At 44.6% G+C, this 144,179-nt stretch overlaps 3 protein-coding genes and 1 non-coding gene across 5 annotated transcripts; 3 read left to right on the top strand and 1 right to left on the bottom strand.

The window, feature by feature from the left end:
- Positions 1–19,750: 19,750 nt before the first annotated feature.
- LOC120110728 (small nucleolar RNA R71) lies at positions 19,751–19,856 on the top strand. The gene has a single exon (XR_005511862.2). It is a non-coding gene; the product is annotated as a small nucleolar RNA R71 (small nucleolar RNA).
- A 6,242-nt stretch (positions 19,857–26,098) lies between these two features.
- LOC103713325 (uncharacterized) lies at positions 26,099–76,425 on the top strand. 2 transcript variants are annotated; one of them, XM_039125346.3, is made up of 22 exons: positions 26,099–26,267; positions 26,858–30,874; positions 30,985–31,069; positions 34,744–34,783; positions 34,873–35,121; positions 36,934–37,033; positions 37,114–37,188; positions 45,247–45,345; positions 45,559–45,675; positions 45,760–45,875; positions 46,000–46,099; positions 48,490–48,848; positions 56,369–56,699; positions 57,044–57,243; positions 57,570–57,788; positions 66,578–66,764; positions 70,109–70,359; positions 72,726–72,818; positions 72,892–72,993; positions 73,206–73,566; positions 74,896–75,033; positions 75,682–76,425. In XM_039125346.3, the coding sequence occupies exons 2-22, from the start codon at positions 30,743–30,745 to the stop codon at positions 76,210–76,212; spliced, it is 3,885 nt and encodes a 1,294-aa protein (XP_038981274.2). In that variant the 5' UTR covers positions 26,099–26,267; positions 26,858–30,742; the 3' UTR covers positions 76,213–76,425. The 2 variants fall into 2 exon arrangements, with proteins under 2 accessions (XP_038981274.2, XP_088565394.2); XM_088709268.2 differs by lacking the exons at positions 26,099–26,267; positions 57,570–57,788 and having other exon boundaries at positions 30,483–30,874.
- A 33,952-nt stretch (positions 76,426–110,377) lies between these two features.
- On the top strand, positions 110,378–112,148 carry LOC103713324 (Exostosin family protein). Its single transcript, XM_008800206.5, has one exon. The coding sequence runs from the start codon at positions 110,477–110,479 to the stop codon at positions 111,929–111,931; it is 1,455 nt and encodes a 484-aa protein (XP_008798428.4). The 5' UTR covers positions 110,378–110,476; the 3' UTR covers positions 111,932–112,148.
- A 23,757-nt stretch (positions 112,149–135,905) lies between these two features.
- On the bottom strand, positions 135,906–142,429 carry LOC149768814 (uncharacterized). The gene is made up of 5 exons (XM_089928348.1): positions 141,446–142,429; positions 140,143–140,647; positions 140,018–140,025; positions 136,463–139,907; positions 135,906–136,348 (listed from the first exon to the last, which is right to left on the bottom strand). Exons 1-5 carry the CDS (start codon positions 142,427–142,429, stop codon positions 135,906–135,908), a joined length of 5,385 nt encoding a protein of 1,794 aa, XP_089784474.1.
- Positions 142,430–144,179: the final 1,750 nt, after the last annotated feature.

The raw sequence follows: 144,179 nt of genomic DNA on the forward strand, positions 1-144,179 counted from the left end.
GGGTTCCGTTTGGAACCCACTGGGTTGGGGGATCGGGTAACGAACCCCCCATAGGTCGGATCGGAGTGTACTTGGAGGCACTCCGGGCCGGCCTACGATTTCCCTTTTATAGGTTCGTGAACGAGTTGCTCGGGGAGTACCAACTTGTCCCGGCGCAACTTGCTCCGAATGCATGGAGGACGATCATCGGGTTTCTGTCATTGTGTATGGCATACGAGATCCCGTCTTCCGTGAATGTCTTCCGACGGCTCTTCATGTTGAAGTCCAACCCGGGAGACGGAGAATGGCTCTATATCGCCCTTCGGGCGGGCCGCCCACTCTTCCAGGGTGCTCGGTCGTCCATTCACGATTGGAAGAAAAAAATTTTCTTTTTGGGTTCCGAGCGGACGTGGGGGTTTGACCCTAGGTGGAGGCCGAGTCGGCTCAGGACCGCCAACAAACCCCCTAGGCTTTCCACGCGCGAGCAGGGGATCCTTAACGCCGTTCGCGGCCTCGGGGACGGTATTCTTCTGAGCAGCCTCGTGAGCGAGGATGCTCTAGTCAATGTCGGCCTGAGCTCGGCGCGTCCTCAGGGTAAGGGTAGTAATGAAAAGATTTCCTTTTTCTTTTTCTGCGTAATATTTCGCGAACTTATCTTGCTCGTCCTTGCAGATATTGCGAAGATGGTGACCAAGAGCGAAGCTTTGTACGTTCGGTTTCGAAAGAGGGCTGCCGAGCTCGGAGGAGAACCGCTCGAACCGAAAAAGAAGGCAAAGGTCTCGGCTGACGGGGCCGCCGAGAAGAGCGCTCATCGAGTCGACCCCTCCGAAGCTGCTAGAAGGGGAGGTTCGAGCTCCGAGCTCGGGTGCTCGGGGGGGACCGCTATGGCGCTCGCGTGCCCAGTGCCGATCTCGCAGATTCCTGGTCGGCCTCCCGTTCGACCCGAGGGCCCGTCATCCGAGCCGGGTAGCAGCCAAGGGGCTGCGAGGCCCCCTTCGCCGGAGGCGACAAGGTCTGGCCTCCCCGACCCGCCGGAGAACGAGGGCCAACAAGAAAAGCGGTCCTATGTCGTGGAGTGGACAGTGTCCGAGGGCGATTCAGCCCTCGAGAATATCGAGACGGCGCGGCAACTTTTCCGCGTCGCGCTCCTTCCAGCCGACAGGGCGAAGATTCAGGCTATGAGCCTGAACCAATTTTTGGAGTCGACTCGCCTCTCCGCCGTTCGGATAAGTCTTCCATTTACTGTCACTTATTCCCTACGCTTTTAGCTTTGATGCTCTAATTTTATTCTCGGCCTAATTTGTCTCGCTTACAGCACCTCCACGAGATCGAGACCTTGATCTCGATCGGTGCAGATTACAAGGAACGAGCTCGTCGGTGTTTAGGAGTGCAGGAGGAGGCCGAGAAGAAGGTAGCGGAGCTTAAGCTCCAAAAGAAGGAGCTCTTACTCAGGCTAGGGGCCACTGAGGACGAGATCCAGATCGTGGCCGCGGAGCTTAAGGAAGAAAAGGCCGCTCATGCTCTGACTAGGTCAGAGCTGCGGGCCGCCGAGGCCCGCTTGGCTGAGCGCAGTCCCTGCTCGTCGTCCGCGAGCAGGGGATAAAAGATGCAGAGCTCAAGGCCGAGGAGCTCCAAGCTCAACTTGGAGCCCGGGAGAGGGAGGCCCAGGAGCAGGTCCAGAGCGCCGTCCAACGCTTCCGTGAATCGGAAGAGTTCCGTGACCTGCTCGAAGAGGAGGGCGTGAACGGGCTCATCCAGGGTTTCAATGACTTCCGCAATCAAGTGAAGCGGCTCTGCCCTGACTTCAACCTCGATCTACTTCAACCAGGAGCGGGGGTCGAGAGGCTCGAGGAGGGCGAGGCCGCCGCCGAGGAAGGCCTGGTGGGAGCACCCGAGGCTGCTCCAGAGGTGGCGGAGGGAGGCCGGGACGAGACCGCCGCGAAGGAACCAGCCACCGCCGAAGGTCCGGCTGGTGAGGCCATCGAGGTCATCGAAGTCGAGCCTGGAGAAATCTCTGCTGAAGGTGCTACGGCTCCCGCCTCTTAAGGCTTCTAGTACTCTTTCCTTTTTGGTTAACGAGAGGTCGGCCCTGGTCTATCACACGACCGAGCCTTAATTTTGTACTTGGCCTCCGGGCTTTTGAATGGAAATATTCCTTTTCAACTTTCGTTCTTTCAATTCCTTTATAGTTCATTTTTTAGCTAACGTTTCTCCAAGGCTCTGCTGCTCGGGTTCCCGAGCTGCTAAGGCACTTTAGACCGAAAAAATGCCCGAGCTTGCCAAGCTCCTAAGCTTGAGTCGCAGTTTCGCGGTCGTAGAGCGTGGGGCCCCAGCTTCGGGGCGCCGTGCTCTAATCATCTTATTAGGTAACTAGCTTGTGGCCCAAATCGTTGAACCCCCCGACCTCAGGATTAAATTTCACCGAGCAGCCGAAAAACCGAACTAGGGTTTGTGCGGGCGTGTTCGACTAGATTTCAGTTCGTAATCGGCTCGGCGGAGGACCCCGATATTTGCCGGAATTTTTATTTACATATATAACATAAGAATGAATGGAATGTGCGTATCGGACGATCAGAACATACCTTCTCGGGGTTATATGCCCCGTGCCGCGAATTGTTCTTAGTGGTACCTCAGCTTGTCGCAGAGGATGACCCCAAGCTTAATCCGAAGCATGGGGTCGTAACCCTTTGAGCTCGTACATGAAGCTGTCGCAGGCTTCAAGGCACCCAGATCTCGATCGAGGTATCTGACATCGGAACCAAGCCTCGATAGTCGATGGGGATCGAGCCTAGCTCGGTGGTTGATGGAGATCGAGCCGAGCTCGATATATGGAGATCGAGCCGAGCTCGATGGTCGATGGCGATCGAGCCGAGCTCGATGGTCGATGGAGATCGAGCCGAGCTCAATGGTCGATGGAGATCGATGGCTGCGTCTCGAACTTTTAGATGATCACGAATATTTATTTTCGGAGGGGATCGCGAGGGTACTATCCCATCATCCCGAGGTCGAGGGTTTGGGTACGCACTGTCGATACTCGGAGCATTCCGACCTTAGTCGAGGAGGCGCATATGGGGGACCGTGAAGGTACTACCCCGTCTTTCCGAAGTGTCGAGGGGTCTGGGCACGCACTGTCGACACTGGGGGCATCCCGACCTCAGTCGAGGTACTTAATGGAGATCGAGCCGAACTCGATAGCTGATGGAGATCGAGTCGAGCTCGAGAGATGGAGATCGAGCCGAGCTCGATGGTCGATGGAGATCGAGCCGAGCTCGACAGATGGAGATCGAGCCGAGCTCGTCAGATGATGGAGATCGAGCCGAGCTCGACAGATGGAGATCGAACCGAGCTCGATAGTTGCGTCTCGAACTTTTGGCCGAGGCGTCTAGCGTCGTCCGACATTGATTATAGCATCCTAGCAGGATTGCATATCAGGTTGTCTAAAAATCACGAAACTTTCTATTAGGACGAACGCGATCATAAATGAAGAATATCAAAAATCACTTGGAAGATAAAACTTTTGCTCAGAATAGAGAACCCCTTGGGGTCCTATTGATGAGGTGGAGATTTCGGACGGGGCGGGGATCTTGATCGGAGCGGTCCCCGCAACCGAGGTGGACTCTTCATACGAGGCGGGTTCTTGGCTCGGCGCGGAGATGGGCTTCTGGGTCGGCCGCACTCCTCACGATGCCTCTTTTGCTTTTTGGAGGTCTGCCCGGCCCCACCGCGCCTAGAAGCGACGGCTTCCTCGGCTTTTGCGTACTTCCGCGCCCGGATTAGCATTTCGGTGAGGTCGGCCGAAAAATTCTTCTCGATGGAGAAGAGAAACCTATAAGACCGGGCTCCAATCTTGAGTGCCGACATGGCTATTGACTGGTCCAGCTCGCGGACCTCCCATGTTGCGGCAGTGAAACGATCCAAATATTTCCTGAGTAACTCCCCCTTCCTTTGCTTTATGTCGAGGAGGGAGTCTGAAGTCCGTCGTTGGGGTCGGCTGGCAGCAAAGTTGATGGCAAACTGTTGCCCAAGGTGACAAGCCAAGAGGGGGGGGGGGGGGTGAATTGGTTTCTTTTAAATTTTGGTGTTTTAAAAGTTTTCTTAATTAAGTGCGGTGGATGCTTTCTTAAATTATTTGAATGAGTTAAACTAGAACAAAGATGGAAGATAATGCAAGAATAAATGTAAGCACATGCACAACACAAACACAACAATATATAGTGGTTCGGTGCTCTCCTTAGCACCTACGTCCACTCCCCAAGCGACCCCTTGGGAATTTACTATAATCTCGCGGATTACAGTTGGATTGTTTTCCAGGCTCACAATCCAAAAACCTTTGTTGGTTTTACGGGCTCACCAACGAACCTATACACTTTGGTTTTCCGGGTTCACCAAAAACCTTTGTTGGTTTTGCGGGCTCACCAACGAACCTTTACACTTTGGTTTTCCGGGTTCACCAAAAACCTTTGTTGGTTTTGCGGGCTCACCAACGAACCTTTGCACTTTGGTTTTCCGGGTTCACCAAAAACCTTTGTTGGTTTTGCGGGCTTACCAACGAACCTTTACAAAGTGTTTAACAAATGAAAAGAAAAGATTCAAACTCCTAAATGAGCATATGAAACAATATAAACTACAAAGAAGAGTTATAAAGTATTTATCGCTTTGAAGTGGCTTTGCTCTTCTTTGTCAAGGATGCTTCACTCTTCAAGGGAGGATGGAGCTCTTGATGCCTGTTTGAATCTGCTCAATCCCTTTCTTTGATTCTTGAATGAAGCACTTGGATGAAGCTTGCCTTGCTAGGGTTCTCTCTTGAATGCACTTAATGTATTTTCCCAAAAGCTTGCTTCCTCTAATGAATACTCCCTCTTAAATACTTCTCCAACCTCCAAATAGTCCTTTTTGACCGTTGGATTGAAGAAACTAGCCGTTTATAGCCGTTGGGAGTCCAAAAAGCATTTCTGCACAACTAGCCGTTATGTTCAGCCCGTGTTTGGGTCGGCTCAACCTGTCCTTGGGTCGACCCAACCTTCACTTGGGTCGACTCAAACATTCCTTGGGTCGACCCTCTCAGAAAACACAGAAACTTGAAATTCAGCCTTCCTTCCCTTGGGTCGACCCAACCTTTCTTTGGGTCGACTCAACCTTGGGTCAGCTCAAACTTTTCTTGGGTCGACTCAACCTTGGGTCAGCTCAAACTTTTCTTGGGTCGACCCAACTTTCAGAAAATTCAGAATCTTGAATTTCAGCCTTTCTTCATTTGGGTCGACTCAACCTTTCTTTGGGTCGACTCAAGGCTTACTTGGGTCGACTCAACTTCTTCTTGGGTCGACCCTCTCAGTAAATCCAGAGAACCATTTTCTGAGTTGTTTGAGGATCTTGATGTTTGGGTCGACTCATGTTTTCCTTGGGTCGACCCAACTCACTGCTCATCTGTGCCATTTTTGCAGAAGTGTGCCAAATGATTTCTTGATGTGCCGGGGTCGACCTAATCATCCTTTGGGTCGACTCAATCCACACTTTGCTGCATCTCAAGGTTAGATTCATTCAAATGAACAAAGACATGTCTCTATATCAATTCATACAAATATACTGAGAGTAATGAACTTATAAATGAAGTATCAATTTAACTTATAGCATACTCTAGATAATTGCTTGTTAATCATCAAAATAACACTATCATCCTCAATCTCCCCCTTTTTGATGATTACAAAATAAAGAGTATAAGCCTATTGATACTTGTCTTTAAAATCAGTTTATAAAAGGGATTAAATTGCTGAATTTCAGCTTTTCATATATACTTGTGAAATCTCCCCCTATATCATTCAAAAGTTGCCAATTTGACTTTTTGAATGGCTCCCCCTTTCATTTATAATTCATTAACAATGAAACTTCAAAAATTTGAGATAAAATATGAGTTTCAGGTTATATATCGGGGTGCGAGAGGTGCGTGCCAAATTCTGAATTTGTATGTGCCAAATTCTGAATTGTGATAGAAATTTTTTGATTTAAACAGTTTCATTGTTACAAATTGCTCCCCCTTAGATGTATAAGCTTTCTTATATGATTTTCAATTTGTTTGCCCATTTATTTCTCTTTTCTTTACATAACTTCTTTATTCACTTTCTTTACATACTCTAAACACTATCTTTACTTCTCCCCTTATTGTTATACGTATCTTTACTTCTCCCAAAATTAATACTCTTTCTTTACTTCTCAAATAAAATACTTTTTCTTTTCTTAAATTGATATACTCTTTCTTTTCTTCTCCCCCTTTTTGTTATCATCAAAAATATATATATGGGAAAAGATGCAATAAAGAACAAACTGCAGACTACATTGATCAAAATAGGAACATTTTCATACATTAATGCCCAAAATAAAGATAAGTACAATGTTCCTCAATCAAGATTTAAAGATGCATGATAACCACCAAATACATATGAGAACTAGATACATATCCTAGTCTCTAAACAAGATCGTGAGACTCTCTCGGATCGCTTGGCTACGGCTCTCTCGGGTCCCATTTCTCCAAGATCTTGAAGTAATCTACTGTTTGGAGATGATTGGAGAAGATTTGAGAGTGGGAAATAGGGTTTTCGGAAGAGGACAAAGGGTAAACAGTGCCCTAGATAGCTCACGGGTCCCCCTTTTAACAGTGGGGTCCCGACGTTGGGTCGACTCAAGAATTTTCTTGGGTCGACTCAACGTTGGGTCGACCCTATTCTGGGTTGGGTCGACCCATGTGCAGAATTTTTCTTTTCTCTTCCTTTTTGCTTCTAAAAATTTTTCTTGCTTCCAATCCTTATAAATTCTTTCTGGGACAATGATACATGAGTAAGGAATCTATAGATTACAAGTTTGACTCATGTTTCATAGGTTTTTAGAAATGGGAGGAATGTATCATGAGACTGCTTGCTTCCTTTTATATCTCTTCAATAAAACGGATCACATATGCCTAATTTCCTCCTTAGCGTGCAGAATCTATCTTCACTCAAGGGTTTTGTGAATATGTCGGCTAATTATTTTTCAGTACATATATGCTCATATGTTTCCATTTTGCACATGATCCCTAATAAAATGATATCTTATTTCTATGTGTTTGGCTTTAGGAATGAGATATTTAGAATGTAAGCCAGAAGTGATCTCTAAATGTAGATTCCAAAGATAGTTTTGAAATCAAGTGTAGATGGAATCTTTTTCAAGTTATTTCAAGGAGTATCAAGAATAATATTCAAAGAAAGCACGAATGAAAATCTAATATCCTCCCTTTTTTTTTTAATATATTAAGTATATAGCAACATGAGAGCAATCTAATTAATTTTTAGAGTATAGTATAAGAGCAGATAAAGATCAAAACTTATATACTCAAAAAATATAAGATTATGTTGAATCCTTAATTCTTAATGACTTCAAAGTTCTTTCATGATATAAAAGTATTGGAGCATAGATACCAAGACATGAATTTATGCAATGTAGGATATATAAAATTCAAGGCTTTGAAAGTTCTTTTAAACCTCTCTTAAAGACTTTCTTTTACTCCTTTAAAGATCATAGCATCAAAATCAATTAAAATGAATTGGCTCATGATTGAAACACTAAAGTGCAAGCCAATAAGAGCTCATTAGTAGATTCCAAAGTAAATTTCCAATACTAAGACAAATGGAATCCTTTTCACTTAGTTTTCAAAACAAGTGATTTACCAATTAAATACAGATAAAAATCCAACTTTCAAAAGATATTCAATGAAGCACAAAGTTTAATACCACTTTACATTTAGTATTCTTTCTCTTATCTTTAGTTGAATTTCAGATTTTAATGATAAACGTGAATAAAACTGAACCTTTATGATATCAAGAATGTAGAGTGATCTAGAATTATTCAAAATTTATAGCAATCACTCTTTTTAATCTTTTAAGAACAAGTTATGCTTCCTCTTAATCTTTGAGAAAATGTACTAAAATATTAATCAGAAAATGATTCATTTGAAGCTCAAATTCTTTCAAAAGCATTTACATTTTCTTTCTTTTAAGAATCATTTGAGTGAGCTGAAATATTTCTAAACTTGAGATCATTCACTCTTTTAATAATATATATACATATATATTTTGATGAAAGTCTTTAACAATGTAGGAGAGAAAAAAAATATATAGATGATCATTGAAGTATATGTATTTATAGAACTCAATTTCTTAATCAAGGTTTTTCAGCAATGTATATATGAAGCACAATAAATCTTTTCAATATCAAAATAAAATCATATATTAAAAATATTTGTTTGCAATCAAGATTATCAAAAGACACATCATTCAGACCAATATTAGTACACTTTGAAGATAAGAAATGATATGTTTCAGATGCGTATCGGGGCAAGCAATCAAGGCATCAGAATTATTCTATTTTTCTTAAGCTGTAATTTTATCTAGAAATTCATATTGAGTTTAAGCTTTTATATAAAATCAGATTCTGAATTTCATAAAGATTCTCAAGGAGGCTTTCAAAGTTGTAATTTGAGATATGTATCTTCTCATTGTAGCTCATCTTAAATCATTACGATTGAAAATACATATTTCAAGAACATTAGAGCACATCCAGAATCTTTGTAATTCATATTGAATTTTGGTACAAATTGGAGGACATGATGTTCTAATGTTAGGCAAGATAAAAGATAAATCAGAATCAATTCATTTTGCCTAATTTGCAAATTCAAATTATGCTTTTCTTTTATTTTTCAAAATATATTCATTAAAACAGAATGATGTTGTTGTTGGTAATACCATGTTTCAATCAAATTTTATAGGCCTGAAGCATTACCAGTTATATTTAGGAAAGATCTTTGTTATTTGAATATTGAAGACACATAATTCAAAATATCATGTCACATGCAAAACATAATATGCATTAAGTCATAACATCATGTATTAAAACATTAAGAGCAAGCATGTCAAAGATCAAAATTTATTCTTTTCAAATAAACTCTCCCTATTTATATATAATTCTACACTGATTTTATCCTTAAGGTGTGTTTTCAAGTGATCGAAACTTCATTTGGCTTTTCACAAGCTTTTTATATACTTTCATTTATCTTGTCATTCATTTCCTTATTTTTGAATTTCTTCATTTAACCATTTAGTGAACATTCTAATCTTCATTTCTTTTGGTATTACTTTTCTATGCTCTATACTCTATTTGCTCCCTATCCGGTGGAGTTGGAAGGGGCACGAGGTACTACTACTAGCCTCCCTCTTGTGCCGTCCCTAATATGCCCTACACCGAATAGTTGGGTCAAATAGTGTCGGGTACTACCACTAGCCTCCCCATTGACACCATCCCTATGATGAGCAATATAGAAGGTTTAAAATGTTCACTTCAAACTTTTTTCTGTAATTAATTACGGATTTTATCTCTTTCAAAGGAATGTTCATATTAGTCTCACAATTATGCCGAATGTATTATGCTTGTTTTGCTTTTTCTTAAGATTGAAGTATTTGTCTTTACTTAGATTTTACTTCTCTTGAATAATATCCATTCTCTTTTCTTTATCTCTCTCTCTTTTTGTTATTCTCAAGTAATTTACATGAAAGAGCAGAATAAAGAAATAATCTTATATGCTGCATATGCATGTATATCATGCAAACAGCATTTTCATTATGCCCAATGATTCATAGCTTATCACAAGTTATTTTGAATTAGAGATTTGAGGCATAAACTTGTGTATTTCATGGTTATGCATTATATAGGAAAAAGTAAACTTCAATTTAATCACACCATGAAACAATCATCACTAGCATGAGAATGAAGCATGATATCAAGATGATCAGCAATTAAGGGTTTAATCATGCTACCATATAATTTCAGACTATTGATTTTGCTCAACTAACTCACAAGAGAAGAGTTTAGATTACCCGTGCATTTAGCATTCTTCAAGCCAAATACCTTTTAGATTCTTTACACCCTTGGCTGAAGAAAATCTTCCTCTTTTTTTTTGTTTCCAAGAGAATGTTTATTGTATCTTTCATCGAGGTGTCCTCCAAGTTGAAATTTCTTGCTCACAAATCCTGTATCATTAGCAAAATCTTTTTCTTTTCTTGAAGGCAATTCATTAGGTTCTCTAGGATACAAAAACATTCATACAACATATTTCTTAACTAGATGACTCAACATAAGATATGACAATAATTGAATATTAAGTCACTTCACTCAAGAGATTGTCTAAATATAAGCAAGCACAAGTCACTTGAACTAAAGAGATAACTTCATTAAGTAAAATGGTTCAAAGACAAGCATGTGAGGTAATAGAAGGATTCATCAAGGTCAAATCAAATTTTTTTTTATTTTCAGAATTAATTTAGCTTAGATTCTATTTGCTTAAGATAATTATCAATAAGATATACAAGTTGAGTTTTAATCAAATTATCTTAAACAATTGTTTCTATCAAAATTCAGATTGTTACATAGAATCAAAGTGATAAACTATATTCTCAATAAAAGATCTAGTTTTAATAAGAATAATATAAATTGATCTTTCTACAACTAGTATCTTTTCATTGAATATTCTATATGCATTGTTCAAAGAGTAATATCCAAAGAAATACTTGTTTTATCAGATTTGGCATATATTTCATTCTTGAGAACATAATATGTATAACTGAAAAACATGAAGGTATGCAACATTTGATTCTCTGTTTTTCATGAGTTCACATGGGGTTTTCTTTAAAAATAGATTTAATAGAAACCTTATAATATGACAAGCTGTGATGATAGTATTAATCAACTGCTATCACAAAGCATTGTCCTTACACAACAAAGGTTCTATATTTATTTATTTTTTATATATATTTTTATAACCCCTATATGCAATAGTGTTCTTGGTGCAAGCACAATTGTATTTAATACCATTTTATCAACAAATTGGTTTTCAAGGCTGTGCCATGAATTTTCACAGTTTGCAAACCTTTTTCATTTGAAACCTTTTGTAAGTTTGTGCCAAAGCAGAAAATATTTCAATTTAAGTGCCAAGAGTAAAACCAACATTAGCTTTGAGAAATCATCCATAATTACAAAATTAGAGAGCTTATCTCCTAGGTTTACAATCCTAGAGATCCAAATAAGTTCTTATGAAGAGTTTTCAAAGGCTAAAAGGTGAAAACAATATTTTCAGATTTAGAAATGATTCTAGTTTGTTTTTCTAGATGACATACATAGCAAACTTTGACCTTGCAAAGAATAATCTAAGTGAACCAATGACAAGGTCTTTTGAGATCAAGTCCATACTAGTATGAGTTGATTTTATATGCCAAAACTAGACTCTTTAATCTTGGTATTCTTAATGCATATATTTAAAAAAAAATTATACCAAGTAGACATTCTTATGTTTGTGATCAATAGAAGATAATGTCATGGATAAGACCTCTCAATCAAGCATATAGAGAATTTAAAGAGTTATTCTAAGAGTATTGATTAAGCAAGTTATCCATCAATAACTGAAGCATAATATAGAAAGATGGAGTGATTTGGATATATTTTCTTTTCATGCCAAAAGTATCACTTATATCACAGAAATGATTAATACCTACAATTTATGTTTTAATTGGATACTAAGGCAAAGAGAATGATAATATGCAAGGATTACTAATTTCATTATTCTTTTCATTTCAATTACTTTTCTTAAGTATATTTTAAGTTTCATTCTTTAATATATGTCTAGAGCACCCAATGTCTAAATTAACATCTTTTGGTTGGAGCCTTGAGTGTTAGATACACTTACAGAAAATATTCAGATTTTCAACTTAGGAACCCAAGCTCTTTTGGGTCCTTGTAGGTTAGCTATTATTGTTCCTTTTGGAACCCATATTTTCTTAATAGCTATTTTGTCCATAGACTTGCAAATTTTAGGATTACAAGGAGTGAATTTCTGCATCATCTTGTTAAATTTAACAAACATAGATTTAACATGAGTAGTAGATAAACTTACAATTTTCTGTTTTTGCCTATTAGGTTCATCAGATAAATTAGAATCTGTTTTAGGACAGATAGTAGAGGATTTAACACACATGTCATTAAGGGATTTTTGTGTGTACCAAGATTGATATCCTAATCCATCCTTTTCAAATTCAGCTCTTTGATTATTTATCATTAAGTTCAGCTTTTCAGAGCTAATAGTAAATTTTTCAACTATAGGCTTAAATTTGTTAACTTCTTTAGTTAACCTTTCATTGTCTTCTGAAAGCAATTTGTTATTTTTCTTAAGTTTATCATAGCTTTCAGTGAGAAGTTGGTTTTTCTGATTTAGTTCTTTATTTTTCTCAATTAAGATTTTAGTTTCATTAGTATGTTTCTTAATTAGTGTTTCATAATGATTAGACAGTTTCATTTTTTTATTTACTAGGATTTTCTTTTCATTCTTCAGGTTCTTATTTTTACAAATGAGTTTCTTATGTTCTTTCATTAGATCAAGAAATGCATCATGTAACTCATTAAGTGTAAAATCATCTTCAGTTTTATCATATACTTCATATTCAGAAGAGGAGACACTTTGTGTTTCAACACATACCTCGTTCTTGTGTGCCACAAGGCATAGGTTTTCAATATCTGCTTGCCTCTCATCTTCTTCAAAGCTAATTTTTGATTTGCTAAAAATGTTAGTGCTTTCATATTTAACCTCAAGCATATTCCATATGTCTTTAGCAGTTATGCAAGAAGATATGTAATTAAATTCACTATCATCTAATGCACAAAATAGAATATTCATGGCTTTTGCATTTTGCTGAGCCCTTTCTTTATCATGATTAGTGTTTGTGTGTAGCCCATTGACTATGATACTCCATAAATCGTAGTCATGTGCTTGAATGAAAATGCGCATGCGTGCTTTCCAATATGTGTAGTTTATACCATCAAATAGTGGAGGTCTATCAATTAATTGTCCCTCACTCATAGAACATCCCACTTGGGTTGTCATGATCTTTAACTCTTGATTGTGAGATCAATGAGTACTATTAGAGCACCTTGCTCTGATACCACTTGTTGCCCAAGGTGACAAGCCAAGAGGGGGGGGGGGGGTGAATTGGTTTCTTTTAAATTTTGGTGTTTTAAAAGTTTTCTTAATTAAGTGCGGTGGATGCTTTCTTAAATTATTTGAATGAGTTAAACTAGAACAAAGATGGAAGATAATGCAAGAATAAATGTAAGCACATGCACAACACAAACACAACAATATATAGTGGTTCGGTGCTCTCCTTAGCACCTACATCCACTTCCCAAGCGACCCCTTGGGAATTCACTATAATCTCGCGGATTACAGTTGGATTGTTTTCCGGGCTCACAATCCAAAAACCTTTGTTGGTTTTACGGGCTCACCAACGAACCTATACACTTTGGTTTTCCGGGTTCACCAAAAACCTTTGTTGGTTTTGCGGGCTCACCAACGAACCTTTACACTTTGGTTTTTCGGGTTCACCAAAAACCTTTGTTGGTTTTGCGGGCTCACCAACGAACCTTTGCACTTTGGTTTTCCGGGTTCACCAAAAACCTTTGTTGGTTTTGCGGGCTTACCAACGAACCTTTACAAAGTGTTTAACAAATGAAAAGAAAAGATTCAAACTCCTAAATGAGCATATGAAACAATATAAACTACAAAGAAGAGTTATAAAGTATTTATCGCTTTGAAGTGGCTTTGCTCTTCTTTGTCAAGGATGCTTCACTCTTCAAGGGAGGATGGAGCTCTTGATGCCTGTTTGAATCTGCTCAATCCCTTTCTTTGATTCTTGAATGAAGCACTTGGATGAAGCTTGCCTTGCTAGGGTTCTCTCTTGAATGCACTTAATGTATTTTCCCAAAAGCTTGCTTCCTCTAATGAATACTCCCTCTTAAGTACTTCTCCAACCTCCAAATAGTCCTTTTTGACCGTTGGATTGAAGAAACTAGCCGTTTATAGCCGTTGGGAGTCCAAAAAGCATTTCTGCACAACTAGCCGTTATGTTCAGCCCGTGTTTGGGTCGGCTCAACCTGTCCTTGGGTCGACCCAACCTTCACTTGGGTCGACTCAAACATTCCTTGGGTCGACCCTCTCAGAAAACACAGAAACTTGAAATTCAGCCTTCCTTCCCTTGGGTCGACCCAACCTTTCTTTGGGTCGACTCAACCTTGGGTCAGCTCAAACTTTTCTTGGGTCGACTCAACCTTGGGTCAGCTCAAACTTTTCTTGGGTCGACCCAACTTTCAGAAAATTCAGAATCTTGAATTTCAGCCTTTCTTCATTTGGGTCGACTCAACCTTTCTTTGGGTCGACTCAAGGCTTACTTGGGTCGACTCAACTTCTTCTTGGGTCGACCCTCTCAGTAAATCCAGAGAACCATTTTCTGAGTTGTTTGAGGATCTTGATGTTTGGGTCGACTCATGTTTTCCTTGGGTCGACCCAACTCACTGTTCATCTGTGCCATTTTTGCAGAAGTGTGCCAAATGATTTCTTGATGTGCCGGGGTCGACCTAATCATCCTTTGGGTCGACTCAATCCACACTTTGCTGCATCTCAAGGTTAGATTCATTCAAATGAACAAAGACATGTCTCTATATCAATTCATACAAATATACTGAGAGTAATGAACTTATAAATGAAGTATCAATTTAACTTATAGCATACTCTAGATAATTGCTTGTTAATCATCAAAATAACACTATCATCCTCACAAACTGTCTGCCGACCTGTTCGAAAGAGGAGACTGTGCCGGGTTTCAGCCCGGCGAACCAAAGGCGAGCTGCTCCCCGGAGCGTTGCCGGGAAGGCCTTGCAGAGCATGGCTTCCGAGGATCCCTGCAGCGCCATTAAGGCCCGGTAACTTTTCAGATGGTCAAGGGGGTCGGTCGTGCCATGGTAGGGCTCCACCTGAGGCATCTTGAACCTCGGCGGGACCGGCTCATCTTCGATTTGTTGAGAAAAGGGGACCTCGTGGTAAACTCGAAGTCACCCTCGTGTCCCGCCCTCCTGCTGTGGAGCGCTTCTGTAATAACCCCAAAATTTTTTTTATATAAAAAGGGATAGAATAGTCCTTTAAAATTGATATAAGGGGTAAAATTGGAAGGAATCAAAAGATAATGGCATAGTTGTAGATACGTTGAAGTGGTAAGGGTAAAATTGGAAAGGAATCAAAGTTAATGGCATAACAGTAGATATGTTGAAGTGTTAGGGGCAAAATGGGAATTTAATAATATTAAACAAAGGGTGAATAGTGCTTGATGTGACTTAATTGGAGGGTTTGAGTTGGTCTCAGACGGAATGAAATAGAGAGAGAGGAAGGGAGTCTCAGGCGTGAAACAGAGAGGAAAGAAAGAAAGAAAAAGAGAAGAAGAAGAAGAAGAAAGAAGAAGAGGAAGGGGATTCGAGGAGGAAAGGGATCCCGGTTGCACTTCCAGCTGAAGGAAAAAACGTAGGTCTGCTTTTCCTCTACGCAAGGACCTCAATTTCCAAAAAGAAAAAGGTAAATATCCATCTCTATCTAGTCTTTTGATGATATTAGGCTATACAAAGGGTGGATGTAGTCTAGAGGGGTATATGACAGTTGTAGAGGTGGTTAAAAGAGGAAGAATCGGATTTCGACAAATTTTTCCGGCACTACGGAAAAACTGTGTCGAAGTGCCAACTTCGGTGAATTATTTAGGGGATCAATCGGCCTCCGATGGTGATGTATATTACCATTCTGGAATTCCCTATGAGTATAGAATGTTAGGTAAAAATTTCATCAAATTTGGAGTCTGAAAAGTGGATCAAACCCGAGATGAAGTAACCCACTGTCAGTCCGGGTTACTGTTCATCCGGGTGGAAAATAAGGGATTTCATGCTATAATAGAGTATTAAGCCTAGATCAAGCTAAAAGGGACCTTGTACTCATGCAAAGGAGTCCCTAATACACATAAATGGTGAGTTAATTAATTAAAAAAAAAAGAAGAAAGAAAGAAAAGATTTAGGGAACGGGGGAGTTGAATCAATTAAAGTTTCCTATGTTATAATTGGCACGTAGATTATGATCCTTGATACATGACTAAATTATTATAAATGCATGTTACAGTTGGGCAAGAAGCTAGGGAACAAGAAGAAGTTCTTCACTGCCTGCTGTAGATTTTTGGAGGCGTATCAGGGCTGTACCGGATTGACAGGTGAGTGGGAGTCATGTACTTTGCACCATGAGCATTCTTAATTCATTTTCATGAATGTCGCCAAGTGTGAATTGATTCCACTTGTGCATATTGACTGATATTGTAGTAGATTCCTCTATAATCTTGATTCTCCATGCTTGATTATTCTGTACATGCATTTGAGGGAACATTGAGAGGAATTACGAGAGGTTGATGAGTAATCAAATTGATTCCGAATTGTGAAATGATTTCTTTTGTAAATTGATTTCATTTCCTCTATTTCAAAGATTTGTAGAGCCTTTTTAGTCGAAGGGCAAGAAGGTGTCGAAGGGCAGCATGATCAGTGAATACGGTAACCTTGGATCCTAATAGGTAAGATCGAAACTTGTCTAGCGCGAATACTACAGCTAGCAATTCTTTCTCAGTGGTGGTGTAGTTCAATTGTGCATCTGAGAGTGCTTTACTAGCGTAGTAGATGACATGAGGTACCTTATCTAGCCGTTGCCCTAAAACTGCCCCAATGGCATAGTCGGATGCGTCACACATTAATTTAAATGGAAGGGTTCAATTAGGGGGCCGTATGATAGGTGCAGTGGTCAATTTCGAGCGAAGATTTTCAAATGCCTCCTCGCATGCTTTATCAAAGACAAAGGGAGTGTCCTTGGCCAGAAGATTGCACAAGGGTTTGAAAATCTTACTGAAATCCTGAATGAAGCAACGGTAGAAACCAGCATGGCCAAGGAATGATCGGATTTGTTTCACAGTTTTGGGTGGGTGGAGATTGGAAATAAGATCGACTTTGGCTTTATCTACTTCAATGCCCCTCTTGGACACGACGTGTCCTAAAACTATGCCTTCTTGAACCATGAAATGGCTCTTTTTCCAACTTAATACTAGGTTGGTCTCCTTACATCTTTTCAAAACTAAGGTCAAATTATCCAGACAATCGTCAAAAAGATAGGCCAAAAACTGAGAAATCATCAATGAACACTTCTAGAAAGTTTTCCACCATATCTGAAAAAATGGCCATCATGCATCGTTGAAAAGTTGCGGGTGCATTGCATAGTCCAAAAGGCATCCTCCTATATGCAAATATCCCAAATGGGCAAGTAAAAGTGGTTTTCTCTTGATCGTCCGGGTAAACAGGTACTTGATTATATCCAGAATAACCATCTAAGAAGCAGTAGAAACCTTGACCAGCCAACCGTTCCAAAATTTGATCTATGAAAGGTAGAGAAAAATGGTGTTTCCTAGTCATCGAATTAAGTTTTCTGTAGTCAATACACACGCGCCAACCCGTGGTTGTGCGTGTTTGTATCAATTCTCCTTCCGTATTTTCAACCACAGTGATACCTGATTTCTTGGGTACCACTTGTGTCGGACTCACCCACTTACTATCAGAAATTGGATAAATGATTCCGGCATCTAATAACTTCACCACTTCTTTCTTGACTACCTCCTTCATGTTAGGATTGAGTCTTCTTTGCATTTCTCGGGTGGGCTTTGCATCATCTTCGAGATGAATTCGATGCATACAAACAGAGGGGTCAACCCCTTTCAAATCGGCTACAGACCATCCTATGGCATGTTTATTCTCTTCTAGCACCCTTAAAAGTTTACCCTCCTGTTCAGTAGATAAGTTGGCCGCGATGATTACAGGGAGGATATCTTCTGGTCCTAGAAAGGCATACTTAAGAGTTGTCGGAAGTGGCTTTAACTCAAGTTTAGTAGAGAATCAATGGAAGGACAAAGTGGTGCGCTAGCAATAGGGGGAAGAGGTTCAGGTCGGATCTTCCAAGGAAGGGAACTCATGGGAGATTGATTGTCGAGTAAGATGTTAACTTCTTCTACGGCCTTGTCTATATCAAAGTTGTCAATGTCAAAATGGGCCAAACATGCCTCTAAGGGATCATTTGCTAAGATATAGGGAAGGGCGTTCTCTACAAGATCATCCATTTCGTCAATTAGGCAACACTCGTCTTCCCTCACATGTTGGTTAGCGGCATGAAACACATTCAACTTAATTTTCATGTTTCCAAATGATATATCCATTGCCCCAGTTCTACAGTTAATACATGCATTGGCTGTCGCTAAAAAGGGACGACCAAGAATCACAGTGATTTGTTTTTTAAGGTTGGGCACATGTTCCATGTCAAGGACGATAAAATCTACTGAAAAATAGAATTTGTCTACCTTGACAAGAACATCTTCAATCATCCCCCTTGGCATCTTCACCGATCGATCAGCCAATTGTAAAGATACCGAGGTAGGTTTCAATTCACCCAACCCAAATTTTTCATAGACTGAATAGGGTAGAAGATTCACACTTGTCCCTAGATCTAAAAGCGCTCGATCAATGAAGTTATCTCCTATGACACAGGAAATAGTGGGAGCACCAGGATCTTTGAATTTTGGAGGGGTGTTGTGTTGGAGAATGGAACTTACCTGCTCAGTTAGGAGGACCTTTTTAGGCACATGTGTCCTAGATTTCCGCTTTTGGTTGCAAAGGTCTTTGAGAAATTTGGCATAGGAGGGAACTTGTTTGATGGCATCAAGGAGTGGGAGGTTGATTTTAACTTGTTTGAAAACCTCCATCATCTCTTCTAATGAAGTTTCCTTCTTGCCAAAGGGAGAGGGTGCATTAAGTGCTTCAGGAAATGGAGCCTTTGGAATGTGGGTTGTGGCAGATGGTGGACTAGCTGAAGAAGGTTTTGGGTTTTCATGTGACACATTCTTCTCTTCTTCTTCTCCTTCCTTATTGTTACCCTCCCCAACCTTATTATCTATTATACGTCCACTCCTTAGGGTAGTCAAAGCATTAGCTTGCTCATGATTTAGTCGAGTTTCTTGAGCCACGTATTGTCCCCTAGGATTACTCATTGGTTGACTTGGAAGCTTACCTTCCTCTCGCTTGTTTAATGCATTAGCTAGTTGACCCATTTGGGATTCTAGCTTAGCAATTGATTGCGTGTGAGAGTGCAATAGTTGTGTGTTTGCCTCCAAACCTTGAAGGGCAGTCAACACCTTCTCCTCAAAGGCTGTATTTCTTTGGGTTGGAGGAGGAGGATGCCGAAATTGAGTTGAGGGACGGTAGAGATGAAAATTCTGAGGGTTTTGAAAATTTTGGGGAGAAGGGTTAGGAGGTATTAGAAGCTTGCTGCCTCCAAGAAAAATTTGGATGATTCCGCCATCCCGGATTATACGTATTGGAAAATGGATCATTACCCGGTCTGGGCTGTGTTTGGGCAGCATTGATGTGTTCTTGCATGAGTTCGGGATATTGGGGTGCTGAGGGGCACTCATGAATAGGATGCGATGGGCTAGAACAGATAGCACACACTTGTGCTTGGGAAGAGCTAACAACATGTCCTCCTATCATTAGTTGGTCAATCTTATGGGACAATGCTTCTACCTTGCTAGACAGGTCCATAGAATGACTTATTTCACAAATGGCCCCTTTTCTTTGAAAATTCGGGGATGCTTGACGAGAACATGAAGCATGGTGGAGGGAGTTTTCATTAAGATTTTCAAATAGTTGCCATGCTTCATGCTCATTTCGAAGCATGAAAGCCCTCCCGCATGCAGCATCGATCATCTGACGGTTTCGTTCCGTCAAACCGTCATAGAAACATTGCACTAGCTGCCACTTAGGTATTTGATGATGAGGGCATTTACGGATTAGGTCCCGAAATCTCTCCCAAGTTTTATGAAATTCTTCTCCCTCGGTTTGGGAGAAGCTTGTAATGGCACGTCTAAACTGGTTCGTTCTTCCTATAGGAAAGTATTTTTTAAGAAATTCTTGTTGCATTTGATCCCAAGAACGAATGGAGTTGGCTTCTAAAGAATTCAGCCATTGTTTGGCTCTATCTTTAAGGGAGAAGGGAAATAATCTAAGTTTTAGAGCATCATCAGTAAAGTTCTGAATCTTGACAGTGGTGCAAATCTCAAGGAATTCATCTAGATGTTTATATGGGTCTTCATTGGTGAGCCCATAAAAAGATGGGAGCATTTGGATCACACTAGATTTTATTTCATATTGTACAGCTGCTACTTCAGGTAATCGAATGCAAGATGGGGAGGTGTAAATGGTGGGAGTAAAGTACTCCCTCAGGAGTTTGGGTTGTTCTTCAGCTATCTCAGGAGGTGGGGATGATCCTAATGTTTTGATCTTAGCTCGAATGTTTCTAAGGGTTCGTTCTATTTCAGGGTTAAAAGGTAATAGGTTTCGTACTCTAGAACGACTACCTTGCATACACTAGTACTCGATCAATCAAGCATGCAATAAAAGAGAAAAGCATATCAATCCTAGTCTTTGTCCTAAAATCACTAGATAGCTCCTAACTGGTTTGAAGAGGGCACCTAAGCCTCCAATCCGGTCTAATGAACCGAGTTGACCAGGTAAGCTCCCAGGTAAGTGGAGGGGTCACAATGCGTTCGCAAAGGTCCCACTTAAAACCCACTTGCCTCGAACAGATGAACTGTCTCCCTTATAGGGACAAAGCTTGCCTAGACATCAACTAAGCCTCAGAGCGAAATTGGTGCAACTTTTGGTGATCTTCGTCCTATTGAGCTTGAATGTCCCTAGGAGCCAACGTCTAATTGATTTTAATTAAAGTGACACTATGTGAGATTGAGTTCACCTAAGTTGGGCAAGAGTCCGGTGATGAAATCCGGCTCTTATCTTGTTGGGGTGATTGCTCTTACTATGTGCGGATTAATTTGTGTATGTGTATCAAGCATGCATTCACACTTTTGCTGAAATTAAAATCAAACAATCACCACAAAATTCCAAGCTAATAATTAATTTAAATAAGAAAGGTTTAGAGGTTACCAAAGGAAATTTCCCCAGCAATTTAAATTTTTTTTAAGCAAACCTCTAAAGCATTTCTTTTTGATAGCCCAGATCTCCTCTTCGATTCCTGATCAAATAAGACCAAAAAAAAATAATAATAATAAAATAAAAAAAATAGTAGAAGAGAAAAAGGAGATAAAAAATTACAATAATAGAAAATATTTTTTTATTTTATTTTAGATATATATATTTTTTGAAAGTTTGTTTTTTTTAATTAATTAAATTTTTTAATGATAGGAAAAATAACTATGCTAGCAATCCCCGGCAACGGCGCCAAAAATTGATCGGTTCTTTCAATTTCAAAAGTAAACCACGCAATAGCACGTATCCTGTAGGATAGTGATTACGGGTGTCGGTCCACAGGGATTGGAGACAAGTTATTTTTTCTAATTGAATAATTACTTCAAAGGGTATAAGCTAGAGTAAATGATAAAAAGTAAGAATTAATATAGATGTAGTAGTATGAATTATCTAGGGAGGGAGGTGTTTAGGGCTAGATTCCACCGATAGATTTTTATCCGTGACGCTTTCAATGATTGAGTTGTATTTAAGACTTGATTGCTTCCGACTACAAGCCAAAGCAATCATTAAAAATTATAATTAATTCCCAGCATGAATCATCTAAGTCTAGCACAAACCATCTACTCTAACGATAAGCATGGCCTGTCTAACCTAGCATGATGCATCTGATCATTAAATCATTAAATATGAAATTGATGTCACATGAATATCTCCTCCAAACCATAGGTGTTGGATTCGATGAAATAAATCAATCTATGTAAAATATTTTCTACAAGATAAACGATTCACATAAATTGAATAAATCATAAGATCAATTGATAAATTCTTCATCATGCAACAATCTTACAATACAAACTCAAATCAATAAAAACGAAACGGATACTCCTCTATGGCTTCGTCAAACCCCTAAAAAAGCGGTTCTTTCCTTTTGGCTCGGCGGAGCGGAGCCTAAACCGAGATTTAGCTGCTCATGATGCTCGGCGACTTTGATCGGCTTGCTGAGATGCTCCACGCCATCCGCATCATTTTCTTTCACTAATTGATTCGCTCCCAGCCTCCCTTCATTCCCAAAATACCCAAAGTACTATCTCTCCCCCCTCCTTTCTCTTTTCTTTAATTTCTTTTTCTCTCGTTCCTCCCCCCCTGTTCGCAGAGTAATCTCCTCTTTTATAGCCCCCCCTTCTTCTCATGGTTTCATTCAAAATTTAAATTCAATTCTCCGCAGAGCTGATTTGCTCCAGCTGGATGACTGGATCCGGAGGATTTGAAGTTAATTCATATGGGGAAAAGCTGGATCTTGGCTTTGCGGAGGGGAGGAATCTGGAAGCTGAAGTGTTGATCGTGGAGAAGAGTTGGAAGCGAAGGCGGGATCCTTGCGGGCAGTGGGCGTGATCCGATGCTTCTTCAACGCGGAAGATGATCTGGATTTGGTGGAAGGTGAATAACGATCGATCACGCTGAGATGCACAGAGGATGCAGACGAGAAGAAGGCTGTGGACGTGCTGGGATGCGATCTGATCTTGAAACAGGGGATTTTTTTTGGCCGTGATCCGGAGGGAATGGCATTGGATTTGCGAATCAGCTGGGAGGAAACCTTTGGGCGCGGAAGGAGTGGAGGATTGGGTTGGATGATCTGCCGATTTTTGGGAAGAGAAATCCCCTGCTTTGGGCGCTGGATTGGAGGGGAAGAACGTTCTTTTTCTTGCTCTGCTTTGCTGGGAAAGTAGGCAGCCGTGAGGAGGCGGGGACGCGGGCTGATGCGGAAGACTTGCTGGGCAGATCGCGGGATGTTGGGGAGGACTGGAAGATTGATGATTTGCCAATTTTGGGAGGATTGCATCGCGGGAGGGACGCGGAGAAGGCTCGGATGCTCGGAATGGCTGCTGTGCGGAGGCGCTGGCGCAGGCGGATGAAGAGGCGGAGGAACGGGAGGCTGGCTGCACCGCGTGGAGGCTTGCATGGAGGATCTCTTAGGCGACGCCATCTCGTGGCTGGAACAGGAGAATTGACGGGAATCTCGGCCGTGATGCACTGCGGGGGAGGGGGGAAGAAGATAAACAGTGAACTCATTTGTTATTATATATATATATATATATATTTTTAACACTGTTCATATGAACAGTATTTTTATGGGACACTGTTTATATGAACAGTGAATTCAGTGATTCTTCCCGAAATTATTTTTATTTATTTTATTATATTCATTTTTTTCTTTTTTTTTTTAAATTTATAAATTTTATATGAAGGCAGGTAAGAAATTGGTTGGGAATTGACTTTGGGTTTGAGGTGGGTCATGATCGTTGATTTGCGTGAACTTACTCTCGAGCCCAATGTCGTTTAAATTTAATTCTTGCGAAACAACTTCAGACCGGACTCAACAAGGCTAAAAGCAGGACCATGACTTAATAACAAGGGTTAATCAAATATTTTCCATACAATTATAACTTTCAATCTAATCAGGACCAAAACCTATTTAATCATAGCCTTAGCTTGATTACAACTCCATCAGGTTACTAAACCGGGTCAACACAATCTCCTCCTTATATGTTTTCATGAAAGATTACAACCAGGAGAGAGATAAGTTTAAAGTCTGTTTTGAGAAAAGAATTATTTACCTCTTACCATATTTTAAATTTATTTCAATGTTTATTCAATTTCATGGTAAAGTATGTATTTATTAGTTTAAGAACATTGATAAGTGCTATGAAAAGATAACCAAATTATAAATTATTCAGCACTTATCAGTTTATGATTGGGTCATGATCAAGTGAGTGGTAGTCTTGATTATACTCCTTTTTAGTAGAGTATTGGGAGGGTGCATTATGGCATTTATGCATGGCTTGGCAGTATCTGCAGGACACCTATAGTCGATGGAGGTTGAACATCGGCCTTTGTGCACATAGTAGCCTTCTGGGTGGGCGGAGCCCAGTCCCTTCCTAGGGGGGACACGGCCCTAGGCGTAGGATCGGCCAGTCCTACGACTTATATTCTACTTGCTGCCGGGCATAGTAAGACCCCGCGAGGTGCAGTATGGCTTTCCGCGGATGTAGAATTCCCGCGAGGTGCCGTTTAGTATATAGATGTGAGATGGATTTCTGTTCTGGATACTGGCCAGCATTTACATCATCAGTATGGTGTCTTATCCTGCATATGCATGTGACAGTGGGGAGTTGTTGCTGGTTCGCCTGGGGCGTAAAATCCACCTCCCGACAGCTGTCTAGCATTTACATTATCGATATGGTGTCTTATCCTGCATATGCATGTGACAGTAGGAAGTTGTTGCTGGTTCGCCTGGGGCGTAAAATCCACCTTCCGACAGCTGTCTAGCATTTACATTATCGATATGGTGTCTTATCCTGCATATGCATGTGACAGTAGGGAATTGTTGCTGGTTCGCCTGGGGCGTAAAATCCACCTCCCGACAGCTGTCTAGTGATGATTTACATATTGGTGTGGTGTCATATTCGATGTATGCATATGGAAGTAGGGAATTGTTGCTGGCTCGCCTGGGGCGTAAAACCCACCTCCCGATAGCTGTCTTGTTGATGATTCAGCCTATTGACACCTGATTTATATGATTCAGTACTATGACCTGTTGAGCATATTCATGAGTAGCATATATGTTGACTTAATTATTCCATATATGCTTCAGATGAGTTGATATTGATTGTGGTGATATTGATGACTTACTTCATATTCTTTATGTTGAGATCATGTTCATCTTGTTATTGATCTTGAGATTTCACCTCAAACCATGATTATATCTGGTCTCATGTGCATGGTACTCTCTACTCCACTCACTGAGTATTTATATACTCACTCCCCAGTTTGGTGTTTTTGATTGCAGGGCAGGTATTGTATAGAGAAGAGCAGGGTTAGAGATTGCCTGCTAGCTGTGCCGCTCCATAGTATAGTATAATGTAGATAAAGGTTTATACCTTTTGGTGTATTATAAACCTTCTATTGTGTATAGTGCATAGTTACAGTCATAGATCCTGTTGTGGATATGGGTTTGACCATGGATGGATTGGGAAGCAGGTATATATATATGTGTGCAGATCAGTTGTGTGCCTGTGATAATGTATTGCTATATATTGTCCAGGTTTATTATGTGACAGATTATGTGATTGCTGCTCTGACAGGTAGTGTGTTGTATGTATTGAGATAATCCTGACAGGTCACTATAGAAAAAGTGATTATTTTGTGCATGCATCATGCCAAATTTTTTTCAAGATTTATTGATGATTGATAGATAGTAGGGTTTTACGTGGTGGCTGGTGGCCTTATGCCTACCCGCACCCTAGGACCGTCGCGGCGGCCCGCCGGGAACGGGGCGGGGGTCGTGACAAAGCTTGGTATCAGAGCAAAGGTTAAGAAGAGTCTTGTCAGAGCAATAGGGTGAGTTAGGATTAAGTATAGGATTATACTATGGAGCATAGGATTTTTCTATATGTTAATTTATGAATCATTTATAATTCAGTAAAATATATTATGACCCAGTGTGTAATAACTGCCCTCTCTCTTGATTCTTTTAGAGACATATAAAAAATACCTCCAAGGAGAGGATCTGCTCGTCCTGAAAGGAGGATGGAGCCAGATATAGCATTGGATGCGGGCTCCGCACATGTCGAGCCCCAAAAAGAAAAAAAAAATCTCCTCCTGCAGACAGGCGGAGAGTTGATGATCAAGGGGATAGTATAGAAGTGAGATATATGTATCCTACCTGTGTGGTAAAAATAGAAGGTAAAACACTCCCAATTTATTTGATTCTCAATACCACACCGAGCAAAATATGAAGAGCAAATACCCTCACTTCTTTGAATAATCAGGTAATTTACTCTTTTAAATTCGAGGACGAATTTTATATAAGGAGGGAAGGATGTAATAACCCCAAAATTTTTTTTTATATAAAAAGGGATAGAATAGTCCTTTAAAATTGATATAAGGGGTAAAATTGGAAGGAATCAAAAGATAATGGCATAGTTGTAGATATGTTGAAGTGTTAGGGGCAAAATGGGAATTTAATAATATTAAACAAAGGGTGAATAGTGTTTGATGTGACTTAATTGGAGGGTTTGAGTTGGTCTCATACGGAATGAAACAGAGAGAGAGGAAGGGAGTCTCAGGCGTGAAACAGAGAGGAAAGAAAGAAAGAAAAAGAGAAGAAGAAGAAGAAGAAAGAAGAAGAGGAAGGGGATTCGAGGAGGAAAGGGATCCCGGTTGCACTTCCAGCTGAAGGGAAAAACGTAGGTCTCCTTTCCCTCTACGCAAGGACCTCAATTTCCAAAAAGAAAAAGGTAAATATCCATCTCTATCTAGTTTTTTGATGATATTAGGCTATACAAAGGGTGGATGTAGTCTAGAGGGGTATATGACAGTTGTAGAGGTGGTTAAAAGAGGAAGAATCGGATTTCGACAAATTTTTCCGGCACTACGGAAAAACTGTGTCGAAGTGCCAAATTCTGTGAATTATTTAGGGGGTCAATCGGCCTTCGATGGTGATGCATATTACCATTCTAGAATTCTCTATGAGTATAGAATGTTAGGTAAAAATTTCATCAAATTTGGAGTCTGAAAAGTGGATCAAACTCGAGATGAAGTAACCCACTGTCAGTCCAGGTTACTGTTCATCCGGGTGAAAAATAAGGGATTTCATGCTATAATAGAGTATTAAGCCTAGATCAAGCTAAAAGGGACCTTGTACTCATGTAAAGAAGTCCCTAATACACATAAATGGTGCGTTAATTAATTAAAAAGAAAAAGAAGAAAGAAAAGAAAAGATTTAGGGAACAGGGGAGTTGAATCAATTAAAGTTCCCTATGTTATAATTGGCACGTAGATTATGATCCTTGATACAGGACTAAATTATTATAAATGCATGTTACAGTTGGGCAAGAAGCTAGGGAACAAGAAGAAGAAGTTCCCCACTGCCTGCTGTAGATTTTTGGAGGCGTATCAGGGCTGTGCCGGATTGATAGGTGAGTGGGACTCATGTACTTTGCACCATGAGCATTCTTAATTCATTTTCATGAATGTCGCCAAGTGTGAATTGATTCCACTTGTGCATATTGACTGATATTGTAGTAGATTCCTCTATAATCTTGATTCTCCATGCTTGATTATTCTGTACATGCATTTTGAGGGAACATTGAGAGGAATTACGAGAGGTTGATGAGTAATCAAATTGATTCCGAATTGTGAAATGATTTCTTTTGTAAATTGATTTCATTTCCTCTATTTCAAAGATTTGTAGAGCCTTTTTAGTGGTATATTGAGTTGTACTGCACTTCCTTGACCCTCACTTCTAACCCTGATGTTAGTTTATGATTGGGTCATGATCAAGTGAGTGGTAGTCTTGATTATACTTCTTTTTAGTAGAGTATTGGGAGGGTGCATTATGGCATTTATGCATGGCTTGGCAGTATCTGCAGGACACCTATAGTCGATGGGGGTTGAACATCAGCCTTTGTGCACATAGTAGCCTTCTGGGTGGGCGGAGCCCAGTCCCTTTCTAGGGGGGACACGGCCCTAGGTGTAGGATCGGCCGGTCCTACGACTTATATTCTGCTTGCCGCTAGGCATAGTAAGACCCCGCGAGGTGCAGTATGGCTTTCCGCGGATGTAGAATTCCCGCGAGGTGCCGTTTAGTATATAGATGTGAGATGGATTTTTGTTCTGGATACTGGCCAACATTTACATCATCAGTATGGTGTCTTATCCTGCATATGCATGTGACAGTGGGGAGTTGTTGCTGGTTCGCCTGGGGCGTAAAACCCACCTCCCGACAGCTGTCTAGCATTTACATTATCGATATGGTGTCTTATCCTGCATATGCATGTGACAGTAGGAAGTTGTTGCTGGTTCGCCTGGGGCGTAAAACCCACCTTCCGACAGCTGTCTAGCATTTACATTATCGATATGGTGTCTTATCCTGCATATGCATGTGACAGTAGGGAGTTGTTGTTGGTTCGCCTGGGGCGTAAAACCCACCTCCCGACAGCTGTCTAGTGATGATTTACATATTGGTGTGGTGTCATATTCGATGTATGCATATGGCAGTAGGAAATTGTTGCTGGTTCGCCTGGGGCGTAAAACCCACCTCCCGATAGCTGTCTTGTTGATGATTCAGCCTATTGACACCTGATTTATATGATTCAGTACTATGACCTGTTGAGCATATTCATGAGTAGCATATATGTTGACTTGATTATTCCATATATGCTTCAGATGAGTTGATATTGATTGTGGTGATATTGATGACTTACTCCATATTCTTTATGTTGAGATCATGTTCATCTTGTTATTGATCTTGAGATTTCACCTCAAACTATGATTATATCTGGTCTCATGTGCATAGTACTCTCTACTCCACTCACTGAGTATTTATATACTCACTCCCCAGTTTGGTGTTTTTGATTGCAGGGCAGGTATTGTATAGAGAAGAGCAGGGTTAGAGATTGCCTGCTAGCTGTGCCGCTCCATAGTATAGTATAATGTAGATAAAGGTTTATACCTTTTGGTGTATTATAAACCTTCTATTGTATATAGTGCATAGTTACAGTTATAGATCCTGTTGTGGATATGGGTTTGACCATGGATGGATTGGGAAGCAGGTATATATATATATGTGTGCAGATCAGTTGTGTGCCTGTGATAATGTATTGCTATATATTGTCTAGGTTTATTATGTGACAGATTATGTGATTGCTGCTCTGACAGGTAGTGTGTTGTATGTATTGAGATAATCCTGACAGGTCACTATAGGAAAAGTGATCATTTTGTGCATGCATCATGCCAAATTTTTTTCAAGATTTATTGATGATTGATGGATAGTAGGGTTCTATGCGGTGGCTGGTGGCCTTATGCCTACCCGCACCCTAGGACCGTCGCGGCGGCCCGCCGGGAACGGGGCGGGGGTCGTGACAGCTTCAATCTAACGCTCCAGCTTCTCGACTTTCTTGTCGAGCTCGTCGCTCTGGGGGATCGCCACAGCGGTCCGCTCGGGCGCAGGCTGCCCTGGGACTGACTCGGCCTCTGACGGTTGCGGCCAGTCGCCAGAACCCCTCGCCGGGGGTTCTCTCCAGGAGGATACTCGGGCACGGAGTTCTTAACTTTGGAGGGCCGGTCCACTTACAGGGGGCACCGACGGAACCGGGGCCTGAGGTAATGGTGCTGTTGGGATGCCCCTAGGTTGCAGGCCTTGGACAGCAGTGGCCAAGGCTTGGACCTGCTGCACCTGGGCATCAAACTGCTCTGGCCGAACTTGGAGAGTCGAATCGGCCGGAGGTGGTGAGTTCTGGATGGAATGTCCAGGGCTAGGTGGAAGACGTCGGGAGGCGTTGGAAGCTCCCTTGATTCTCAGCTTCATGGTCGCGACTCGGGCCCTTCCTCTAGCGCCAACTGTTGCCGGAATTTGGACCCGGGGGCGATCGATGGGCCAGGAAGGAGGAGCTCCAGTGAGAATCGGGGTGCGGCAGTCCGGCGGTGCGCGACGTCCTCCGGGAGACCTGCAAGAAGCCAATGGCCGGGGTTTCCGGCTCCGGCCCTCCGATGCTTAAGTTAGAGGGGGAGTGTATAAACAGAGATGGAAGCCAGAAAACAGGATTTCAATCCCCCCCCTAAAATGGAGGGGTTTCCCTTTTATAGAGGGTGTCGGGTTACCTGTGATGTGACAGGGCAAATGGTCTGTCGTACAGTTGGGCATGCAGTGGGCATTAATGCTCGATCGTGTGAATCAATGCTATTGCTGTAGGAGATTAGGCCGGAGCTCTTAAGTCGTCGTGGAGTCATGCCATCATTCGTAGTCAAGCGGGTTTGCCGTGAGAGGCTCGATGTCCGTAGGCAACGAAAGCCATACGCTTTAATTGTTGAGTAGGCTGAGGGCCTGCAGGTGCCATGCGCTTTGATTGTTGAGTGAACCGGATGTCCGCAGGACCCATGCACATTAATTGTTGATGAAGGCAAGACGTAGTCTTTCGGTCGTGCTGCGGGAGGATGTGGCCTCAGCGCGCAGGTCGGACGTCTGGGTTGGTAGAGCTATTCGGGTGCTTCCAGGTCGAAGGGGGTCTGCTCGACCGCCCATAGATCGGAGGAGGCTGCTCGGTCGGCCCCTGCTCGGAGAGGATCTGCTCGGTCAGCCCCTGTTCGGAGGGGATCTGCTCGGTCGGCCCCTGCTCGGAGGGCGTGGTGACGTTTTCCCCCAACAATTGGACTAAGTCTTACCTGATCCATTCCAACTGGAACCCATCCTGCCTAAAACTGCAAGTGAACACTGGGATTTCGTTGAAGCAAAAACTGCTAATCTGAACCACATTCCATCAAATTCAAGTAAATACACATGAACGTAAATAGTTGCTAGTGGCGTACATGATATCCCAGCAAACGAGCAACTGACCCCTACGTTGAATAGCGTATTCCGGTTGGACCGGAAAGAGGGGCATATATAGAAAAAGTGGGCCCCAAGATTAGAACTGGGACGGGCTGACGTCATGATAAAAAGAAAAACGGGCTTCGTTTGGTGCCATCCACCAAACGATGAAGGCCCCTGGGGCAAGAAGAGGAAAGCCGAGAGCCCCACCCCCTCTCTTCCCTCAGATCTCGCTGTTTCACTGCGAGACCCGCCTCGGAGCGACCTCCAAGCTCCATTAATGGCGATTCTATTCTTCTTGGACCACGGATCTTAGATCCCGAGATCTTCATCGCAGGGCTGTTTCGTCCTTTTGATCTAGAGAGAGAGAGAGAGAGATCGGCGGAGAGGAGGAGGGGGAGAGAGATGCTTCGATTGAGGGCATTCCGTCCGTCGGCTGACAGGATCGTAAAGATCCAGCTCCACCCCACGCATCCATGGCTCGTCACCGCCGACGACTCCGATCACGTCTCCGTCTGGAATTGGGAGCACCGCCAGGTCCCGATCCCTCAAGATTCCACGCGTTTCTTGATTATTTTTCCCCCCGCTGATTTCCGGTTTCTTGATGTCTTCAATGCCTTCTTGTTCTTGTTTCTTGAACTTTTTAGGTGATTTACGAGTTGAAAGCCGGTGGCGTTGATGAGAGGCGGTTGGTCGGGGCGAAGCTGGAAAAGCTCGCGGAAGGAGAATCTGGTGCGCAAGAAGATTTCTTTTCCATTTTCTGCCTTAAATTTTGAATAATGAAACTATAGCGACCAAGGTTACTTTCTGTTTCATGTTACAAGAATATTGCACATCGTATGCTATAGTTGGAAAAAATGATACTCTTGTCAAGAAACAGTGAGGATACTCCGTAACTTGTAGAATGAGAGTTCTCTTCTCGAAAGATTACTAGGACTACTCCTTGAGTAACTGCAGTAAAGCCCCTCATGCCGCTTTGGGCCTTGACCCCTCAGCATACGGCTTATCTATGCCATCTTGGAAGGACTCCAACTTTTGCATTAATCTTTCTTGAGAAATTATATCCTTAACTTTGGTGTCACAACCTTTTAATGAATTCTCTTTTCAAGGTGTTGCAGCATTCTATTTTCTTGATCCGTAGGTCCCTAGTTTTCAAGTTCATCGTTTTGATGTTTATGACATGAAGTTTTGTGTTCATGCCTTAGTAGTCCTTGATTTGATTTGAGGATGACAATACTTTTGGATGTTTTTAAACATCTTGATCGTTGGCCTTAAGCATCCAGGTTTGGATGTAATGCCCATCATACAAGTAGGAAAATGAATTCCATAAGGTCGATAGTCATCCATTCATTTTCTTCTAGACATTAACAATCTGAACCAATTTATTGATGATGTTATTTTTGTCAGCTGTTATCTCAGACTGTGACAGGTTTGAATTATTTCATAAATAGTCCATGACAATGTCATGTTAAAGTTTTCCTTTTTGACAAGGTTTAATTGGCTTCTTTGCAACCATTATATGCCATCTAAAGATTCTTTTATTTGCTAATAAAATTTTGATATAACTAGCAACTTGTTTCAAAAGAGGATTTCATTCAAGAGCTTATTTGAAGTATTTTTAAACAAAAGGAATATGTAAAAGCTTGAAATAACATCAGAGATAACCCTAGGTAGAAATATTTACAATAGTGATCCATAAGTTGACCCCAAATAGTTGACTAGGGCATAATGTTATTATTCAAAGTGATTTGAGCCTTCTTACATGCATCCCCTCGAAACTAGTCTGCCAAGTAATCTAACATTCGGCATTGATGTCACTAGCAATTGGTTTGAGAGTGCTAGTTGCTAGAGAATTGAAGGTCCACATATTATGTATCTTGATATGAGTCAATTTTTGAAATAGACCGAGGAACTTTGATAGAGATCAAAAATATTGCCATAGAAATGTGTCCGGTAATTGGATCATCGAAATTCGAAATTGCTTGGAGATTTTATCCCTTTGAGGTTGCTAGTCAAAAGAGCCAGTGAAGGATTAATTTCGATCAAGTGGTTTATTAATTTCAGCCCATTGATCGACCTTTTGATTGCGAATGAATTGCCTAATATCTTTGGTTTGTACGAACAATGGCCAAGATCAAAGTTAGAAAGCTAATGGGTGTTTCTATTGAAAAATTCTGCAATTTAAAGTTATCTTTCGAGAAATTTTTCCAGTAAAAAATTCAACTCCTCTCAAGGATGGACAGTCTTTTAGAGATTTCCTCCTCTATGATGGGGTCTTATTATAGACAGGAAAGGAGAGCTGGGTGGCCGGTTAATTTGTCATCTCAATCTTCAGTAGCCACTTCACAGTGACACAGTTTCCTTATTTTTGTGGGGGTGATGCAAGTAGTGGTGCAAGCTTGCAAAAATTCATCTATTTCTGGCAAAAGGCTCATTATGCAGCAAGAACTAAAAAGCAAAGTAATGTAGCATAAGAATAAAAATAAAGGTAAAGGAAGTAGTAAGGGAATCTCGAACTGTAAGGCTTGAGATCATACTTAGAAATCATTGAACCTTCTTTCCTATCAACCTTTGTGTCTCGCTATTGGTCTTCTCAAGGTTTCAATTGAAGTAGTCAGGCCACCAAGTTCTTCAACCGAGTTGCAATGTTGTACCATGTTCTTGTGGAGTGTCACGACACAGGTGAGGAAGCTAACTAAATAATATTGATGAGCTATAAAGAGTAGATTGAAGTGGCCGTGCTCCAAGGCTGTGCTAACTTCTTAAATTTGAAAGTTAGCCAGACAGCTGATAGATTGGTTACTGCCCAAGTAGGCAATGGATCCTAAAAACTTGAATTGAGCTGTTAGATTTTTGTCTTGACCTGCAATTGCTGCTGATCCTGTGCTAATATCATCCGCCATTAACACAACCTGACGATCTGTCAAAGAAATCAGCGTCAGTCAAAGAGGTGAAAGAAAAATAAGATTTCAAGCGTCCAAATAGCAAAAGGACTCTTGACAAGTAAGTGTCACCTTGAAAATCACTAAAATATTAGCTTGGCCACTTGTGGAGTGGGTTCCCAATGTAAAGGAGAAAAAAAGATCTGGCATCTTCTATTTCATTCATTTATATTTTTTTCAGTTGTGAGAAATCCTTGTGTTGTCATAGTACTCCACTGCATAGAAAACTAGTGACTGACACATTGTTTACGAAATCTTATCATCATTTGATCTCTGGTCATTAGGCAAGTTGTCTGAGAGGATTGTGGGCGGCATCATTATTGATATGCTAATGGATGAGCTCCATGTCAGATGCTGTGTGACACAAATAATAATGACAGATGTTCATATCTATATAAAGAACTTTTTTTTTTGCCCAAAATGGATGCACCCTCACAGTATGTATATATGTATGTATATGCATGTGAAAAGATCTAGCCGCTTCTGTTTCATTTATTTCTATTTTTTTGGTTGTGAGATGTCCTTGCGTTGTCAGTAGGACTCCATTGTATAGAGAATTAGCGAGCGGCACATCCTTTAGGAAAACATGTCGTCACTTGATCTCTGGTTATCGTGCAAGTTGTTTGAGTCTACTGTCAGCTACATCATTATCGATTTGCTAATTGACGAGCTCCATGTCCGATGCAACATGTTGCAAATAATAACGACAGATGTTTTTATCTGTATAAAGAACTTTGATGTTGTGTCTGAAATGGGTGCACACTCACAATCTATCTATCTATATATGTGTGTGTGTGTGTGTGTGTGTATGCATGTGTGTGTGTGTGTGTATATATATGCATGTGTATATATATATATGTACATACTCATACGATGCTAGTAGAAGTCGTAGAAATTGTAGATTGACACCAACTTGACAATTATCTGTAGATTTTATGTTCCTTAAATGGTGAATGTTTAGTGATATTACTCAAAAACAAAAAAGAAGAAGATTTCGTAGTTTGAAATATTCCTCATTATAGGGCTTAAAATATTGGGACGTATAGAGAAAATTTCTTTTTTTCTTAGACCAAGTATGGAACAACAAGACTTTTCTATATACAATAAAAAAGATGCAATAACTTGAGTTGACAGTGGTTCTGTTCTTCTTAGGATTGAATGGTGAGAAATTCAAAAAAAAAGAGACAGAAGCTAGCACTAGAAAGTTGTGATTAATCTTGTCAATTATGGTTATGTTTTCTGTATTAACTTTTGATGCTGATTTGGATAACCTGAAGAATATATAACTAGGTTTTCATCAAAACAATCTCCCCTTCCTCCAGACAAATTCATCAGATCATTGTGCACTATAGTTGCTTATCAATTATGTATTAGTCTATTCAGCCAATTTCTTTTTAATTATGTTAAACTTATGTAGCCAAATAGATGGACTAGTTGCTAAGTTTGTGCTTGTATTGCTCAGAGAGTCCAAAGGAAAACCCACAGAGGCCATCCGCGGAGGAAGGTAACGAAACTGATTGCTTTATGCCTTCTTCAGTTTCCTGGACTTTTGCTAGCTTTACTAAACCCCATGATGGGTTATGGATCTTGAAGTGTGAAGCAGGTTAGCTTCTATGATGATGATGTGCGGTTCTGGCAACACTGGCGTAATCGCTCTGCAGCTGCTGAGGCTCCAGCTGCAGTCAATCAGCAATCCTCTGCTTTTAGTTCTCCTGCCCCATCCACTAGAGGAAGGCATTTTCTTGTCATTTGCTGTGAGAACAAAGCCATATTTTTGGATCTGGTGACTATGCGTGGGCGTGATGTTCCTAAGCAGGAGCTTGATAATAAGTCTCTTCTTTGGTATGCAGTTTCATGCTTTTGCTTCTTCTTTTTTAATAAATGCTTGGAAACTTGAATTTCTCCATTCAGTGCCCATCCAAGTTTTTTAGAAGTAACGTATTTATTTGTGGTACGCAGTGCTCTATAAGTGCATCTTACATATTGAAAAATTTAATTAACGGATGGTTTCATGACATAATAATGCTACTTTCAAAATATTTTATATGAAAATATTGCAGTTAATGTATTGTTCTTCACCACTAAGAAAAATCCTCTTCTCTATATTTAACAAGCAATTTATCTTGTTTTCTTTTTATCTACATTGGAAAGGAAAAAAGAGGGAAGCAAATGCTTATTTGTTTATGAATTACTGGCTTATGATCAACTGAAAGTGACATAATAGTTATACTAATTATGTCATGTCCATGTCTGGTGAAATGGACTTGAACATGTTAGGTTATAACCACCAACTTGAGAAGAGTCCTCTAGATTTTGGGGTCTATGGATCAATCAGATATTCAACACTTTTCACCTGAAGGATGGACATGTAACCCCACATCTGGGGTAATTTTGACCAAATTCTAGGACCTTGCTTGACCTAATTAGTTCATTCCGGCACTTTTGGTTTAGATGGTGCCCAAGCGAAAACAGAATTGTAATCGTAAGATGTGCAAAATTAGGAAAATAACTTTTCTCTCATGAAAAATGAAGGAATTAAATAAAGTAAGATCGAAAGAGATAACCTTATCTTAAAAGAAAAGTTTGTGAGAAGGAGAAAGAGGAAGATGACCCTTCTTTTTAGCAGTCCTATTTTCACCACTCCTTGTCTATAAGTTCTGGGCAATGAGATCCAGTTTTTTGGACCTTCTTGTGTTTTGATTTCCTTTGATGATGATGAATTTTTTGTTTTGAGGCTTTTCTAATTTGAATAATAATGCCATTTTTAACACTTAGGTCATGCCCTGCTAGGAAAGTTTTGCAACAACATGTTCTTTGACATCGTTTCATTCTTCGAACAATGTTAATATATTATTTTCATCTGGCAGATCAGTTGGTGGGCTACATCTATTACTTGGTCTCAATTCTGGCTGGTTGATGTGATATATGAGAGGTGGAAAGAAATTTTAGGGGAATAAACTTGCTTGTTGTTTGCTGTCCTCTGCTTCTATGTAGATTTAACATCGAGCGTCCGTGCAACTTGCTGTCTGGTCACATTTTGAAAACCATTAACCACTTGATCATACCCAAACTTTTTGCTACTAGATTGGTTCTGCTGGTTGATTTAGGGGTCCTTCTTTAATTCCTGTTTGGTGAATTACTTTGGTGCTACTGGTTGTAGGTTGCTGGAATTGCAGTTTTCTTGAGGTGGTTTTAGAATTTTGATCCTGTTTTGGCCAATTTTCACTCCAAACATATGGTGACATGGCCCCATTTGCACATGATTTTAACTTTGCTGCTCCAAGGTTTTTGGTTGGATGTTTCTGAATAATATTTTCTTCCCATTGTTTTTTGAGTTGCATGTTATACTTTTTTCTTGCTTTAGTCGCTTATTTCTTTTAGCTTATTTTGTTGCCTCTCTCTTTCCATTCTTCCTCTCTACATGTTTTTTGAGTTGAAGATCATACACTTCCCATTGACTAATAAAAAAATAATTTGTTTATCAGGTTTACTTTACATTTTGCTTTTTAAGTTTCATTTTAGTTTCTTCTAGCATCTAGTCACTTTTCGTATCTTCCGCAACCTTGTGCTTCAATATTACTCATGGAATTTTTTTTTATTCCTGGTTTGGTAGTTTATTACTGATATTTCTCTGAACTTGTATCGAGATTGCAGTATGGAATTCCTCTCTAGATCTACTTTTGGCGATGGTCCTCTTGTGGCATTCGGTGGATCCGATGGTGTAATAAGAGTTCTTTCTATGTTAACATGGAAGGTTTGGTTATGTTCCATTTTTCCTTTTAATTTTTGCATGTTTAAGTATCTAAATTTCTCATTCTGAATTGTCCATTGCAGCTCGTCCGAAGGTATACCGGTGGTCATAAAGGATCAATATCATGCTTGATGACATTTATGGCATCTACTGGCGAGGTAAGTTTATTATTCACTGGACTGGAGTTTATTATTTAATGTGATAAACCTGTGTAGTCCATGATTGACCTCTCAATTTATTTATTTATCTCTAGGATTAAATGATGCGATGCTCCTAAACTAATCTTTGTTATCATGGTATTCAGTCCATATTGTACCGTCTTGGTCTGTATCATATTGTGCTAACCACAAATTGAGATGATTCATAGTCTTGGTTCGAAATAGGGCCCAAACCACTTGGTTCTGGTCCTTAACGGGCCGAACTGCTTGGAACTGTACGGTTCAGCCTGGTAAGGGCTTAGGTTGGGCCCGATTATCCCCCGCCGCTCAATAATTAAGGGTGGTTCAACCCAGTATGGGTTGGTATGGTTCCAGTATGTCCTGCACCTATTAGCCACTTGTATGCAGTCCAGTACTGAGATTATGAGCCTTGCTTCTTATTAATGTTATTCATTGAACATATTGTACATTGATTATCTATGACTTATATGTTTTTATCAAGGATTGCCGAATCGGGCCGTACCGCCCGATTCGGGCCAAACCGAGCCGACCCGGTCTCTGACCGGGTCGGTTTGCTTATGAAAAATGGTTCCGGCCCAGTAACACCGGTCGGAACCGGCTGGTACTGATGCAGGACAACTGCAGGGAGAAGAGGGAAGAAAAAAAAAAAGAGAAGAGGAGGGGAAGAAGGAGAACCAGGCTTCTCACCTGGCTCTGGCCATGGCTTCATGCTAGGGTTTCAGAGAAAAGGAGGTTAATTTATTCAATCAATCGTCAATCCCTAAACATGAACATGGACCCATATATATAGGGTCACAAAATAACAAAAAGATTCCTACAAAGAAAACAATCTTATAAAAGCCCTAAAATGACAATATGCAAACAAGCCCAATCGACATGAAATAAAATAATATAAAATCAATCCAAAATAAAATCAAAATGGCTGGACTGGCTGAACCCTGTAGCGACCATCGACTCGAGTGATGGCTGACCTGGCACTAGTGTCCGCACCAACTCTCTCCGGATGGGAAGAAGTTGACCTTGATGAAAGTGGCTCGGTGAAGCCCCGGTAGTACTCTAACAAGTTCGGGTCAATTTGCTGTAGCTCCTCGCGCGGGATCCAAGGGTAGCCGGATGTCGGTCGTCCTCGCCAACGAACTAGAAAACGCTGGATGCCTCAATCACTGGTAAAAACTATTTGCTCGGCTAAAATAGAATCAATATACTCTTTTTGTGCTCGATGGAGGAGAAAAGAAAACAAAGATGGCATGGAATCAGTAATAGGATAAGCATCGGGCTCAGGAGATGGATCAGCAAAAGAGTCATTAGGGATTGCAACCAAATATTTAATATTAAAAGTAAGGTTATTACCAAAATCAAATGGGAAGTCAATAGCATAGTCGTCAGTGACATCCTTGTGCAACACCCTGAATGGTCCAACACTAAGAGACTGCACTTTCTTAATACGGATCATTACGTAACCCTAAGTTTCAAATTCAACGAGACACAGGATGTGGACTACACTCATAGTGGACTGGTTAGACTCTCTTTAAAGGCGCAATGGATATAGGTGTAGTGCGGATGCTTCCTAAGGTATTAGGTTCTTCATCACACGCGTCCTCATCAATGTCCTGAATGTCATCGATGTTTGGTTCATAGACTTGTTCCACGAAGTCATCTGTGTCATTTTTTGAGTCTTGTTGATCAATAACTAGAGTCTTATTGGCACATTAGGAGGCAACGTAACCGAAATCCTGACATTTATAGCACTGAATTCTAGAGGTTGGCTTTGGGGGTTCACTGAGGATTCCCTTGCCTTTAGTATCTCGGCTTGCTACAGGGGCAGTAGGAGGGGGTCTAGGGGTAGAGGACCCTACAGAAGGTTTGGGCTCTGAAGAATTAAGATTCGTGGACGCACCCCGAATGTCAGGGCGCCGCACAAACACGGACTTGGAGACCTGCTCATAGTTCAACACGAATGCATAGGCCTGGTCTAACGTGGATACCTCTCAGAGAACAAGTTCCTTCCTGAGTTCATCATTAAGACCTCTACGGAACCGACTCAGGACCATTCTCTCATCTTCAATCACATTACATCGCATCATGTATTCATCAAATTGTGCGATGTAGTCAGTGGCTGATTGGGTATCTTGACGTAAATTATTCCATCGGTCAAGGAGATCGTCTTGGTAATTGAGGGGCAAGTATTTTTCTGTAAGTTTTTTCTTCATTTCTATCCAATCAGTTATGACAGGCTGACGTCTCCTAGCCAGAAGCTGTTTAGTGTTTTGCCAGAAAAGCTTAGCTCGACCAATGAGCTTTATTCTGGCAAACCGGACCTTCTTTTCATCAGACAAGTTGGACCACTAAAAGAAGTAGTCCATTTCGTGCAGCCAGTCTGAGAAATCCTTTGGATTGAGGTAACCATCAAAGGTGGGTGTTTCAATCCTAATGCTCTTCAGCACATCCTCATGATCATGGGGCTCTCTGGGTTCTACGTTAAATCGATAACCCCTATTGACATTAGGAAAAGGGCCCTGTCCTCTAGGGCGAAGGTAGGTTTGAGGATGACCTGGAAAAGGGCTAGTGTCAGATTGATCATGAGGCTCTCTAGGTTCTACGTTAAATCGATAACCCCTATTGACATTAGGAAAATGGCCCTGTCCTCTATGGCGAAGGTAGGTTTGAGGACGACCTGGAAAAGGGCTAGTGTCAGATTGACCCTGGCGGACCGGCCCTAGATGGTCTAGGGTTTCGTCCTCAACCTCTGGACTTTCCAAATGGGAGGCACTACCTTCTTTGGATCCCATGATTCTCTGAAGAGCAGCCTCAGCTAAGTCTAGTTGGGCATGGGCCTAGGTGGATACTGTGGTTAGGTCTTCAACTGCTTTCATTAAGGCTTCAATGCGGGCATCCATGGTAGATTAGGTTTCAGAATGCAGGACAACTAGAAGCTAATTTAAACGGAAAGCTAATTTTAGCAAACGAAATCAATCATGGGATCACGTAATAATTGCAAGCAAGTAATTGCAGTCAAATAGAGCTAGTATTCTGTGTGCTGCAGGGTTGCACGAAGCCTTGAAGAACTCCCAAAGATTAGGTAGCCCTACAACTAATAGCAAAGATAGGCCACTACTAGGGTTTTGGTGTTGTCTGGAGTGGGTGTGTTGAATTTTTTCAAAAAGCAATATCAATAGAGCACTTAAGAGTTAATTGATGCTAAATTTAGACAAACAAATAGAATTTTCAATAAAAGAAGAAATTTGACCTGGACTGGGCGACAACCAGCAATGTGGCGCGGCAAGTAGACTCGTCAAAGAGCTCCAATTGGGTCTGATCATAGCAACTCGTCGGGCTTGATGGGCCTGCTGGACTCGAGAAATAAAGGAGCTGTGGTACTTTTAGGCCCTGATGGGTTGAGCAGTGGCTTGGGCTTGTGAAGTAAAGAAGGGCTGGTGGGCTTTAAAGTGGTGGTGCGGGCTTGATGGGCCCATGGAAGAGCAGGAGGGCGGGATGTTGAAGATGGGCCCGATGGCCTGCAGGCTGGAAGGCCTGTAGCAGGGCGGGCGGGTCAGAGTAGAGTTAGGCCCGAAAAGCCTACGGGTTGGAAGGAGGACCACTATGTTGGGGGGGGGGGGGGTTGATTGAAGTGCGGATCAGGGTCTGTTGGGCTCGATGGTTTGGGAAGGGGTTGGTGCGTGTGGGGATGGAGGGGGAGAGGAGGCGGTGAAGTGGGGTTCGGAACCCTCTGAGCTTCCGAATCGTGGGGGAAAGAGGGGTTCGGGAAGGGATGAGGGGAGGGAAGGATTGTGGGGAAGAAGGGGGAAACCGAGGAGGGTGGAGCTCAGGCAGCGAAGGGATGAAGGAGGCGCGGCAGACGCGGCGACGACGAAGAGGTGCTGCGGGCGCGGTGAGCAGCAGCGACGAAGCGGATGAAGGAGGGGGGCGATGAAAGGAGGGGCGGCGGTGGAGTCCGACGTCTGCGAGAGGTGGCGGGGCTCGGCGGCGACAAAAGATCGCGAGGCGGAAAGCGGCGACGGCAATGCAGCGCGGGCAGAGGCGGAGCGGCACGGGCGGAGGCAACGGTGGTGCTAGGGCGATCGGAGATGAACAAGTAAGGGTTTTTTTCTTTTCTTTTTTCTTTTTTTTTTTGAACTCAGATCCTTTAGGATTCGGGTTATCGGGCGTGACTTGCTCCGGTAACCCGTTAAGGGTCCATCACGTGCAAGTCACGTGCCTCGCTTTCTTTTTTTTTCTTTCTCAACCCGACTGGGTTCGGGTTCTGCCTGTTTTTTTTCTCAACCCGACTGGGTTCGGGTTCCGCCTGGAGTTTTGAGGGAAGGTTTACCTGCCCTGTGGTGTCGGTCAGATTTCGCGGCGACAGCTGCGGGGGAGGGGTTGCAGCAGAAGATGAGGGGCAGCGACGTTCCTCATCCGGATCCAGCCACAGTTGGCGGCAGCAAGGTCGCTGCCGAGAACTTCCTCTGTCAGCCCGTATGCCGCATAGTTGGAACCAGGGGCGGCGGATTTCCGTGGGGACACGACAGTCTCGGTGGCGAACCAGAGGCGAGGCAGTGCTACAGGGCGGAGGTGGTGGTGGGCACCGGATTTTGTGGCGGCGGGTGGAGAAATCGACGAAGGGGTCTTCCTCTGTTCCTCATGTGAGAGCTGAGAGAGAGGGAAGAGAAGAAAAATAAAATTTTTCTTTCCTTTTGCAACGTGTACTGCGCGACGGCCTTCGACACGATCCGGCGTCTGCGGTGCGATGGCTCCAGCAATGATCTCGTGCGGTAGGCAGGGAAAATGGATCGAGGGTGGCCTGTTCATAAACTGTTTTTCGGGGCTTTGGCAACATAGGCAAAGCCTGGCCTGCATTGATACCAAAATTGATGTAGGACAACTGCAGGGAGAAGAGGGAAGAAGAAAGAAGAAGAAAAAAGGAGGGAAAGAAGGAGAACCAGGCTTCTCACCTGGTTCTGGCCATGGTTTCCCGCCAGATTTTCAGAGAAAAGTAGGCTAATTCATTCAATCAATCATCAATCCCTAAATGCAAACATGGATCCATATATATAGGGTCACAAAATAACAAAAAGACCCTTACAACGAAAACAATCTCATAAAAGCTCTAAAATGACAATATGCAAATAAGCCCAATCGACATAAAATAAAATAACATAAAATCAATCCAAAATAAAATCAAACTGGCTGGACCCGCTGAACTGGCTGAACCCTGTAGCGACCATTGACTCCAGTGATGGCTGATCTGGCACTAGTGTCCGCACCAGGTACTAGACAGAACCGGATGGAACCGGACGGTTACGTTCGGTTCAACCAGGACTCGGTGTGAATTTTTGGTTCGCATTGAGTCAGGGCTATTTTGGGCCTTTGTCCCAAAGCCCTAGCGTGCCCGCTGTGGCTTGAGCATTCGGCTTTGAAAGCCGAACGACATTGAAAGGAAAGGCTGAAGAAGACCTTCCCAAGATTTGGCCCTGTTCTCTTTCTAAAAAATTTACAAATAATATTGATTTAGGCTATCAAAAGAAAGAACCAAGGCTAATTAAGGTGTGCTTTCTTTTTTCTATCTTCTTTTTTCTTTTTTTTACAAACTTTGAAAAAATAGCTCAAAAATTGCAAAATAAGAGGAGATTATACCAAATTTTTCGAGTTGGGCTTGATTTTTTAATATGTTGTAGATCTATGAAGCCATCAAGAAAAAAAGACCCAGAGCGTGATATTGGCTGAGAGCATGGACGAATGCTCTCGGGTTGGCACCAGTGGCAGTGCAACTGATGCAACCAACAGTTTAGGAGAGAAGAGGCAACTAGGTTGAAGCAGTACTTAGCTGGTAAAGTGCATTCAAGAGGAAGTGGAGCTCAAGTATGCAAATCCGATCCATAATTTTTTCGTTGATGATGATGATGATCTAATGATCGGATGGCTTGTAGGCCAGTAGAGGAGCCAGAGCTTGACGAGTCTAGATTGCCTCTATGATCGGCCAGCTTCGTAGCCAGCGAGGCTAGGGTCGATGCAGGGCAATGGGTTGAGCGCAATATTTCATGCCCAGTTACAGCTGATCAACTACAACCGTAGGGGAGCCAATCATCACATGACTCTTTGTTCGAGACATCCTCTCAAATACATGATCGAGAGATGCTCGGACGAAGCCACCACGCTATCTGGTCGACTATGTAGGGAGGGCGATATAGTCAGGTAGAAAGGGGTACGAAGAGTAAAAAGGCAGCTGCTCAGTAGACCAAACAAGAAAAATAAAAGGTTCCAATGGAGAGTGTCGAGGAGTCCTGGAGCAGCAGTAATGATAGTTCTGGTGGTTATGAATCTGCTGACCATAGAGGGAGTGGAGGACAGGAGACCATTATTCATAAGACAGCCGCAGGATGGTCTTCGATACATCAGTGAGATCCAGTTTACGCATGCTACACAGGATTGGAACCATGTTGCACGAGCTGATGGAGCCTACCAGAATTCGATTGCATATAGAAGACGGGCTCCTCGAGGTCATTCAGGAGGACACGATGCAATTATAGATGATCTCGCACGTGGAGTAGGATTCATAGACATATCAGGTTCTGAGTTTTATATTGGATCTTATTATCCGCAGCAGATAACCTATGGCCCATACGGATATGGATATGATTATGGTGCATCTGAGGCATTTTTTGATGGCTACTATTCTACGCAGTCCGGAGCATCTCACGAGTCGGATTTGGCTGCCGACATATTCGGATGGGTCCCTCCACAGTCGTATTATCAGTTAGAGGACACCTCTTAGAGTCAGAGTTTTAACCAGAGATCCGAGAGTGCTTATAACCTGGTGCATGTTCCTTATGTAATGAACATACAAGACTACAATGCCGCTTGGATAGAGGGGTGGGTTGATGTGCCTCCCGATTATGCTGATGCTTTGGATATCTACGAGAGGCATCGTTTCGACCTGATTTTAGATATCATTATGCATGTTTGTTGGACTTTAAAAGTATGTAATTGATTGTATCTTGATTTGAAGATATTTTATGTTTTTTATTTTATGATTTGTATCATTTAAAGCAATAAGATGCATCATCTAGCTTAAACTGGGATCATAGAAACATTAGAAAACATAAAAAAAATCAAATTAGATTTAAATTCATAGAAAAAGTTCGAAAGGAGAGAGAACTACCAAAAAATAAAAATTAGGGCGTGCGGATGCGTGAACCAGGCCAACCGGTTCGGTTCAGTTCGGTCCAAACCGGTACCAAACCGGACCAGGCGCCGATCGGTATGGCACCCGGTACTAGTTCGGCCATCCTTGGTCTTTATAGAGCAAGAAATAAGCATCATATGTAATTTACGTTGTGGGGGCAAGCTTGGTTTACGAGTAAAAGGGCTCGCAACAATGAGGGATGCATTCCTAAAGGGATCTATGAAGATAAACCCAAATCAATGAAACAAGGTCAGTCGGTTACATGAAGTTTCGGCTGTTGGCTGGGCAAATGGCCTGATAACATGATGAGGTTAAAAAGAAAGGAACACAGGTTCAGTTTTTAGGCCATAAAGCTTGACTGGGCCAGGCCTAGGTTTGGATTTCAGTATGAAATGAATGGTACCTGGATTTGGCCTGGCCTAACCTAAGAAAAGTACCCCAACTTGAGGTGCGCTTGGCCTGGTTTCCTTTGACTTGGTTTGCACCAGCCTATGCTGATTCGAGCCTGGGCCCTAGTTAGAGTCCATCTGTAATCTGTATGGAGGATTTGACAATTTTGAACCTGCTTGTTATTGCTTAAGGGATATGGTAAGCGGTGAACCTGTGAAAGTTAAGTAAAATCTCGAAGGATAAATATTTTCTCCCTCTCTCATGGCAGCTGCATTCCTGGAAAAAGGACTGTGGTGTATTTGATGGCAAAGCTTATAAAATTATGAAGCTTCTTAAATTACACTGTTGTTTAGAATCCTCAATTCATTATCTGAGTAATCAGGTTTTAATTGTTTTCCCCTTAACTTACAAAGTGTTGTTTACATAAACATAGTTTTTTTTTTTTTTTTTTGAATGTGCACTTTCAGGCATTCTTAGTTTCTGGTGCTAGTGATGGCTTGCTTATATTATGGAGCGCGGACCACATCCATGATTCAAGGGAACTTGTACCCAAGCTTAGTTTGAAGGTAGTGACATAACATCCCCCCTCCCCCCCCCCCCCCCGCCCCCCCGGCCCAACCGAATACAACTTAAATTTTGTTTCTTTGATTTTAATTTGTTACAGTTTATTCATAGAAATTATTTTGACATCTTTCAAGTAGAGGAATACATTTGTGCATTATATTCAATGCATTGTCGAGTCAAACCTTACACACCTTTCTGCGATGCTTTTTCCTAAGGCACATGATGGTGGGGTCGTGGCCGTTGAACTTTCAAGAGTGATGGGAAGTGCTCCACAACTCATTACTATTGGTGCTGATAAAACTTTGGCTATCTGGGACACCATCTCTTTCAAGGTATCACACTCATATTTCATATTTTTATCAGTTCTATTCTTGTTGTGGTTGTTTTAACATAATATTCTATATTTTCTTTCTTAGGAATTGAGGCGTATAAAACCAGTTCCTAAACTTGCTTGTCATAGCATGGCATCTTGGTGCCATCCCCGGGCTCCAAACCTTGATATTCTTACTTGTGTTAAGGATTCTCATATATGGTATGAATACCTTCCACTCTGGTCCAAATTCTCTCCATGAAGCTTATAACATAATCTGAGAAAATTTTATAATTTATGGTTGTGCTTCTAAGGGCTTATTGGTATTCCTTCGGAATTTTAACAGGGCTATTGAACATCTGACATATTCAGCTTTAACAAGACCATTGTGCGAATTATCATCACTTGTTCCTCCACAAGTTCTAGCGGCTACCAAGAAACTCAGAGTATGTCTTTAATTTGCACTTAATAATTAGAGTTTGGATATATTTTGAGGTGTGGAAATTTTGGAAGTATGGTTGCTAGTCAACTTTAATCACTGGACTTTGGAGATCTAACTGATGATTCACATGAACATATTAATATGACACATTCCTATCACTTTGTCTATACGTGCAATTAAAGCACATATGCTACCTTCCTCCCTTACAAATAATCATTTAATTAAATAAAGTACCAGAAAGTTGATGAGTCAGAGAAAATACTGTTGGTTTCTTAGCCCTTTTTGATCAAAATCCTTAACTTTTCAGTGTTGTTTTATTTATTTTATTTTTGCATGCTACATTTGTGGCATGACCTTTTGGATCCATGAGTTACATGCTTTTTAGTCCGAACCCTTGCATGGAAATTTTGCCAAATTTTTTTAAGAAAACTTGCATTGCATGCACTTGTGCTCATGAGTCATGGATCAAAGGGTGCATTGGCCATTCTCCATCAGTGCACTTGGTGTGCTACCATCTTTGTGAATCTCTTTTGACTTGAACTTCATGCACAACTAAGGTGCACACTCAATGTGATAAGGATTTGGAGATAGCTTGGGTTGCTTGGCTTTTGGCTGATTGTGGACCAGCCTTATTCTGGACTCTAGTGTGACTTGATCAAAGCTAGTTGTGATTTTGGTTGGTTGGATGTGAGTATATCGGATCAACTCAACTCTATTGCAAATATGAGGCTAGAGCTTATGCTTATAATGGGCATGCTCAAGCATTAGGATTATAGGATATGCATAGGCAAGCATAAACTGATTGTGAATGCAAGTTCTCGTGTAACATTTTTTCTTCTGACAAAAACTTTTGCTTGTGTAAGCAGGTGATGTTAAGTGGTGGATGAGCTTTCAAGCATGAACATGGCTGTGTTTTAGATAAGTTGAGGTGCTTTATATGTGGGACTCCATGAAGCTTCAAATTTGGTGAGCTAATAGGCTACTTGGACTTAAACCATATATAGGTTGATCACCCTATCAGGAACATTTACCTATCTTTTGGTAAAAAAAGAAGGGTGATTCCTCTTGATATCTACTTCTCGCTTGCTTTTATCTTTTCTTTACTTAGCTCCTTCGCAAGTTAGACTGCAATCCTTGAAAGTAGAAAGAAAAAGAATCAAATGGACAAAGGAACCAGACTTTTGCTGGATTAGCAGAAAAGTGGAGATGGAGAAAGGGATTTAACAAAAACATCGTGACAGCTCAAGAAGTGTCCAGGTCAAGCCTAAGATGAGACCCTCTCAGACCATTAAATGATTAAACATAGGATGGAAGTTTGAGAGTTGGGCAGGGCTAATGCGAGGATTTTTATAGAGCAATGGTTTGGTGAAAAAGAGTGTGGGCCTTGGTGCAATGGTAAAGTTGCTCCACTATGACCAAGATGTCATAGGTTTGAAATACGAAGACAACCTCTCTATACGTGGGGTAAGGTTGTGTACATTTGACCCTCCCCATATCCTATATTAGCAGAAGGCTCTCGCACTGGGATGCCTTTTTTCTTAATATTTTGGTGAAAAATAGTCAATGGAAAAGGGGCTTTTGATCACTTATGTCGGATTATGATTAGCTAATTCAGGCTCAGGTAGGTCAATTGGAAGGCATTGATGAATTCTTCTCAATACAACATGTCAACACTCTATATGATGGTTTTCCAACAAAGAGCTCAGTGGATGTTGGAGATGCTCTAGGGAAAGAATCGAGCAAGATCTTTCAGCTGTGACTCACATGATGGAGGAGATCGACAAGGATGATCCAATCTTATATATTTCCTCTCTTAAGCTTTCGTAATAGTTTGGGAAGACCATTCAAGTCATTTTAACTGCTGCAGTATTGTGGTATGGCAACAAACTACTAAGTGTATTATATAGATTAAGGTTTTAAATCCTGTGGGATAAGGTTGTCCCGGTTTGTGGAACAAGATGCTGTGCTGCTAGTATAGGGGATGCCTCAAAATGTGCCGATGATGATGCTGGGTGATGATAGAATGGTCTTGTCCAGCCACTTGGGATGGTACCCCATCCCAAAGCATCCCGTGGGACGTCTACCAGGATATGAAACCATGATATAGATCATGATTTAGATATGAGTGCAATACATGATTGTAATATGTGTGTGCACACAAGTGAACTATGTCTAAACCTGTAAACAGCAAAAATCTGAGTGCATTGATTGTCGATCTTCCTTATCAAATTGATCCTATATACGTGCAATAGATTAGGATTATTTTGGATATCTATATGCTCATACTTGTCTGTTGAAGTAACACTAAAATTTATATATATCAATATAAAAGGTACTGGTACATTGTTTTTTCTGAAGGCTGTCAGGTCTGAACAACATGTTATCTTATTGTAGGTCTACTGCATGGTTGCACATCCATTACAACCACATCTTGTTGCAACTGGAACCAATATTGGTGTTATTTTAAGTGAGTTTGATGCAAGGGCTCTTCCAGCTGTGGCTCCTCTACCAACACCTCCAGGTAGCAGGGAACATTCTGCAGTGTACATTGTTGAAAGGGAGCTTAAGTTACTACATTTTCAGCTATCAAGCACGGCCAATCCGTCTCTGGGAAGTTCCGGCAGCATTTCTGAAACAGGAAGATCTAGAGCAGAGTCAACGGAACAGTTGCTGGTTAAGCAGACTAAGAAGCACATCAACACACCTGCTCCACATGATTCATATTCCATTCTCTCTGTGAGCAGTTCTGGAAAGTGAGTTTCTATTTCTCAGCATGCTTGCTATGTACACCTATCTTAGATGGTGACCATCCTAAAATTTTGTTATGTGGTTTGTAATTTGCTATGCATATTTTGTTTGTTTTTTATAGCCTAAACATTTTACGAGATATCTCGTTTATATGAATTTATCCTCAAAATATGGATACTTTATAGGTAGATGGTGATATAGTTTTCTTTTTCTTGATTTTTCCATTATTTTGGTTACTGGATTTATATCTAGCCATCTTTATGAATGACTAATGGGATGATCTCTCTCTCTCTCTCTCTCACACACACACACACACACACACAAACACAATCTTGGGAGTACCAACTTTGTTGGGGACCAACAATTCTGAAAACTCATTTTGAAGTTTCATCTTGATGTAGCATGTAGATGGCAAACTGGTACCTGGATCAATTTTCAAGATATAGCGGTCAAAAGTATATGATGCGACTGCTATTTGCTTGTTAGTGCTAATTCATCTCCCCTTACATGTTTGGACTTTTAAATGTTATGTTCAATGTGCTTTGAAATTACAGCCTCTTGTGGAATATGATAATCAGCAAGATTAGTTCCCAGTACCAGTAAATAAGTATCACCAAAATGGCAGGCCGCCTCCTCCCAACGTGACCATTTAGAACTTATAGCAAAAGCATTTATAGGGTCCAAAGGCAAATTATTGCTTTTTGGCTTTGATTGTTTAAGTAATCTTGTCGGTCCTATGCTGATAATCTAGAATAGCTTATTCTCCATATTTAAATAAGCTGGAGAAAATTGATTGTTTTGATAAAGAATCTTGTGCTATTGTCTACATGTAGTTTGAAAGTGCAGTACAACTCATGTTATCACTTTTAAATGAAGTAATAGCTGTATTGCTTCTGCATTTTGATTGTGCTTTGCCTGCAAGATGTAACTAGTTAGATTTAACTTTTAATTCAATTTATCTTACATGAATCTCTTAGTTGCTCCAAATATCTGCAGAGTTTTTAATAGAGGTCAGTGCCATAGATTTGCATAAGTTCAGATTTCAAAATGATTTTCCATGTTTACCTGCAATGTTCGAGCAAGTGTGAGCTGCTAAATGTACGTCTTGTCACAACCTAAGAATTTGTACTTGGATAGGACACTTGAATAAAAGAAGGATATGCCAAGAGAAGCACCCTCTCTCCCTCTGTGACACCCTTCCCAGTTGCCAACCTTGCTCAGATTCAATTTCTTATCCCTCTCTCTCTACCCAATACATCTACCCAAGATTTTCTAATGACGATCTATAATGTACCAAGCGCTTCTTGGTTATGCAACACAAACTATGATACCAAACACAATAAGTGGTATACATGTGAAGAATTGGAGAAAAAAATTATTCTCCTTCTTATTCAAATATGCTGTACAGTTTTTGAATTTATACACTTAGGGAGACTGACTAAAATAGGAAACTATCCCAACTTAAATCCCCACAATTAAGGGATTGATCCCCACATTTAAGGGATTGTCATAACTACAAAAATCTCCTAAATAAAGCATAACAATTTACACCATAAATACAATGATTCCTTGATTTCCTATTATTACACACACATGGTTTCCTTATTAAGAAGAAACCGTGTTTTCCCACACTCCCCCTCAAGCTGGTGAATAGATGTTATCCATTCCAAGCTTGCTAATCATCTTTTGAAATATCACACCAGTTAGTCCCTTGGTTAGCACATCCGCAAGCTATCCTTCAGTAGAAACGAAAAGAGTACAAATCAGATCACTGTCTAGCTTTTCCTTTATGAAGTGTCTGTCAACTTCCACATGTTTGGTGCGGTCATGTTGTATAGGATTGTGTGCTATGTTGATGGCTGACTTGTCGCAGTAGAGTCTCATTGGTGTCTCCCATTCTATCTTTAAATCTTCTAGAATAATCTTGAGCCACAATAGTTCGCAAATCCCTAGAGCCATTGCTCTAAATTCTGCCTCTGCACTAGACCTTGCTACAACACTCTGTTTCTTACTTCTCCAGGTTACAAGGCTGCCATCAAGAAAGGTGCAATAACCTGATGTTGATCTTCGGTCAACTGGGGACCCTGCATAGTCAGCATCTGTGTAGGCTTCAAGGGTCAATTTTTCTTTTTTCTTGAACATAATTCCTTTTCCTGGAGCTCCCTTGAGGTACTGCAAGATCCTGTTTACGGCTTGAAGATGCACCTCCTTGGGGTTGTGCATAAATTGACTTACAACACTAACTGCATAAGCAATGTCAGGTCTGGTATATGACAAGTAGATTAGTCTTCCTACCAGTCTTTGATAAGCACTTTTCTCAACTGTGGCATCCTTAGGAGCTTCTCCAAGTCTGTGATTGAATTCTATAGGAGTCTCAGCAGGTTTGCACCCCAGCTTTCCCGTTTCCTTCAGCAAATCCATCACATATTTTTGTTGTGAAATAAAGATTCCATGCCGCGAGTGAGCAACTTCAATACCAAGAAAGTATTTCAACATACCAAGCTCTTTTATTTCAAACTCTTTGATCAAACACCTCCTTAAGGCTTCTCTTCCTTCCATATCATTTCCAGTGAGTACAATATCATCCACATATACCAACAAGGCAGTTACCCCCCTTGACATCGAGTGCTTAACAAACAGAGTATGGTCTCCTTGGCTTTGTTTATATCCCATTGCTATTATTACTTTAGCGAATCGCCCAAACCAAGCCCAAGGTGACATTTTAGACCATATAAAGCCTTCTTTAGTCTGCACACCTTCTTTCCTTCTAGATCTAAGCCAAAGCCAGGAGGAATTTCCATGTAGATTTCTTCATCAAGATCGCCATGTAGGAAGGCGTTCTTGAAATCAAATTGCTGCAAATTCCACCCAAGATTAGCAACCAAAGATATCAGTATTCTCACAGTGTTCATTTTTGCAACTAGGGCAAAGGTTTCTAGATAATCAACTCCTTAAGTTTGAGTATATCCCTTGGCTACCAACTTAGCCTTATATCTCTCAAGAGACCCATCTGCCTTATATTTAACAGTGAACACCCATTTACACCCTACTGGACTCTTTCCCTTGGGTGGTTCCACTAATTCCCAAGTTTTATTTTTCTCAAGTGCTTCCATTTCAACCCTCATAGCATCTCTCCATTCCTTATGATCTAAGGCCTCGAGCACGGTTTTGGGAATGGTTATGGTGTTCAGATATGTAAGAAAGGTTTTGTGACTATGTGATAGTTTCTTATATGACACAAAATTGGACAATGGATATAGTGGATATTGGGTGCATTTTCTTGTGCCTTTCTGAATAGCAATGGGAAGACTATTGTCACTAGGATCATGGGAGTTAGAAATAGTTTCTTGAGGAAGTGCAGATAGAGTAGTTACCTCATTACCAGGGGCTGGTTCAGAATCTTGGATTTGCATAGGTTGAATAATGGGTACCTTCTTCCTTGAATAAATCAACAGTGGGCGAGTAGAACTTTGAACCTGATTATCTTTTGCCAAAGTTTGTGATTTAGGAGTGCAAGGTGGCTCGGGTTCAATAGAAATAGGGACAGAGACAGAGTTTGTAGAATTTTGAGGGATCGGAGAAGAAGGAAGAGAAGAAGAGTGAGAGTCAAGTTCCAGTAAAAATAGGTCCCTGTCCTTATCTTCCATAAATGTTGTCTCCCCCTGAAGATAAGGCTGTGTAAAATAGCTTTCCCTTTCAACAAATGTTACATCTGCTAACATATAGAATTTGCGAGTTGGAGGATGATAGCACTTGTATCCTTTTTGAGTAGATGAGTATCCTACAAAAACACACTTAAGTGCCCGTGGATCTAACTTTCCCCTGCTATGAGAGTGGATATGGACAAAGGACACAACCAAAGATTTTTGGAACAAGATTATTTGTAGTGTTGAAGTTGGAAAAATGTTTGGACAGAACTTGCATGGGACTTTTGAAACCAAGGACTCGAGAGGGCAACCTGTTTATGAGATGAGCAGCAATTAGAACACCTTCCCCCCAATAATTTTTTGGAATGTGTTTCTGAAATAGGAAGGCTCGGGTAGTGGCTAACAAGTGGCCATTTTTTCTTTCCGCCACCCCATTTTGTTGGGGGGTGTTAACACAGAATGACTCATGGATTATCCCCTCTTTCTGGAAAAATGGTGATAGAACTTGATTGAAGAAATCCTTAGCATTGTCAGATCTGAATTTTTTTTATTCCAACCCCAATTGATTTTTTACCATACTGTGGAAAGTAGAAAACACTGAACTCACATCAGACTTATTCTTTAGAAGAAAAATCCATGACACACGAGTACAATCATCAATGAATGAAACAAACCAACGAGCCCCAGATATATTAGGAACAGTAGAAGGCCTCCAGATATCACTATGGATGAGTGAAAAAGGAACAGATGTTATTTTATCGCTTATAGGAAAAGAAGCACGTTTGTGCTTTGCAAGTTCACAAATATCACAATGAAGAAGTTTTTCATCAATCCCTTTAATAACAATGGAAACATAACTTTAAGAATGCCAAATGAAGGATGTCCTAGACGAAGATGATAAAGCCAAATCTTGTCTTTATTTGAAAATGAAAACTCAGAAAGCAATGACAAAGATAAATTATTCTTAGATTTATTTTGCTCACTTGATTCTTCAAGATAGTAAAGTCCATCTTCCTCCCTAGCACGTCCAATCATCTTCCCAGTTCCCTGGTCCTGAAATACACAATGTGAGGGAAAGAAAGTAATGCTACAATTCAAATCTTCTGTGAGCCTATGTATGGACAAGAGGTTAGTGGACAGTTTTGGAACATGAAGAACACTGTCAAGTTTCAAAGTCTGGTTTATTAAAACAATTCCTCGGCCAGCAACTATAATTAATTTACCATCGACTGTAGCTATTTTCTTAGTGCTACGACATGGACTGTAAGAGATGAATTTGTGTGATGAATGAGTCATATGGTCTGTGGCCCCTGAATCAATGACCCATGAATCCGAAAAAGAGGTTATGCTTGAGACACTAAGGACACAAGGGGAAGGATCCTTACCTGAGAGTGCTACGGAACAAGCACCTATAGTAGTAGGCTTTTCCAAGGATCTCAACAAATTCCTCAGCTTCTCCATCTCACTTTTATTGAATTCTCCTTGCTCTTGTGGCATGTCCTCCTTTCCGGGCTGTAAGTCATATGAGCCTGCCCCCTTTGCTGTCCATTCTTCATGGTTCAATTTTTGTTGGGCAGTTGTAGCTTTCCATGAAGCTTCCAGCAGCCGTCTCTCGTGTGGCGAGGCTTTTTATAGTATGTACACCATAAGGCATCCCTGCTTGTGGTTTTAGACGGGTTCGGTCCCTCATTCATGCTCATAGTCAGTTGGTTAGGGGTGAGATTTTTAAAACCTGCCCCTTTTGAGACCATAGCCGATGCCTCAACAGCCTGAGGTTCCACCATTACTTCTCTCCATCCTTCTTCTGCTCGGATTATCGCAATAGTCTCATTTAATGAGGGTAAATCATCCTTTCCAAGAACTTGTACTCTGATCGGATCAAACTCCATATTTAGACCTGCAAGAAAATCATAAATCCTGTCTTTCTCTACGAGTCTTTTCACCATGGCTGCATCATCACTGCATTTCAGTTTAATGCATTGATAATGATCCATTTCTTGCCACAAATTCGTCAAGAGGTTGGCATATTCTGTGGCAGTACATTCTCCCTGCTTGGTGGCTGAAATTTTGATCTTGATCTCATAAATCTGAGCAGCATCACGAACCTTGGAATAAGTCTGTCCAACAGCATTCTATGTCTCTTTCGCCATGGTTAGGAACATACATGTATCACTGATCTCCGGTAGCATTGAGTTCCATAGCCAGGACATCACCATAGAGTCCGGCTCATCCCAAGCATCAAATCTGGGATCACTTGCTTTAGGTCCCGTGCCAAGCGACTCAATTTGCCTTTCCCTTTCAAGAACGTTCGGACCACCTGCGACCATTTCAGGTAATTCTTTCCATTCAATGTATATGCTGCCTGCAGGTTCTGTAAATCTCCTAAAGGAGTAGAATTTGCTTCAACATTCTGCATCTCAGAGGTGTTGGTGCTGTCTATGATTTCTGCCATGGCTGTTGGAGATTAGAGATGATGAGAAGATCAAGAAAGAGATCTATTTAGGTCAAGAGTAAGAGTGGCCTAAGAGAGGAAATTAGAGAAAGAAAACAACAATTAAGGCTGTAAATGGAATCAAGAATACTTGGCAATGAAGGCCAAGCAAGCAAAAAAATGGGTAATTCCCAGAGAGCTCAAAGCTCTGATACCATGTGAAGAATTGGAGAAAAAAATTATTCTCCTTATTCAAAAATGCTGTACAGTTTTTGAATTTATACACTTAGGAAGACTAACTAAAATAGGAAACTATCCCAACTTAAATCTCCACAATTAAGGGATTGAGCCCCATAATTAAGGGATTGTCATAACTACAAAAATTCTCTAAATAATGCATAACAATTTACACCATAAATACAATGATTCCCTGATTTTCTATTATTACATACACACGGTTCCTTATTAAGAAGAAACCGTGTTTTCCCACAATACATTTGCCACACATCTGCATATTCGGACATGATTCCACTTGAAAAAATTGCTAATATTTGTGATCCAACCAAGGTCGGAGGAATCAGTACGGTGCCCGGTATCGGTTTTCCGGCGGCACGAGCCGTGCCGAGCCTGTATCGATGAGTGAGGGCATGGTATCGTGAGAGAGAGGAAGAGAGAGAGAAGGGGGAGAGAGAGAGGGAAGTGGACGTCGGCGGAGGGTGGCGGAGGCTGCGGCCGGACTCCTATTTTGTTCAAAATAGGAGAACTGGCCGCAGCCTCACTTGCCGCGGCCTCTGTTGGACCCCGCGGCTCTCCCTATTCCTCCCTCCCCCACTCGCTCTCTCTTTCCTTCTCCTTCTTTAGCTCCGGCAGCGGGTCTCATTTCCGTTGCCGGAGCCGTACCAGTGAGCCATCGGTACGGCTCGGATCGGCCGAAACCGTCCGGTTCGGGACTGTTCCGCCGACCTTGGACCCAACATTTTCTTAATTTTCAAATTCTTGATTCTCAATAGAAAACAATATGGCGTGTTGTTGTCAGGCTTTTATTGCATCAGGACCTAAAATAAATGAATTTTATGAAAAATTCCTTCTTGGTTGCTTTTCACAAAAATGTTTTTGAAGAACCCTTTTTTTTTTTGAGAAAAGTGTTTTTGAAGGACTGAGTGGCGAAATCATGTTATTTAATGATTTGGTGCAATAGAGCTTATGGACAACCTAACAGCCCCTAGGCCTTTATGTGCTATCTTTTACTGTTTATTTCATTTACACAACTATAGAATTTTCACATGTAAAAGTTTCTTTCGAGCAAGTTGTTCTATGTTAAATGTTAAAGAATTTGGTCATACAATCATGATTGTCTCATTTAAAAGGTGAGCAGTTCTTTTTATTAGATATAATGCAGTGTTAACATTTGCTCTGCAATTGATCCTTCTTTTTCTAATATTTGCAGGTATGTTGCTATTGTATGGCCTGATGTTCCTTCATTTACAGTGTACAAGGCCAGTGACTGGTCAGTTGTTGATTCAGGGACTGGAAGGCTTTTTGCTTGGGACACATGTCGCGACAGATTTGCTTTGGTTGAGACTGCATTACCTCCAAGAATACCACTTGTTGTTAAAGGTGGTTCATCTAAAAAGGCAAAAGAAGCAGCTGCTGCTGCAGCTCAAGCAGCTGCTGCCGCCGCTAGTGCAGCTTCTGCAGCAACAGTACAAGTGCGTATTTTACTGGATGATGGGGCATCGCATGTTTTGACAAGGTCCATTGAAGGTCGTAGTGAACCAGTATGTAGTCTTGACTTGTTTTTATGTACACATTTTCCTTCTTTTAGTGGAAACTGACATTTTATGATTCCCTTGATTATGCTTATGCACATGATAATTGTTTTTAAAATTTAGTGCTTTAGTTTAGTTTGTGGCTCTATACTTCTTCAACATTATGTTTCATTATGCGAAAGTTGTGATATTAGTAAATTCAATGGTAGGTTAATTACTTACTCTGTTTCAATCAGCATATCAAATGCCTCTAATTTGCTGAATGGTTTTCTCCCTTCAGCCACTTTTTTTCCCCTGCTTTTTAAAATGATAAATTTGTTTTTGATTCTATTTATTTCAATATCTGCTTGAAGGTTATTGGTTTGCATGGTGGTGCATTGCTTGGTGTAGCATATCGAACGTCACGAAGGATCAGCCCTGTATCTGCAACTGCTATATCAACAATTCAATCAATGCCATTATCGGGTTTTGGCAATAGTGGATTTGCTGCAGCTGATGATCCCTTTTCTTCGAAACAGTCTGAAGCAGCGCCTCAAAATTTCCAGCTATACAGGTATTAGAGAATGAGACAACCTGCTTTTGTTGTTCTACTTGAGTAATGTTTTTCATTGCTTTGCTAATTGAAGCAACTGAAACTTTTCAAAGTTATGTTGATCTTATGTATATTATTTATTAACTGCTTAAAATTGATCCCAGAAATTCATTTGTATTCTCAAAATTGTTAAGAATATTCTTGATGACCCATATATTGATCCATAACTAACATTTATTGATAACCCATATATTGATCCATAACAAACATTTATCTCGGCTACTGGTTCATCTTTATCTAGATACCTTATTTCAAACCCTAATTTGATGAACATTAATGATATGCAGTTGGGAAACTTTCCAACCTGTAAGTGGTCTTCTCTCTCAGCCAGAGTGGGCTGCATGGGACCAAACGGTCGAGTATTGTGCTTTTGCCTACCATCAGTACATTGTCATATCTTCATTGCGCCCTCAGTATAGGTATCTTGGAGATGCGGCAATTCCTTTTGCTACTGGTGCTGTTTGGCATCGCAGGCAGTTGTTTGTTGCCACTCCAACTACTGTTGAGTAAGATATTACTGATCACTTCTCAACTTAGTTTTTGCTCCACTGGAACACAGTTTGTTTCTTGATTCATTTTTGCACAAATGCACATTTACATGGTGACTGTAGATCAAAATAAATCTGCATGCTTATTTTTGCACTTATATATTATTTCATTAGCTGTCATATTAAAGTTGTTATATTATATTGATATTGGTCTTTCATGTCATTCTTGGTAATTGCTGCTATTCTTACCTTTTCCATCATTCTTTTATGTTTCTTTTTGTGTTTCGTTTAGTAATGGCATGTAGAACTAAGCATCTATTGGGCCGGGCTGTTTCCTGCCAAGCCTAAACACAATAACAGTGGCTCGAACCTAGGCCCAATCTTGGCCTGCCAGGACTCGGACTTAAAACTTCAAGCTCAAACGCAGCCAACATTTTAAGATACAAGCCATACCTGGCCTGACTCAATCTAGGGAATTGTCCATCCAGTGTTTGCTGGGATTTGGAGGAGAGGGAGAGATCAGCGATGTCTGCCGGTGGTGGGGAGAGAGGAAGAGAGAGGAGACAGTGCACTAGTGGTGGTGGAGAGTGAGGGCATGGTCCATCCCACGCTGTCTGGGATTTGGGGTGAGGGAGAGATTAGAAAACAACTATCGACAGTGGGGAGGGAGGGACTTAAGGCTTCTCTCTTATCCTTTTTATATTTTAATTTTCAATTTTTGTTAAACATATAGATAATGTTGGTTGATATAAAAATAATTGAATGTCGGATCTGGTGGGGTTGGGCTGGGCTAAAAATAGCAAGCTCAAGTCTGGCCCTATTTTAGTCGGGCCTAAAAAATTGAGGCCTGGTCCTGCCCCCCGGGCCGAAAACCTCAATCTAAGCTCGGCCCAAATCGAGCGAGCTGAGCTGACTTTGCACAGGTCTATATGCACGACCGTATTTATGTGAATACATGTACACATTTATGAATGGATGTATGAGCATATATATTATACTAACTACTAAGCTATATGGTATTGTGATGTATTGCCCCTATTGCGTGTATTTGTGTGCATATACACAACCATATGATTATCATCTCTTATATATAATCAAAAGTTAGTTACTATAACAATGCACCATCATTTCTTCTATATAAATTTTTGTCCAGTATATGTGGCTTTTCATGTTCTCAAAGTTAATTCTTTTTGGTTTTTCTGCCCTTTTTGCATCTTTGTCTATTGCATTATGGCTCAAATATTTTTGATCCAAGATTCATGTCATATGTTAATTTGTCTCTTTGCTCTGGACTATAAATTGTTAGATGATTTTGTATTCATATGTGTAAGACCTTTTAATACAAACTATATTTTATTGTTTAGTTTTTTGAATAAGATTTGTAACTTTTCCTCTTTCTAACCCACTTTATATGCTACATTTTATTTGTGTAGTAGCATAGCTGCTGCTTTATCTCTGTTATTTCACTATGTAAATATTTTTATGAGAAAATTACAGAGACACCTCTTCAAGTTTGGATGAGACACTTCTACTCCAAATTTTTAAACAGTTTCAATTAGACACCATAATTTATTTTTTTGTTGCAATATGCCATCACTGTTCGTCCATTTGGGTCTTGATACCATTTATGGAGTGAAGAAAAAGGCTAAAATACCCTCAATCTTCCAGATCAAAAGATAAGTAAAAGGGAGAAACATCTAGATGATCATGAAATGTTGGAAAAAAATAGAAGAAAAGAAAAAAATCAAGGTGATGCACTGTTGTATCACCCACTTGTTGCTCTGAGATTTATGCAGGCGAATGAATGGCGGAACTCGAAACACTTTTGAGATCTGTGCAGTGGGTGATCCTATCCTTGTTGGCGGGTTCGGACAATCGGCCGAGGAGGTGGTGGGGATCGAGGGAGGCTGGAGCTAGTTCAACGGGAGGCGGGTCCTTGTCTGTAGTTGAAGCTTGGCCGGTGAAGGCCATCTTCTCCATCGCTCCCTCACCCATCACACCCTCGTGGAGCACGGAGGCCACATTCTCCACCACGTTGCTCCCCTTCTTGCTGCCCACTTCCTCATTGACAACCAACACACCTTCTTCATCGCCTACAACCCTCTCTGGCCCCTTTTTCGCTGCAACCTCATCTCCGAAATCCTCCACCCCTAATGTTTTCAGCTCTATGCTGACGGCTTCTCCTGGGTCCTTGGCGTCCTCATCCACCACCTCCGTTCCCAAAGCTCATTCCAACTTTGATAACATCGTCATTGCCATGGAGAACTTTTGGTTCAGCATGTTCTGTTTACTGGTCGTTATGTATGCCTTGGTGAGAAATTAGACGAGGCTATCAAGCACATTGAGGTTGCACAGAGGAGCCTCCTACTACCATATGGCAATAATCTCAGCTTCCTTGCCTTTGTTCCTAGAATCTCAAAGTATATCTTCCCAAAATGGTTAAAGACAGTCATTAAAAAATGCAACAAAAACAGGAAGAGCTATTTGTCCCATCGATCAAAGCCCAAAAAGAATTCGAGAAACAGCTGCAATAGCAGAATAGAGAAGAAACTAGAAGGGTTTGTTTGCTCATACGTAGACTGCCTCCTTGACATTCTGCTTCCAGGAGGAGGAAAGAAGCTAACTGCATAGGAGGTGGGTGATCCTGTGCTCTGAGTTTCTGAACATAGGCACCGACGCCACCTTGACTGCATTGCAAGCATGTTACCATTTAAGGAAAAATGGTTCCAGCAAGCATGCCACCATGCAGCTCTCATCCTGCCAACAGAAATACTCTGCATAGAGAAAGGCTGTAGGTTCCATATACCATTCCAATCTCATGCCTCTCTTTAAAGCAGCAAAAAAATTAGACCATGTTCTGCTATTGCAATTGGAAGATTGTCCTAAAAGTTACAGGCTGTATCATCAATCTCCTGTAGATTTGCGGGTAGAAAGTTAGCAGTCGAAGAATCTGTTTCTCAGGTTCCCCATAGTTTTGCAGTCAACACATTTTATTTGTATATTTCAATGCTTGGAACATACAAACTTGTTCCATCATAATATGCTGATTAGCAAGAACTAAGAAGATTGTGAGTATCAATTTCTGCATGTTGCCAGAATTGTCATCTGCTTACAATGCAGATGACAGACCTTAAACCAAATGCTTTTTTTGTAAGCATAGTTTGGTCTGGAATAAAGCCATTCATTTTTTGGAAAATGATGTGAACAAATTGAGTAGGATATCATATTCATATGAGTAAAAAAATGCTTTGACCAATATCTGTAGCAAACGTGAATATGTAATGAAGGTTCAGCTTCTGTTACCAGGAAAAAAAGGGCTTAGCTATGTCCCCGGGCAATGGAGAGGACATATCAAGAATCCTCACTAGTCTATCCAAAAGAAACTAAAAAGAATTCTCGACTATGCAATTATGTACCTTTCCGAATAGTCAGTGGTCAATGATGCTATATAGTTGCAGTACGGTAGTACTCACTCAATTCGTCCAGTTCGAAGTCTTGTTGTTGGTCAAATCCTCGGCGGTTAGTGGGCCCTCTCTCTCCTCTCTTTTGACTCTTTTCTCACTGGGTTTCCCTCCGCATCTATCACTGTGAAATAATAAGAAGTGGGCCAAAGATGCCCTTCCATCCTTGCCCCATCAATGCCGTTGCCGCACTCGCTCGTCCTTTGTCCCTCTCCGCTCCTCTTCTCCCAGTTACTCCTCTATTTTATTTCCTCAAGATAGTAACGTTCCTTTGCCCCGTAGTTGGTTGATTATGCTTGGTGATAGAGGAGGGGAGCCATAGTGCTAGCGGTCCTCCCCTCCGACCAGCTTCCCATGCCCTTGATTCTTCCACTGCTACCAGATGAGGCTCCCGCCTTCTTCTCCAGACCAACCCTCCCTCTTTCTAGCTAGGCACGTACACATAAGGAGGGGCGGGCGGAAGATAGAGATCGAGCACCATCACGACTATGGCTCCACTTTCACCGTTGACTACCACCACCACGTACTACTGCCACTAAGGAGTCTTCACTAGAGATAGGACGAGCGGGCTGGAGGAGCAAGGAAGTCGCCTCCTCCACATGATCTCCTTCCCCTCGCATTTACTTTCCGCCAAACCTAAAGGTCCCCTGCTAATTTATTAGGAAGGGCATTTCTGAAATTTTAGAACTGTTTTGTTATCATGTGACGATCATCTGATAATGATTCCTAAAGGAGATAGATGACCAAGCTACATTGCAATGCAAAAATAAATTATGGGGTCTAATTAAAGCTTTTTAAAAAAATTGGTGTCTAAGTGGTTCTTCCCTAAACTTGAAAAGGTGTCTCTATCACTCTCTACAATTTTTTCTATTTTTATTCTTTTATTAAGAAAATCAAGCATGGTGGAGTTTCTTAACTCCTCACGTAATTAAATTAAAAAGTTCTAGTTGAGGTTTAGCATACTCACTTGTACTTGTACCATTATCACTAATAAGGTACCAAGGTTTGGTTCGGCATATGCCCCGAACTGGTCTGTACTTGTTCAAGCTGAGTAGAACCATCCCATATCGTTTGGTACCGACTTATACAACCTGATTTCAGGTGATACCATGGCTAAGAGTGAGAAAAAGGCATTGGGAGTTTGTCTCGGTACAGGGTGTATATCGTATTATATTGAACGGTAATGTACCCGTATGGTTTCTGGTTTTGCAGATCTTGGTTTTAGCTACAGTAATTATAACACAAATGAATTGGTTTTTGTTTTAGCTTTTTAAAAGATATCAAACTGCATATAAAAATACGGATACACATGTACTTAAACAAAGATTAAGAAGTTTAAATTATTCCAATATTTGATATTGGCTCCCCAAGATAAAAATCCTGGCTCCTCCCCTGGATGTGATGTTTATTCATGTGGTCAATATGCTCTTATTCAAGTAGAAAAATGTGTAATTGCAGCTACAAAATTGTGTTTCCTTTGTTGGTTTTCATATCAGAAATTAATATACCAGTGTGTTGTTTGCTGTTAAGCAAGATTTCAAGTGCTAGTCTTGGTGGGTGTGCTGGCTAGTGATTGGAGCAGCACATGTTGTGCCATGCCATTGCCAAAAAAGAAGAAAACATTACAAGAAGAATGATTTTTGGGCTCGATATCTAGCAATATCAATCCCTATCAACCCATGCCGGCATGGGGCACCAAACCAGCATGCTTGATATGCAAGCAGCAGACGTGTGCTAAGTATAGTAATCAATCCACCGCATTCAGTACAAACCAACACTTGAATTCTTGCCATTAATGTTGATCTTTTAGGGTCATCTATTGGCAGGTCAACTTTTGTTCTCATTTGCAAGTTAATGCATGTCTCTCTTTCTCTCTCTCCTCTCTCTCTCACTCAGAGGAAATTCTGATAGTTATGATAGATGTATTTTGAAATCTCCATTGTGGATTCTGATGGTTGTCTCACTTGTCAATGTATGGTATTTTTGACTAAGTCGCCTACTTTGGTCAGGGATTATATATCATTTGGTATGTAAAGGTTATTTATATGTTTTACCCGAAAAGGTTATTTACAGGTTTAGTTTCTTACTATCAGATTCTTTACCTCTGGTGTTGTATTTGCATTCAAATCTTCCTCCTGCTCTTGCACTTGATTCCAAATCTTTCACTCTCTCTTCAATTTTGCATCTCTTATTGTAGCCAGTGTTTCAAAAGGCTTTAGTGGTTTGTGGGTGGCAAAGAGACCGCATACCATGTATGTGGTTAGCATCTTATTAAAAATATTTAAAAGATCAATAAAGTACATGAAATACAATAATAACAAATACCAGCAACAATAATATCAATAGTAATGACAATTAACCTTTAGTATTTAATACTTAATAGCAATATAGATGACATTATTAACAGAAGCCACATCTGGCCAGTCCAATATCCACATCTGGCGTGAGCACCCGCCTGAACTCTTGGTTGCACGAGCCCAAATGCGAGCGCACTACATAGGCCCAATTGCATACAGGAGAAAATACATAAAATGTGAAGGATTCTAGCATGTCATAATTGAGCAGCGGAAGCTAGAAATTTTAAAAATTTCTTAATAAAATCCCTTAATATGAAACCCTTTTAAGCCTAGATCACCTTAATGGTAACAATCAAATAATATATAAATATAAATGTAGGAATAGAAGAATACCTCTAACGCTAATCCAATATGAATGATCTTCACGAGGCGTCCAGGTGTCCGCCCTCCAACGGTGATCCACACGAAAACTTGATTCAAGTCTTAAGCTTTAAAGACTTTGATCCTTAATGCAGAATTCTTCTAAAGAACTCTAATAGCTTGCTTTCCTTCCTTTCTATTTTTCTTTAACATTCTAAAATTACTTCTAATTCTTTTGTCCTAAAGAAGACCACCTTGTCTTGGATTAGGACACTCTAGAAGTAATGCTAGAAAGGGACAAAGCCTTGTAAGAAAGAAGGGATAAGGGAGAGAGAATGCGGTGGAGTTGGAATGATGAAACTCATGGAGCGCTAGCCTATTTATAATAGGCGTGGGAATGATGAAACTCATGGAGCGCTAGCCTATTTATAATAGGCGTGGGGATGCATCTCCAAGGGATGCATCCCATCCACACATCCTCTCATGAAAGGGCATCATCTATAGGGCCATATCGAATAAGAGGAGGCGCAGATCAAGTGAGGAGGTGTATCAAATGATATGTCCTTTCATGTGGTGCGACCAAGTCAACATCACATGCCAATCACATGTCCATCACGCCTCACCTCTTGATCTTTCATGATGATGATCCAAGGGCTCCAATGCAAGGCGCCATTCACTTGACCCATTATGTCTTCATCCAATGGTGGGATTAAGATCCAATGGTCAATTATGATAGCCATCCTCTAACCCAATCCAATTGGGTTAAACCAACTCTCCATTATGTCTTCATCCAACGGTAGATCAAGGTCTAACGGTCTAGATTGAATGATTTATCAAATCTAATCCAATTAGACTCAAACCAAGCCAATTAGGTGCCAACTCTTGGCTAACCCATATTAGAACATGATCTAATCAAATTAGATCAATTAAGAATCAGATTCGAATCCAATTCGAATCAGGAGCTAAGGGTTTGCAATACCTGCTAGGATGTCTATCTTGCAAACATAATCTAATCTAATTAGACCCTTGATAAGTTTCCTTGTGTGTGATCCATTGGGTTCCATACTTAGCCAGCAATAGGTGTGAGTGCGAGTTGACCCAACTTGATTAGAACTCTTCTAATCGATTTAAGTCCACACTGCGCGAACTTGAACTTAACAATTAGAATGCTTTCTAATTGGTGATCGAATTAAACTCTTTAATTCGATCAAATCTATAAGACAAGATTGACGTGTAGCAACGTGTCATGTCTATCCGAAAAATATGAAATTTGGTAGAAATACCAAAAATACCCTTCAGTGGCAAGTTACCGTGCAATTCAATCCTTCAATCAAACTGCATCCCGAATATGTATATGAGTATGAATGTATATCAAACTCAATTTCATATTCATATATTTCTCAATCTTCTAATGATAATTCGAATAATGTAACATTAGAAACTCTTTCTAATTTTCATTCTGCTTTGATCAAAGGCTCCCTGAATTATCATATGATTAGAATAAATAGAATGCGATCTTTTCTTACTAGAAGTGATTAATTTCTTGTTGACCTACTCATAACCTTCGCACACAATCCACCATATCCAGAAGACCTCGTACACAACTTACTGTCATGAATGAGTGTAAACCAAAATATGGATTTATGTGCACAAGATACCATGGTGATCTCAGGTCAAAGGATCAGTTGCACAACTCCTACTAAGAGAATCATCTTTTGACATGTAAGTAAGACTTCATAAGATTTTTCTTTGTAGGTCAATTCAGTGAACTCATTCCTCTAATGAGCACCCATATCTTTGTATTAATGTCTCTACACAAGTGATTGTGAGATCAATCACCCTCTGCATCGAGCATACATAAGATGTGCCAGTCTTGCCGGTAAACATTGATCCCCGACTCAATGTACCAACGACTGAAAATATTTAAGATTAGGATTTTAAGGTTTTAGGTCTCACTAGTATGATCTCATCATAGTTTCAAAACCATTGCCCTAATCTAAGGGGTTCATCACAAATATAATCAACAGCATATGATAAAACACAATGCCTTTATTCATATTTAAATGTCATGTACATGATTTGGAAAATCAAAAGAAAATCCTTCGCAATACATATTGCGATTGGCTTGTAGGGCATCTACTCTTTCAATCAGAGGGCTACATCCACGTATACAGCTGTGCACAACAATTTTTTAAAACACTGATTGTGGACATATATTGTCATAGTCGAACTCAGTTAAATAATAATTGATGTTTTGTTCTTTTCTTGTGTCCCAAATCCCAATGACCTATAATTCATTTAGATGCGGCAACCATGCAAGTGGTAGCTTATAATATGCAGTGTTTCTTCATATTGGACAGTTCTTTCTAAATCTTACACTTTATTTTAGAATTTGTTTTGCCACACTTGTACCTGCTCAAGATTCACACTCTGCAGTGCTAGTTATTTAATTTAACTAATTCCCAGTTTATTTCCTTCTCCTAATAATTAGGAAAATGGGAACGAAAAAGGCTTGTCAAGCACATGCAGGCTTAAATGATGTCTTATTTGGTTTTATAACTTTCATGCAATGTTTTTCTTTTTTCTTTTTGCTTACTGGAAGTAAGCAAATTCATGATTCATGAATGTTTTTTTTTTTTTTGGATTTTTATTTGTCTATGTAGATGCTAACTGCGTTACACATATCTAGGTGTGTTTTTGTAGATGCTGGAGTTGCACCTATCGACCTTGAAACCAGAAGGAGAAAGGAAGAAATTAAAATCAAAGAAGCTCAAAGCAGAGCTGTTGCTGTGCATGGGGAGTTATCACTTGTCACAATAGATAGCCCACAAGTTGCCACAAATGAAAGGATCTCATTAAGGCCTCCAATGCTTCAGGTAACCAGTTTCGAGAAGTCCTGTGATAGTTGTGTTATTTGTTGAATTTCAATAGGTTCAAAATATTAGTGTTGGATGTTGTGGCAAGGTTTAGCACTTTGATGTAGTTGCTGGAAACCTTTGTAGGCAGGTTAGATATATTACTAATATGAGTTAGGAATATCGGCAAATAATTTGATGCCTAGATATATAATTTATTTTGTAATGCTAATGTCTACTTGCATAATGTATACTAATATGTGTCTGTAGTATTACAATGATTGAACATAATGTTACTCATAATAGCTTATGAATTTATCATAAACCTAAATACATAGTTTATTTATGTCATTATTAGTTGACTATTTGTCATAACTATTCCTGGATTATTTATAAATCAATATATCATAACTTAAAATGGTTAAATTTTTTTTCCAGCATAACCTATAATAGTCACCAACTTTTCTGATATATTACCACTGACAAAAAAAAAGTTCAACTAAAATCAATATCCTCATACAATTGATCCCTTTTGGGAACTGTCATTTTCTGTTATAATGGATGTGCAGCCCAGGCTTGGGTTGCCTTAAATAGGAATGAAAATTATAACTGTTATAATGGCTATTATTAGCCCTTAAAATGGGAAATGATGGGTAACAACTGTAAAATGAAGATGTTGATTTAGTATCATTGTTGATGGAATAAAATTTTTTGAACTAACATATACACACCCTTTTAATCTTATGATGAAAATGACAAATAACAGTTGTTACGTGCTTGTTATACATATACATTAATGAGAAGCATTTGAAGCTATTGTGATGGCTGTTATTATGTTGCAAGTGCCATTATTTTATACCGTGGTAGCAAAAGCTAAGGAATCCAAGATTGGATCCCATCTGTATTTGTCAACTTTACCTTATCAAGGAAGAGGGATGCTAAATGCAAGTGATTATAAGTCTTCTGCAGGAAGTTCATCTTTACCACCCCATAGGCACATGTATTGTGGTACTTAATTTGTCCTGGAACCTGAGACTCATGTTGGAAATCTGAGTTTTTCAATATAATTTTGAGTAGATCCTTCCTTGTGAAAACCTGCAGGGCTGGGATTGCAATTGCTGAATGCATTATTTTAGAAGCAGACAACTTTTAACAAATCATTATCTGAAGATGATCTTTTTAGTGGGAGTCAAAGAGGAGCTAAGTACCAATCCTTTATGAATTGTTGTTGGATTCCTGGCCAAGGAAACATGAGGAGAGAAGCTTGCCATCACATGTGAAAGGCCAGTTGAGGAATAGTGAAACTTGTCTTATCGGCTACCCTAGTAAGGGTGCCCGTGACCAAAGAACAATTATTCCGGGTTCTATTCAGTTGGAAGAATGTTATTGAACAGGGAACAAGGCAATGTCTATAAAGAGAAACAGCAAATTATGAGCTAAGGGCGAGAATTGTTATGTGCTTCAAGATATGATAACATTTAAAATTCAAGGAAAAGGACAAACCACAAAGTAGAGATTTCTAAGTGAGCTAAGTCTGTTCACCAAAAAAGGGTGTTGATTGTAAGATTGGGGTCCAAAAATATAAGATATAAGCTTTTCTTCCCCATTGTAAGGATTACTAAATACTAAAAACAATCAAAGGGAATACTAGTGCCAACTTGTAATTAATAAAGAGAGAGAACCTTTTAAGGGTATAGGATAAGGTATGAAATTAACGTTAATTATGAATCTCCTTTAGAAGCAATTTAGAGGGCGAGTCTTGGTGCAATAGTAAAGTTGCTCTATTATGACCTTCTGGGTGTCATAGGTACAAAACATAGAAACAATCTCTCTGCATGCAGGGTAAAGCTGTACACATCTGACCCTCCCCAGACAGCACATTTGCAGGAGCTTGTGCAACCCTTTAGAGGCAATTTGCATTATCTAGAAAGGTCTCGTGTTTCGTACATATATTTTGTGATCAATAACATTCATGTGCTTTTGCTCACATCTTTAAGAAACTATGGCCCTAAACCAAGCGGAATGGAGGAAAAGGATTCATGTAGTTGACCCCAACTAATTTAGCAACAAGGCTTAGTTAAATTGAGTTGTATATTATGTGCTTCCTTGAATCCTTGTACTTATTTTTTTATTTAACTACTTGAAATTTATTGTTGCTAAATTTTTAGTATTGGAGTCTCATGGGCATGCAAACATAAGTGTCCTAGGGGTATCTTGACTACTTAGCATTATATGAATATGGTCCCTACCGAAAGTCAAGTAAGAATCTCGTCAGCTAAGTTAAACAATAAACAAATAAATGGCTTGAAGCTATGACAATGTCTCATTGCTTGTCATCCATGGCCAATTGAGATACTGTCATCCAACAAAATACTTGTAATTGGTCATTCCAAGGTGAGACTTTTTTTCGATTGTTTTAGATTTAGCTTCTTGATAATTATTTGTGGAAGTTTATACGGAATTAAAACGTTACCCATTTTACCTATGTTTGTGCTGAAGTTTAATTAAAGATCATAGATGAGCCTATATACTATCTAACCTATCTATCTAATCTATCTATCAATTTATTGATCTATCAATCTATCGATCAATTGATTGATCTATTGATCTATCTAAATCTATTAATCTCTCTATTGGTCCATCTGTTGAGCTATCGATCAATCGATCTGGTCCATCCATATATCAGTCCATCTATGAATCCATCCACTCATTGATCTATCCATCCATCCATCACCATCCTATGTTTGTGAGATTATGTGATCAAATGCCTGAATGAAATCATCCATGTACGATCCTGTATGTATATCGTTCCATCCATCCATCACCATCCTATCTGTATGTGTGAATTTTTGTGATCAAATACCTGAATAAAATCATCCATCCACCATCATGCCTGTATCCATCCATCCATCCATCTATCCATTCATCCATCTCTCGCCATCCTACCTTTAAGTGTGAGTTTATATGATCAAATACCTGAATGACATCATCCATCTGCCATCCTATCCGTGTGTATGAGTGTATGATCAAATACCTGAATGAAATCATGAGGAAGTGTTCTCTCTAAATTGCTTTCTTGTTTATTTTATTAATTAGCTTTGTTTCACTTGAGTGACATAACTTCTATAAATTGGAGTTGCATTTGTAGAATTTAACCTTGACCTGCTATTATAGTTGGAAATTTGGCTCACCTACCAGTTGTTATGTATTATATCTATCATCTGATGTTCTGATATGTGTTGGCTGATATGATATTGTCCATACTCCATAGAATATGAAAATTGCATCAATGCTTGTAGCAATTTTAGTTTTATTATGAAAATATCAGGTTAAAGCTTTTACCCTCCTGTTTTCCTTTGTTTCAGGTAGTTCGATTAGCCTCCTTTCAGCATGCTCCTTCTATTCCGCCATTCATAGCATTGCCCAAAAAGTCCAAAGTAGATGGGGAAGATACAGGTATGCTGAAAGAGGTTGAAGAAAGAAAAGCTAATGAAGTTGCTGTTGCTGGAGGAGGGCTATCTGTTGCAGTCACTCGTTTTCCTCCAGAGCAGAAACGCCCTATAGGACCTCTTGTTGTGGTAGGTGTCAGAGATGGGGTCCTTTGGCTAATTGACAGGTAACAATTTTTCCTCATCATAACAATCTGAAAATTGTGTTCTAAACTATGATTTCATGGTATGTTATGTTTTTGATATTTTCTCATGGCACATAGAAGGCCAACAATCATTAGATGATGCCCCTTCAAGTTTTATCTTTATGAATCCTAGCACAAAGTTTCTGGTATCAAGATCCGCCGTACCGGATCCGGTAGGCGTATCGGTTGCCTACCGGACCGGTACAGTTTCGGTTCGTACTGTGCTCCGGGCGGTACAAACCGGAAAGCTCTTCCCCGCCGGAGCCGGGGAAGAAGAAGAGAACCAAAGAGAGCGTGGGGAAGAGAGGGAGGGAGCTCACCTTCGGCCGCCATCGGAGAGCCGCGGAGGGGCATCGGAGGCCGGTGGGGGGTGGCGGTTTTAAATTTGGAAATTTTAAGTGAAATCGGCAACCGATTTGCCGATTTCACTTAAAATTCCTAAATTAAAAACTGCGGCCGCATCCCCTGTTTCTTTCAAAACAGTGGATGCGGCCGCGGCCTCGGCCTCCGCAGCGCCCCTGCGGGTTCCCCCGCCCTCCGTCGGGCTCCGCCGCCCCCCACCGGCCTCCGACGCCCCTCCGCGGCTCTTCGATGGTGGCCGAAGGTGGTCTCCCTCCCTCTCTTCCCCGTGCTCTCTTTTTCTTTTCGTTTTCTTCGTCTTCGGCACGGAACCGGCCTGTACTGGTTTCCACGGCTCCGGCGTACTGGTAGCTGGCCGGACCGGTTTGTACCGGCCGGTACGGGCCGGTTCGGCATACCATGAGTGGTATACTAGTTGCTAATGCCAGTTTGTACATTTGCAAATGCTGAAGATTGGTAAGGTCACTGGGATGGATACATGCTTTCTTGTACTTATTGTATTTTTACACTTTAAATTGCGTGATGTGACATGCATTTATTAAGCTTAGACACATGACAGGTTGAACAATGTACATGACTCATTTTTCTAGTTCTCATCGGCTAGCCAGTGTTTGTTCCTTCTCTGATAAGTTAAAAAGAGGTATATGTAGATGATGCTGTTTGTGTGTAACCTAGCTAGGACAGAGTTTGATGGTTGTTCTCATGCTCTCTGATTGTATTAGCTACCATCTGTTCCACTAGAACTACTATCTTAATGTATTGTTTAGGGTTCGATAATTTTGGATATTGATATGGTCGGGGTATCTAAATATCAGTGTCATTAAATTGTAGTAAGCAGCTAGGATGCAAATGATGGCTTTGAGATAAAATACTTCAAAGATAGAAAACTGAATGTTGGTTGTGAGGAACTGGTCATAATCCACGACTTTCCTCATTTTATGGTAAATATGAGTTGTGTAGCTGATACTTGGAAATTTTAGGGCTTTAGTTATCCTGAAATTTGTGTTGCTTAGGGAGCATCCCAAAATGTATTGTTGCACAGGGATGGGAACAATGTCTAGTGGACTGGAGGGTATAACCTTACCTCTAGAGACGATACATGACTGTGTAAACTTATCCTTGCCTAACGCTTCAATTTTTCATGAAATGTTGACCGAGACTTGTTCTTGTCTGTTTCATTCTTCCCAACCAGCTGGGCTGTATAATATTTAATTTTTGTAGGTGACATTCTTTGGGAGTTTTTTGAAGGATATCAGATACTTTTAAGCACTGACACTCTATTCATTCCTATGCATGTTGTAATTTGGATTGGTGCTTTCACTTTCATCTGCTTCCACTGTCATATATCATTAGAAAATCTGGAGGCAATAAACTACACATGCTTCTCATTCCAGAATGGCTCTAACTTTGCCAAGTCATGTTATATTTTTCCCCCCTGTTTTCAATCATATATTGCTACTTGTGGATCTTTAGCTGGTCATTTTATAGTTACTCAAGAATGTTATATTCAAGAGAATGCTTCAAGAGTATGCACAGGTGCTATCAGAGTTTGACCGACTGTGCTAACCATTTTAATGATAATAAATGCCCTACTAACAGATGGAAGACAGCATCCTTCAAATGTTTGTTTGGAAGAGAATTAATTCTTTGTTCTCATGTATTTCATGTTTACCATAAAAGAAGTTGGAATTTTTGCTTCCTATAGAGGTTTCTTTTGTTCACTGTTAAGGTTTATTTGGATTGGTACATTTTATTTTCTTCTGTTTGACAATTTCTGTGCTTTTAACTAGCATCTTTTTGTTCAATTGAATGATTGTTTTATTTCCAATTTATCCATTAATGCTTTTCCCCCTTTTATGGACTAATTAGCATATCCTGCATCTTGTTAAGTACAATACTTATTAAAACATATCCTGAGCCATGCCTGCAATATCATCTGGTTACTTATACGGTCAACAATTATCTGATGATTGAACTATGCCTTTCAGGTATATGTGTGCACATGCCTTGTCCCTCAGCCATCCAGGTATTCGTTGCCGGTGTCTTGCTGCCCACGGAGATGCAGTTAGTGCAGTAAAATGGTACTACCACAGAAGATTTTATACTGTGATTGCTTCTTGAAGAGCACATAAGAAATTTACAATACTTCCGCAGGGCTAGTAGACTTGGTCGGGAACACCATGATGATTTGGCTCAGTTCATGCTTGGGATGGGATATGCAACTGAAGCTCTTCATTTACCTGGAATATCTAAAAGGTTTGAAGTGAAGGCATAATATCTTCAATTTGTGTTATTTAATTGTGTGGAATATTTTAGATAGCTTCTTCATCGTTTCCTTTTTGCAAATCTGGCAAGGCCTTCTGTTGTTGGCACCATTTGACTTTAGTTGTGAGCAGCCATGGACAGTGGTAACCATTTAGAGTTCAGAGGTCAGTTCATGGTATTAAAATTACGCTGATGTTCCCCAGGTTAGAGTTTGACTTGGCCATGCAGAGCAATGACTTGAAGAGAGCTCTTCAGTGCTTGTTGACGATGAGTAATAGCAGGGACATTGGGCAGGAAACTGCGGGCACTGATGTGGCTGAGATACTCAGCTTAACAGCTGCTAAGCAGGAGAACCTCGTGGATACTGTCCAAGGAATCTCCAAGTTTGCCAAGGAGTTTATGAACCTAATTGATGCTGCAGATGCTACTGGACAGGCTGATATTGCCCGTGAAGTCCTCAAGAGACTCGCTGCAGCAGGATCCGTGAAAGGTGCTTTGCAAGTAAAAGTTTTGCGAGGAGTTGCCCTGCGACTTGCAAATCATGGGGAGCTGACTAGACTTTCGGTATGTAATTATCTTTGAATATTTATTTTTGAGTCTCTGGATAAAGGTATTTTACACCCAACAACAGAAACATCAGCATAACCAAGATTAAGGTTCGCCGTCTCGGTACTGGACCCTATACTTTTACTATCTTATTACATTGTTGGTACATAGTACGGTACGAGATGGCTAGGCGTATAGAGTGTCGTTACAGTACAAGAATGTGTACCAGTTCGGTATTGGTATAGTATGCCCGATACAGTACAATACCGATTGGTGCACAAACCTTGACCAAAAAGTAAATCTTGCATTGAGTTCTTGTCTATTTGGACCATAAAGCAAGGTTCAACCTTGATGGAGAGTCCTCTTATTTCCCTTTCAAAATTTTTCAAAATTATGCCCAATTTTCCTTTTTTTTTTGTTAAATCTTATTAGTGACTTCTTTCTATCTGGATATAGGACATGTCAAAACTTGATGTAAACTCATGAATTTGGTCAGATATTTTACTCTCTTAGCATATAGTCTTGGAGATGCTGTGTGTTCTCCGGTGCATGTGTATGGACATCATTTTTAAACTAGGCTTAGTAAGTTATATTTCAAAATCAAAATTTTAGTGACGTTGAAGATCTTGTTGACATATCGTTCATTTGATTTAAATTCTTAAGTAAGTAAATATCTCCATTGCCTTCTGCTTTCATCTTGTTCACGTCCATCACTAGAGCCTGCAAGAGCTGGTTAACTGTTGCTGCCGTCCTGAACCATGTCCACTACAATTCCTTCCCCAACCTCCCCATGTAAGCATCTTATCAATGCAGCATTCATCTATTCTCATCTGCATCTTGCCTCCAAACCCCTTGCACCATTGCTTCATTACTGCTCCACTTGGCTACTCATTGCACCTGCAAAGGTTCAGCAGGTTCTTCTAGCTAAAGTATCTGGGGAGTTGTAGTATCCTTTACAGAATGTAAACATTGGGAATGATCTGACACATATTTGTCACTAGCAATATGGTTTTGTTCCTTTAGAGAATTGAACCCCTATGGTTTTATAAATTTTTTCCTCATGGCTTCCTTATTTTCAAACTTTTTGCAGTGATATTTTTTATGTATCTTCTTATAACAGTATTTATAAGGGATATATGTAATTCTTTTAGCTGTAATATATTGCTAGTGTTTGATACATGTGCCTTTTTAACGGTTTCTTCATAAAAAATGATGAGAAAGCCAGCCTGCCTAGTTTAAGTGGTTACTACTGTTTTGGTGCCTGTAAGTGTCATTGCATAAGCAGGATTGACAATTCTCAGAGTTCTAAAGAATGGACTTAAAACGATACTCTTGTATATCTTCCAGGCATTGGTCACGAATCTGATTACAGCTGGCCATGGACGTGAGGCAGCCTTTGCTGCTGCACTTTTGGGAGACAATGCATTGATGGAGAAGGCATGGCAGGACACAGGGATGCTTGTGGAAGCCGTACTTCATGCTCATGTAAGTATTCTTCTCCACATTCACCCACAGGAACACCCATAAATCACTTGAAGTCCATGGATTTGTCTCCTGCATGCTTGCAATTAAATGGTCCTTGGTTTTAGAAACACGGCAATTATCAGAAAATGCATGCCAGCTGGTGTGCTTACATGTTGTTTGTGGTAACGGGCGATCTTTTTCATCAGTTGCACAAGAATAGTTGCAATTTATAATGGTTCATCCTATCTTCCATGATAGTCACAAGTGGAAGCTCATTCGAATTTATAATGGTTCATCCTATCTGTATGATCAGTGTTTTCTAGCCCTTGATGTCATATAATTTGGTCTGTTGAACAGAAAATTAGCCTATTAGGTTCTTTAGAAGGGCTGATACAATTATGAAACAAATGAATATACCTGATTAATTGTTGCGATGCTCTGAAACTATGGCATGGTGCAACTTATTTTGGTGTGCACTTTATAGTTCAGTGGTACGCTCAAAAAGATGAAAGGCCTCCACTGTTATCTAGAATCATAGTTTTTCCTTGTTTATTTATTTGTCATTAAAATGGTACTAGTGGGAAAGCTTGCATTGTTTATTTAAAATCTAAACAGAGCCATCTTGTGGGATTGCCAGGCCTCTAATATATATATATTTATATTTTTTAGGCCCATGGTCGCCCAACACTGAAGAACCTGGTCCAAGCATGGAATAAGATGCTACAAAAGGAGCTTGAGCATACACCCTCTGTAAAAACTGATGCTGCTGCTGCATTTTTGGCTTCACTTGAGGATACAAAGCTTACGAGCTTAGGGGAAGCTGGAAAGAAGCCTCCCATAGAGATCCTTCCCCCAGGGATGGCATCTCTTTCAGCTCCTCCTATTACAATTAAAAAGCTTCCTACTTCTGCAACACAGACCCCTACTCCCACTTCGGGACAAAGCACTGCTCCTGCTGCGGCAGAGAGCAATTCTACCGCCACCCAGGGCAGTTCACAGGCAGAGCCAGATAAACCATTAATGTTGGAGGCGCCGCCACCTGCCGAGCAAATACATAGCAATCCTCCAGTCTCTGAACCTGTGGGCAGCCCAGCTGCTTCCGCAGAGGGTGCTCAAGTTCCGCCTGTCACAGGGGCACCACCTATCACACAGGCACCACCTCCCACAATGACTGCTGCTGAATCCCTTTCTTTTCCTTAATTTTTTGATCTTTTTTTACCCACTCCATTCTTTTTGTTTATTTGCTGTTATTGTAGTATCTCATTGCAATGTATGTTTTTTTCCCTTCTAGCTTAGCTTTCGCCAAGGGAGCTAGTGAGTAGCAAACCGCTTTCTTCTGTCTGATGTTTAGCTTCACCAAGCATTTTACTAGATATGTTAGTTCTGTGATATATGATAGATTATTTTTCTCTCTCTCGCGTGACTGAAGGGTAAGAAACTCTCATCCACCTTTTATTAGAGTGATATATGTAGACGATTCTTCCTACCACTTGGATTTGGAGTTTGTCAGAGGTGACCCTATCTTGATAATAGAAGATCAAACCAAGCCGCACTGCAGGTGGTGTTACATGCACCCGGATAATTGTTCCCATAATGCAGTTACTATTATATTTTATGATTGGCAGATTTCGTAAGTCCTCGGCAGTGTGTAACTTGCTATTTTTTTTTATGCTTGTTGGGTTTAAAATCATTGTTACCTGAATTGACCGCCAGCAAATGCAGCAACTTACTTGTCTTCATGGGGTGCATCTGGTGGTCTGGAAAGCATCTGTCTATTTTTAGTGAGGGCGGTTTTGAAGTTCAATCCCTTTCGGAGAGGTGTGAGGCATTGACATGCAGCCCGTTTCATCCTGGAGCCCACTATGACAGGGCGGCGGCGCCGACCAAGGGCGGATGGAGATGTTCATTCATGTGGCGAGAGATAGTGAGGTTCTTGCCAAATGTATCGGTACACACCAGGTGGCTGATAGATGATGGGCGGAGCATCGATGTGACTGGAGATTCGTGAGTGGACGCCTTTCTCCCGCAGCTTTGGCCTACCATGGTCAAAGTTGGGATAGCGGAGGGTCTGCGGGTACGACTTCTTTGTCCCAGAGGGGCTGCATGGGATGAGACTAGATTGAGTCATGTCTTTGGGACGCATCTTGTCGACAGGGTTCGGTCCTTGCCAATTTCGAGGTGTGCAGGTCTAGATATTCGAGTTTGGAGTACCTCGCATAGGACTGGTGTTAAGAGTGGGGGATATCTCTCGCGTCCTTTGGCCGGAGCATGCGTTGGGATCAGATTGTGTGTGGATTTGGCGTCTGGGCTTCCATCCGAGAGTTGCACTGTTCTTATTGAAGGTGGTTTAGGACCACCTACTAACAAAAGCAGTTTTCAGTGGTTGTGGACTACGAATTCTCTCAGAGTGCGGGATCTGCGATGTTAATGAGACGGTGGACCATGCGGTGTTAGTGTGCATGGGCGAGAGCAGCTTGGCGACTGTCGGGGATCGCAAGGGAGGCTTGGAGCCAGAGGGACCTGTTCTTGCAGGCCATCCGTCGATGGGCGGGTATGCCACTGTTACGACTAGAGGCCGTTAGTTCGACTTGCACAGCTTACCAGATTTGGGTAGCAAGGAATGCTCGAACGTTCGGTAGACATGGGCATCGGGCCGTGCCGGGCCGGCCCGGCCTAGGCCCATCGGGCCACAGAATAAACGGGCCGTGCCTGGCCTGGCCCGCTTCGTAAACGGGCCGTGCCGGGCTAAAAGCTAAGCCCGGCCCGGCCCTAGGCCCGTGGGGTGGTGGGCCGTGCCGGGCCCTGGCACGAGATGGGTCGTGCCAGGCATGGCCCATCACGGGCTGCGAAATGGGCCGTGCCAGGCACGGCCCGTTTGGCACCGTTAACGGCCGTGCCTGGCACGGCCCGTCTGGCAGGGGAAAAAATAGCCGTTTCCAAACGGCTATTTTTTGGTTTTTACCCAAAATACCCCTCCCAACAGTCCAAAAACGGCTAATTTGAGGGGTATTTGGAAAAAAAAATATTTGGAGTCCTATAAATACCCCTTTTCTTCCTCATTCTCACCACACCAAACCAACTATTCTCTCCTTCTCTACTACTACTATTTCTCTCTTCTAAAGTGCTCTTCTAGCAATTTAATTTTTAGTTTGCATTTAGCAAGTGTTCAAGTGCTACACAAGAGGAGGTTCTTGTTGAGAAGAGAAGGTCACTCCTGTTGAGAGCAGAAGAGGAAGCTCAGAAATCTCGGCTCTACCTCTGCCCTCTGACCCTCTACTCAATTCCTCATTGTGGTTAGTTTTTATTTTTTGCATTCATCAATTTAGATATGTCATCTTTTGAAGAAAGTTATTTTGGCATTCCTCCTATTTCTGAGGAAGAAGAAATTAATCCCCAACCCCATGTTCCTAATTCCTCTAGAACTAGTGAACCGAGTGAAGATCAAACCTCTTCTCGTAAGAGGACTAGTGCTGTATGGAATGAATTTGATGGAATTATGGTTGATGGAGTCTGGAAAACAAAATGTAAAAAATGTGCCAAACTTTATAGTTGTAGTAGTAGTGGGGGAACAGACCATTTAAAAAGACATCAAGAGAGTCATAGGATGCATGATTCTCATGCTCAAAGTACCCTTAATATACAAGGGGGATCACTTGTAGGTAATTTTGCATATAATCATGAAAATCAAAGAAAAGCACTTGTAAAATGGATATTTAAGGATGAATTACATTTTAGTTTATGTGAATCTTTTAATTTTGAAGAATATGTTCAATTAAACCTACAACCTGCTTACAAAAGAACTAGTAGGCGTACATTTAGAAGAGTAGCTATGACTAACTTTTTAGCAATGAGACAAAGTTTAATTGAAACACTCTCTACTTTAAATGTAAAAATTTCATTAACTTCTGATATTTGGTCAGCATCTGTAGGTAGTAATTATTTTATTGTCATTACTCCTCATTATATTGATGATGATTGGCAATTAAATAAACGTATTCTTGCTTTTCGTGCTTTTGATTTTCCACATTCTGGGTAACAAATTTCAAATGCTATTTATCAAACTGCATGTTCATATAATATTAATGATAAAATTATGTCGATTACTTTTGATAATGCATCAAATAATAATTATTCTGTTACATTATTAAAGGACTCATTGCATCCCATATTAAATGGAAATTTATTGCATATTAGATGTGCATGTCATATCTTAAATCTTTCTGTTCAAGCTGGTATGGGCATGATTCAAGATGTCATTTCAAAAATTAGAAATGCAGTTTCTTTTATTCATGCTTCAAGATCAAGACTTCAAGAATTTAAGAAACTATGTATAAATCATGGTAAACGTTTTAAAAAATTTAAACTTGATGTAATTACTCGTTGGAACTCAACATATAGCATGATACATGATGCATACCCATATAAAAACTTATTAAGTGCATATATTAATGATCGTGGATTAGGCTTTACATTGACTGAAATTGATTGGAATAAAGAAAAATTTTGGAAGATTTTTTGCTTAGTTTTTATAATGCTACTAATGTTCTTTCTGGTATTTATTATCCAACTTGTTGCTGGAAATTGGACCCGGGGGCGACCGTGGGCTGAGAGGGGAGGAGCTCCGCTGTTGGAACAGTAGTTGGCGGCGCGTCAGCTGGCGGCGTCCTCCTCGAAGAGTCCTGCAAGAAAGCCGGTGGCCGGGATCTCCGGCGCCGGCTCCGGCGCCGGCCCTCCGATGCTTAAGTCAGAGGGGGCTAGTATATGAGTGGAGTAAAAGAGAAGAATGTTTGTTCTCGTGTGTTCCTCCCCTTTTCTTTCCCCCCAGGTTTCCTTTTATAGAAGGATATTGTGTTACCTGAGAGGTGACGGGGTAGATTGTCTCTTTGTGATAATTGGGTACGATCATGCTCATTAATGGCTTTGGGGAGAATAAGACCGGATCACACCGGAGTCAGCGAACTGTCATAGTTGATCGGACCTGTTGGAGTGGTTGAACCGCCGGCCGTGGTGGGCCTAGGGTTCGTGGATGGCAAGTGCATTGATTGCTGAGTGAACCGGTGATTAGGGAGAGCCATACGCTTTGATGGTCCAGTGATCCGGAGATCGTCTTGAGCCGTGTCCATTTAATGGTTGGGTGCATTGGAGGTCCGCAGGGGTCACGCGCATTAATGGTAGGACGTGCCGAAGGCCTGCGGAGATCACGTGCCTTAATGGCTTGATGACAGAAACAGAGTACGATGGGGTCGGGTATTTGGTTGTCATATTCTCTAAGGGATTAGGTTGAGGTTGGATATTTGGACAAGGCATGGGCTCGGCACCTGGTCGGGCGCCGAGCCGAGCTAGTTGCTCGGCGGGCGCCTTTCTGGTCGAGCACCTTTCTGGTCGGGCGCCCTTCTGGTCGAGCGCCTTTCTGGTCGGCGCTCCCTGGCCGAGCGCCTTTGGACTGGCACGACTTGGGTTTCCCCCCCAACACTACCCCCCGACTTCCGAGTTCCAGCTGGCCACCAGCTTGAGCGCGGGAAGTAGTTTTAGTCGGGCCATTATGAGTTAAGGAAATTTCGAATTATCGCGCGTTTCGAATTATCGTGCGCTTCGAGGTGGTTTTAATAGGCGGCGTCTCTTCTTTCCCGAAACGTCTCATTATTAGGGTGCCTTCTCCGAAGCGTCCTCGCGTCGTGGGCTCATGATAGGGCCGCACGATCCGACGAGGCGCTTCTGTGTTCGATGCGTCAGCCCGAATTGAATATGGCGCTCCATCTTTCGGGCCAACACGCGCCGTGATCTGGACGGGGAGCAGCATTTTTTCTCGCTGATCTGGGCCGTTGGAGGGATTTATATAAATCCTCACCTGGCCTCCTGCTACTTTCTTATTGTCTCCTTCCTCCAGCTTTTCTCAGTCCGAAGCTTCTTATCTCCGGCGTCCTTCACAGGTCCCTCCTTTTTTCTATCCTCCTAGAATCCTTTCCTTTCTTCTTCCTAATGGGTCCCGGTCCGAGTGATACTAAGTCCATTATGAGCGAGTTGGAGGTCGAGATGATCGAGGAATGGTTCTTTCCTCTATGAGGGTTCCGTTTGGAGCTCGCCAGACCGGGGGATCGGATAACGAATCCCCCGGTAGGCCGGATCGGAGTGTACCTGGAGGCACTTTGGGCCGGCCTACGATTTCCTTTTCACGGGTTCGTGAACGAGCTGCTCACGGAGTACCAGTTGGTTCCGGCGCAACTCGCTCCGAATGCCTGGAGGACAATCGTCGGTTTTCTGTCGCTGTGTTTGGCGTTCGGGATTCCGACCTCTGTGAACGTTTTCCGGCGACTTTTCATGTTGAAGTCGAACCCGGGAGACGGAGAGTGGCTCTACGTCGCCCTTCGGGCGGGTCGGCCACTCTTCCAGGGCGCCCCATCGTCCATTCGTGAGTGGAAGAAGAAATTCTTCTTCCTAGGCTCCGAGCGGACATGGGGGTTCGACCCTAGGTGGAGGCCGAGCCGACTTAGGGCCGTCAATAAAGTCCCCAAGCTTTCTTCGCGCAAGCAGGGGATCCTTGACACCGTTCGCAGCCTCGGGGACGGTATTCTGCTGAGTGGCCTCATAAGCGAGGACGCTCTAGTGAATGTTGGCCTGAGCTCGGCGCGTCCTCAGGGTAAGGGTAATAAGAGAGAGTTACTTTTATTTTGCTATTATTTTGTGCTAATCCTGCTCGTCTTTGCAGATATTGCAAAAATGGTGACTAAGAGCGAGGTCTTGTATGCCCGTTTTCAGAAGAGGGCGGCCGAGCTCGCGGGGGAGCCGACCGAGCCGAAGAAGAAAGCGAAGGTCTCGGCGACCACGGCGGCCGAGACGGGCGCTCCCAGCAATGCGCATTTTGAAGCTGGTCGGAGGGAGGGCCCACGTTCCAGGGACGCAATCTCCGGTGGAGTCGCGATGGCGCTTCCGTGCCCGGCGCCAATTTTGCAAATTTCTGGTCGGCAGGAAGCCCCGGGTACCGACCAGGGAGGGAGGACCTCAACGGCGGATTTGGTACTTGCGCGCCCCCCCCCCCACTTTGCGGCAGTCAGGTCGGCCGTCTGTCCGACCCCAATTCCCCAGTCCCGAGCCGGGGAATAGTCAAGAAGCTGCGGGGTTGGCTCCGCCCAGGCCAGCCGAGGCCGGCCTTCCGGGCTCATCGGGCCCCCGGGAGCGGGTGCCTTACGCTCCCGGGTGGGCGGTTTTCGAGGGCGACTCGGCTCTCGATAACCCCCAGGTAGCGCGCGAGGTTCTTCGGGTCGCGCTGCTCCCGGCTGACCAGGCCAAGATCCGGTCCATGAACTATGGCGCCTTCATGGACTCTGCCATTTGCTCTTCCATCCGGGTAAGTTAACCTCTTTATTTGTGCAACTATATTGGTGCAAGTTTATTTTAAATTCGTTTCTCACGTCCCTTTTTTGCAGCATCTGCACGAGACGGAGACGCTGATGCATATAATCCAGGATTATCGGGAGCGAGCCCGAAGGCATCAGCGGGGGCATGAGGAGGCTGAGGCGAGGCGCCTGGTATCTGAGACCGAGCGCTTGGAGCTCCAGACAAGAATAGGGGCGTCCGAGGGCGAGATTCGGGATCTGACCGCCGAGTTCGAAGAGGAGAAGGGTGCGCACGCACTTGTCAGATCTGAAGTGCGCGCCGCGGAGGCTCGTCTGGCGGAGGCCGAGTCATCGCTCGCTATCCGTGAGCAGGAGGTGGGGGAAGCTCACCTCAAGGCCCAAGAGCTCGAGGCCCGTTTGCTCGACGCGCAATCTTTGCTCGTCGATCGCGAACGAAAAATAAAAAATTTGGAGTGGAAGGCTGCCTACCACGAGGCTCGGGAGAAGGAGGCTCGGGAGCAGGCCCAAGACGCCGTTAAACTCTTCCGTGAATCGGAAGAGTTTCGCGACTTACTGGAAGAGGAAGGCGTAAACGGGCTCATCCAGGGCTTCAAGGACTTCCGCAACCAGCTGCGGCGACTTCTTCCAGACTTCGACCTTAACCTGCTTCAACCAGGAGCGAGGGTCGAGGAGCCCGGGGCGGAGGCGGAAGCTCCGGCATCTGACGGGGCTGACCAGGAGGGCTCGGCCGAGGCGGGCGAGGCTGCTCCCGAGGTCGCCGAGGCTGCTCCTGAGGCTGCTCCTAAGGTTGCTCCTGAGGCTGCTGAGGCTACTGAGGTAGAGGCCTCGGTTGCGGAGGAGCCAGCCGTTCCTGAAGTCGCCGAGGACAGTAGGGCCGAGCCTTAAAGTTTTTCGTTTTTCTTTTTGTAAATTGGGATGGCCTCCATACTGTTGAGGCCGAGCCCGAGCTTTGTACTTAGCCTACGGGCTCCTTTAAATGAATACCTTTGAATAGATATTTTTTCGTAACTCGCAATTGGCTTGTGTTTTGATTTTCGGTAGTCCTAGGTTTCTTAACTTGGATCCGCTTTAGGTTCCAAGTACTTGGGCTCTGCAGCCCCAATTTCGTTCGCTATGCAGTTAGATCTGCGTTCAAGTTTGGCATATTTGTCTAGTCCGAGCTTAGGTATGAATTTTCGCTGCTCGGACCTTCGACCAGTGATATCGCGATGCTTATGTCTAGGATACGCTTAGGCTCGGCAAGCCTTTTCGAGCTTAGCTCAGAATTCGGCCGAGCCCCAGGACCACAAGTCACTAAACTCGAACTTTATTCGGATTTCAAACTCGGACCTTAGGTTGCCGAGGCGGATTGTCGGACTTCTTTCGACAACCAAGTCGGATGTCCCGAAGCTCGGGATGAGGATTCATCGAGCTGCCGGTATAAATTAGGCTATAGCTCGCTATCGAATAGTGCATGTGGGACGGGTGAGGCCGAGCAATGATTGGCCCGACCAGGTACCTCGACGCTGGCCGGGGTTTCATTCAGGTAACTAATTAATCAGGAATGAAGTAAATGAAATAATGTAAAGACATTAATTGAATGGGTACCTGGTACCATGAGCGTCTTACGCCGAGGCTGTGAACTTCGCCTGGCGATTTTTAGGACACTCTTCTGCTCGGAGTCCATTCTTTGGGGACGCCGGCATAAATAGAAGCCAATTGCCATCAGAGATTGTTGCCTATCACGGATGTTTCACTGATCACAAATAGGAGATCGAGCCGAGCTCGATGTTTGATGGAGATCGAGCCGAGCTCGATGTTTGATGGAGATCGAGCCGAGCTCGATGTTTGATGGAGGCTGCACCTCGAGCTCACGAACTCACGAACTCACGAACATCTTCGGGGAGACCACGTAGGTGCTCCATCATCCCGAAGTATCGGGGCATCCCGACCGTGGTCGAGGTATCTGGCGGAGATCGAGCCGAGCTCGATGTTTGATGGAGATCGAGCCGAGCTCGATGTTTGATGGAGATCGAGCCGAGCTCGATGTTTGATGCTCCAAGGTTTCGTCAAGGTGCCCGGCTCCGCTCTATGCTGAATGACGAGCTGGTACCATGAGACAATCATTAGGAGAATTGGCGGATTTGAACAAGGCACATAAGCTGTTGTAAAATGAGATTTATGATTAAAAAATGGGAAACCCTTCGGGGTTCTACTGGTAGTACACGCGGAGATTTTCAGAACTCCAGCTTCGTGGAATGGGAGTCCCGTCGAGAGACTCCAGCTTGTAAGTTCCGGGCCGTCGGACGTATGTGACTCGATAAGGTCCCTCCCAATTTGGAGCCAGTTTTCCTTGCTCGGTCGGTCGGGAGGCCTCGGCTCTTCTAAGGACGAGGTCCCCTGCTTTGAAGGATTTAATTTTGACTCTGGCGTTGTAGTACTGCGCTGTCTTTTGCTGGTACCTTGCCATGCGAACTTGGGCGGCCTCCCTTGTCTCCTCGATTAGGTCCAGGTTGTTTCGGAGCTGTGAGGAGTTGGAGCTGGCATCATAGTGTTCTACCCTCGGAGAAGGGAGCCCGATCTCCAACGGGATGACAGCTTCCGTTCCATATGTTAAATTGAAGGGAGTCTCGCCGGTGGGGACACAGAATGTGGTCCGGTAAGCCCACAAGACATTGTATAGGTCTTCGACCCACTGTCCTTTGGATTTGTCGAGCCTGGCTTTGAGCCCCTACAAAATAGTACGATTTGTCACCTCGGTTTCTCCGTTTGTCTGAGGGTGCGCGACCGAGGTGAAGCGGTGGTCGATGCCAAGCTCGGAGCAGAATTCTTAGAGCGGAGGTTGTCGAACTGGCGGCCATTGACTGATATGAGGATGCGGGGGAGTCCGAATCTGCAGATTATTGACTTCCAGACAAAATTTCGCATCTTCTGCTCGGTGATCCGGGCGAGCAGCTCGGCTTCCACCCACTTGGTAAAATAGTCGATGGAGACGACTAGGAATTTTCTTTGCCCGGTCGCCAGAGGGAATGGTCCCAAGATGTCGATCCCCCACTGGGCAAAAGGCCAAGGAGAGCTGATGGAGGTTAACGGAGCCGAGGGTCGGCGTTGGACATTGGCGTTCCTCTGGCATTGGTCGCACATTCGGACGAAGTCCAAGGCATCTTTCTAGAGTGTCGGCCAGTAGTATCCTTGGCGCAAAATCTTATGGGCCACTGCTCGTCCCCCCAGATGATTTCCACAAATTCCTTCATGGACTTCACGCATTGCATAATCAGCCTCTGTCGGGCGGAGGCATCTGAGGAGGAGAGAGGTGAAAGATATTCGATAAAGCTTTCCCTCGTGCAATATGTACCAGGCGGCAGAACGCTTCACTCGGCGAGCCTCACGTTCATCACTGGGGAGGACTTCGTCTTGCAGATAGCTGATGAGCTCGTCCATCTAGCTTGGCTCGAACTCAATGCAAGGGCCTGCTCGAGCTCCTCCGTACTGGGTTTTTGGAGATATTCTAGTGCCGCCGTTCTGGGAAGCTCGCACATACGAGAGGATGCTAGCTTTGACAGCTGGTCGGCTCTAAGGTTCTCTGACCTGGCGACATGTTGGATGTGGAAAGAATTCAGGGTCGAGGTGAGGTCCCGTACCTTCCGAAGATACTCCTGCATTGTGGGGTCTCTGGCTTCGAAGTCACCCAGGATTTAGTTGACGACGAGCTGAGAATCGCTGAAGGCCCTCAGGTCCTTTACTCCTAGCTCTCTGGCTAGCTTGAGCCCGGCGACGAGCGCTTCATATTCCGCCATGTTGTTGGAAGCAGGAAACTCGAGGCGTAGAGCTTGTTCGGCAACCACCCCATCCGGGCTCGTGAGGATGAGACCTGCTCCGTTACCCTCCGAGTTTGAAGAGCCATCGACGTGCAGAGCCCACGCCAAGCTCGGGGTCCGCTCTGTTGGCGTAGGCTCAGGTTCGGGCTTGGCCTCGTCCGGTACAGTGCATTTGATGACCCAAAGATTGATTTAAAGATTGATTTTGATGATCACAAAACCTTGAAGTATAAATACTAATGTTTGTGTTGCAAGGAGAAAGATATTTATTTTGCAAGGAACATAGCAAGTTGGAAGAACACAAGAAGAACTCCAAAGTTCTCAAGAAAAGTTGGAAGAAAGTTACACTTCATTGGCCCAAGTTTCAAATTCGAAGGACTCAAGTTGGAAGAGCAAATTCAAAAGAAAATTCAAAAGAATAGTCCTCGAGTCGACTCCTGGATAGTACGAGTCGACTCCAGGAAGTAACAAGGCAGAAACATAGAGAAGATATTTTGGACCCTGAGAGCCGAGTCGACTCCCGAAGAACTCGAGTCGACTCCGATGGTTGGCAGGTCGACTCCTAAGGAAGTAAGAGTCGACTCCCAGAGAAATACAAGGCAAGAAGTCAGAGAGCCAATTTCAGACACTGAGAGCCGAGTCGACTCCCGCGAAGTCCGAGTCGACTCCGAAGCAGCGCAACCCCAAAGACAGAAGACGGTATTTTCGTCTCTGAGAGGCGAGTCGACTCCAAAACAGTTCGAGTCGACTCCAAGGCAGCGCGACCCCAAAAAATACAGAGGATCAGTTTTCGGGCTCTGAGAGCCGAGTCGACTCGAGGAAGAAAATCAGAAAATATGTCCTCTGGATTCCTGAGAATGAGCCGACCCCCAAGTGCCCGAGTCGTCTCCAGCTATTGGCGAGTCGACTCCAGTTTGGTCCGAGTCGACTCTAGGACAAGGCATGCACATTAATTCAAATTTGGAACAGTGGCCGAGTCGTCTCCAGAAAAGTACGAGCCGACTCCTGCAACAGGCGAGTCGACTCCAGATCGCGCGAGTCGACTCCGATCCCAACGGAAACTTTGTCAGGAGTTGCAGACTGTGCACAACGGCTCTATTTTTGTCTCTAACGGCTAGATTTCTATTTCCACGACATCTAAAGCTATAAAATCAAGAGGAGAGCTAGGATAGAGAGGAGGGAAGTGGGAGAAAATATTTAGGAAAGAGATCTCAAAGAAAAATCTCCCAAAAGCACAAAAGGGCCATTCAAAGCAAATAGAGAGAAGAAGAGCATCCGAGTGAATCCCAAAGCTTTCTCTTCAACTGTGTGCTGCCTCGGTGATCCTCTACTTCGTGCAAAATCAGAAGAGGGTCAAGTGAAGAAGAAGCCGAGTTCCTCCATCTATGAATTAGTTTGAGGGCTTCTTCTCTTTACTTTACTTATTTATATTTGCTATATCTGCTTAAGTGAGAAGCTTGTATTTGTTTTTTAAACCTTTGTTTTAATATCTTGTAACTTGATTCAATCAAGGGATTGAATCAAGGAGTTAAGGTTTGTTGGTGAGCCAAAGAAAAAACCAACGGTGTAAGGTTGTGGTTGGTGAGCCTTTGGAAAAACCAACTGGGTTGATTGTGAACCCGGAAAACAATCGTTGTAAGGTTGTGGTTGGTGAGCCTTTGGAAAAACCAACTGGGTTGATTGTGAACCCGGAAAACAATCGTTGTAAGGTTGTGGTTGGTGAGCCTGTGGGAAAACCAACTGGGTTTGATTGTGAACCCGGAAAAACAATCGGTTGGTTCTAGTCGGTGAGCCTGTGAAAACCGACCGAGTTCGTTGTTATCTCGCAAAACAACAAGTTGGGTTGTGAGCTTGTAAAACAACCGGCTGTAATCTGTAGGATTATAGTGAAATTCCCAAGAGGTCTTGGGGAGTGGATGTAGGTGCTGGGGTGCACCGAACCACTATATGTTTGTTGTGTTTGTAATGCTTCTTGTCATTGTCTAACTTACTCACTTACTTACTTAGATAAATTGCTTGCTTAACTCTTATCCGCGCATCCTTTAGTTGCAAGCATAATCAATCAAGTCACAATCTATACATCAAACTGTTGCTAAGTTTAAATTTTACTGTGCATCTATACAACTTAGCATAATTAACTCTAAAAGATTAGAAGTAGTTGAAAAGTTTTTAAAAGACCCAATTCACCCCCCCCCCCCTCTTGGGTTGTATCTACTGGGCAACAAGTGGTATCAGAGCAGGTGCTCTAAGATTAATTATTGATCTCACGATCAAGAGCCAAAGATCATGACAACTCAAATAGATAGTTTTCTAGAAGAGGGACAATTAATTGATAGACCTCCACTACTTAATGGCTGAGACTACACATATTGGAAAGCACGCATGCGCATTTTTGTTCAATCACAAAACTATAAAATATGGAGTATCATTATAAATGACTCTCATACACTCTCTCAAGCTGTCAATGAAAAAGACTTAGCACAATTGAATGCTAATGCTATGAACATTCTATATTGTGCTATCCATGAATCTATATTTCATAAGATTTCTGCATGCTTATCTGCTAAGGAGATCTGGGATACTTTAGAAAATATTTATGATAAATCTCAGATTAGCTCACATGTGCTTCAATTACATACTAACAATGAGACTGCAGAAAAAGGTGTTGAATCTCCCACCTCAGTCGAGTCGACTCCAAGTATTTCAGAGTCGACTCCCAAGTTAGCCGAGTCAACTCCAATAAGGCCCGAGTCGACTCCGAGGCAGAACAGTTCAAAAAATAAAGAGTTCGGTGATGAAAACAAGGATCCATTTCCAAACACCGAAAGATTCAAAAGCTTCCTAAAGACAAAGAAGAAGAGCAAGCAAGAAGAAAGGAAGAAAGAGATAAAAAGCAAGAAAGTCTTGACCAAGGAAGAGTCAAGCAAGAAATTGAAAGCTAGGAGCAACAATGATGATATTAGCTCCAAAGAACTACAAGAGGTAACTAACTTGTGCTTCATGGCACAAGAAGATAAGGTAAAATCTGAATCTACCTTTATATCAAATGATTTTCAAGAAGAATTTCCTTATGATGAATTATTAAATGCTTTTCATGATTTGTATGGTGAATGTAAAAAATTAGCTATAAAGAATAAAAATCTTAAGAAACTAAATCTGAAAATTTCAAAAGAAAGAAACTCTAGTGATGAAATACAAGATAAACTAAATTCTGAAAATGAAAGCTTAAGGTTAAATTTAGAACAATTGATTCAAAAAAATCAGAGTTTAATTAAAGAAAATCAAAATTTAAGTGAAGAAATTAACCAATCAAAATCTCTTATTAACAAATTCAATGTAAGTTCAGAAAGATTAAAAATAATGTTTGAAAGCCAATGTGTTGCTTATGATAAATCAAAATTTGGCTTGACTCCTTTACTTAATAATAAATCTCTAGAGAAAAAGGTTATCAATTCACCAAGCAAACCATTAACTAAGATAACTTATTTCAAACATGAAAAGAATGGGCATAACAACTTTACCTATCGTTCTATCATAATTAAATCAAGTGGTAAAGTTATTACAATTAAACAAATCTGGGTTCCAAAAGGAACCATATGTCCTAACTCTCAAGGACCCAAGCAAGCTTGGGTACCCAAAATGAAAATATAAGGATGTAGATGAAGGTGTGCCAAGATACCCATAAAATAAATAGAACTTTCATACAAATGGGTGCTCTAGACACACATTAAAGAGTGAAACTTAAATACACTTATGAAAAGTAATTAAAAAATAATAATAATGAAATCAGTAACCCTTGCATCTCATCATTACTTTTGCTTTAGTATTTGATTAAAATATGAATTGCAAGTATTGATTAATTTTGTGATATAGAAAATACTTTTGAAAATATTATCAAATCACTTCATTTTATAGTATGATTTACTCACTATTGGATAAGTTGCTAAGAATAACTCTATGAATTCTCTATATACTTGATTGAGAGTTTTTATCCATGGCATTATTGTTTATCGATCATAGATATGAAAATGTGCACTTGGTATGCCTTTGAATATATGCACTATGAATACCAAGATTAAAGAAACCATCTTTGGAATATAAAATCAACTCATGCTAGTATGTACTTAATCTCAAAAGACCTTGCCATTGGCTTACTTAGAGTATCTTCTGAAAGGTCAAAGTTTACTATGCATGTTAACTAAGGAAACAAACAAAAATCAATTTCTAAATCTAAAGTTGTTATTTCCAACACTAAGTTTTCAAAAGCTTACATTGGTTTTGTTCTTGGCACTTAAATTGAAATATTTTCTGCATTGGCACAAACTCACAAAAAGGGATCAAATGAAAAAGGTTTGCAAACTATGAAAGTAAAGAAGTATCATGGCATAGTGTTGAAAATCAATTTTGTATTAAGTTGTGCACAGAAAATAATGTTGAATGCAATTGTTTCTGCACCAAGAACACTATAAGTAAAATAGGATCAATAGAATCCTTGAAGAAATGAAGAAGGCAATGTTGTATGATAATCATCTACTTAAATGATTTGTTAAAAGCTATCATCATTGCTTGTCATATATATGGTTTCTATTAGATCTATTATTGATGAAAACTCCATTTGATCTTCTGAAAAATAGAAAATGATCTATTGCATATCTTTCATATTTTTCAGTAGCTTATGATATGCTTGATATGGTCTTTTGAAAATAATGCCAAATCTGATAAAGATATTTCTATCCTTGGATATCATTCATCAAGCAATGCGTATAGAATATTCAATGAAAAGATTCTAGTTGAAGAAATATCAATTCAGTTTATTCTTTATGAGACTAATGATTTATTATCAAAATACTAAAATCAAATTATATATGTATATGGTTAATCTTTTACCTATAACAATCTGAAAACTTGTTAATGATTAGAACCAAATTGAGTTCTTCAGAAATGCACTTAATGAAGAAAAATTGATAACTACTAAAAGACTAAATCAAGAAAAGATGAAATAGATCTTGATGAAATTCTTGCATGATTAGAAGTAAAGATCACCATTATCATTTGCTTGCTTATGAGCTTTATATTCTGTCAAATGAATGTGTAGAATACACTTCTATGTGGTTATTTCATTAAAAAAAAGATCTATGTAAAATAACCACCTTATTTGAAAACATTCATTACAAATATGATAAAGCAATTTGTGATTTGGAACAAGCATCAAAAGCATGATAGAATAATTATTTTATCATATACCTAATAGACCAGATTATGTGATCATTATGTGCCTTTGTGCAAGACTTCAATCTAACTCTAATGAATCATAATTTATTGATAACAAATGAATCATAATCTGAATTTTGATAGAAACAATTGTTTAAGGCAATTTGATCAAAACTTAGCTAGCATGCCTTATTGATAATTATCTTAAGCAAATAGAATCTAAGCTAAATTGATGTTGAAAATAAGAAATTGATTTGATCTTGATAAATCTTTCTATTGTCTCACATGCTTGTCCTTGAACCTTCTTGGTTAATGAAACTATCTCTTAAGTTCAAGTGATATGTGTTTCTTATATTTAGGCAATCTCTTGAGTAAAGTGACTCAACATTCAATTGTTGTCATATCTTATGATTGAGTCACCCAGTTAAGAAATATGCTCTATGAATGTTTTGTATCTTGAAGAAACTAATGACTTTCTTTCAAGAAAGAAAAGGAGTTTGTTAATAATGCAGGATCCTTGAGCAAGAAAATGAGAGATTTCTACTTGAAGGATATCTCCATGTAAGATACAATAAACATTCACATGCAAACAAGAGAGAGGACCTTCATCAGCCAAAAGTTCATACATAAGAAATCTAGTAGGTATTTGACTGAAGAATGTAGAATGAATTGGTAATTCTAGATACCTCTCTCATAAATTAATTGAGCAAAGTCAATAACTTAAATCTTATTATGGCATGATTAAGATCTTTAATTGTTAATTTTTGATATCATGTCTATATATATATATTGATTGACTTATACTTTTAGAAATTGTTTCATGGTTTGCCCAAACTAAAATATATCTTTGCCTATGTCATAACCATGAAATACACAAGTTTATGCTTAAAATTTTGATTTAAAATAACTTGTGAGAAATTATGAATCCATGAGCTTAATGAAAATGTTGTTTGCATGATATACATCTATATGATACATAAGATTATTTCTTTATTTTGTTCTTTCATGTAAATTACTTGAGAATAACAAAAAGAGAGAGAGATAAAGAAAAGAAAATGGATATTATTCAAGAGAAGGCAAGTACTCCAATCTTAAGCAAAAGCAAAAACAAGCATAATATATTCGGCACATTTGTGATACTTGTGTGAGCATTCTTTTGGAAGGGATAAAATTCGTAATTAATTACACTTAAATAGAGAGAGTTTCAAGTGAACATTTTAACCTTTCTATATTGCTCATCATAGGGATGGTGCCAATGGGGAGGCTAGTGGTAGTACCCGGCACTATTTGACCCAACTATTTGGTGTAGGGCATATTAGGGACGGCACAAGAGGGAGGCTAGTGGTAGTACCTCGTGCCCCTTCCAACTCCACCGGATAGGGAGCAAATAGAGTATAGAGCACAAGAAAGTAAAAATGAATGACAAAGTAAATGAAAGTATAAGAAGAATCAAGTCAAGCTTTAATCACTTGGAAACACACCTTAAGAATGAAATCAGTGCAAGATTATATTTAAATAAGGGGAGTTTATTTGAAAAGAATTGATTTTGGTCCTTGACATGCTTATTCTTAATATTTCAATGTATGACTTAACACATAATCTATTTTGCATATGGCATGATGTCTTGAATTATGGGTTCTCAATATTTTGTAATGCTCCATGCTTGGATAAGTTGATTGGAATATGTCTTAACTTTGCTCACAAGTTTTTGCTTCACCCTTGCCTCAAACTAACTTGTGTTCCAATGCTTGAATGTTTGAAATACTACATAAAGTTTTTAAGTAATATTAAGAAGAAATTTCAGTTTTATCATTCACGATTATCTTTGGAAGTTAAATAGATTTACAAAAAGAAGAAGAGAAGGATACTTCTATTTAGGCAAAATGAATTGATCTTGATCTATCTTTCTGCTTGCCTAACTTTGATACATAATGTCCTAATACTTATTAAAATATCCTCCATTGTGTATCGAAACTCAATATTAAATATAAAGATTCTGAAAGTGCTCTAATGTTATTGAAATATGTGTTTTCAATCTTAGTGATTTAAGATGAGCTTCAATGTGAAAGATACATATCTCAAATCATGATTTAAAAGCCTCTATTAAAAATCTTTATAAAATTCAGAATCTGATTTTGTATAAAAGCTTAAACTCAATATGATTCCTAGATAAAAACTACAGTTTAAGAAAAATAGAATAATTCTGATGCCTTGATTGTTTGCCCCGATAAGCATCTGAAACATATCATTTCTTATCCTTAGAGTGTACCAATATTGGTCCAAATGATGTGTCTTTCGATGATCTTGATTGCAAACAAAAATTTCTAAATATATAATTTTATTTTGATATTAAAAAGGGATTTATTGTGTTTCATGTATACATTGCTGAAAAACTGTGATTAAGTAATTGAGTTCTATAAATCTATATACCTCAATGATCATCTATATGTTTTTCTCTCCTACATTCTTCAAGACTTCCATCAGAATATATATAGAGTGAATGATCTTAAAGCTAGAAATATTCCAGCTCACTCAAATGATTCTAAAAGAAAGAAAATGTAAATGCTTTTGAAAGAAACTGAGCTTAAAATGAATCATTTTCTGTTTAATATTTCTATACATTTTTTCTAAGATTAAGAGAAAGCATAACTTGTTCTTGAAGGATTAGAAAGAGTAATTGCCACAAATTTTGAATAATACTAGATTACTCTACATTCTCGATATCATAGAATTTCAGTCTTATTCACGTTTATCATTAAAATCTGAAATTCAACAATAGAAAAGAATGATTAAAGAAGAATGCATCTTTTGAGGGGGAGCTTTAGATATTCAGTATCTTTTTATGGATTGATTTTAATGAACCTCCTTATATTGCAAGACTTGCTTTAATTATATAATGAGTTTATACCTTGAGATGAGTTCTATAAAGGTTGTCTTATCTCAAACATTGAGTCTTATGAAAATAAGCTGAAACTTATGGAAAATATATTTTTTTTGCGATTGACAATTTTGCTGAACATTATCTTCCAATTCTAAACTCTTAAATGGAATGATCAATTGAGGGGGAGAAAGAAAATCTCAGAAGGAGAGATCTTATGGAACTTAATCGCATAAATCTATAACTAAAGGAGAGAGAAAGCATACTAAATGAAAAGTGATCCTAATGCTCTCCAAAATGTATCATCTGAAATTTAAATATACAAATCTTTATGATACACCTTGAGGCTTGTTATTTGGTTAATATATCTTATGCATAAATCATGAACCAAATTGCAATTCAAACAGTTGATCTTAAGAGCCTCTAACTTAATGAAAGAATTATGTGTTGAATTTTCTTGAGTATCTCTTAGAAAACCTATTTTTGAAATTTACTGATGAGGTCTCATTGGCTTGTTCTTTAGAACTTCAATTTTTGTGCCAATTCATTATTATATGTACCAAAAATTTTTTTAAGGATTAAAGTTTTTATAAGAACCTTCAAAGCTTTGAATTTTATGTATGCTCTAAGATATATCATAAATTGCATGAATTCATGTTTTTGGCATTTATGCCACAATATTTTTACACCATAAAAGAACTTTGCAATCATACTTAATATACTGCACTTATACTCTGAAAATTAATTAAATTGCTCTCATGTTGATAAAATACTTAATATATTGGGCAAAAGATCTTAAATGAACAAGCTTTCATACTTATTATTGAAGAGAGGTTAGATTTCCATTCGTGCTTTCTTTGAATATCATTCGTGGTACTTCTTGAATTAACTTAAGAAAGATTCCATCTACACTTGAGTTGAAAACTATCCTTGGAATCACATTCGATGTGTTCTGCTCTGAAATTATCTTAATTGGCTCTGATCTATGCTCATTAATCTTATTCTAATATTATTGCCTTGAGTTATATGATTCATATCCTTGCAATAATTTGACATGCAAATCAGAGTACAATAAGAAAAAGAAATATTTGAGTAGTCTTATCTTTGTGCTTAATGTTTCACTATCTTTTTGATGTTGTCAAAAAGGGGGAGAAATATCTAAATATATGTTCACAATGCTTTATGTTTTGAATTGAATACAAACCAGCTTAAATTTAGATATGTTGATTATGTTAAGCTGATTAAATCTAAAGCATTATCATGAAGTATGTTTTAAATATATATGTTTTCTACTTCATGCAACTTAGCTATGCACTACTTCTAGAACACAATATATTTTATATTGCATATACTCCAAGTTTTGTCATCATCAAAAAGGGGGAGACTGATGACCCAAAGATTGATTTTGATGATCACAAAACCTTGAAGTATAAATACTAATGTTTGTGTTGTAAGGAGAAAGATATTTATTTTGCAAGGAACATAGCAAGTTGGAAGAACACAAGAAGAATTCCAAAGTTCTCAAGAAAAGTTGGAAGAAAGTTACACTTCATTGGCCCAAGTTTCAAATTCAAAGGACTCAAGTTGGAAGAGCAAATTCAAAGGAAAATTCAAAAGAATAGTCCTCGAGTCGACTCCTGGATAGTACGAGTCGACTCCAGGAAGTAACAAGGCAGAAACATAGAGAAGATATTTTGGACCCTGAGAGCCGAGTCGACTCCCGAAGAACTCGAGTCGACTCCGATGGTTGGCAGGTCGACTCCTAAGGAAGTAAGAGTCGACTCCCAGAGAAATACAAGGCAAGAAGTCAGAGAGCCAATTTCAGACACTGAGAGCCGAGTCGACTCCCGCGAAGTCCGAGTCGACTCCGAAGCAGCGCAACCCCAAAGACAGAAGACGGTATTTTCGTCTCTGAGAGGCGAGTCGACTCCAAGACAGTTCGAGTCGACTCCAAGGCAGCGCGACCCCAAAAAATACAGAGGATCAGTTTTCGGGCTCTGAGAGCCGAGTCGACTCCAAGAGAATCCGAGTCGACTCGAGGAAGAAAATCAGAAAATATGTCCTCTGAATTCCTGAGAATGAGCCGACCCCCAAGTGCCCGAGTCGTCTCCAGCTATTGGCGAGTCGACTCCAGTTTGGTCCGAGTCGACTCTAGGACAAGGCATGCACATTAATTCAAATTTGGAACAGTGGCCGAGTCGTCTCCAGAAAAGCACGAGCCGACTCCTGCAATAGGCGAGTCGACTCCAGATCGCGCGAGTCGACTCCGATCCCAACGGAAACTTTGTCAGGAGTTGCAGACTGTGCACAACGGCTCTATTTTTGTCTCTAACGGCTAGATTTCTATTTCCACGACATCTAAAGCTATAAAATCAAGAGGAGAGCTAGGATAGAGAGGAGGGAAGTGGGAGAAAATATTTAGGAAAGAGATCTCAAAGAAAAATCTCCCAAAAGCACAAAAGGGCCATTCAAAGCAAATAGAGAGAAGAAGAGCATCCGAGTGAATCCCAAAGCTTTCTCTTCAACTGTGTGCTGCCTCGGTGATCCTCTACTTCGTGCAAAATCAGAAGAGGGTCAAGTGAAGAAGAAGCCGAGTTTCTCCATCTATGAATTAGTTTGAGGGCTTCTTCTCTTTACTTTACTTATTTATATTTGCTATATCTGCTTAAGTGAGAAGCTTGTATTTGTTTTTTAAACCTTTGTTTTAATATCTTGTAACTTGATTCAATCAAGGGATTGAATCAAGGGGTTAAGGTTTGTTGGTGAGCCAAAGGAAAAACCAACGGTGTAAGGTTGTGGTTGGTGAGCCTTTGGAAAAACCAACTGGGTTGATTGTGAACCCGGAAAACAATCGTTGTAAGGTTGTGGTTGGTGAGCCTTTGGAAAAACCAACTGGGTTGATTGTGAACCCGGAAAACAATCGTTGTAAGGTTGTGGTTGGTGAGCCTGTGGGAAAACCAACTGGGTTTGATTGTGAACCCGGGAAAACAATCGGTTGGTTCTAGTCGGTGAGCCTGTGAAAACCGACCGAGTTCGTTGTTATCTCGCAAAACAACAAGTTGGGTTGTGAGCTTGTAAAACAACCGGCTGTAATCTGTAGGATTATAGTGAAATTCCCAAGAGGTCTTGGGGAGTGGATGTAGGTGCTGGGGTGCACCGAACCACTATATGTTTGTTGTGTTTGTAATGCTTCTTGTCATTGTCTAACTTACTCACTTACTTACTTAGATAAATTGCTTGCTTAACTCTTATCCGCGCATCCTTTAGTTGCAAGCATAATCAATCAAGTCACAATCTATACATCAAACTGTTGCTAAGTTTAAATTTTACTGTGCATCTATACAACTTAGCATAATTAACTCTAAAAGATTAGAAGTAGTTGAAAAGTTTTTAAAAGACCCAATTCACCCCCCCCTCTTGGGTTGTATCTACTGGGCAACAGCATTCGACTATAAAGTCGGCGAGTGCCTGCGCCTTGATTGCCAGTCTGGGTCGGTATTCGAGGTCAAATTCTCCGAGCTCGACGGCCCACTTGGTAATCCGGCCTGCGCGGTCTGATCTTTGCAGGATCTGCTTTACTGGCTGGTCGGTCAGCACGGCCATCGTGTGGGCTTGGAAATAAGGTCGGAGCCTCCGAGCTGAGACGACCAAGGCATAGACAGTCTTCTCCAGCTTGGAATATCGGGTCTCAGCATCCCTCAAGACCCGGCTGGTGTAATATATTGGCTTTTGGAGCTTGCCCTCCTCCCAAACCAGGACTGAGCTCACTGCTACAGGGGAAACAGCTAAGTACAGGTAGAGGGGTTCACCCTGCCGAGGCTTTGTGAGCAGGGGAGGGGAAGCAAGAAGGTGCTTGAGCTCTTCAAAAGATTGTGGGCACTCGGCCGACCATAGGAAGTTTTTTGGCTTCTGAAGGGTCGCAAAAAATAGGAGGCAGCGCTCGGCCGATCGGGAGATGAATCTCCCGAGAGCTGCGACTCGGCCCGTAAGCCGCTGTACCTCCTTGATTGTCCTCGGAGGCATCATCTCTTGGAGCGCTCGGATCTTTTTAGGATTGGCCTCGATTCCCCGCTGCGTAATGATGAAGCCAAGGAATTTGCCCGAGGTGACTCCGAACGCATATTTGGTTGGGTTGAGCTTCATTTGTTACCCTCGGAGTGTGGAGAATGCTTCACCAAGGTCGGTCACATGGTCTTGCGCCACCTTGCTTTTCACCAGCATGTCATCAACATAGACCTCCATGTTTCGGCCTATTTGGTCTTTGAAGATCCGGCTGACCAGCCTCTGATAAGTCGTTCCGACATTTTTTAAGCCGAATGGCATTACTTTGTAGCAGTAGGTACCCCCGTCGGTGATGAAGGCCGTCTTTTCTTCATCTTCTGGCGCCATCCGGATCTGGTTGTATCCGGAGAAGGCGTCCATAAATGCCAACAGCTCATGTCCCGAGGTGGAGTCCACGAGCTGGTCGATGCTGGGGAGTGGGAAGCTATCCTTTGGGCAGGCCTTATTCAAGTCGGTGTAGTCCACGCACATGCGCCATTTTTCACTAGCTTTTTTGACGAGGACCACATTGGCGAGCCACTCTGGGTAGGATATCTCCCGAATGAAGCCAGCCTTGAGAAGTTTATTAACTTCCTCGGCTGCTGCTCGTTGTCGATCAGGAGCGGCACCTCGCTTCTTTTGTCGCACAGGCTTGCAGGTTGGTTTTACTTGAAGTCGGTGGACCATGACCTCCGGATCTATCCCCGGCATATCTGTGGGCGACCAGGCGAAGACGTCCATATTGTTCCGCAAGAAATTGATAAGGCGATCCCTTTCACGATCATTGAGGCCGGAGCCGACTTGCACAGTTAGCTCGGGAAAGTTTTCGTGCAAAGGAACTTGGATTAGCAGCTCACCGGGCTCTACCCGATTCTTCTGAGGGCCGACCCGTGCCTCCAGGGTTTCAGCCGAAGGCTGGTCTGTTGCTAGGACCGACACCTCGGTCGGTCGCTTCGCCTCATGGGTCGCCATGTAGCATCATCTCGCTACCGCCTGGTCCCCACGGACTTCGCCAACTCCTTGGCTGGTGGGAAATCGCATGAGCAGGTGGCGAGTTGAGACCACGGCTCGAAGGGCGTTAAGCCCTGGTCTTCCAAGAATGGCATTGTAAGCCGAGGGCAGGCGTATCACAAGGAAGCCCATTCTCACGGTACTTTCTCGAGGGTCGAGCCCGACCGTGACCAGGAGATCGACCTCGCCCTCTACTGGGACCGAATCCCCAGTAAATCCGACCAACGGAGCATTCATCCTCCGCAGTTGCTTTTCTGTCATCCCCATTTTATAATAGGCATCAAAATACAAAACGTTCGCCGAGCTTCCATTATCGATTAAGATGCGTTTTACATCAAATCTATCTATAATCATAGAGATGACCACAGCATCATCATGGGGAGTTTCGACTCCTTCCAGGTCTTCATCTGAGAATGAGATGGCTTCCGAGGCGCGTAGGCGCTTCGAGGAGGTCCCTTCCCCTGAAGCTTCTCCGACCGAGGCCCCGCCTCGGATGGTGTTGATGGTGCCGGCGATGGGCCTATTGGCATTTGGATCCTCAGGTTGTGCGGCTCTCTCCGCTGGCCTTTTCTCTTCACGCCGGCCTCGTACAAACCGATCGAGCACCCCTCGACGAATGAGTGCCTCGATCTCGTCCCGGAGCTGGAAGCAGCCCTCCATATCATGGCCATGATCCCGATGGAAACGGCAGTACTTCTGGAGATCGCGCCGGACTCCGGGATCTCGTCTCGGGGGCGGGGGCCGGAATAATCCCGGCCCTCAATCTCCATGAGGATTTCGGCCCGAGGAGCTGTAAGGGGAGTGTAGTTTTCATACCTCCCTTCGGGCATGCGGGCCCGTGGTGGAAACCTCGGGCGGAGCAGTGACCTCTACTGAGGCGGTCCCCATAATCGGGGTGGACTCTTCAGACGGGGCGGGTTCTTAGCCCGGTGTGGGGACGGGCTTCTGGGATGGCCACGCTCCTCACGGCGTCTTTTCTGCTTCTTGGAAGTCTGCTCGGCGCCGCTCCGTCTAACGGCAACAGCTTCCTCGGCCTTCGCATACTTCCGCGCCCGAACCAGCATTTCAGGGAGGTCCGCAGGGAAATTTTTCTCGATAGAGAAGAGGAACCTATAAGACCGGGCTCCAGTCTTTAGCGCCGACATGGCAATTGACTGGTCAAGCTCCCGAACTTTCCATGTCGCGGCGGTAAATCGGTCCAAATACTCCCTGAGGGACTCTCCCTCCTTTTGTTTTATATCAAGGAGGGAGTCCGATGTCCGCCGTTGGGGCTGGCTGGCGGCAAAGTTGCTGGCAAACTGTATGTCGAGCTGCTCGAAGGAGGAAACGGTACTCAGCTTCAGCCCGGTAAACCAAAGCCGGGCTGGTCCTCGGAGCGTTGCTGGGAAAGCTTTGCACAGCATGGCCTCCGAAGCTCCCTGTAGGGCCATTAAGGCCCGATAACTTTCCAGGTGGTCAAGGGGGTCGGTCCTGCCGTTGTAAGGCTCCACCTGGGGCATTTTGAATCTTGGCGGGACCGGCTTGTCTTCAATTCGTTGGGAGAAGGGGGACCTCGTGGTGAACTCAAAGTCACCATCGCGTCCCGACCTCTTTCCATGGAGTGCCTGAATCTGGCGCTCCAGATTCTCGACCTTCCTGTCGAGCTCATCATTCTGGGGGATCGCCGCGGCGGTCCGCTCCGGTGCAGGTTGCCCTGGGACCGACTCGGCCTCTGATGGTTGTGGCCAGCCACCAGGACCTCTCACCGGATGCTCTCTCCAGAGGGAGGCCTGAAATTGAGAGTCCTGACCTCGGGGGGGGGGGGGGGAGGGGGAATCCGCTTGCAGGAGGCACCGGCTGAACTGGGGCTGGAGGGAGCGGTGCTGTCGGGATGCCCCTAGGTTGCAAGCTTTGGACAGCGGTGGCCAAGGCCTGAACTTGTTGTACCAGGGCATCAAACTGCTCCGGCCGAACTTGAGGAGTTGACTCGGCCGAAGGTGGCGAGTTCTGGACAGAGTGTCCAGGACTGAGTGGAGGACGTCGAGAGGCATTGGAAGCTCCCTTACTTCTCAGTTTCATGGCCGTGACTCGGGCCCTTCCTCTAGCGCCAACTGTTGCTGGAAATTGGACCCGGGGGCGACCGTGGGCTGAGAGGGGAGGAGCTCCGCTGTTGGAACAGTAGTTGGCGGCGCGTCAGCTGGCGGCATCCTCCTCGGAGAGTCCTGCAAGAAAGCCAGTGGCCGGGATCTCCGGCGCCGGCCCTCCGATGCTTAAGTCAGAGGGGGCTAGTATATGAGTGGAGTAAAAGAGAAGAATGTTTGTTCTCGTGTGTTCCTCCCCTTTTCTTTCCCCCCAGGTTCCCTTTTATAGAAGGATATTGTGTTACCTGAGAGGTGACGGGGTAGATTGTCTCTTTGTGATAATTGGGTACGATCATGCTCATTAATGGCTTTGGGGAGAATAAGACCGGATCAGACCGGAGTCAGCAAACTGTCATGGTTGATCGGACCTGTTGGAGTGGTTGAACCGCCGGCCGTGGTGGGCCTGGGGTTCGTGGATGGCAAGTGCATTGATTGCTGAGTGAACCGGTGATTAGGGAGAGCCATACGCTTTGATGGTCCAGTGATATGGAGATCGTCTTGAGCCGTGTCCATTTAATGGTTGGGTGCATTGGAGGTCCGCAGGGGTCACGCGCATTAATGGTAGGACGTGCCGAAGGCCTGCGGAGATCACGTGCCTTAATGGCTTGATGACAGAAACAGAGTACGATGGGGTCGGGTATTTGGTTGTCAGATTCTCTAAGGGATTAGGCTGAGGTTGGATATTTGGACAAGGCATGGGCTCGGCACCTGGTCGGGCGCCGAGCCGAGCTAGTTGCTCGGCGGGCGCCTTTCTGGTCGAGCGCCTTTCTGGTCGGGCGCCCTTCTGGTCGAGCGCCTTTCTGGTCGGCGCTCCCTGGCCGAGCACCTTTGGACTGGCACGACTTGGGTTTTCCCCCCAACACAACTTCATGTTCATTTTTACAACAAGCATATATAATTAGTCAAAAATTTGCAGAACATAGATATAATAATGTTTTAATGCCTACTATTGAACAAATGGAATCTAAATGGAATGAGTATTGGGACAAGATATGTCCTATGCATTACTTAGCTGCTGTATTTGATCCAAGAGTTAAATTGAATGACGTGCTAATTTCACTTGATGCATACTGTGAAAATATGATTCAAGATCCTGAACCTGCTAAAATTGAGGTAAAACAACTTCTTTATGATATTTATGCTATATATGATGAAAAAATTCGTGGATCTAGATTCTCCGTACAAAGCTCTATTTCTTCTTCTAGTAGTTCTCGTTCGTCATCTATTTTTTCATTCATTGCATAGAGAAAACACACATATGCTTCAAGTTCATCTTCATCTTCTTCATCTTTAAGTAGTGAACTAGAATTTTATTTACGAAATGATCTTCAGTCTGCATATGATGAAAATCAAATAGAGAGTCTAGATGTATTATCTTGGTGGAAGAGTGTTAAAAATCAATATCCTGTTATGTCTGCAATTGCACGCGATATTTTAGCTGTGCCGATGTCCACAATAGCATCGGAATTCGCTTTTAGTGCAGGTCGGCGTGTTGTTGATGAAAAGAGAAGTAGGATGACTGGCGAAACGGTTGAGATGCTTCTCTGCTTCAAAGATTGGTTGGATGCTGAGGCGAGACTTCAAGATAAAGGTGGACATAATACAACATCCGCTGATGATGATGATACCAACACTACTGAATAGTGAATACTGAATCACTGATGATTAGTAAGATTTCTTAATTTTTTATAATTGTACATTTTTATTTTTTTAATTGTTAAAGTGAGTCATCTCTATTTTTTCTCCTTTCTTATTGTATTCTGGAGATCAGACCAAGGTCCAAACCTCCCTTCATGTACCATTTTGATTTAAATTAATAAACTGGTAGGGGTCTATGCCAAACCCCTCACCATTAAGGTGGCTTTATATTAATAAATTCTTAGTTTTCAATATTTATTAATTTATTAAAAAAATTATTTCCATTTATTTTAAGGGAGACGGGCCGTGCCTGGCCCGGCCCAGCCCCGGTTCAGGCCCTTATGGGCCGTTTCGGGCTGGCTCGCGGGCCGTGCCGGGCCCAGGCCCTTATGGGCCGTGCCGGGCTGGCTCGCGGGCCGTGCCGGGTTGGCTCGCGGGCCGTGCCGTGCTTGGCCCACGAGTCGTGCCAGCCTAGGCCCTTATGGGCCGTGCCGGGCCGAGGGGCTCGGCCCGCAGGCTAGGAATTGGTAACCCAGCCCCCCCTTTTATGGGCCGTGCTAGGCACGACCCGTTACTGTAGCAAGCGGGCCGTGCCTGCTTCCTGCCGGGTCGTGCCGGGCCATGGGCGGCCCGGCCCAATGCCCATCTCTAATGTTCGGTGAGGATTGCATGTCGCCAAGGCTTGTGGTGGAGAGGGCCCGGGCGCAGGTGGCAGAAATCAGTCATATTACATCAACAGAAGGGCCTTTGACAGCTTGGGATATCTGGGGTTCCCATCTTGCTCTGGCAGTACCCCGTATGGTGTTGTTCACCTGGGAGCCCCTACCTCTGAGCTTCCGCAAGGTCAATTTTGATGTGTCTATCTTAGACGGACGTACGCAGGGTGGCGCGGGGTTAGTTATCAGGGACCTGAATGCCAGAGTGGTGGGAGCAGGTGGCTGTCAGCTATTCGATATTTCGGTTCTTGGTGCAGAGTTGAGGGTTGCGTGGGCAGACCTTTGACATGCCCGGCTAGGTTTGTGAGCTGGCTCAGCCATCCTAGAGGGTGACTCGGCCACGATTATCAGATGGATCTAGAAGGGTCCGAGGGGTGCGGGTGACGACCACCCTCTGCTTCGTGACATCTGGGCCATGACGAGAGATGGAGTGGCCTTTCAGGCCAAACATATCTTCCGTGAAGTTAATGAAGCTGCGGATTGGGTGGCCATCTATGTAGTCATCCATACGGATAGCACCGTATGGATGAGGATGGGTAGTTGCCTCGAGCATTTCAAAATATTTTATTTTTTAATTTTATTGGATGTATCCGTATTCGTCAAAAAAAAAAACATCCAACAATAATTAATTTTAGTTCACGGGCTGGGCGGTACTGCAGCTGCCTTCAGAGAAAAACTCGTTTTGATAGAGAATCCTATAGTGACTCTCATTCACCGATTTGTTTGTTCATATTTTAGTGGGGTTTGGATTTTTTTAACTGTATACAAACTTTCATAATGCATGCATTATGTATGAATATTGAAATCTGTTTTGTATTGATTTTATAAAATTGAATGGGGGGGAGAAGTGGCCGGACGGTCCAAAGAGGCTTCTAGACTCGGTTGGGTCACCCGGTAACGAACGCCGCCGCCGGATATCATGCAGCATCGGCCACGTTTCGATAAGTCCGTAGGGTTTTTCAGCCTGGAGTTTGGCTGCAGCGACTTTTTAGCTGCTTGATGGGCAAGTTTCTGAAACGGTGACCGTCGCTGGTGTTAATGGCCCGCGACTCGAAGCCTTCACTGGAACCTCGAGCATGGCTTCCTTCTGCTGGTCGCGTCGGAGGAAGAATAAAAAAAAAAGTGGTTGGGCGAACACGATATGTTAAAACGTCGAATGTGGAACCGTAAGCGAGTCCATTCAGATGCTGTGGAATAAATAGCTTTGACCATTTTTTTTTCTCCCATACAAAGATGATAGCATAAATATGAAATAAATCGGGCTGAATTTTTCTGACCGAGTAAATTACTTTAAAAACTCGCGAGAAAAATCTATCTCCGTGCAAGGGGAGCCACCCCTTCCACTACGTTGCAGTGCTTCGTGCATTGGATCCATGTAAGCCCTGCATTAAATTAAGAAAGCCTACAGCTGACACCCGTAAGTAAAACCTGTCTATATAGACACTTGAAAACATGATTAGTTTAAAAAAATAAAATAAAACTCCGTCTACATACGCACTTGAAAACATAATTAATTAAAAAAATAATAGAAACTACATATAACAAATGTTCAAAATAAATATTTATGTAGTTATCTTTCCGTGTTTGACTTGGTAACCGGTTCTATTGGGAAGCTTCAACGCCTCCCGCATTTCTCTCCACCTTCACCAGCAGCAAGTCGACAGGGTTTGGTAGCCGTGAAGGCTACCGCCGTTTATTTTTTGCGAGACGTAACGTCGAGGTGGCCGTTTATTTTTTTATGCCTTAATTTTTAAGCGAATCTCGAGCGCTGTTACGCAGCCCCTAACGTCATGAAACCGATTCACGGCGCTCCACGGAAACCTGATCTCCATGATACGGGGCGCCTGTTTCTCCCTGATGATTCTATATTTCGTAACCTCGCACGAGAACTTTCTATGCGGTTTTAGATCTACCGTTCACAGCACAACTCCAAGCCCATCCAGTCCGTTCCTGCGTGCGCCGCCCAACAGCCAGAATGACGCCAAGACCCCAGCATGAACTCGGTCCGCGCACCTCATAAAGGTCAAAGCCAGACCTTTATTAGATCTGGCCCCCACTTAGAAATTTTTGGTGCGGACCAGACTACTCTGCGATTGCGAAAGGAATCTCTGAAATTATTTGAGAAAGACTCTCCAGTCTCCACCTCTCGCTTTTACTACCTAACCAAATTCTAACTATAATTGTAAGTACATAATATAGATATATAACCTGAAAAGGAATGTCAGCTCTCTCTAATAGAGATTTGCACAGATTTCAACCGGATAGCTCTTCCAATATATCTCTATGCGATATGAATCTCTTTTTCCAGTTTTCTGCCCATCCTTCAATCTTCCTTGGCCTGAGGTGAGACCATGTTGGTCTTTTAATCTTGATGTTAAATTAATTTAGATATTAGGAAAAAATCTAAGCAAAGTTTATCTCGTCCTGTAATTCTAACCCCACAGTCTTATTGATGATCACATTTACTTTTCTCCACCTATTAATATATGATATGAAGCCTTATCTTCCACGAAATCACGGCTTTTTCTTCTTCCTGCAACAACATGCAGCTAAGTACATTGACTTTAATTTGTTTCTCACACTTGACGTTTAATATCAAATCCCCAACTCTCTCTTTATATCATGCAGGAGCGCTTGCATACCTTTTTTTTTTTTTTTTAATCTCAAAGATGCTGCAAAGTTTGAGGGAGGAGGTTCTTATATTTCTATGATCTTTTTCTTTTTTATTGAAAATTTTATTTAAATTTTATATAAAAATCGTACAAACAAATAGCAAATTATTTAGTTCAACCATATATTTTAAATTCCATGCTGATTTGGTTTTATGATCCTCGCTCGAGATGATTCTGCACCAATATGGATTACCGGAAGCATTTTCATGATTTTTTTTATTTTTTTTTGTGGATAAGTGGTACACTCTTCTGATGCCAAGATGTAATACACGTGAATTGTAATTGCACCAAAAATTATTCTGATCTACTTATTGAATACTCTCCTATGGATGCTATTACTCTTTAACTTTTACTGTTTACAAATGTACCAGAGGTTGTCATTGCTTAAAAAATTATTCTTCTTAATATTTAATTATTATAAAACCTATGTCTTGTGCAAAATATAAAGTTTGTAATGATAAAACGATGCATGTTTGGCAGCACCATTCATTTAGGTCTCATTTGGTTCAGAAAAAAAAAGATGGTCAAAAAGAAAATAATAAAATATTTTATTAAGTTGAAGTTTTCAAATGAAAAAATGGAAAAGTAGCATTTTTATAAGGATACAATTCCATATTTAATGAAAAAAATTCATGGTGATATAGAAAACTACATTCTCATTGGTTGAGAATTGAAGTTTTTTTTTCTAAAAATATTTTTAAGCCATCAAAATTTATGAGTAAGATTTTTTTAATTAAGAATATAATAAGTATTTAATACAATTTGTTTTAAAAAATTGATGCTCAAGCAAATATGGGCCATTCTGAAAAGTGTTACTTTTTTATAATTAATCAAACATACTAAAATTATCTTCTATGCATCGTATTTTTTAAAATTATCATCTAAAAAAATATTCAAATGAAAAAAAATCTTTCCCGCGGACTTTTAAAGCGCCCTTGTTGGGTGGGATCCGCAACGAAAGAATTCGGTTCGCGCGGCCCGTGTGACCGCCGACAGGGTCCACCGCGTCCGCCCTCCACTCATAGAAAATTCTTCTTAGTTGAACCTGAGAACACGCATAGAAAATTCTGTGAGCGCGTCCTGAGAGAAGACTCTCGAGGAGGAATTGGCGCTTTAACGAAGCCACGGTGACGGCGTCCAACCTCCACTCATGGAAAATTCTGCCTAGTTGGAACCTGAGAACACGCATAGAAAATTCTGTGAGCGCGTCTCGAGAGAAGACTCTCGAGAAGGAATTGTCGCTTTATCAGTGGAAGTAGTGGGTGACGAGCATCACCGTTTCCTTCTTCCACACGTCGATTCTGCACCCTTTCTTACTTTTTAAAAAGTAAGAATAACTGATGATCATTGAAGCTTATGAGGAACGAGTTTCTTTTTCAATGCAACTCACTAAGAAGCTTATATGTAAAGATACTCTTATTTTTGGAGCTTCATCAATGCTGTTGTTTCTTTGCTCTCTTCCAAGCGATAAAAGTGATCTTACTGAATGCTTGGTGGTTGAGGAGAATATATTTTTTTTTTAGTACAATGGCATCTAACATCACACCATACGGGCATGAGTGCAGCCAATAAAATTTTAAAAAAAATAATCGAGAAAAGAAGAAACAACCGTCTGGTTCTTTCAAAAGATTCCACAAGAATGTTAAGCAGCAAAGGAAGCCACTCAATCGGCAATATGTTTCATTACTTCTCTTTTTAAGTTGATAATCGAGTTTGAAAATATTGAGGACTTATTCTGGAATAATCCACCGATTTTGATGTGATTTGCCGGCAGGGATGGAGGGAAAAAAAAAAAAAGAGCGGAAGAAGCAAGCATAGAAGAGTCCCCACCAGTCGCTGTCCTTTCTTTTTATAATTTTCTCCCTCTATTCAATCCATCCTGTCGGATATGGCGAAATTTTTCCCAAATAGATAGATCCTGAGATAAATTTATTGAAAAACTTGGTTAAAACTTTAACATATAGGGCTCATTATTTTGTATTTGAGTTTTTCCTCTTTAGCACCTATTTCATGTCGCAATATTGGATAACATGCAACGGTTAGGTATAATGTGTACATGGCACGTATGAGGTAGAATGTTTGCTTGGAATATCAAACACCCTGAAGATTAAGAAAGATAGGAATTTATCATCTCTGCAATTAAATTCAAGTAGTCTTCAAAAACATCTTAGGGTTGATAGGGGATCTTTATATATTTGCATGTTGCAAGTGAAAGCAAATTTAGCCAAGAATTGTTTAAAATGTCCTAGGTGAGAACCAATATTGCATTATAACTGAAAATCTATTTCAATTTATGTATTATTTTTGTGTTATATGTATTTGTTGCCGTTGGAAATCGGTCTTGACCAAAGTGTCGAGCTAGCTAAACCACTAGCGTACCTAGACGGATGGCTATTTAGATTGTGAAGATAGGCTAAAGATCACAGCTCGTATCTACATTGATGGTTCAATGGCTATTGTGCTAGGATGCAGATGGCTTCGATGCCGGTTGCTTCCAAAATGGCGTTGAACGGCGGAGATCTTGCTTGGATTTTTGCTCTAACGCGAGACTCGACCTAAAACAACAAGGATAGGAAAGTCCTTTTGCTGGAGAGTATACGGTGGGAGACCCTTTAATACCTAAGTTAAATTAACTCTCAAGAAATAGTAGAGGTGTTATGAGAGCGGTAGAGTGGCAGCGCAAAAAAATAAAGAAGCTCAAGAGTACTTACTTGGAGGGTCCTCTGGAAGTTGTTTACATAGGTGAGGTCAGTATCCATCATCGAAAAAATCGGGCGTGCGGTTCGGTCATTTTTAGTAATCGGTCGCATATCCCGAAGATCACGCTTGGGTGTATCGGCCATGCATCTTGCTCTGCGCATCTCACTTTTTCATCACATAGTTATAGAAACCATTTGCAATCATGATCGAGCTATCACCAGTCAGGGTGAGGGGTAGAAATTTGCAGACTTTCCATGTGCCTCTAGGGTCGGCCACGTGGCAGGTTCTAACTAGTCAATCAGAGGTTTCATAACGAACTCTCATTGGTTGGTCTGTCATATTGGCTATTGTTGGTTCCAAGATGTATCAGTACTATTTTTTCGCTATAATATCCACTAAAAATTTATATATTTTCGTATTGCATTAATGTTAATGACAATAAATGTAACATTTTGAGCATTTCTAAGATAGAAAACAAATTGAATTCTTGAAAAAGGAACTGGAGTCAAGTAAAAAGTATAGTCAATCGTTACAGAATGCCATTGCAAGGGTCATAAAGCAAGCGAAACCAGTAGTTAAATATGCATAAGCCAACTAAAAACCAAACTTCTATGTCTTAACAATTTACCAATAATTTTATCAGAACACTTAATATAACTTGGATTGATGCACCTCCTTGATTTAAAAAAAAAAAAAAAGCGAAATAATGCTCCTGCCATTACGGGTGCACATGCTAGTAAAACATGCGGTGAAAACCGGATCCTGTTCTTGTTTACTGTTTGATCGTGACATTTACCATTAAGCATTCAACTCAAATTAGCCCATCACTGCAGATTTTTTTTACCTCGTCCGTTGGCCACTTACATAGTTTTTTTCTTTTTCCAAGAGGAACCTCCCAAAATTCTATCATGTTCCTCTTGTATACTAGCTACTGCAATCGCATCATTGTAGACTACTAATCTCATCCCCTCAATAGTATTAGAAAATTATTAGGTGGACCAGATTCATTATGAATGTAGGATGAAATGAATTCACCTAATAATTCTATCTTAGGATAAAATAAATCAATCTAGATGATTTCATCATAGATAATAAATTTGATCCATCTAATAATTTTTCTAATAACACATGTGGCACAAGGGCTTGCATAATCAAGTGATATCGCTTTTATGAAAAGAAGACAATGTTAATCATTATGTACATAAACTAAAGCGTCACAATGGTATTCCCACTCACCAACACCTTTCTCTTCTTTTCGCCGCCCTCATATATGCAGTCACACGTACCCCCTCTCCACCGCGGCTCTCTCTTCTAGCTATCCTCTAATGGCGTTCCGAGCCAAAGACAAGGATAAACACTCTCTTCTCCTATTCTCCTTCCCCAAGGACAAGGCTTTGAATTCAATACTCGCTAAAGCCAAGTACTTGCTCTACATCCTCCTCTTCTTCTCCCTCTGGCTCTTTCTTCTCTTCCTCTGCTTCCCTCCTTCCCCCGACCTCTCACCCTCCTCTGCCACCGCTGGCGGTGGCGGCCGAGGCGACGATGATCTTCCCCGCCCTCCGGAGAAGTGCGACCCGGACATCGCCCCCTTCTATATCTACGACCTCCCCACCCGCTTCAACCTCGCCCTCCTCCGCCGCTGCCGCTCTCTCAACATGTACACCGACATGTGCCCCCACGTCGCCCACCGCGGCCTCGGCCAGCCCGTCCCTCACCCCCTCTCCTCCTCCGGCGGCGACGCCGCCAGCCCCTCCTGGTACGCCACCCACCAGTTCATCGCCGAGATGATCTTCCACGCCCGAGCCGAGCGCCACCCCTGCCGCACCCTCGACCCCTCCTCCGCCTTCCTCTTCTACGTTCCCTTCTACGCCGGCCTCTACACTTCGTCTGTTTTCCGGGAATCTGATCGTGCTGTCCGCGACGCCCTCGCCGTCGATTTGGCCGCCCACATCTCCGCCCACGCCTCCTTCCGCCGCGGCCACGGCCGCGACCACTTCCTCGCCCTCGGCCGCACTGCCTGGGACCTCATGCGCTCCGACGCAGCCTCCTCGCGGGACTTCGGCGCCAACCGCCTCCTCGTCCTCCCCGAAGTCCTCAACATGTCCGTCCTCACCGTGGAGCGCCACCCCTGGGACGGCCGCAACCAATTCGCCATCCCCTACCCTTCCTACTTCCACCCCTTCTCCGCCGACGAGGTGGCCGCGTGGCAGGCCGAGGTCCGGCGGTCCAAAAGGAGCTACCTTTTCACGTTCGTCGGCGGGCCGAGAAATGCCACCGACAAGGCGGCCGTCCGAGCGGAGATCCTCCGTCAGTGCGGAGCCTCGGACCGATGCCTCCGGGTCGAGTGCGAACCGGGCTCTCCCAGGTGCCACGATCCAGACCGGGTTCTCGCGGTGATGAAGCAGGCCGAGTTTTGCCTCCAGCCGCCGGGCGACTCGTTCACGCGGCGGTCCGTGTTCGACTCGGTTCTGGCCGGGTGCGTCCCGGTTTTCTTCTCGGAGCACACGGCCTACACGCAGTACAAGTGGTACGTACCGAGCCGGGCCGAGGAGTGGTCGGTTTTCCTGGGTCCAGACCGGTCGGGTCGCATCGGGGAGGAGCTGAGCCGGATTCCGAAGGAAGCGGTAGAGAGGATGCGGGAGACGGTGATCGATATGATCCCGAGGGTTACGTACGCGCACCCGAACGCGAGCCGGTCCGCTCTCGGGTTCAGGGACGCGGTCGACGTGGCTCTGGTCGAGCTCACCAAGCACGTGCGGTCCAGGCTCCACAAAACGTAGAAGTTGGCCGGCGGGGACCAAGAAGCAGCGTTGATGGGGAACAGGTGGAGGGAGTTCGATCATTGTCGTCAGCACACAGGGACCCACTAGAGTAATTATTTGTTGGTTCTTATAAAAATAATGTGTGATCTCTTGGCAACATCCATTGTAATTAACATCTGTTATATTATATTATCTTGTAACGATGATGGAAGAAAGAAATTGACCATTTAACTTACCTGCCTTTTTGGGGTAATTATTCATGCAAGACTTGTTGCCATCGTCGAGTAAATGGACACCCGAGAAAGAACAGGGGAGATGGCCCTCACTCATAAAGAAATTTTGGTCGTTTAGATGAGCGTGATGTCATGCTTAGGGGGTTGGCTCGCACTTCCCAGTTGGCGTAAAATTGTGTGAAAAAGTGGTCTTTTACCATAAAACCAGGAGGTTTGAGTGACCTTGCACGTACCGCGGTGTCTGCCACATGGGGTGGCGGAACTGAATGCAGTGGCCCTTCGCCGGTCGCCTTCTTGTTTCTTTTTCCGCAGTCTTTGTCTTGTTGCAAGGTGTGCAGTAGATGGGATACATGATTTACGGAGGCTGATAGTCCCCTCCGAACGCTCGTTCTGCGGAAACGCAAACCACCACTTTACTTGACAGTGCCCAACTCTGGGAAACAGACAGGTCGGATTTTTTTTGTTTTTTGACCGATAAAGGGGATGAGATGGTAAGCATTTTGTTCATCTTTAGCTGTGGTGGTTTTTTTTTATATTTATTATTGCTGGTGGTCCAAACCGAGAACGATTGGCACAGCGGTGTGAACGGGGTTCCGTTTGAGTTGTCTTGGTTGGTGTTGATTGCGCTCCACCTTCCACCGGAAAACCTGCAAGCAAGCCTCGCACCACCACTGGGGTAGTGGGGGCCCTCCGACGATCAAGTCAGAGGAGATTGGAGGAGAAGGAGAGATAATAGTAGCAAGTAGGAGAATGCTCTGGTAGTTCTTGCTTACCTCCCCCCTTCTCCCCCCAGCCGCATATATACCAGGCTGGGGGGTCCTTCTGGGGGGTTGGTCATCGTGTGGCACGATGGAGTTGCCACTGACATGGCCGTTACAGGGCGTCGTGGGGCAGCGCTGGGTACGGCCATGACAGGGCGTAGTGGAGCTCCGCTTTGTACGGCTGTTACAGGAGATCGTGGAGCAGCGCCGGATACGACCGTTGCAGGGAGTAGTGGAGCAGAGGGTCGCGGCGTGCTTCAGAGGAACAGCCTGTCGTTGTCGAGAGATTGCCGACTCGGGGTCGGATTGCTGGATCAAGGGGCAGCCGACTCGGGGTCGGGCTGCGAAGCCGAAGATATCCGACTCGGGGTCGGGTTACTGAATCAAGGGGCAGCCGACTCGGGGTCGGGCTGCGAAGCCGAAGATATCCGACTCGGGGTCGGGTTACTGAATCAAGGGGCAGCCGACTCGGGGTCGGGCTGCGAAGCCGAAGATATCCGACTCGGGGTCGGGTTACTGGATCAAGGGGCCGCTGTAGTCTTCTTGGGCGCGCGTGCCGGTCACGTGGGGCATGGTGGCTGAGTTCCCCCGTAACAGTAGCCCCCCACTTCCGAGCCTGGAACCAGAAGGGGAACGGGTGAAGGAAGTGATGCTTCGAGATTGCCGCCATCCCTCAGAGAGGCGCGCGCGCTTCGAGCTCCCCGCCTTCTTTATGGCGTATGGCGGTTGTTGCTGACCTGGCAGTCTGAGGATTTCGGCGGACATCCTTCCTTAATGGCGTCGATTCGCCTTTGGGGCGCGAGCGACCCTTCGGCAGCCAGGCGTCTTCTGGCGTCACCGAGGCGTCACCCACCTTTCCGCCTATTTAACCGGGGGTCCTTCTCCGTCCGCCTTTCTCTTTACAGACATCTTCGAGTTTCTCCTTTGCGCTGCCGTCATCGCCGTCGGACTGTTCGCTTGCTCCTCCTTTGACGCTCTCGGAGCCGTTCTTCCTTCTCTTCCGGTGAGTTGCCTCATTCTTTAATTTAGGGCTCTCCATACTCTCCTTTTGTATTAGTGTACTCCAGTCGTTCCGGTCCTTTCCCCCTTCTTGACCCTGTCCTGACCGTAGATTCACTGGCCATTAGGGATGGGCGAAGTGAGAGCAGACCGCATTAAGTCGGAGTTGGTCGCCGAAGACCTAGATAGGTTCGTGGCTCGATACCACCTTCCCGAGGCCTGCAATGTTACACTCCCGGGGCCTGAGGAGAGGATGTCCCATCCTCCTCCAGGGAAGGTTGCCATCAATGAGGGCATTCTTCAGGCCGGGTTCCGCTTTCCCCCCTCAGACTTAGTCGTTCAGGTGCTTCGGGGTTTAAGAGTGGCGCCGACGCAACTGGTGCCGAACTCATGGCGCGCCCTGACGGCCTTTCAGGTTCTCTGCCGCATGCACGAGGTTCCCGCCACCCTGAATGTCTTTTGGGAATGCTACGGCCTGAGCGGCCACCCCCAGGATAAAGGGTGGTGGTGCTTTGCGGCGCGGCGAGGGTGCGGCCTCGTCAAGGAGGCTCCTACCTCCATTCACGGCTGGAAGGGGCGCTTCTTTTTCATTGACGCAGATCCCTCTTGGGGAATCAGGGCAACCTGGGAGACGCCGATGAAGTCCCCGATTGGCCTATCGAGGTTGTCGAGGGAGGAATCCGATGGCGTCGCCGTCTTGAAGGAGTTGGTTGCCGAGGGCCGGCTCCCCCCGGTGGCTCGCCTTATTTCCGAGGATACCTTGGTGAACGTCGGTCTGAGCTCGGTCCCCACTGACCGTGAGCCCGCCACCATTTCTTTTTTAGCTCTTTTCTCCTCTTTCGTTTCGTTCTTTCCTTCAGTTTCTCAACCTCCGACCACCTCGTCCTTTTTGCAGAGATCGACGACGTCATGCGGTCGGACAAGGCAACGGCTGTTGGTAGGACGTCCCTACTGGAAGCAGTCCGGAGGAAGAACGAGCTCCTCCGAGCGGGGCCCCACCGGCGAAGAAGTCCCGCCGGCAGGCGACTCCGACGCCGACAGACGGGTCCGGACCCACCGATCAGGGGGACGCCGCGGGCGCGGACCGGGAGTTGACGCTGTATCAGCCCCCCGATGCCGAGACTACCGTTTCTCCGGAGGCATCACCCGGGCGCGCCCGAGATGGACGGGTCGGACGTGATCGGTCCCCAGCCCAGCCTTCGACTCGGTCGGCTCCGGATGATACGAGGAGGGACGCGCCGAGGCCCCGGCCGAGCGGGACCCTGTCAATTCCAGGGGCGGTCCCCGCCCCGAGCATGGTCAGTATGACTCTTCCCCAAGCGATGGGTAAGGGTAAGGCTGCAGAACCACCGTCCGACTCCGGAGAGAAGTCGGGGTCGGCCTTCACTTTCGCCGGCGCCCGAAACCTCATCGAGACGGTACTGCTGGAGAAGGACCGCAGGCAGGTCCGGGAGATGAGGGTCCCTAACGTTGGGGCTGCCAGCTGCGTCTGTCTCATGTCGGTGAGTGTTCTTTCGGTCGCTTTCATCATTTATAGGCTCTGTTGATCCCCGCCTGACGCCCTCGTTTTTCCTATCTCTTAGCTCGCCCAGTACATGATCCGCCTGGAGGAGTGCTACGAGGAACAGGCGAGGCTTCTGGCGAGGGCCGAGAGCCAACTGAAGGCAGTAGAGGAGGGAGGTCAGGCTGCGGCGGGGAGGACGACCAGGGACCTCGAGACGAGGCTCCAGGTGGCCGAAGAGCGGGCACTCGGCTTCGCCACCCTCGAGAAGCAACTGTTGGAGGCTCGGGAGCAACTCAAGGTTGCCTCTGGTCTCGAGGGCGAGATCAAGAAGGCGGAGGAGCGGGCCGAGAAGCAGTCCCGGAAGGCTGCCGACTACCGGGAGAGGTGGGAGAAGGCCCAGCGGTCAGCCGACAACGCCCGCAACCGAACCCGGTCTCTTGAAGCCAAGCTGGGCGAATTGGAGTCGGCCTTGGAGAAGTTCCGCGCGAGCGACCAGGAGCTTCATTCGCGCCTGGAGGAGGCTGAGGCTGCTCGCATTGCTGCCGAGGCGAAGCACAAGGAGGCTCAGGCTGATCTGCTGAGGGTCTCCTCCGAGGCGGATGACCGGATTGTGGCGAAGGTCTTGGAGGCGAAGGCTCAGATTATGGAGCGGGCAGAGGCGGCGCTGGCCGAGAAGAGTGTGGAGATCGGGCGTCAGGCGGTACAGGCTTATCGTCAGTCCGCCGAGTTCACCCGTGATATGTCGGAGGCGGTACAGGCCTATCGTCAGTCCGACGAGTTCGTCCGTGACATGTCGGACGCGGGGTCCGACTCCTTTGTCTTAGGCTTCGAGGAAGGCCTGGCAAGGGTGTCGGCTAAGTACCCCGAAATTGACCTGAGTGGGATCTCCCTTCTCGACTCCCCTCCGGCGCCATTGCCTGCTGCTTCTCCAACCGTCTCCCTACCCCCTGCGGACGTGCCCGACGTTCCCGACCCGGGGGTTCTTCCAAGCTGACCCTCTGTACTTTTCTTTGTGTGTTGGCGTTTTGCCAAGTTGTATGGGTCTCGGCCCTGAAACAATGAAAGTTAATGCAAATAGAGTTTCTTCATTTTACTTTCATCCTTCTTCTTTCTAACTCTTGGTAGCGTCTCGCTGACTCCCGACTCTTGAAATTCTTCCGGCGCTAGGCCAGGTATCTGAGGGTTAGGCCTCAGGAAATTCTTCCGGCACTAAGCCAGGCATCCGAGGGTTAGGCCTCAGGAAATTCTTCCGGCACTAAGCCAGGCATCCGAGGGTTAGGCCTCAGGAAATTCTTCCGGCGCTAAGCCAGGCATCCGAGGGTTAGGCCTCAGAAAATTCTTCCGGCGCTAAGCCAGGCATCCGAGGGTTAGGCCTCAGGAAATTCTTCCGGCGCTAAGCCAGGCATCCGAGGGTTAGGCCTCAGGAAATTCTTCCGGCGCTAAGCCAGGCATCCGAGGGTTAGGCCTCAGGAAATTCTTCCGGCGCTAAGCCAGGCATCCGAGGGTTAGGCCTCAGGAAATTCTTCCGGCCCTAAGCCAGGCATCCGAGGGTTAGGCCTCAGGAAATTCTTCCGGCACTAAGCCAGGCATCCGAGGGTTAGGCCTCAGGAAATTCCGCTCGTTGGTCGGCCAAGGCTGGCGCAAGCCGAGGCGACCGGTCGGGGCTTCAGGCTAGTCTGCTCCCGGGATGATCATCGGGTTAGCCTGGCATCCGAGGGCCGAGCCTCGGGAGATTCCGCTCGTTGGTCGGCCAAGGCTGGCGCAAGCCGAGGCGACCGGTCGGGGCTTCAGGCTAGTCTGCTCCCGGGATGATCATCGGGTTAGCCTGGCATCCGAGGGCCGAGCCTCGGGAAATTCCGCTCGTTGGTCGGCCAAGGCTAGCGCAAGCCGAGGCGACCGGTCGGGGCTTCAGGCTAGTCTGCTCCCGGGATGATCATCGGGTTAGCCTGGCATCCGAGGGCCGAGCCTCGGGAAATTCCGCTCGTTGGTCGGCCAAGGCTGGCGCAAGCCGAGGCGACCGGTCGGGGCTTCAGGCTAGTCTGCTCCCGGGATGATCATCGGGTTAGCCTGGCATCCGAGGGCCGAGCCTCGGAAAATTCCGCTCGTTGGTCGGCCAAGGCTGGCGCAAGCCGAGGCGACCGGTCGGGGCTTCAGGCTAGTCTGCTCCCGGGATGATCATCGGGTTAGCCTGGCATCCGAGGGCCGAGCCTCGGGAAATTCCGCTCGTTGGTCGGCCAAGGCTGGCGCAAGCCGAGGCGACCGGTCGGGGCTTCAGGCTAGTCTGCTCCCGGGATGACCATCGGGTTAGCCTGGCATCTGAGGGTTGTCAGGCCTCAGGAAATTCCGCTCGTTGGTCGGCCAAGGCTGGCGCAAGCCGAGGCGACCGGTCGGGGCTTCAGGCTAGTCTGCTCCCGGGATGATCATCGGGTTAGCCTGGCATCCGAGGGCCGAGCCTCGGGAGATTCCGCTCGTTGGTCGGCCAAGGCTGGCGCAAGCCGAGGCGACCGGTCGGGGCTTCAGGCTAGTCTGCTCCCGGGATGATCATCGGGTTAGCCTGGCATCCGAGGGCCGAGCCTCGGGAAATTCCGCTCGCTGGTCGTGCGCCTGTCGCTTGCCGCCCGACGGGATTTCTCCGTGGCCAGCTGCGATCGTGTTTCTCCTCCTCTCCAAGCGTCGCCTGGGGAACACCAGATGGGCATTAAATGCTAATTAAGGGGTTACCTGGGAAATCGGATCGCCAGCTGCTGCTTGCGAGGAGTGTCAGTTAAGCGGCCGCGATACGCGCGTTCTTCGAGGCGGATGCGGCCTGGGCGCGAGCGGAGATACGTGGACCTAGGGGTACAGGCCACCTGGAGTGTCCTGCACAAAGAATGCGATTAAGGAGAATGACGCTTAGGTAATCGCGGGAAGATACGCCTCGAGAGCCGGATCTGCTCCGGATTCAATGCGCCCGCATTTATTGGAGCCACCCGCATCGGAACGACCGGGGGGCCGCAGTTTGGCTATAAATATAGGTGCAGGTGCGATGGAGCCTGCCAAGCCGGAGCTGTTCAGGTTGCTATGGATCGTGGGCCTCCTCTCCGGCGCATGGTTGAGAGACCCCTACCGAAGGAACGGGAGGCGCGCCCTTCGCGACTTCCGCCAACTAGCCGTTTCATCTGGGATCAACAAGGAGGTTCTCCCCGGCGGAACTCCGCTCTAGGCGTTTCATCCGGGATCACGTCTCCCCTCCTTGAAGTTCAGCCTCCCGATTGAGCTCCGCACCAGGCGCTTGATCCGGGACCGCGCCTCCATATGCTCTTCCCCCTTGTATTCCTTCTCTCCCCTAACACTGGGGAGGACCGGAATATCCCTTGGAGGTAGCGTTCCCCTGGAGGCAGCGGGAGCTTCGTCTGCGGCGGCTCCTCGTCTTTTTCGTGAGGCGTGGATGGCGCCTCTGGGTAGGAGCAGTGTGGACTTCTCCTTCGTCCACTTCTTCTTCATCCGCGCCGGCTCTTCGTCTTCTTCGTGAGACGCCGATGGCGCCTTCGGTTGGAAGCACCCACTTCCGGCGGGATTGCAGCCGCTTCGGATGGAGGTTTCGGGATCCCAGATCTTCAGCTCCTCGGAGTCTCCGCCTCTTCTTTACTTTCTTTACACCCTAATTCCCCTCTGGGAATTCCTTGTAATCACACGAGCACGCCATTGTAACCAGAAATTATTGAAATGAAAAGTGTTATACATTTTTGAACTGTCTTTCTGGCATTGTCGTTCTACTGGTAATACATCCGCAGGTTAGCGGAATTCCAGCTCCTTGAAATTTCTCGACCATCTAGGGCCTTCAACTGGTAGGAGCCAGGTCGGTTTACCCAGCGAACCCTATACGGGCCTTCCCAATTTGGCGCTAGCTTCCCACCTTCCGCAGGTTGAGATGCTTTAGCTCGCCTTAGCACCAGATCTCCAACTCTGAAAAGCTTCGGTCGGACCTTGGAGTTGTAATATCGGGCCACCCTCCGCTGATACATCGCCATCCGAACCTGCGCCATTTCCCTCGCTTCTTCCAAGAGATCCAGGTTCCCTCGGAGTTGCTCCGAATTGGCCTCGGGTCGGTGCGCGGCCACCCGAGGTGAGGGGAGTCCGAGCTCCACGGGGACAACGGCTTCCGTGCCATAGGTTAGGCCGAAAGGCGTCTCCCCGGTAGGGGTCCGATGCGTGGTCCGATACGCCCAAAGGACATTCTCGAGTTCTTCGACCCAAGCTTGCCTCGTCCGACCGATTCGCGCTTTGATTCCTTGGAGGATTGTCCGATTTGTGACCTCGGCCTCGCCGTTGGTTTGGGGATGCGACACAGATGTGAACCGATGCTCGATCCCGAACTCCTCGCAGAAGTCACGGAAATGCTTATTGTCGAACTGTCGGCCATTATCCGAGATGAGGACCCGAGGTACCCCAAATCGGACAATGATGTTCTTCTTCACGAACTTCCGGACTTGCGCCTCCGTGATAGTGGCCAGTGGCTCTGCCTCCACCCACTTGGTGAAGTAGTCGATTGCAACAATCAAAAATTTCTGCTGAGCTGAAGCGACGGGGAATGGTCCGAGGATATCCATTCCCCACTGGGCGAAGGGCCAGGGTGCAGTGATTGGTGCCAAGGGGACAGAAGGGACTCTCTGGACGTTGGCGTGGCGCTGGCAGGCGTCGCATTTCCGTACATGATCCTTTGAGTCCTCCAACAAGGTAGGCCAATAATAGCCTTGCCTCATGATCTTGTGCGCCAAGGACCTAGCCCCCAAGTGCGATCCGCAAACGCCTTCGTGGACTTCGCTGAGGAGGTAGGCCGCTTCCGAGGGGCGGAGGCACTTTAAGAGGGGGGCGGTGAACGAGGTCCGATACAGCCTCCCTTCATAGAGTACGTAGTGGGCGGACTTCATAACAAGTCGCCGAGCTTGATCTTCGTCTTCAGGGAGGATCCCTTCGGCGAGGTAGGCGACAAGCGGGTCCATCCAAGATGGCTCCGGATCAATCGCCATCACCGCTCCAGCCTCGCCGATGCTCGGGGTATCCAGGGTCTCCAGGTAGATCGCCCTCGACAAGTTGTGCGCGTCTGCGCTCACTAAGCGGGACAACCTGTCGGCCCTGGCATTTTCACTTCTTGGGACCTGCTGGATGTCGACACTGCCGAGGTCGGGAATGAGTGCTTGCACCTTCCGGACGTAATTCTGCATGGTCGGGTTCCGGGCTTCGAATTCCCCACGGACCTGCCCGACCACCAGCTGGGAGTCGGTGAAGACCTTCAGGCGCCGGATGCCGAGCTCCTTGGTGAGTTTGAGTCCCGTGACTAGGGCCTCGTACTCCGCCTCGTTGTTGGTCACTGGAAATCCGAACCTCAAGGCATACTCGGCTATCACTCCATCAGGGCTGGTGAGGACCAGCCCGGCCCCTCCACCTTCGGGGTTCGACGACCCATCGATGTGAAGCGTCCAAATCGGGAGGTCGAGGCTGGGTATTTCCGGCGACCTAGATTCCGCCTCCTGCACCGTGCACTCAGCGAGGAAGTCCGCGAGCGCCTGGGCCTTGATGGCGGGTCGGGGCTGGTAGCGGATGTCGAACTCACCAAGTTCTACTGCCCACTTCACCAGCCGTCCCGCATTCTCAGGATTGCTGAGGATCTGCCGCAGCGGTTGATCGGTCAAGAGGGTGACAGAATGGGCCTGGAAATAGGGGCGAAGCCTCCTGGTCGCGGTCAGCAGCGCGAAGGCGATCTTTTCAGCCTTCGTATACCGCGTCTCGGCATCCCGTAGGACCCGGCTGATGTAGTACACAGGCTTCTGGAGCTTTGCCTCTTCCCGAACCAGTACCGCACTGACTGCGGTTGGGGAGACCGCCAGATAGAGGTAGAGCATCTCCCCTTCTTGCGGCTTGGACAGCAGGGGAGGAGACGCCAAGTATTCCTTGAGCTGGTCGAATGCTGCTTGACATTCGGCCGTCCAGAGGAAGTCTTTCGGGCGTTTCAACACCTTGAAGAAAGGTTGGCAGCGTTCGGCCGATTTTGCCACAAATCGTCCGAGCGCGGCGACCCTCCTAGCGAGCTCCTGAACCTCTTTCACTTTGGTCGGAGGGGACATATCTTGGATGGCCTTGATTTTGTCCGGGTTGGCTTCGATCCCCCGCTGGTTGACAATGAAACCGAGGAACCTCCCGGCCGAAGCGCCAAAGGCGCACTTCGCTAGGTTCAGCTTCATGCGAAACTTCCGCAGGGTGGCGAAAGTCTCCTCCAGATCCGCGATGTGCTGGTCTGCATGGCGGCTCTTCACCAGCATATCGTCCACGTACACCTCCATGTTCCGGCCGATTTGCTCTTTGAAGATTTTGTTGACGAGGCGCTGGTAAGTGGCGCCAGCATTCTTCAGACCGAAGGGCATTACCTTGTAACAGTACAGCCCCCGGTCTGTTATAAAGGCAGTTTTCTCCTCGTCCTGTGGAGCCATCATTATCTGGTTGTAGCCGGAGAAGGCGTCCATGAAAGACAGCAGCTGATATCCGGAAGTCGCGTCGACCAGTTGGTCTATCCGCGGAAGCGGAAAGCTATCCTTGGGGCATGCCTTGTTCAGGTCGGTGTAGTCGACGCACATCCTCCACTTTCCGCTCGCCTTCCGGACAAGTACGACATTTGCCAGCCATTCGGGGTAGCTGACCTCCCTTATGAATTCTGCCTCCAAGAGCTTGTCTACCTCCTGGTCGACCACTCGGATCCGATCCGGGGCACAGTGTCTCTTCTTCTGCTTTACTGGTCGGTGGGTTGGGTCGACGTTGAGGGCGTGAGAAATGACCTCCGGGTCGATCCCAGGTACATCGGCCGCCGACCAGGCAAATACATCGGCGTTGGCTCGGAGGAATTCCACCAACCGAGCCCGAGCTCCCGGGTCGAGATTGGTGCCGACCCGGACCGTCCGGTCCGGGCGACCTTCCTCGAGGGGAACTTCGATCACATCTTCGGCCGGCTCCCCGTGCCGCAAGGCCACCTCGTCTTTGGCGTCGAGGGACTCGACGCTTAAGGCTTCTACGGGCTTCTTCGCTTTGAGAGTTGCTAGGAAACATTGCCTTGCGGTCGGTTGGTCACCTCGGACCTCTCCAATCCCGGCCGCCGTGGGGAACCGCATGAGCAAGTGGTACGTAGAGACCACCGCGCGAAGGGCGTTCTGTCCGGGTCGTCCGAGGATAGCGTTGTAGGCCGAGGGAACGCGGACGACCAAGAACCCGAGCAGCACCGTGGCTTCTGCGGGTGCAACGCCCGCAGTCACAGGCAGCTCAACGACACCTTCGGCCGAGATAGCGTCACCAGTGAATCCTATGAGGGGGGTGGATGTTTTGTGCAACAATTGTCTGGACAAGCTCATCTTTTGGAAGGCCTCGTAAAACAAAATATCAGCTGAGCTTCCACTATCCACAAGAACACGCCTTACATCATAGTTTGCCATAGTGAGGGAGATCACCATGGCGTCATCGTGGGGGGTCTGAACCCCCTTTACATCTTCATCACAAAAAGTGATTACATTACCGACCCTCTGCCTCTTTGCGACGGCTGCCCCTGACGCTTCGGTCGAGCCCCCTGCGTTCCTCTCGGGCCGGGGGCAGCCCCCAGTGATAGTGTGGATCACGCCCGCGACGGGTCGATTCTGCTCCCGAGGCTCCTGAGGGGCCGGGTCGGCCGGACGCGGGTCTGCGGGGGGACGTCGGTCGTTCACATATCGACCGAGACGCCCTCGGCGGATGAGAGCCTCGATCTCGTCCCGAAGCTGGAAGCAGTCTTCGGTGTCGTGGCCGTGGTCCCGGTGGTACTCACAGTACGCCCGAGAGGGCCTCCTCCCAGGAATCTTCTTCATCTGTCTCGGGACCGGGAGGTCTTCCCGCCCCTTGATTTCCATGAGGATCCGGGCCCGGGGAGTCAGGAGAGGAGTGTACCGGTTGAAACGTCGGGGCGGAGAACGAGGGCGTAGGGCGCCGTGGTTCCTCGCCGGCGACAGGCTTCTGCGCCGACGTTGAGGCGTCGGGCTCCTCCCCTGGCGTGCCTCTTTTCGCCTTTTCTTCCCGAGCTTTGGAGGGATCTCGGCGGCCTCCTTGCTCCGGTGGGCGGCCGCCTCCTCGGCGTCCGCATACTGGTTCGCCCGGGACAACAGTTCCGGGAAGCTCCGCGGCAGGCGTTTGTCCAAGGAGAAGGTGAGTCTGCCCTTTCGGAAGCCACGCTTCAGGGCTGAAAGAGCCACCTCCTGGCTCAGGTTCCGGACTTCCAGCGTAGCCTTGTTGAAGCGGGTAAGATAATCCCGCAAGCTTTCTCCCTCGTTTTGCCGGACATCAAAGAGGGAGTCGGAGACCAGTCGCCGCCGGCTACTGACGGCGAAATGGGTGATGAAGAGGCGAGTAAACTGGTCGAAGGACTGGATTGAGTTAGCCTCCAAACCGGCGAACCACGCCCTTGCCGGGCCACGGAGGGTCGCCGGGAAGGCCTTGCAGAGGAGAGGATCTGATGCTCCGTGGAGGAGCATAAGGGTCCTGAAACTCTCGACGTGATCCCGCGGGTCCGCCGCCCCGTCATAGGGCTCGATCGCCGGCATTTTAAACCCCGGCGGATTCGGGGTCCGCAGGATCCTCGAGGCAAGCGCCGGCTGGAAGGAGATCTCCAAGTCGGCGAAGGGATCTTTGGAGTGGCCCTTCAGGACCTGGAGTTGTCGGTGGAGATCGTCCACCCGCCGGTCCAGGGAGCGCGACCGATGGGTGGGAGACAAGGAGCACCGAGAGGGGGACCGACTGGAGCGCGGGTTCCTTGAGGACTGGGGGGTCTGGGAACGCGCCCGGGCCCGCCTCTCGTACCCCGCGCAGCTCCGATGGGAAGGTCCCGGCAGAATGGACCGTGCTCGAGAATCTTCCTCGCGCCGGCGCTCCTCCCCATGGGAGAGGAAGGAGCGCGGGTTGAGGAGGACAGGTGAGCGCTCAGGGAGCAGCGGCTCCTGGGCCCGCTGCGGCGCCCGAGACATCACACCCTGCAGGTTCTGCACTGCCTCCGCGAGGGTGCGAACCTGCTGGGCTAACTGGTCGAACTGAGCGGCTTCGACCATCTGAATGGGGGGTGGAACGGTGGAGTGTTGCTGAGAATGTGTTGGAGACGCAGCGGCCTCCCGGCCGGAGGCGCGAGAGGCCCCGCGACTGGAGGCATTGGAAGCTCCACGACCACCTCGCCGTGCCATTACGATCGCTCTGAGATTCGGTCCCTCCTTCTAGCGCCAACTGTTGCTGGTGGTCCAAACCGAGAACGATTGGCACAGCGGTGTGAACGGGGTTCCGTTTGAGTTGCCTTGGTTGGTGTTGATTGTGCTCCACCTTCCACCGGAAAACCTGCAAGCAAGCCTCGCACCACCACTGGGGTAGTGGGGGCCCTCCGACGATCAAGTCAGAGGAGATTGGAGGAGAAGGAGAGATAATAGTAGCAAGTAGGAGAATGCTCTGGTAGTTCTTGCTTACCTCCCCCCTTCTCCCCCCAGCCGCATATATACCAGGCTGGGGGGTCCTTCTGGGGGGTTGGTCATCGTGTGGCACGATGGAGTTGCCACTGACATGGCCGTTACAGGGCGTCGTGGGGCAGCGCTGGGTACGGCCATGACAGGGCGTAGTGGAGCTCCGCTTTGTACGGCTGTTACAGGAGATCGTGGAGCAGCGCCGGATACGACCGTTGCAGGGAGTAGTGGAGCAGAGGGTCGCGGCGTGCTTCAGAGGAACAGCCTGTCGTTGTCGAGAGATTGCCGACTCGGGGTCGGATTGCTGGATCAAGGGGCAGCCGACTCGGGGTCGGGCTGCGAAGCCGAAGATATCCGACTCGGGGTCGGGTTACTGAATCAAGGGGCAGCCGACTCGGGGTCGGGCTGCGAAGCCGAAGATATCCGACTCGGAGTCGGGTTACTGAATCAAGGGGCAGCCGACTCGGGGTCGGGCTGCGAAGCCGAAGATATCCGACTCGGGGTCGGGTTACTGGATCAAGGGGCCGCTGTAGTCTTCTTGGGCGCGCGTGCCGGTCACGTGGGGCATGGTGGCTGAGTTCCCCCGTAACATTTATAATTTTGATTGGATCTAGATATTGTGGTGGCAAGTAATCTAGATAACGTGGGGTTATTTGATTTGCCTAGCTCATAATTTGCGTGACAAGCTTTGATCCGCTGCATGACTTTTCAAGATATTTTGATCGGGACCTCTGGCCGATTCAAAAGTTGGGTTGAGTAAATCATAAATGGCCGACCTTCGAAACCATATTGAAATGGTAAGCATTTTGTTCATCTTTAGCTGTGGTGGTTTTTTGACATTTATAACTTTGATTGGATCTAGATATTATGGTGGCAACTAATTAAGATAATGTAGGGTGATTGAATTTGCCTGGCTCATAATTTGTGCGACAACCTCTGGTCTGCTCTAAGACTTTTTAAAGTATTTTGATTGGGACCTCTGGCCGACTCAAAAGTTGGGACGAGTACTTCAGAAATGGCCGACCTTTGAAACTAGATTGAGATGGTAAGTATTTTGTTCATCTTTAGCTGTGGTGTTTTTTTACATTTATAACTTTGATTAGCTCTAGATATTATGGTGGAAAATAATTAAGAGAATGTGGGGCGATCAGATTTGTCCAGCTCATAATTTGGGTGACAAGCTCTGATCCACTCCAAGACTTTTTAAGGTATTTTGATTGGGATCTTTAGCATGCTCAAAAGTTAGGACGAGTAGATCAAAAATGGTTAACCGTTGAAACCTAATCTCTCAGCTCGATTAAGCTACTGATCGGCACAACAGTTGACCCAAGCCAAGTAGAACCCTCTTGCAGTGGAGTCGGCTCGACCTTTTTACTTGGGAGCGCATATGGTTTCAACAATTTAATCACATGCCAGATGGTTACAGCATGTCTCTAAGTTGTTACGCCATGTCAATAAATTGTCACAATATGACTCCGAATTTGTTAGGATACGATCCTCAAAAAAAATTTAGGATTTCGGTTATAAAGAGATCTAAGGACCCTCTATAAAAGATAATTGGAATTATAAAGAGATCTAAGAACCCTCCATGAAAAATAATTAGAAAAAATAATAATTAATACTCTATATCTCTGACTCTTTATTCTTCTTTCTCATCTATCAAAAAAAAATTCTGACTTAGATATTAACGGATCCAGTCAAAACTAATCCAAAGAGCCTTCTGATCTTCTCCTATTGCCTTACAGATCTATAAAAATATCGCATATCATCAATCCGAGATTGACAGCAACATTAGCTCACCTATGGAATGCTCTCTCTCTTTTACCCTTTTCTTTTGGAATCGAACCTTTCGTTCAAGTCCTAATGTGCTACTGATCCTCCTAGCTCGAGTGGTTGTTAGCTATAGTAAACTTCAAGTTGTTTAATTTGTTAATAATATGGTGAAGCAGAAGCCTTAATAACCAGGTCATGTCTTCTCTCTCTCTGTATGATTGGAGTCATGTCAACTCGTGGCCTGTGAGGCAAATCAAAGCCTGGCGGTGAAGCAGGCCATGGGACCATATCAAGTGTTTGGTCTAGAACTAGTCATGCCTGGGGAGAAAGGCAATTATATTTCCAACATTGTGGTGCCGGTGGCGAAATACGGAACATCACAATCTAGACCTATCTTTTTAGCCTCGCTATTAGCCAAAATGGACAACTTGAGTAAAAATTAAAAAGCCACTCCATATGTATTAATAAAAAAATAATTTATGGCGACACAACAATAAATTTACTGTCACACCCATAATTATTACTATACATCACTCATATGAAATGATTTCTGGGTTATACGCTACTTTGCAATTAATGCACATCGTGCCAAATCAAATAATGAATTGGTATACTATTGTTGCTGGAAATTGGACCCGGGGGCCGCCGCGAAGCCGGGGAAGGAGGAGCTCCGCTGCTACAGGGGGCGGACGGCGGTGCGCCGGCCGGCGACGTCCTCCTGAGGGGTGGGTGTGCAAGTCCTGCAAGGAAAACCGGTGGCCGGGCTCCCCGGCGCCGGCCCTCCGATGCCTAAGTTAGAGGGGGCAAGTATGTGGGGAGAGCAGGGAAGAGAGTATATGGAGAAGACAGCAAGAACATTTGGATAAGATAAAGAAGACGAAGAGGATGATGTCCTCTATTGCGTCTGTGCTTCCCGGAGGGTTCAGTCCCGGGGATCTGTTTCCGTTTTTTGTTGTTCTCCTCCTCCCTCTTCCCCCCAGGTTTCCTTTTATAGGAGGATTTTGGTTACCTGGGAGGTGACAGGAGGTTTGTCCTGTTTTGTAATAATTGGGCACGATTTGGCCCATTAATGGCGTAATGGAGAACGAGACCGGATCAGACCGGAATCAGGGAGTTGTCACGATCGATCGGACCTGTTGGAGTGGTTGAACCGCCGGCTGTGGTGGGCCTGGGGTCCGTGGATGGTAAGTGCATTTATTACCGAATGAACCGGCGGTCAGGGAGAGCCATACGTTCTGATGGTTCAGTGATCCGGAGATCGTCTTGGGCCGTGTTCATTAAATGACTGAGTGCATCGGAGACTTGAGAGAGTCTCGTGCATTAATGGCAGGTCGTGCCGAATACCTGCGAAGATCTTATGCCTTGATGGCTTGGAGATAGTGGCAGGTTATAGTGGAGTTGTCAGGTCCCTTAGAGGGTTAGGTGGAAATTGGATATTTGGCTAAGGCATGGGCTCGGCCTGCTGTGCTCGGCCTTCTGGTCTCGGCCTTCTGGTCTCGGCTCTCTGGTCTCGGCCTTCTGGTCTCGGCTCTCTGGTCTCGGCTCTATGGTCTCGGCCTTCTGGTCTCGGCCTTCTGGTCTCGGCTCTCTGGTCTCGGCTCTCTGGTCTATGAGCTCGAGAGCGGAAGAGCCCGATCACTTAGGATGAGCTCGAGAGCGGAAGAACCCGATCACTTAGGATGAGCTCGAGAGCGGAAGAGCCCGATCACTTAGGATGAGCTCGAGCTTGCTGATGGATTTAGGTGCTATAATTACATTTGTGGGGTGGTCCATTTTACCACCAACACTACCCCCCGACTTCCGAGTTCGAGCTGCTTTTTGGCTCGGACGAAGGAAGTAGTCCAGTCGTCGATCATCCTGTAATATAGCCAAATATATAAAGATGTACGTGCCAAGTAGGGTGTACCTCTCATGCAGTTGGAGTTAAGTGCTCCAGGTTGACTCAGCGGCCTTCTTTGGCTTGTCGTAGGAGGCGTCGAATGGCGTTGAATGTCGTCGAATGGCGTCGAAATGTCGTCGAATGGCGTCGAATGTCGTCGAATGGCGTCGAATGTCGTCGAATGTCGTCGAATGGCGTCGAATGTCGTCGAATGTCGTCGAATGGCGTCGAATAGCGTCGAATGTCGTCGAATGTCGTCGAATGGCGTCGAATGGCGTCGAATCGGCGTCCCGAGCTTAGCTAGAGCATCATTGGAGACGCATACAGGAGACGGACCTCGTCCGTTGGCGATCGTGCGCCCTTTTGGAGATATTTTAATGGCTTCCGAGCTTCGAAGTCCCTTAGGACTTAGCTTGGCACTAGCTTTCTTTGGCTCGATTTTCTGGGGGAGGTGTTCTGCATTCGGGCTTCGGAGCTTGGCAGCCTTCTGAGCTCGGCGGCCTTTGGAGCTCGGCAGCCTTCTGGACCATGAAAGGATTTAGCTTCATAGTACTTTCTTGGGGTAGAATCTCCTATGAATCTAGCCAGAGGAGCGCTCATCCTTTGGAAGGCATACAAAATAAGGTATCAGCCGAGCTTTCATGATGTACTAAAATCCTTTTTTAAAACCTTGCAATGATGAGGGAAATAGCTACAGCGTCGTCATAAAGAGGGCTCAACACCCTTTTGGTCTTCATCAGAAAAGGAGATGTGACTTTCACAGAGCACGGATGCTTTGAGGAAGCTCTTTTTTCCGAGCTCGGAGCTTCTGGTACCTCTAGTTGCCCGCCCCCTGATGGTACTGATGATGCCCGTGAGAGGTCAGTGGTCATTCTGCTCCTTATGCGGCACTGGATTTTGTTCCTCGAGCTCTCTCCTGTAGGCATGATCACGGACAAAATAACTCAACCGACCTCGGCGGACAAGTGCCTCGATCTCATCACGAAGCTCGTAGCAATCCTCCGTATCATGGCCGCGATCTCGGTGGAAGCGGCAGTACTTTTTCGAGTGCTTCCGCGACTCTGTCGGACGCATTCTCAATGGAGGTCGGAGGTAGCCCCGACCCTCAATCTCCATGAGGATTTCTGCTCGGGTGGATGTGAGAGGAGTGTACGTCTGAAATTTTTGGAGGGGAGACCCCGGGCGAGCTAGGCTCTTGGGCCAAGGAGGCTCTTTCTCATGCCAGGGGAATCTGCTACTTGGTTGGGAGTGCTCCTGGTGCTTCTTCTGCATCTTGGCAGGTCGTTCGGCTTCCTCCCGCCGAGAGGCCATGGCTTCCTCAGCCTTGGCGTACTTGCGAGCTCGGGTCAACATTTCGGTGAGGTCCGCAGGGAAGTTCTTCTCGATAGAGAAAAGGAACCTGTAAGACCGGGCTCCAGTCTTTAGTGCCGACATGGTGATTGACTGGTCCAGCTCCCGGACTTCCCATGTTGCGGCAGTAAACCGATCCAAGTACTCCTTGAAGGACTCTCCCTTCTCTTGTTTGATGTCAAGGAGGGAGTCCGACGTCCGCCGCTGGGGCTGGCTAGCGGCAAAATTACTGGCAAACTGCCTGCCGAGCTGCTCAAAGGAGGAGACAGTACTCGGCTTCAACCCGGTGAACCAAAGCCGGGCCGGTCCTCGGAGCGTTGCTGGAAAGGCTTTGCACATCATGGCCTCCGAGGCTCCTTGTAGGGCCATTAAGGCCCGATAACTTTCCAGGTGGTCAAGGGGGTCGGCCCTGCCGTTGTAAGGCTCCACCTGGGGCATCTTGAACCGCGGCGGGACTGGTTCGTCATCAATTTGCTGGGAGAAGGGGGACTTTGTGGTGAACTCAAAGTCACCATCACGTCCCGGTTTCCTTCCATGGAGAGCCTGGATCTGGCGCTCCAGCTCCTCGACCTTCTTGTCGAGTTCATCATTCTGGGGGATCGTTGCAGCGGTCCGTTCTGGTACAAGTTGCCCTAGAACTGACTCGGCCTCTGAGGGTTGGGGCCAGCCACCAGGGCCTCTAGCTGGGTGTTCTCTCCAGAGGGAGGCCTGGACTTGAGAGTCCTGACCTCGAAAGGGAAGTCCGCTTGTAGGAGGCTCCGGTTGAACTGGGGCCGGAGGAGGCGGTACTGTCGGGGCGCCCCTAGGTTGCAAGCCTTGGACAACGGTAGCCAAGGCCTGCACCTGTTGCACCAGGGCATGAAACTGCTCCGGTCGAACTTGAGGCGCTGACTCGGCCGGAGGTGGTGAGTTCCGAACGGAACGTTCTGGACTTGATGGAGGACGTCGGGAGGCGTTGGAAGCCCCTTTGCTTCTTAGCTTCATGGCAGCGAACTTGTGCCCTCCTTCTAGCGCCAACTGTTGCTGGAAATTGGACCCGAGGGCCGCCGCAAAGCCGGGGAAGGAGGAGCTCCGCTGCTACAGGGAGCGGACGGCGGTGCGCCGGCCGGCGACGTCCTCCTGAGGGGTGGGTGTGCAAGTCCTGCAAGGAAAACCGGTGGCCGGGCTCCCCGGCGCCGGCCCTCCGATGCCTAAGTCAGAGGGGGCAAGTATGTGGGGAGAGCAGGGAAGAGAGTATATGGAGAAGACAGCAAGAACATTTGGATAAGATAAAGAAGACGAAGAGGATGATGTCCTCTATTGCGTCTGTGCTTCCCGGAGGGTTCAGTCCCGGGGATCTGTTTCCGTTTTTTGTTGTTCTCCTCCTCCCTCTTCCCCCCAGGTTTCCTTTTATAGGAGGATTTTGGTTACCTGGGAGGTGACAGGAGGTTTGTCCTGTTTTGTAATAATTGGGCACGATTTGGCCCATTAATGGCGTAATGGAGAACGGGACCGGATCAGACCGGAATCAGGGAGTTGTCACGGTCGATCGGACCTGTTGGAGTGGTTGAACCGCCGGCTGTGGTGGGCCTGGGGTCCGTGGATGGTAAGTGCATTTATTACCGAATGAACCGGCGGTCAGGGAGAGCCATACGTTCTGATGGTTCAGTGATCCGGAGATCGTCTTGGGCCGTGTTCATTAAATGACTGAGTGCATCGGAGACTTGAGAGAGTCTCGTGCATTAATGGCAGGTCGTGCCGAATACCTGCGAAGATCTTATGCCTTGATGGCTTGGAGATAGTGGCAGGTTATAGTGGAGTTGTCAGGTCCCTTGGAGGGTTAGGTGGAAATTGGATATTTGGCTAAGGCATGGGCTCGGCCTGCTGTGCTCGGCCTTCTGGTCTCGGCCTTCTGGTCTCGGCTCTCTGGTCTCGACCTTCTGGTCTCGGCTCTCTGGTCTCGGCTCTATGGTCTCGGCCTTCTGGTCTCGGCCTTCTGGTCTCGGCTCGCTGGTCTATGCTTGCTGATGGATTTGGGTGCTATAATTACATTTGTGGGGTGGTCCATTTTACCACCAACAACTATCTTATATAAAAAGGTGGTCCGAAGATCCTCGGATAAGCTTATTTAGAGATTACTCTACAATTTTTTTTACCATAATATTGCATTACTATTTTGAGTTAGATATTGGAGGATTCTTTGCCAAAATTTTTCTAAAAAAAAAAAATTAGTTATTCGGCACCTCAATCATCTCATTTAGTTCTGGCCTCAGAATAAGTCGAGCAGTGTTTCACCCTTGGCTCGGAATTCGAACGCAATATGTACCATGCGAGGTCAACTAATACTTGAAATCGGGCTTGTTTTAACGTACATCCTCGTCAACGATGAAAGCTCGCTTACTAGTTGTGGTACTGTTTTGCCAAATTGCCTTACGGGAATATTAATACGACTGCCTAGCCTTAGGCCCTTCTACAGCAAATAAAAATAATGAAAGCTAGAAGAAACGTAATGCGTCCAAGATGGTGGTTCAAGTGTCAAGCTAAAGTTGGTTCCATTTTTTATGCCAGTTAACTGAAGGTGGTTCAATAAAAGAAATGAGGGAATTATGGTTCTATTTTTCCCTGGTTAGTTCTGGATCCTGCTGTGATATAAATATTACTACGGATTGTTCTTGGCCCAGCTCAAAAGAACCTGGGTATCGAATCCACATGAAAATTTAGGTTCACCTTCCGTTTAGCCACAATTTTCCACATGTACAACTCCATCTCCTGGTTGGCAATTGGCATGAACCACAACATTTGAACATCCTCTTATGGGTTCTCATTTGGGGCTCACTAATAAACTGGGCCTGATGTTGCGATAATCGGCCCAACATTCGCTCGCCTTTAAATGGTTAAAAACAAGGCCTATGAACTATGTTTATAGCCTAATCTTGCTTCCTAGGTCATGCATCAAATCTCATTCAACTTGGTTTAGGTCCACTACAAAGTATTTTCACTATAAGCTCATTTACAATATGTTATGAATTTTGAGATTATTAAGTGTTTAGTGATAATTTTCCATGCATTGCAAAGCTTGTGATGGTGGATGTTTCTGAAAGTTTGCTATATAATACGATTGGAGCATGTCTGGCATTGTCCTCGTTTGTATGTTTTTGTCTCTCTACAAGGTTGATGTTTAAGATAGCATTTGCACAAAATTTCTATTATTTCTGATGCGGGATTTGCACCCCGTCACCAGCACAGCCCACACACCAGCCGAGCAGGGAAAGCGACCGCGTCCTCACCGAGGTATTGTCCACTTTGGGGATCGGGGATCGTGACCGCTCCCGGGGGTTCGCGCTCTGACGGCGCCCCGGGTGGAACCACCCATTCCACCCCTCACGGGTTTGCCCTTCAAAAGGCGCCTCGGTGAGAAGAGGTTATTGAGCCCCCCATTTAAGGCACAGACCTTTCCGCTGATTAGCCGATGTGGAACTAAATTCGGGGAACCCCCCGTAACACAGCCCCCCCAGCGGGAAGGTCCTGTGCCCGGGTCAGCACAGCCCACACACCAGCCGAGCAGGGAAAGCGACCGCGTCCTCGTGACCGCTTCCGGGGGTCCGCGCTCTGACGGCGCCCCGGGTGGAACCACCCATTCCACCCCTCACGGGTTTGCCCTTCAAAAGGCGCCTCGGTGAGAAGAGGTTATTGAGCCCTCCATTTAAGGCACAGACCTTTCCGCTGATTAGCCGATGTGGGACTAAATTCGGGAAACCCCCCATAACAATTTCTTTTGTTTTTATCTCTATCCTTTTTTAAAGCAATGAATATTTGCTATTCTACTCCGATCCAGTGGTCGCAACCAAGAGATTTGGTTACAACCGAGTGGTAGTGCTGTGCGGTGGCGGACGCTGGATGGGGAGGGTGGGATTCGAATAGAAGAAAGGTGGTAAAAAAGTGGGTGGAGATGATAGGCAGGATTGCTTTGATGCCACGTAAAAAGTGAAATCAATAGCTAGACTGTATTACATTATTATTTCCAATAATAAGTATATATAAAACGTACAAGATTACATAATTATAACCATGGAGGCATTCCATTTCTGCAAAATCGATCTGCTCCTAAGAGCTAGATATTTTGTTCTGTACCAATAGTTATAACCGAGTGGTCTGCTGTTCTTATCCAATACTTGAAGCGATGAAAGACCAAATAATAGCCAAGATATGTATCTATAAAAGATTGCAAGTTATATCCATAAAACAAATAAATTTGAATATGTCAATAGATTCCTTCATTGTACCAAATAAATTTGAATATTTTCTTTTCAAAATTTTTGCAGTGGGGCTGTAATTAGTTATCAAAAGGTTGTCCAAAATGAAGTGGTAAAAAGAGTATCAATGCAAGCCAGAAAAGTGGCTATGATTAATATATATTCTGACACTTTTGTTTTGAAATCTCTAATTTCTGGCCATCCATGTATATGAAGACGGTTAAAATTATATAAATATCTAGTGATGCAGGATTGGATTTTTCTAATTCAGCAGTATGTCATGATTCACTCGTAGCTCAAAAATTGGCTATTCATGAAGAAGTGCCATAATAGTTAAAAAGAAAAATTGCTAGAGATTAACCCTCGTATAACTGCAAAGTATAATAAAATTTTATATGTTTTAATTTTATGAATATAAAAATGAGGTTGTATATATCTATCCCTTCAAACTTAAAAAAAATAAAAAGAAAAAGAAATAGGCATGTAAATAGGCACAATCAATCCGAGTAGGTGGCGTTCTATGCACTTTGGAGTGTGAATTCTGTGACAAGTTGTGTTCTGTTATAACTAAAAGGTCAAAGAGGGGATTTGGGGGTACCTTCGGATGACACAGGACTCGTTTGGTTCACGAAAAAAGAAGGAGGAAAAATGTGGTCAACGGAAAAGTAATGAGATGCCTCTTATTTGGTTGAAGTTTTCAAAGAAGAGAGATGGAAAAGTTGTATTCCCATGGGAATATTATTCCCACATTTCATGAGAAAGTCTTTTCCATGAGAAACATGGGAAAGTTACTTTTCAATGAGACGGGAATCACTTCAGTTTTATTTTTTCCCAAAAAGGCCCTTCAACATTAAAGAAACATTAAAAAGGCATTAAAGACCTAATTTTTATTAAGGGTATTATAGAAATTATACATAACTTTTCCAGGAAAGTGGATGGTCAACCAAACATAAGCATTTTGGAAATTTGTCACTTTCTCATGGTTAACCAAACATGCCAAAAGTACTTTTCTAGGCATCCTCTTTCTAGGAATCTGTTTCGCAGGAATTATATTCTTAGGAGGAAAAATGCTTCCCGCGAACCAAACGAGCCCTAAAGGTATACCTGGTACGAACACCTAAAAATAGGCATGGAAATATCTTCCTGCTCCTATATATTTTGGAAACTCCCAGACATTGCATGTAAATATTTTGGAAATTATTGCTGCATTCAAAATAGGAATTAAAGAAGTTGCTCGATGATACGTGCAATGGGAATTCATAAGCCTTCATTGGGAGCTAATTACTTGCTAACTGAGGTATGTCTCGAAGTAGCCCTTCACTCTTTGGTGCATTAACTTTATGCCTTGCACTACTTTCTTGATATAGAAGCTCTTCTGCTTTGACATCTTGTCCGATGGAATTGTACCAGGCTTGTTTTACCGTTATTTAGGTTTCTTCTCCCATTAGGGTAGATTGGTGCACCCCTTTTATAAGTTACCTGCTTCAGTGCACTTGTTAGTCTTTATTGTAGAAATAAAGGGTCTCGGACTTAGTCTCACATTGACTAAATAGCGGAAAGATCTGTGCCTTAAATGGAGGGTTGGATTACCCTTCCCTCAGGAGGCGCCCGAAAATCGGGACAAAGCCGTGAGGGGAGCAGTATCTATGCGGACCTTCCGAAGTGGACAATACTTGCTCTACCGAGCTAAGCTGCTCCAGCACTCTCTCCTTAAAAAGGAGGTGCCTTTTTTTTTTTTTTTTTTTTTTTTTTTTTTTTGCTAAACCGGGCGATCTATACAACACGTGTACGGATACACCCAATAAAATCGGAAAACAAAACCTCTCGGAGCTCCCGAGGCAGCTCCCCGTCCCCAGCCCATAGAGTGCTCCCGGTATGGTTAGCCACATACGTGGCCACCCAGTCCGCAGCCCCATTGGCTTCTCGAAACACATGCTTCACCTGGACCACCCCTCCGTCCCTCATCATCACCCCGATATCGCGGACCAAGGGGTGGTCGGCAGCACCGGCTCTCAGACCCCCCTGGATCCAACTAATGACCGTAGCCGAGTCACCCTCCAAGATGACTGATCTAGCTGAGAGCACATGCTGAGCGTGCCGAAGACCCGCCCAGGCAGCTCTCAGCTCCGCCCCAGGGACCGTACAGTCAAATAACTGACAGCCTCCTGCCGCCACTACCCTGGAGGACGGGTCCCGAATAACAAAACCCGCTCCACCTATCGTGCCACCATCCAGCACGGACCCATCAAAATTGACTTTGAGGAAGCTCGGGGGTGGGGGCTCCCAGGTGAAAAACACCGTGTAAGAAGCTGCCGAGGCAGAAGGGGAACCCCAGATATCCCGAGCTATCAAAAGTCCATCTAAGGAGGAAGCATGACTAAACTCTGCCGCCTGCGCCCGGGCGCTCTCCGCCACGAGCCTTGGCGACTTGCTCTGCTCACCAAAGGTTCGAGCATTCCTGGCCAGCCATATCTGGTATGCTGTGCAGGTCGCTCTAATCGCCTCTTGGCGAGTCAATGGGTTACCGGACCACCTGCGAATAGTTCGTAAGAACTGGTCCACATGGGTCCAACTATCCCATGGCAGCCCCGCCGCACACCATGCCGCCCTCGCCCATATGCACTGAAACAGTACATGGTCCACCGACTCGACCACTCCGCATGCCCCGCACTCTGGGGGCAACCTCAAGCCCCGTTCGCTCAATACTGCTCTTGTCGGAAGCCGAACCCAAGCGACCTTCCATAAGAACAGTGCGACCCTCGGATGGAGGCCTAGGCGCCAAACCCAGGCACAGTTCGGCCCTGGCTCATGCTCTGGCCGGAGCACAAGGGAGAGGTCCCCCACCCTCACTCCGGTCCTGCACGACATGCTCCACACCCGGGTATCCGGACCCACATGCCCCGGAATCGGAAGGGATCTAATCCTCTCAGCCAAGTGTACCCCAAACATGTAACCCAACCTATCCTCATCCCAGGCAACCCCGCCCGGGACAAGGAGGTCACAGACCCGCAGTCCCTCCACTGCCTCAATGGCAACCATAGTCGGCCACCGTCTCAAGGGTAAGGCCCCCACCCATGGGTCACCAACCACGTCAATACTCTGCCCATTTCCGATCAACCATCTAGTGTTCTCCTCAATCATGGGAAGATATCTGGCAATCTCTCGCCACATGAATGAGCAGCGACGCCCACTGCGAATCGCCCCTGCAGTGCCAGTCCGACCATACCTGGTGGCCATGGTCTGACTCCAGAACCCCTGTGGCTCCAGTGTGAATCGAGCAGCATGTCGGGCAATCAGCGCCTCGCGTCTCTCCACCAGAGACGAGACCCCGAGGCCACCCTCACTCACTGGTAGGCAGACACTCTCCCATGCCACTAGATGCATCCCGTGACCCCCTCCATGCGACCCCCACAGAAAGCTCCGAAGTAGCCGCTCAATCCTCATTAGCACTGTTTTCGGAACTACTGTGTTGGCCATGAGGTGGACAGGCATGGAAGCTAGCACTGACCTAATCAGCGTCAATCTACCCATCATGGAGAGCGAAGATGCCCTCCATCCCTCCAGTCTGCTCTGAATCCTCTGCACCAGACCAGAACACTCCGCCACCCGTAACCTCTGACCCGTGATGGGTACTCCCAGGTAAACCCAGGTCCCATCCTGAGCCGGCATCCCAAGTAACCCCCGAATCTCCTGTCTGACCCTATGCTCAGTGCTAGGGCTGAAGGAGATTGTTGACTTCTGAAGGTTTACCTTCTGACCCGACATAACGCAGTACTCCGCTAATACTCTCCTAAGTACACGTGCATCCTCTACCTGCGCCCTGGCCAGGAGTAGGCAGTCGTCTGCAAATAGTAAATGCGATATAGACCGAGACCCTGGGGCGGGAACAAACGCCTCCAGTTCCCGGTTAGCACAGGCACCCCGCAGAGCCCGAGACAGGACATCTGAACAGATGATAAATAAATATGGGGATAACGGGCATCCCTGTCTAAGCCCCATCGTAGACCTAAAGAAAGGAGAGGGCGTACCGTTGATCAAGATGGAGAATCTCGACCCCTGGACGCACCCCAACACCCACTCAATCCAGGTCTCATGAAAACCAAAGCACTCCAAAGCGCGTCGTAAAAAGCTCCACCGAATCCTATCATAAGCCCGTTCCATATCCAGCTTGACAGCCATCATGCTTCTTCGCTTAGAGGCCCGTCGCAGATCCCACATCATTTCTTGGGCCAACATGACGTTATCAGAGATATTCCTACCCCCCACAAAAGCACCTTGCTCCTGGCAGATGAGGCCTGGCAGCAGATGCTTCATCCTACCCACCATTATCCTTGCCACCACCTTATAAAGGGTTGTACACAAGCTGATGGGCCTGAAATGGCTGGGCTCCCTCGCATCCTGGCGTTTAGGTATCAGCGCTACATAGGTAGCTCTCCAATCATCAGGCATCACTGCCTGACTGAAGAAGCACTGTACTGCCTCCACCACTGCAACCCGAATGACACCCCAATATCTCCTAAAGAAGAAAAGTGGAAAACCGTCCGGCCCTGGGGCCTTATCCCCTGCAAGGGCCCAGACTGCCTCCTGCACTTCCTCCCCTGTCACATGTCGAACCAGGAGTGCATTCTCCGACATTTCGATTTGCGTATCTGCCCTCGGGAGCTGGCCGACATCCCCGGGATCTCTATCCTCCATCCATCTGGACCGGAAGAAATCTAGCAGTACCTGACTAACCTCTGCCTCCCCCTCCACCCGGCGACCAGTCCCATCTCGCAGGGAACGAATCATGCTCCTCTGCCTCCTGATGACCGTCGTCCGGTGGAAGAAGCTGGTATTCCGATCTCCCTCTCTAATCCACTGGACCCTGGACTTCTGTCTCCAGAAGACCTCATGCTGTCGTAGCAACGAGTGATGATCGGCAAGTAGCCCCCGTAGGCTTATCATGTCTACCTCCGGGAGCTCACCTTCCAGATCTTCCCTGCTTTGGAGATTGCTAATGGCCTCCTCTACCCCTTCCATCTTCCTAAAGATGTCTCCCACAACCTCGCGGTTCCAACGACGGAGCCGCCTCTTAGTTAGTTCCAATTTCCGTGATACCCTCTGCATGGCATTGCCGTGTACCGGCAAAGACCATGCCTCCCGAACAATATCCCAGGATTGAGGATAGGACAACCACACCTTCTCAAAACGGAAAGGGCTGTGATGGCCAGTGTCCGAAGCTGTTGATAACAACAGTGGACAATGGTCAGAGGCGATCCGGGATAAGTGTCTGACCTGGTAGGTGGGAAATCGGATGATCCAATCGGGACTCGCAATAGCCCTATCTATCCGCTCCCAAACCCTAGCCATACCAGACTGGTTGTTACACCACGTGAATCGCGGTCCCGAGAAACCCAGATCCACTAAGCCATTCTGAGATACAAAATCCCGAAACTCTCTACGATCTACTGTATCGGTAAAGGGTCGTCCTCCTCTCTTCTCACTCGCACTTAAGATACAATTGAAATCACCTATCACCATGGTCGGAAACTCCTGGACAACCAGATTAGTAATCTCGTCCCAGAAAACTCTCCTATTCCTATAATCAGTGCTCGCATACACCCCACACAGAACCCATGAAGCTGCATCAGGCTCGGTAATGATAATAATAACCTGTTGGGGGCAGTTGTGGAAGACATCTACAGACGCCACCCCCCGCTTCCATAATACCAAAATACCCCCTGAAAGCCCTAGGAAGTCTATCGCATAGGACTCCCAGTCGGCCTCCAGACGACGCTGCACACAACGAAGACCGTTACCAGACAATCGCGTCTCACAGAGGAAGCAAATCTCTGGGCTATGGACCTGCACTAACCTCCTGAACGACGTCCTAAAGGAGGGCTTACCTGCCCCTCTGCAATTCCAAGCTAGGATCCTCATGGAGAAAAGTCTGAGAGGTCGGCCACAGGCTCGTCCACCCCCTGGGCCATCGAGTCCAGCACTACCTCGGGGTGCATCCCCCCTAGCTGACCATCATCCTCACTCACTCTGGAGACAGCCCGCATGACAGCCGCTCGGACCCTCTGTACCATCGTCGAATGATCCACCGCCAGTATACTGGTGGTCCCTGCGACCGCTACCCGGTCACCACTGGTCTCCCGACTATCCCCCCGGGACACCCCCTCCTGGGCGGCCTGAGCCAGCTGCTCAGCGTCAGGGTGGCTAACTAAAACCCGACCCCCTGCCCCATGGGCCCCACCGCCTAGGTCACGCTCGCCCGGGCTAGTCTCCTGCGGGGGGTATACTATGACTCCAGTGCCTACCAGAGAGGTCTCTGGCCGGGGTCTCTCCTCCACCTGGGGTGGGGAACCAAACCAGAATACTGTAGATGCTCCCCGTGCTGGATCCTCGATGGTCTCCACCAGTCCAGGCAGACTCAATGCTCCCGGGGACCCGAGCCTCTCTCGTCCTACAGTCTCCGGCTCCATAACATCATGGCTACTCACCGGGTCCATACCCTCGCCCGTAAGCCCAAACTGGAAAGGACCAGTCCCCGATCGAGCAGCCCCAGGGACTGCCAGCTCGCGAACAGGCTCACTCGGAGCCAACTGCCCGCGGGGCCCAGCCATCATCGGCGGCCCGCCAGGCAAGCCTGGCCCACCAGGCGCACACAGCCCAGCAGGCTCCCGCGGCCCGCCAGGCGCGCGCGGGCCTGAGCCCTTTGGCGCGCGAGACCCCCTGGGAGCGCGCGACCCATCTGAATCACGCGCTCCCGGGGGCGCCACCCGCACCCAAATTACACGCGTGCGCGCACGTGCCGTGCGCACCACGTGCAACGCACGTGCGCGCGCCTTACCCATACCGAAGGTCCCAACTGGGCCCTTGTCGACTCGCGGCCCATCATCCCTGGGCCGCTTACCCGACGGGCCTGAGGCCCCACCCGCATCAATCTGCGGGCCAGATGTCGCGACCGGGCCAGCCCAATACACGTCCGGGTCAACCAGGCCGACTCTAGGCTGAAACGCCGAGTCGACTCGGTTGCTGCCGCGGTGGGTTTCCGGTTCTCCGTCACCCTCCCCCTCCGTCGGCGCTTTCGGCGGCGAGTGGCGACGGGTAATCTTAGTTGGTTTCTGCCAACCATCGCGGTCCGGAGGAGGTATGACCGGTGGGCTAGCCCGGTCTTCCGGAGACAGCGGCCGAGGCGAGGGCACCTTGGCCTTCGGCTCGGCCGTCTTCCCCGGTCGCGGCAGCGGCTGTGGCGGCGGCAGCGGCCCTCGTGGGAGCCGGGGTCGGTTTGCCACTAACCAAGGCCCAAAGATCAGCCCTTGGCCAACCTCCCCGGTTCCCATCTCCGGCCCTACTTGAGAAGCCCCCAAGTCCACCCCCACCTCCTCCGACTGCTCCGGCGCCGGGTGATTGCACGCGTTCACCAAGTGGCCGACCCTACCACATCCGGTGCAATAGTCGCCAATGCTCTCGAAGACGAAGGGCTGCCACCGCACCCTCGTCTTCCCCCGAATCAAAACCCCCGGAAGAAGGGGCTCGGTGGCATCGATCGCCACCTTCACCCTAGCAAAGCCCATGGCTCGCCGTTGTTCGGTCACCCCGTCAACGGCAAGCGGCCGCCCCGCTTGGGTCGCTATTTCCAATATGGTCGCGGCCGACCAGTATTCCGGCGGGAGCCGGGGTAGCCGGAGCCATACAGCAGCCGTTTTCACGGCTACCTCCCCCGGCACAAACTCCGGCATCCACGGCTCCATGGCGAGGAGTTGCCCCGCCACCACCCATGGGCCGCCGTTAAGCACTCGATCTCGGTCGGCCGTCGACCCAAATCTCAGGGCTAGGTGGTCATCGGCTAGCGGCACCGCCTCCACCTTCCCTGTCAATCTTCCTCGGGTGGCCACATCCTTGGCCACCCACTCGGCCGGCACCCGACGGCCGAGGCTGCGGACCACCACCGAGAGGCCGTCCCACTCCCTGCGAGCGGCCTCGATGGGCGCCTCCGACGGCTCGAAAACCGTCGGAAAGCGGCGACTCAGCCGAGCCACATCCGCTTCCGAGGGCCAGTGAGTCACCCATGGCCCCAGCCTCGCCGGAGCCCTGGATGTCTCCCCCCGTCCCGAAGGATTTTTACCCTTACCTTTGCCCATATCTGTGCCGGCCACCACTGCCGCATATGTCTTTGTTCCCGAAGGGCCCGCCTGTTGATCCATCGGCGTTGATCCGGCGAAGCTTGTCCCCGAACCTTTGCCCGTACCTTTGCCCGCCACCACTACCGCATTTGTCTTTGTCCCCGAAAGGCCCGCCTGTTGATCCATCGGCGTAGCTCCGGCGCACTTGTCCCCGGACCTGCACACAAAGAGTTAGAAGAACAGAGCAATTATCGGGGAAGAAAAATGACGGCCCCTCCTCAGCCCGCAGTAGCCACCCGTACCCCCCATGGAGGAGAACCTCGCCGAGGGCCGCCGGTGACCTCGCCGGAGAAGCAGGTAGCCGTTAGAACTAGCCGTTTGGCTACGGAGCAACTAGGGACAGTAGCCGTTGGCTTCTCTCTCTAGAACCAGAGTTTCTCTCTCTGGACTCCTTTTAAAGGGCAAAACCGTGAGGGAGGCCGACCTATATCGTACCCTGTCGCAAAGCGGACAATACCTCCTATGTGGACGTAGTCTTTTTTTCCTGTTTCAGTTCGATAGGGGCTAAGGTCTGAGGTCGAGGGAATCCCGACCTCATCAGTCTTCAATCTTCTTTGCTCCATCTCATTGCTCCATTATTTATTTATCAGTGTGCTGGTTGAGAATTAATGAAGGACTGACTATTCAGATTTCCTTATCCATATGCTTTTACTTTCTTCCCTTCTCATGGCATAATCTGGATGCATACCTCCTTATTTTTTACCCCCTAATGACATTTAACAATTGTTCGAGTTTAATTATAAGATTTTTTTTATTATAGTTTGGAGCTAACATTTGATCATCATTTTCTTTCTTTTGTGGTGCAGTGGTATGTAGCATTGGATATGCTGGATTCAGGGAAGGGATAGTTCATTGCTGTTTAGACATGGTTCCATAACTAAGGATAGCCCATTGGTTCTGGCTGCTGCTTATAATTCTCTCTTTAATTTTCTTCTTTATTACCCTGTCATCTGAACAAGGAGTGGTCAATGTCAGGTCCTAGCCGTGGCGTGACGAATTCCCATCTCAACTTCCAACCCTGTTCTAAACTATATTAGTTCCAAAACTTTTTGAGTAGCGTGGGTTGGGTGAGGCTGACTTTTCTTTGCCACCGGTCTCTTCTGGCCTACTTTTTGGGAGCAGACTGTTATTATTGTCAAGGCTGCTTAGCTTTCACGATTTGCTGGAAGAATTGAGGCCACAGCTTGTGCTGAATGATAAATGCTATTACACTACATGTCCAAGAACAATTTGGACTTTCTAGAATGTTATTAGAATTCAGCAAAATGTCTGCCATTGATGATACTTGAAACAGATTTTCTGGTCCAGTGCCTAGTTTCTACGCATTTTAGCATGGAAACAAAAAATCAGAACACGAGGATTGAAGTTAGTAAAGAACCTCCTGCTGTTGTGCAACTTGCTGCTCTGTTTTTTATGGTCAAAATTTTTGCAGGAATCCAGCGACTGGTGCTTGGACAAGAAGATGCTTAGTGCAGGCTTAGCAAGTAGTACTCCATAAATCATTGTTTGGGACAAGAAGATGCTTTAGTGTATAGGTATTTTCTACTTCTGCATTTCTGTTTCTGATCAGACCTTCTAAAGCTCTTAGATGGCCTTTTGTTTGGTATAGAGTTCTGCTTATCTTCTTCAATTTCTCTTGGAATGATTTTCTGATATCTCAATTACCTACTTTTGTGAAATGATGTTTGTTCTTTTTCATCTACGGCAGATTCTGGTTTCTATAATCGTGTTGTCTTCAGCTAAGAAAGAGTTCATGATAATAAGTCCCAAGACATCTTAGGCCCTATTTGGAATTGCGCTTGGAGAGGCCAAAGTTATTTTCTGAGGTTCAAAAAATACTTCTGGGTATTATACGAGTGTTTGATATAAATACTTG

This window comes from Phoenix dactylifera, chromosome 1, assembly GCF_051530095.1.
Source record: "Phoenix dactylifera cultivar Ajwa chromosome 1, Ajwa_hap1_PhDact_Kaust_v1.1, whole genome shotgun sequence".
Classification (NCBI taxonomy): domain Eukaryota; kingdom Viridiplantae; phylum Streptophyta; class Magnoliopsida; order Arecales; family Arecaceae; genus Phoenix; species Phoenix dactylifera.

What these genes read in the sequence shown, in the direction of transcription:
- LOC103713325 (XM_039125346.3), top strand. Translation starts at nt 30,743, where the DNA reads ATGCTTCGATTGAGGGCATTCCGTCCGTCGGCTGACAGGATCGTAAAG. An exon ending in TAAGGCCTCCAATGCTTCAG is followed by an intron (nt 66,765 to 70,108) that starts GTAACCAGTTTC and finishes CCTTTGTTTCAG; the next exon opens with GTAGTTCGATTAGCCTCCTT. An exon ending in GCAGTTAGTGCAGTAAAATG is followed by an intron (nt 72,819 to 72,891) that starts GTACTACCACAG and finishes ATACTTCCGCAG; the next exon opens with GGCTAGTAGACTTGGTCGGG.
- LOC103713324 (XM_008800206.5), top strand. Translation starts at nt 110,477, where the DNA reads ATGGCGTTCCGAGCCAAAGACAAGGATAAACACTCTCTTCTCCTATTC.
- LOC149768814 (XM_089928348.1), bottom strand. Translation starts at nt 142,429, where the DNA reads ATGGATCAACAGGCGGGCCTTTCGGGGACAAAGACAAATGCGGTAGTG. An exon ending in CGGAGATGGGAACCGGGGAG is followed by an intron (nt 140,648 to 141,445) that starts GTTGGCCAAGGG and finishes GGTCCTTTCCAG; the next exon opens with TTTGGGCTTACGGGCGAGGG. An exon ending in GATAGCTCGGGATATCTGGG is followed by an intron (nt 136,349 to 136,462) that starts GTTCCCCTTCTG and finishes GTGGCACGATAG; the next exon opens with GTGGAGCGGGTTTTGTTATT.